This window comes from Nerophis lumbriciformis, linkage group LG02, assembly GCF_033978685.3.
Source record: "Nerophis lumbriciformis linkage group LG02, RoL_Nlum_v2.1, whole genome shotgun sequence".
NCBI lineage: Eukaryota > Metazoa > Chordata > Actinopteri > Syngnathiformes > Syngnathidae > Nerophis > Nerophis lumbriciformis.
In genome coordinates this window covers 23,605,591-23,749,769 of record NC_084549.2, presented here as the reverse complement: position 1 = coordinate 23,749,769, position 144,179 = coordinate 23,605,591, and the positions used below count along the sequence as shown (strand labels likewise).

The window sequence follows — 144,179 nt, the reverse complement described above, 5'->3', positions numbered from 1 at the left end:
TTGCAAATCATTATATTCCGTTTATATTTACATCGAACACAATTTCCCAACTCATATGGAAACAGGGTTTGTAGTTAACAACTCAATTGACAGGATTGTTTGTTATTAGATTTGTTAATTGAGCATTCTGTTGGTAGGTTACAAGGGTGTTGCCTGGTGCATCAGTTACTTAGTTGATATACTTGTTTGATGGATTGGTTGGTTAAGACTCTGACCTTAGTTTTATACCACATACAAAAGATATAATGAAAATAGTTTTTTATCATCTTAAGAATATAGCCAGAGTTCGCTCAATTCTCTCTCAGGGCAACACGGAGACACTAATGCATGGTTTTATTACGAGTCGTATAGATTACTGTAACGCCCTGCTTTCTGGTTTTTGCACCTTTGGAACTACTACAAAATTCAGCGGCACATGTCCTGATGAAGACCAGAATGCGGGCTCACATTACACCCGTTTTAAAATCTCTGCATTGGCTCCCCGTTTTTTTCAGGATCAATTTTAAGGTTCTTCTTATGGTTTATAAATGTTTTTATGGTATTAGGCCTTCTTGTCTTTCAGATTTGCTTTTACCCTAAGAACCTTTGTGGACCCTGAGATCCCCTAGCACTCATCTCCTAATTATTCCAAAAGTCAGGACACAAATTCACGGATGGCATATTTCTACTATAATGGCCCTCGTCTATGGAACAGCTGGCCGGAGGACCTCAGGCCTGTGGAGAACGTTCATGTTTTAAAGAGCAGGCTTAAGACCCACCTTTTTGCTTTGGCTTTTACCTGATATTTTTACAATTTTATTGAAGTCTTTCATACTTTACTTTTTATCTTATTAGTTATACAATATTTTATTTAGTTTTATTTATTTATTATATGTTTACTGTATATTTATAAAATGTTTTATCTTCATATGTTTTACTTGTATTTTATCCTTTATTTCTACTCATGGTTCTTACTATTTTACAGCTTTTATTATTGTTTCGTCCTATTGTTTCGTCCCAGCATTCCTCAGAGGGAACCATCTGCATCAGGGGTTATTGGCCGTGCTGCAGGGGAGCTTTGTGTCAGCGTCCTGGTGGTTGTGGTCTGATGACCTCCTGGTGCCGATGGCTCCTGTGATAGTGTTTACTCACCTGTCTCCTCTGTACTCAGCCATGTATTCATTTGTTCATATGTGTGTGTGTGTGTGTGTGTGTGTGTGTGTGTGTGTGTGTGTGTGTGTGTGTGTGTGTGTGTGTGTGTGTGTGTGTGTGTGTGTGTGTGTGTGTGTGTGTGTGTGTGTGTGTGTGTGTGTGTCACTGCAAGACAAGCCTAAACAGGAAGTGGAAAGAAATAAAAGTGCTGGACAGGATTAAACACCAAAACACAGAAAAATATAACATAAATCCAAAAGCTGTAATGCGGTATCACGGCATTTTGTTTGTTAATTGGTCAGATGATTAGACAGGTTTGTGTTTTTTATTCAAGAAAATGTTTTTAATTTATTGATCTTATTTTTATAATTTAAAAAAAAAGTACCTTATCTTCCCCATACCTGGTTGTCCAAATTAGGCATAATAATGTGTTAATTCCACGACTGCATATATCGGTTGATATCGGTATCGGTTGATATTGGTATCGGTAATTAAAGAGTTGGACAATATCGGAATATCGGATATCGGCAAAAAGCCATTATCGGACATACCTATTTTAAATGCTTATGCCGGTTTATTGATTTTTAAATGTGCCGAAATATAGCCTGTTTTGTACACTGTTGAGGTGATTCAATGCAAAGTAGTGCACACGTGTGTTCCTGTATAGTGTTTCTCCAGCAGTGGTGACATAAATTATGGTATTTTGAGGTGTATTTATTGAAGTCGGACATCACTAAAGGCCTAGATGGGAAACGCACGGCCCGCCACTGCAGGGGGGGTCGGTGCTTAATGCAGGTGCACTCGGACGTAAGGTGGAGTACACCCTGGACAAGTCGCCCCCTCATCGCATGGCCAACACAGATAGACAGACCAAATATTCACACACTCGGCCCAATTTAAGTCAATGTCTTTGGAGGTGGGAGAGAAAAAACTCCACACAGAAGGAATCAAACCCAGGACCTTCCCGCTGTGAGGCACAAGAACACCACTGCCTCACCATGCTGTTCGTGATGAGTCTCAAAAACAAAACAAATATTGCCAACTTTCTTGGAAGAATAGCTATCTATCATAAGAAAAATGGGTATGTATTAAAAACAACACATTGACTTGCTTGATAGAATTTCGTACCAAGCAGGACAATCCTCACACAACATAACATCTCTAATTAGACTACAACAAATATGCATTTTACATGGTGTGTCTTCTCAATTTACCTGGGCAGACACGCACCATTTCTCCGAAAGCTCCACAGTCACGCCTGAACATCACCCACCGCCTCCCCCGCTGATTGCCCCCTGCTTTGTAAGGACAGAGGCTGCCCTGCTTTCTAAGCCTCATTGATTCTGGATGGGTCTCCATCAATTAAATCTTTTGGATTTTCATCTTCACCCCATCCGACTTGGCACATGGGGGGGGAAAAAAAAAAAAGCTTTAGTGAGGAGAACTGTCTCATATAAAATGTGCTTTCATTGAAATTGCTTACAGCTGCATTTTTGTACCGTTAACAAAAGAGCAAGTGGTGTGCTGTCTCGTTTTATCCGCTTCCAGAAGTTGGCCAATCCAAATAGATGGATGGATAGTGAACTAACATGAGGAGTGATGGCTTATTCATGTGTAAACAAAATGTCTGCTGGAGGCAGCTTTTGGAAGAATTTCAGATTTTTGTGCTGCCAATGTAGACAACATGCATCCTGCAGACAGGCAGGATTATTCTTGGTCTTAAGCTGCATGTGCAGTGTGTGTAAAATATGTGACAGGAGCTCGTTTAAGTTGTTAAAGTAGGGCCGTGACACTTTAGGTTGCTCAACCTGCTGAATGTGATGAGAAATGTATAGATTTTACAAATATGGTCTGCTCAAACCAGTCAAGTGTTTTCTTTTAGAAAAAAAAAACCAATGTGCAGATTTTTTGTCCTTGGCACTATGGATATTTGTGTTAGATTTAAAGGTTATAAAGAGTCAAGCAGTGCCTCGGTGATATGTGTCTATCACACTACAAGAAAGAAGAAAATAGCAGCGTGAATGCCCACCGAGAGGGAGCATTGAGGGCATGCTGCTAGAATTTACACTACTCTTCAAATATGATTTATTATTTATTCCTGCTTTGATGCCAGAACTAAGTTCTATAGACGGAGCATCTTCTTGACCAGCTGGTATCAGAATCAGAATCAGAATCAGAAGAGTTTTTATTGCCATTGTTTGAGAACGGGTTCACAAACTAGGGATTTTACTTGGCGCAATCGTTCAACATAAAACACATATAACACAGAATAGAATAACATCAGCACACAGAATAGAATAACATGAGCGTATTTCATATTCGTATTTTATAAGTGTTTCTTATTTACCAATGTTTCATCTTTCTCAACTTTTGAGAGTTGACTTGTGAATTTTTTTCAATTATTTTTCAATTTATAGACTTAAAAATCGAATAATTTTGTGTATACACATGGGTTTTATGTGGATTAACGGGCCATTATCTTGATTGTGCCTTATGATAAGATACAGCAGCTATTATAAGAAACCACTACTAATTTTAATTTGAAGCATATTAGGTATAATAATTTCCATCCATCCATTTTCTTCCGCCTATCCGAGGTCAGGTCGCGGGGGCAGCTGCCTAAGCAGGCAAGCCCAGACTTTTCTGATCCTACTTCACTCATTATTAATCTTTTTCCAAAAATGTTTTTACATTTTTATACTCCGACATCTGGTAGGTTTTTAACATTTCAGGCCTTAAATATACATTTGCTTTCATTTCATGCATACGTCTTAATGACAAAGTTGAGTGTCGTATGCATAGTTATTGATATATATTCAGGGTGTAGATGTATAAACATGCAAACTGGCAGGTGATACCAAAAACATCTCCCCCAAGCAAGGCAGTGCTTTTTTTCCTGTCACTCTCACACACCAGCACCAGAGAAAGGGTTATGTTCCTAATTTAAAGACAGGGGTGTAATGGTGAAGATGTATGAACATAAATGTATCTCTGTCTCTATTGCCTCAAGATAGTATTACACAATTGCCTATGCATTTGATTTAGATTTTTTTTTTTTTTTTTTTATGTACAATTTTAATAAATTATAATATAATATTTGTTCCACTGTTAGATAATAATAAAGTTGCAATTGCATGCAGTATATGCATATTTCTGTCAAAATGGAAAGAAGGAATACAGTTAGTATTCGGGCCTTGAGTTTGACACCTGTGATGTCAAAAAACTGTTAACAAATATGATATGTATGTAATAAATATTTTTTTTAATTGAAATCTACCACTTCACTGCAAATGAGTTATTTCGCGAAGATTAAAACCTCTTGGAAAAAGAAATCATATATTTGTGTCATCAGTAGCCGATGGTAATAGATGATATTATAGATTAGGGCTGTCAAACGAATAAAATATTTCATCGCAATTAATCGCATTTTATTTATAGTTTACTCAACATTTATATATATATATATATATATATATATATATATATGTATATATATATATATATATATATATATATATATATATATATATATATATATATATATATATATATATATATATATATAATTTTTCATTATAAATAGGTGTACCCTAGACAGATCATGTTCAAGTTTTAATTCAATGAATGGGCAATTAATTTGCTTTTAATGAAATGTTGTTAAACTTCTTTTTTTTTTTTCCAAACAGCTCAACAGAAAACGGATATAGACACACATTTAATGACAATTTCAAAAATCGCCTGCAGTGTGCTGGTGTCTTGCCAGATTTTGTATTTTGTAAAAATAGACATTTTGTATTCCTGTTTTAGGACTTGCATTCAGAGCAGAGGAGCTACACGTTCATGTTTAGATACCAGTTTCACGCAATAATAACACAAAATGTTGATCGTTACGATCATGCTTTGTTTGTCAAAGATGTACTTTGGAAATGTCATCTGTGATATTTCCACCTGAATAAATGCTTTTTGATACATGTTGTACAAGTTAATGGTATGCATGACAATGTCTTAACCTTCTCTTTTTAATACTAAAATATCATCTTCAGTCTGCTAAATATTCCTTAATTGAGGACTATCAACCAATATATTTTATTTTAAAAAATATACACTTTATTCTAATCTGCCAGAAAATATCCTATTTCTATTCCTCAACTGATATACTTTATTTAGGTATTTAGGTAGAAATATTATATTACAAAACATCTTTGACAAAGCATGATCGTAACGTAAAACTATTTTTCATTTTGTTATGTCGTTGGACTGGATCTTGACATGTTCTGACTGTTTGCAATAAAACATGTCCCCTTTCGACTTCCTGCCTACTGTCTTTCATATTTGTTGGGGTTTCATGCTATCATACTAAAGCAGTCACAGTAACAATCCAAATTCTATTTTATCAACGAACCTTAACTGTAATCTAAACACGGACGTAAAGCACCACTTACCTCTGAACAACGCATGCAGCAGGCATTTGCTGCAGTGATGTCGTCTCACGGCAAAAATAGTCCCTTCTTGTCGGAAGAACAACTTGCCATGGGTTTGAACAAAGTCTATCCATCATGTACCTTTTTCTTTGTCCATTTCCCGCTTGTGGCTCATCAGTATATATATGTCATATATATACAGTTAGAGATGCTACCTCAGTGCATATGTATGTTATATATATATATATATATATATATATATATATATATATATATATATATATATATATATATATATATATATATATATATATGTATTATGTGTGAAAGTGAGTGTGAATGTTGCCCAGCGATGAGGTTGTATTCCACCCGAGTGCAGCTGGGATAGGGTCCAGCACCCCTGTGACTCCAAGAGGGGCAAGCCATAGAAAATGGATGGAATGGATGGGTTCAGTATTCACAGAAGGAGAAAACATTGACATTACTGTCAGGCTTCTACAAACCATTGCACATTACTTTGTCTTTGTTCACACAGTACACCAAATTAGATTTTGTTGCCCTCAAGTGACACAGATTGGGTATATTTTGCCAGTCTAAATGCGGCAAAGTGCTTCAAGGCTAATATGTTTGCATCACATTCAGGCCACATCAGGAGGTAGTCCGAAATCAGTTTGGTATCTGATTTTTTCAAATGTGACTGCAGTCTAAACGGCAATGCAACCCGATTTGATTCACCTTAGCCTGCAGTGTAAACCTAGTCTATGACCTCCAGGGCTAGAGTTAGCCTTCCTTTGCTCCCTGACCGATAAATCGTTGATACTTTCCTTCATCCATTCTTTTCTTATTTCTTTCGCGTTCCTTCTTCAAATATTCTTGGCGTTTAATTGGATCAGCCTTACCTCTTTCTCTACAGTATATTCTGTCAACCTTTCTTTTCCACTTTTTTATTTGGTTTTGGCATTATGTTGTCTTGATTATTTCTCCCTGAACTCTACAATTGCAGATAGAAACCAGCAGTATATTAATAACATGCATCCTTCTGTACTGTTCCACATGTTTTTTCACCATGCTTTCTGTAACCAACCGGACCAAACTCACACGCATTACAAACATAGCAGCTAAAATCATCGGCCTACCCACACCCAACATTTCAGACTTAAACCACAGGTCCATCACCCGACTGGCAAAAACAATAGTCCAGGATATCACTGACCCACTACACCAATACATCATCCCACTACCATCAGGGCGCAGGTACAGAACTATCAAATTCCGGAGGGCCCGCCTCAGGAAAAGCCTTATCCCTGCAGCTATAGCCGCCCTTAACAGCAGGCCCGGCTGACCTGTCTGACAAGCCTGTAAATGTGTGTTAGTCATGTATGATGTCTTTTTGTTTGTTTTTTTTGTGTGATGTGTAATGTCTAGTGTTTAAATGTACGGCAGTGACAATGAATTTCCCCAAGGGGACAAATAAATCTAAATCTAAAATATTTGTTTTAATAGATGGTTGAACTTATGATTTTTGAAGACATTCACTTATTAACACCTTTTGAACCCAATTATTTCAAAATGGTAGGATTAAACTACTTTCCATTTCATTTTGTCACTACCGAAATGATCATGTCATTACTGAAACATTATATGTTTCGATAGTGACTGTTAAGGGAGTGACAATTCTAGCTAATTTTGAACATAACTGAATAATGCTAGCAAGCAAATGGCTAGCAAACACATCTTTAAAGAGAAAAACATAATATTTTGCATTAAAGCTGAAAAATGTTAAATAATTGAAGAGAAAATTTGCAAATTTTTAAATATACACACTGATTTTGAGACTTTGGAACACATCTATTTAAAAAATATATGGGATTAGGTTACTTACCATGCAGCCACGAAGGGGCAAAAATGCAATGTCACATCCTGTTCAAAAATGCAGGTGTGTTTATATATGTTTATTTATTTTTTTGATCTTTTATGTTAAATCTTCCTATCATTATGAAGCAGAATTCACCAAGCGTTGGAATGTTTACCCACTTCAATGAAACGTGAGTTCTGTTTATATATACATACATGTATATATATTTACATATAGTCGAGGTTTCTGTGGTTTATCCTTTATACAGTGCTCAATAGCGGGGTAGAGCAGAATATACGTTAGGTCAGGAAAAAACACAGAGGCTATATCATCCCGACAAGCCTGTTTCGCAGGTTTCCCTGCTCGTCAGGGGATTTTAATTTGTACTATACTTACTGTCACCAGGTTTTGAGCAAATGAATGACTTGCAGTAAACTAAGGTGTTTAAAATGTTCCATTACATTCTGACACAAAATTTCATTTGTGTACAAATTATGGGATATTTTCTTAAGCAAATGTTTAATATGCAAGCGCGTAGTAATCATTATTAATCATTATTAATCACAATTCAAGAGTGTGACTAATCTGATTAAAAAATGAATGACTTCTAATGGTGTACATGCTGTTTTACTTCAACTGATATTGTCACACTACTAATCCACCCTTATGTTTTTGATGACATCTAATTCAACCATTTGTAGCACGTCCTATAAACTGTGTTCCGCCACTTCAATGTGCCATCTTGTTGTTTTTTTTATCCCGACAGTAAATTTAATGTTGCTGCTACTCGCGTGAGTTCTGCACAACTGTGATCAAATTTGCACTTCAGAAATGATCCTCAGGGTCTTGGCAGGCTAAAAAGAACCATTCCTGAGTGTGTTTAATAAATCTGTTATCTGCTTCTGGTTTTTCAAGGTAACCGTTTTCCATTTCTGCACGGTTTCTAAGAAGGTAACTTCTTTTTGTGTTGCTGCGGAATAAATCAGCATTTGGAAGTTTTCATTTGACATTGTAGATACAGTGTGTGAAGTTGATGATCAAATATTAGTTTTTATTGAAGAGATGTTTTATACACTGCATACATAAGCGTGAAGTTTGCATGTTCTTATCATGCTTGCAGGTGCTTCCTCTTACATTCCAAAAACATACATTTTAGGTTTATTGGAGACTCTGTTTGTTATCTGTCGGTATGAATGTGACCAGTTCAGGGTGCAACCTGCGGCTCACCCTAAGTCAGCTAAGATAGGCTGCAGCTCATAAGCAACCTCAGGAAAACAAGCAATATAAAACAAATTGGGTGTACAAAGGTCCTATACGATGACGGGTGTGTAACAAACAATCAATCAAAATTGATTCAGCTTTATTTATATAGCACGTTTCATGCATAGACAAGTGGCAACACAAAGGGCGTGATTCACTCAGATCTAAATACCAAGCGCTGTGAGCAGCATGTGCAAAAAATAAAATTGTAAGTAATATGAGTGAAAAACCGTCCCACTGGAACCCTCTAATTACTAAAGTTCCGTTGATTGACTTATGTAAACCCACTACACCGGTATTTTTTAGCACTTTCATCGCGAGTCGACTGACAGATGTAAGTAAGAACTTTACACTACTTTATATTAGAAATGGCAACAGCAGAGGATGAACAACAAGAAGAAAGAGAAAAAGAAGAAGCTTATCAACTACGGTGTCGAGACACGGACTACAAAAGCGGACACGCGCACATTTTTAGGACTTATGCAGATCCCAAATACACATCTGTTAGAATCATACTTGCCAACCCTCCCGGATTTTCCGGGAAACTCCCGAAATTCAGCGCCTCTCCTGAAAACCTCCCGGGACAAATTTTCTCCCGAAAATCTCCCGAAATTCAGGCAGACTCAAGGCCCATGAGGACCTGAGTCCGCTAACCCACAATATAAACAGCATACCTGCCCAATCACGTTATAACTGTAGAATGATGGAGGGCGAGTTCTTGGTTTCTTATGTGAGTTTATTGTTAGGCAGTTTCATTAACGTCCTCCCAGCGCGGCAACAACACACAACAACAGCAGTCACGTTTTTGTATACCGTAAAGCAGTTCGTCTGCCGTAAACAGCAATGTTGTGACACTCTTAAACAGGACAATACTGCCATCTAGTGCATTTGATGAAAGCACTTTTGTGCGTGCCACACAGCAATGCATCATCAGAGAGGGTGTTCAGCATGGTTCGAAAAATAGTGACAGAGAATAGAACAAAGATGGACAATTCAACCCTTAACTCAACAATGAGTAGATGAGTGTTATGTGTGTGTATATGTGTAAATAAATGAACACTGAAATTCAAGTATTTATTTTATATATATATATATATATATATATATATATATATATATATATATATATATATATATATATATATATATATATATATATATATAATAAAATAAATATATGTATATATATATATATAGCTAGAATTCACTGAACGTCAAGTATTTCCTATATATATATATATATATATATATATATATATATATATATATATATATATGTATATGTATATATATATAGGAAATACTTGACTTGGTGAATTGTAGCTGTAAATATACTCCTCCCCTTTTAACCACGCCCCCAACCACGCCCCCGTCCCACCCCGACCACGCCCACCCCACCCCCCGAAATCGGAGGTCTCAAGGTTGGCAAGTATGGTTAGAATAATTATGTGTAAGTTATCACACAACTATAGTATGCTTAAAGTCCGTTGCTATAGTTATTAGCTATTGTGTTCAAGCTGTACTTTTTCTATCTGTGCAAGGACAAAACTTCTTGTCTGAGGGGTGGCCTCAGCCACAGATGTTATCTTTGTTTTAGCCCGCTAACAGCCAAGGACTCCAAGGACCTCAACGTAGATAAGACGACAGCACGCAGACAAAGCAGAGACAAGGCGAAATCACAAGGTCCCCAGCACATTCCGTCACGTATTGTGCGTACTGGAGCTGCTTTGCATGATATGTGCGATCACTCCTTTTAGAGGCGGCCTCAGTGATGTTGACTGGGAAACTCCTGAATAAATAGAGGGACGCGGGAGCTGTACCTTAGAGCGTAGGGCGAGACTGTGACTAAGTGTGCAGCTCCATGCGTTATCCCCATGAGATAAATTGAACTCTGTCTCTGCATGATTCCCTGCTTCTTGTCTGTTTAATAGATGTCATCAGTGTTTGAACCTGACAACATCAACAGGTACCATAAGGTAAGAAAAGTTGGTTTTGCATAATATTGCAAAACAATACGTCAGATAATATGGCTGCTACTGGTTGCCATTTTGCGGTCCTTACACACACACCATAATAACACTAGTGTGTAAATGGGTTATACTTGTATAGCGCTTTTCTACCTTCAAGGTACTCAAAGCGCTTTGACACTATTTCCACATTCACCCATTCACACACACATTCACACACTGATGGTGGGAGCTGCCGTGCAGGGCGCTAACCACGACCCATCAGGAGCAAGGGTGAAGTGTCTTGCTGAAGGACACAACGGACGTGACTAGGTTGGTAGAAGCTGGGGATCGAACCAAGAACCCTTTGGTTGCTGGCACGGCCACTCTCCCAACCGCGCCACGCCGTTCCCGACATATGTCTGACTATGGTAGCCGTAATACTCCGACAATCCATCAAGGGGTGCGGCTTCATCGCTTATCAAAGACATACCAAAACATTTTGGCAGATTTTTGAGAGCTGTGTGTAATGTTATATATTCTCAATTGACATTTAAAGTTTTGGTGTTGTTTACTGGCGTCATCTTGCAGTCTACACGTATCTTTTATGTTTGAGTGTCATCTACTGGTCACACTTATCGTTACACCATGTACCAAATATAATTGCTTTAAGGTCGGTAAGTACAACCAGAATTATTATGTACATTAGGTGCACCGGATTATAAGGCGCACTGTCAATTTTCTAGAAAATTAAAGGATTTTAGGTGCGCCTTATAGTCCGAAAAATACGGTAAGTGATAATAATGTACTCCATAGTCACCTATAATACAAAGCTGACACAATTTTAGAAGTTCAAAAAAAATAAAAATGGCCCCCACATTCTTTGACTTTTCAGTATGTGGCCCTTGGTGGAAAAAGCTTGCTGGACGTGGAGGCCCTGGGTTGGTATGGTTACACATGGTCTACGGTTGTGAGGTCGGTTGGATGTAATGCAAAATTATCTGAAACACCTTTGGAGACGGCTTATGGTAGAGAAATGAACATTCAATTCACGGGCAACAGCTCCGGTGGACATTCCTGCAGTCAGCATGCCCACTGCACAATCCCTCAAAACTTGCGACATTTGTGGCATTGTGCTGTGTGATAAAACTGCACATTTCAGTGTGGCCTTTTATGGCGGGCAGCCTAAGGCACACCTGTGCAATAATCATGCTGTTTACTCGGCATCTTAATATGCCACACCTGTGAGGTGGGATGGATTGTCTTGGCAAAGAAGAAATTCTCACTAACACAGACTTAGACAGATTTGTGAACAATATTTGAGAGGAATAGGTATTTTGTGTATATTTGTAAAAGTTGTCAATCTTTGAGTTCAACTCAAAAAATGGGAGCAAAAACAAAAGTGTTGTGTTTATATTTTTGTTCAGTATATATATATATTTAGTTCAGCGTTTGAATCTCCAGATCAACTTCTAGTCTATCTGCAGATATTTTTTCTTCAGCTTTTTTTACCGATATATCTTTTTCTCCAAATCTTGTTTTTTACAAACCCCGTTTCCATATGAGTTGGGAAATTGTGTTAGATTTAAATATAAACGAAATACAATGATTTGCAAACCCTTTTCAACCCATATTCAATTGAATGCACTACAAAGACAAGATATTTGATGTTCAAACTCATAAACTTAATTTTTTTTGCAAATAATAATTAACTTAGAATTTCATGGCTGCAACACGTGCCAAAGTAGTTGGGAAAGGGCATGTTCACCACTGTGTTACATGGCCTTTCCTTTTTACAACACTCAGTAAACGTTTGGGAACTGAGGAGACACATTTTCTAAGCTTCTCAGGTGGAATTCTTTACCATTCTTGCTTGATGTACAGCTTAAGTTGTTCAACAGTCCGGGGGTCTCCGTTTTGGTATTTTAGGTTTCATAATGCGCCACACATTTTCAATGGGAGACATGTCTGGACTACAGGCAGGCCAGTCTAGTACCCGCACTCTTTTACTATGAAGCCACGTTGATGTAACACGTGGCTTGGCATTGTCTTGCTAAAATAAGCAGGGGCGTCCATGGTAACGTTGCTTGGATGGCAACATATATTGCTCCAAAACCTGTATGTACCTTTCAGCATTAATGGCGCCTTCACAGGTGTGTAACTTACCCATGTCTTGGGCACTAATACACCCCCATACCATCACAGATGCTGGCTTTTCCACTTTACGCCTACAACAATCCGGATGGTTCTTTTTCTCTTTGGTCCGAAGGACACAACGTCCACAGTTTCCAAAAACAATTTGAAATGTGGACTCGTCAGAACACTTTTCCACTTTGTATCAGTCCATCTTAGATGAGCTCATGCCCAGCGAAGCCGACAACGTTGCTGGGTGTTGTTGATAAACGGTTTTCGCCTTGCATAGGAGAGTTTTACCTTGCACTTACAGATGTAGCGACCAACTGTAGTTACTGACAGTGGGTTTCTGAAGTGTTCCTGAGCCCATGTGGTGATATCCTTTACACACTGATGTCGCTTGTTGATGCAGTGCAGCCTGAGGGATCGAAGGTCACGGGCTTAGCTGCTTACGTGCAGTGATTTCTCCAGATTCTCTGAACCTTTTGATGATATTACGGACCGTAGATGGTGAAATCCCTAAATTCCTTGCAATAGCTGGTTGAGAAAGGTTTTTCTTAAACTGTTCAACAATTTGCTCACGCATTTGTTGACCAAGTGGTGACCCTCACCCCATCCTTGTTTGTGAATGACTGAGCATTTCATGGAATCTACTTTTATACCCAATCATGGCACCCACCTGTTCCCAATTTGCCTGTTCACCTGTGGGATGTTCCAAATAAGTGTTTGATGAGCATTCCTCAACTTTATCAGTATTTATTGCCACCTTTTCCAACTTCTTTGTCACGTGTTGATGGCATCAAATTCTAAAGTTAATGATTATTTGCAAAAAAAAAAAAAAAATGTTTATCAGTTTGAACATCAAATATGTTGTCTTTGTAGCATATTCAACTGAATATGGGTTGAAAATTATTTGCAAATCATTGTATTCCGTTTATATTTACATCCAACACAATTCCCCAACTCATATGGAAATGGGGTCTGTATGTCAGAAACACAAGCAATATTCTCCACAAAAAAGCACCCCTGTTTTGTGTCTCCTTGGTTGCTATGGTTATTCATTGTGTTCACCTGCCTTTGATTCGTGTTCGGGACGTTCACCTGTTCCCGGGCAATAATCAGAGAGCCATTTATCCCCGCCTTTTCACCTCACTCATTCTGGTGCTTTTGTTTGCTCTTGTGCAACTGTTACGTTTATGGTCGAAAATATTTAAAGCGTAAAATAAACGCAACATTATTAATATTACCACTATGGATAATTTTAACAAAAACTCCTCAAAACAGCCCACTACCTATAATATGGGCTTTTTAAACATAAGATCATTGTCTCCCAAAACGTTATTAGTTAATAGATGGATAGATAGTACTTTATTGATTCCTTCAGGAGAGTTCCCTCAGGAAAATTAAAATGAGGTCATTAGAGACAACAATCTTAACGTCATTGGTCTCAGCGAAACTTGGCTCAAACCAGACGATTTTTTTGCGCTGAATGAGGCATCTCCTCCTAACTATACGAATGCGCATATTGCCCGTCCCCTTAAAAGGGGTAGGGGGGGTCGCACTAATATACAATGAAAACCTTAACCCTACCCCCAACCTAAGTAATAAATATATATCGTTTGAGGTGCTTACTATGAGGTCTGTCGCACCGCTGCCTCTCTACCTGGCTGTTATCTACCACCCCCCAGGGCCCTATTCCGACTTTATCAGTGAATTCTCAGAGTTCGTCGCTGATCTCGTGACGCACGCCGACAATATAATCATAATGGGGGACTTTAATATCCATATGAATACCCCATCGCACCCTCCGTGCGTGGCGCTCCAGACCATAATTGATAGCTGTGGTCTTACACATCTGCGGTCCCCTCCAAGGTTTCTCATTGTCCCATTGGGTTGAGTTTTTTCTTGCCCTGATGTGGGATCTGAGCCGAGGATGTCGTTGTGGCTTGTGCAGCCCTTTGAGACACTCGTGATTTAGGGCTATATAAGTAAACTTTGATTGATTGATTGATTGATTGATTATTCCTTGTGTTTTTTGCGCTAAGTTCCACCTTAGTTTTTCCTGTGTAGCTATCCCGTTAGCTTCCAGTGCTATATGCACGCTTGTTTTGTTTGTTTTCTTGTGTTTGTTTGTTCCGGCCTGATTTATGAGAATAAATCTTACTCTTACTTGCACGCCATTTCCTGTCGTTCTGTCTGCACCCTGGAAGAACAATCCGTGCATCACAATGCGAACCACCCGATACAAATAATTAATAAAAACGTTTTTATTTTTCGAGCAATGACAGTTTTTTGTTTTTTTAAGTCCCTCTAAAATTCACAGGGATCCAAAAGAGGCCCACCCATAAAAAATTGAGTCAACATTGTACATTGCACCTGTTTGCTCTTTAATTCCACTTGTTAATCTTTTTTTTTAATAGTATCTGTAGATTGTGCCACGGGCCGTGGAAAAATTTGCTATGGGCCGCAAATGGCCTCTGCGCCTCACTTTGGACAACCCACATATATTTGTTGGATTATTAGATCATATTAAAAATTAAAAGATGTGCAATTGCATGCAGTTTTAGCATTTATTTCTGTCAATAAGAAAAGAATAAATACATGTTGTAAGAAAAATGTCAATTTCAGTGCTTAGCCCAGTGGTTCTTAACCTGGGTTCGATCGAACCCTAGGGGTTCGGTGAGTCGGGCTCAGGGGTTCGGCGGAGGTCAAGACACACCCGACTCATCGTGTAAATAAAAACTTCTCCCTATCGGCGTATTAAGGATACGGCAACAACAGAAGTCAGACTGATTTGCAGGTGTGTAATTTGTTGTGAGTTTATGCACTGTGTTGGTTTTGTTGTTTGAACAAGGTGATGTTCATGCACGGTTCATTTTGTGCACCAGTAAAAACAACATGGTAACACTTAAGTATGGGGAATATATTCACCATTGATTAGTTGCTTATTAACATGCAAATTAGTAACATATTGGCTCTTAACTAGTCATTATTAAGTACTTATTAATGCCTTATTCGGCATGGCCTTATTATAACCCTAACCCTCTAACCCTGGCCCTAACACTCTAAACCTAACCCTAACCCTAACCAAATAACTCTAAATTAAGTCTTTGTTACTTAGAATATGTTTCCCTAGTGTCCAAAAAAATCTAAATTAAGTCTTTGTTACTTAGAATAAGTTCCCCATACTAAAGTGTTACCAACAACATATAACTTTGTCTTGAATTTGAAAAAAAAAAAACATTTTATTTTTGACGAAAGAAGGGTTCGGTGAATGCGCATATGAAACTGGTGGGGTTCGGTACCTCCAAAAAGGTTAAGAACCACTGGCTTAGCCACTTCTTATTCATGTTTAACAAGTAAAAATGTTCATGATGACTCACATTTTTTTAGAGCTTAATAAAAACTAGAGATGACTCATTTTTACCAGTGTGGAAGTTATACATGTAAAAATATTCACATAAAAATTGCCTCTACAGTTGATAAAGGTGCTATTATGGCTACAATTGCACTCCAATACAGATTATTTTCTTGATGTTTTTGCTATTTCTCAAGGGAAAATGCTTCAAAATCCCCCAAATTCTGATTCCTGGAGCACTCTGGTACCGAGTGTACACACTTACAATGACCACAGTACTGGTAGTCAAGAAGAAAGAAAGGGCCAAGCTAAAGACCTTCAGCAGAGGTGACGACCTTTTTGTTGGTCCTTTTAGCCTTCTGTTAAATTAACTTTCCATCCCTCTGGCAGTGTACTGTACAACTCTCCCCCATTATCTTTTTTGGCCTGACTTTGATGGCTGTAATTAAATGATAGACTTGAAGGCTGCATGGCCTCTTCAAGGCTGCCTGTGACTGCGTGTTCGCGTTATTCAACCAAGTTCACACCATTTGGTGCCAAGTCAGCAGCAAAAGAGTCAAATTCCCTGCTTGCAGCCTTGAAGGGGGCAGCTGTGATACATTCATTCCCGTCCAGATGTGAGCGGCTTGAAGCTTAGTCCTAATGAAGCAAATCTGAATATGAAATATGTTTATTAAAAAAACTATTTTCTTTCAATTTTAAACGTGCCCGAGCTTTGAGAGTGTTCAGCGTGAGCTCGATAAATTCCTCCTTATGCAAAATGGGAAAAGTGTCACGACACAGCCCATAAACATACGGAATGTACAATAATTCAAGCAGAAAGCTGTTTTATTATTGCAGAGCGATTATAATGGTGGCTCTGCATTGCAAAGATTTATGTACATAATGTGCACTACAACATAATACACTTGACAATTTTAATTACAGAAGTTTTAATTGGCTTGAGCGCTGTGGAACTTCGTGTTTAAATCAGCTATGTTGCTGCATTCACTTTGTTCATTTACATCCCATTTATGTAGCAATTGCAGTCTTTAATAGATGCATTTAAATCAAATATATTTTAAATTAAATATCTGTCTTTGTGGCACTGTTGTGCCTGGGATATTTTTTGTATTATTATTTTATTTATTCATTGTTTTTTTTTATTTCAGTTGTAATTTAAATTGTGTGCTGTGATGGTGCTAGGTGTGTTTTCATTTCATAAAAGAAACGAAAACAATAAAAAAATCTTGACCATAAAGGTATTTTGGAAAAATGTATAAATCATTATATTTGTATTTCATGTAATAAACTAAATACAAGGTATAATGGAGTACAATGGCCTTTAATTAACATCCACAGTTAATAGTGCGCTAGCTAATAAATAGCTAATAAAGTGGAAAATAGCAGCTCATTTCCATGCCAACACTGGATCCCCTACTGTACTTTAGCGGTCTTTATTATTTACGCACCTCTCACAGAGATTATACAAAAATTCACTCTAAAATGACATTTATTTAAAATATTTATAAACCGGATGTGTCAGTGGTAGTCGCATCCATGCATATAGGATTGGTACCTTCTAGCTACTTGAATAGCAGTTTCAGGTAGTATCATTGACTTAATATTTAGATTATGTCGAAATAATGTCAGTTGCATGGTAAATGTCAAAATTTGTGATTAGAATATTTATATAATTTGAATTGGTTATGTCTGTAGGTGGTGCCAGTAACAATAGCAAACATATAGTGCAAAAGTATGTTGTAAGTAAATGTTCATAATTGCAACAAAAGCTAGAATCAGGGCCCTCTTGGGCTAAATTGGGGCCCTAAGCAAAATTGTATTTTAAGCACCCCCATTAAAAAAAAAAAATATTGCACTTTTTTATTTATGTGAAGCTATTTTTAGACTTTTTAATTACGATCTACCTGGAGAAGGAGAAGAGAGGTGGACTTGCTTGGATTTGTCTTTTTTAAAACTTTTTTTAAAACACAAATTCTGAAAATCAACTGGATTTGTTTTGTTTGTGTCCTACTTCCTGTCCCGATCTACCCCACCTGTTCAAAATTACACCCACTTTTGCTGTTTTCTTTGAGTAGTCTTTATCGACAGGTTTGACTGTACAGCAGAGGATGAATACCCCACAACAAGAAAATAAAGAAAAAGAAGGAGCTTATCGACTACGGTGTCGGCACGGATTACAATGGCGGACGCGCGCACATATGCAGGACTTGTATAGATCCAAAATAAACATCTGTAGGTACCAGAAGGTAAGAAAAGTTGATTTTGCATAATATTGCGGAAAAAAAAACCTGCCAAATAATGTCTGCTAATAGGTGCCATTTTGCGGTCCTTATACACACACCAGAATTATACTCGTGTGTTGAAGCAGAGTACGTCTGACTACGGTAGCCGAAATGTTCCGACAATCCATCAAGCGGTGCGGCTTCATAGCTTACCAAAGTCGTACTAAAACATTTTGACAACATTTTAAGCAGCGTGTGTAATGTTCTATATTCTGAATGGAACATTTGAAGTTTTGGTGTTTACTGGCGTCATATTGCAGTCTACACGTATCTCTTATGTGACTGTCATCTACTGGTCACACTTATCATTACACCATGTACCAAATAAATAGCTTCGAGGTCGGTAAGTACAACCAGAATTATTCCGTACATTAGGCGCACTGGGTTATAAGGTGCACTGTCGATTTTTGAGAAAATGAAAGGATTTTAAGTGCGCCTTATATTCTGAAAAATACAGTATATGGCTGTTGGTTTGTGTTTTAGAGGGCTCTAATTATATTCAAGCAAAACCTATTCAGAATGTCGTAGGCAGCGTTTTATTGCTGTAAATATGTAAAACAGAGTAAAACAACTTGCACTGAGCCTAGTCTATAAAATCCGCTACACCTCCCTGATACCGAAGTAGATGTCAAACTACTTCCATAACGTAAATGACCGCCAAACCACAACACCAGGGGGAGCTCCACAAACCACGTTAAACCCAGATTCCGATCTAACAAAGGTCTTAACTCATTCTCCTTCTATGCCACATCAATATGGAATGCACTCCCAACAGGTGTAAAAGAAAGTGCATCTCTATCCTCCTTCAAAACCGCACTAAAAGAACACCTCCAGGCAACTTCAAACCTTGACTAACACCCTCCCCCCCACCACATCCCACCTCCCTGGATTGTAAATAATCAAATGTAAATAATCAAATGTATATACTTGTTCTTGTGCTTTCTGAGCTCACTATGTTCACTGCTCGCTGTACATATCCTACCTAGTCAGACCTACACTGTTTCAATGTCTATTTCTCTGATGATGCAATTGTTGATGACTGAAGTGCTGATATCAACCAAATCTAACCCCCCACCCCCCCCAACATCCCACCCCCCGGATTGTAAATAATGTAAATAATTAAATGTATATACTCTGATGATTAACTTGTGTGATGACTGTATTATGCTGATAGTATATATTTGTACCATGAATTGATTTATGTGGACCCGACTTAAACAAGTTGAAAAACTTATTCGGGTGTTACCATTTAGTGGTCAATTGTGCGGAATAAGTACTGTACTGTGCAATCTACTAATAAAAGTTTCAATCAATCAATCAATCAATCAATATGAAATATTTGATTTATTAATAATATACCTACTTTGCAGTAATTCATTGGAACCAATTGGATGCATTAACTGAGGGTTGATTCCGTGATTACAATAAACCTGGCATTGTATAGCAAACATCAAAACATTGAAAAACTGTGTTATTGTTTGCGCCTGAATTACATCCAACAGAATGTGAGCTCAGTTTTGAGTGCGTTTCACATGTTTCCTGCTAGCCTCATGATAGGTGAATCATGAGCTAAAAGTATCCACACAGCAGGACATCTGTCAGGGCTGCTGACAGTACCAGCTGCTCCTTTCTACTTGCCAGGGGTACGGGCAGGTTAGAAGGTGGGCCTCATGGTTCTGTTTGCAAGAACAGGGACTGAATATAGAGCCAAGCCTCTGGTGGTGCTGTGCAAGCCCCTTAGGACAACACAATAACTGCAGAAGTGATCCAAGAGGAGAGAAAAATTAACACAACAGAAGGAAAGGAGGAGCAGTTTGCCCTTGCGGCTAGTCATGAACCTAACTGAGGGTCTCGGGTTCAAAATGTGTCAAGGAGGATGTTAAAGGTGCTATTAATACTACAATGTGGGAGAAACTTTGCAAATTATATGTTAAATATAGTATAGGCCATCCATCCATCCATCCATTTTCTACTGCTTGTCCCTTTCGGGGTCGCAGTTATTCCTGTGACGTCACAGGTTGTGGAGCTCCTCACATCCGCACATTGTTTACAATCATGGCCACCAGCAGCGAGAGCGATTCGGACCGAGAAAGCGACGATTTCCCCATTAATTCGAGCGAGGATGAAAGATTCGTGGATGAGGAAAGTGAGAGTGAAGGACTAGAGGACAGTGGGAGCGATTCAGATAGGGAAGATGCTGTGAGAGGCGGTGGGATCTGATATTCAGCTGGGAATGACTAAAACAGTAAATAAACACAAGACATATATATACTCTATTAGCCACAACACAACCAGGCTTATATTTAATACGCCACAAATTAATCCCGCATAACAAACACCTCCCCCCTCCCGTCCATATAACCCGCCAATACAACTCAAACACCTGCACAACACACTTAATCCCACAGCCCAAAGTATCGTTCATCTCCCCAAAATTCATACAGCACATATATTTCCCCAAAGTCCCCAAAGTTACGTACGTGACATGCACATAGCGGCACGCACGTACGGGCAAGCGATCAAAGGTTTGGAAGCCGCAGCTGCGTACTCACGGTACCGCGTCTGCGTATCCAACTCAAAGTCCTCCTGGTAAGAGTCTCTGTTGTCCCAGTTCTCCACAGGCCAATGGTAAAGCTTGACTGTCATCTTTCGGGAATGTAAACAATGAAACACCGGCTGTGTTATCCGGCACAACAGTCAGGGGGTGCATTCTACGGTGGGGATGCGTTATCCGGCACAACACCTGCCGCAATACACCGCTTCCCACCTACAGCTTTCTGTCTCCATTGTTCATTGAACAAATTGCAAAAGATTCACCAACACAGATGTCCAGAATACTGTGGAATTTTGCGATGAAAACAGACGACTTAATAGCTGGCCACCATGCTGTCCCAAAATGTCCTCTACAATCCGTGACGTCACGAGCAGGCGTCATCATACCGAGACGTTTTCAGCAGGATATTTTGTGCGAAATTTAGAATTGCACTTTAGTAAGCTAACCCGTGTTACGGCACAAGCACGCTCCTTGCTTCCCTCTTCTGCTGGAGCGCTCAGAGGCTCCGCTGTGAGCACCAGACACGCCCCTGCGCTCGTCACGCAGACCGCGCCCACACTCCGCCGCAGCTGGAGACAATCTACTAACAACGCACCTGGCTTTGATGAGGGACAACAATATAAAGAGCCCCGACGCTGATTCCTCATCGTCGGAACGTCGCTCTGCTCGCAGTAAGCTTCACGTATCTGACTTCCCTCCAGCTCTCGCTTGTTTTTGCCTATTTCCCTGTGCCTTTTTTCTGATCCCAGTGTTGTCTTTCGTTTCCCCACAGTGCTCGTGTATCAGCCTTGTTGTATCCACCGCTGCCATATTTCCCTCCTGGACTCTGCTTGCCTCCCCGATCCTTGATCCAGTTTTGGACTTCCGGATTTCGCCCCCCGCTCTTGACCACCCCGCTTGGATATTGGACCCTCTCTTGGATCACCCCTTTGGACTTGGACGCTTTTCATTCAACACGCACCTCAACAAACCTTACGGTATTCATATGGTTAAATTCACACACATAGTTTCTCATGCAAGCACATAGTAGCATACACACCCCATTCACTCATCAAGCACAATAAACCTGTTGAGCTTGATATTCTGTTGTCGTGCCGTCTCCTTCCCCAGTTCGACATAACAGTACTTTCCGACCACAATGGAACCAGACGGCACTCCTAAGTCTTCGCCCGGACCTCTGGATATGACCTTCCCCAGTACAGACTTGCCCACACTCCAGTCTGTCATCCAACAACACCAGGTCCGTTTTTCCACCCTGGAGGACAAATTGGATGTTTCTTTCGCCAGCCTGTTGTCCAGGATCGACAATCTCAGAACTGGTCAGGTGACACCACCCACACTTGTCATTAGCCCAACCAATACACTCGCCACTGGGGGAGCTACGCCCCTCCGGGAACCTAAGATAGCAAGTCCTAAGAATTTTGAGGGAAATTTTGAAGACTGTCGTGGCTTCTTGATTCAATGCGAGTTCATTTTTTTACACCAACCTTCACGTTATGCTAATGACGGTGCTAAGATCGCCTTTATATTTTCCCTACTCTCAGGACCTGCGCTGAAGTTGGCCACATCTACACTCAGTAAGGAGTCAGGGCTTAACACCAATTATGTTGCTTTCCACAAGGAGTTTTTGGCGGTATTCAACCATTCTGCTGATGGCAGAGACGCCGCTTCCAGACTCCATTCCATTCGACAGGGCCCCCGATCGGTGGCCACTTATACTTTGGAGTTTCGAACCCTGGCTGCAGAGAGTGGATGGGACGACAAGGCACTTCAGAGCGCTTATCGAAAAGGACTTAATGAGACAATTAAGGACGGTTTGTTGCGGGACAGACCTTCAAACTGTCAAGACCTCATTGAGTTAGCCCTATTATTTGACCAAAGACTTATGGAACGTGAGGCGGAGAGGGAGAGCAACTATGGTAGCACCGCATCAGCAAGAATCCCTTGCTATCCCGATCGCTCCCTCACCAGAAGTTCTGACACCGTAAGACCGTTTCCTACCACATCTCAAGAACCCATGCAAATTGGCAGGTCCCAACTAACCTTCGAGGAACGTGAACGGAGGTTTCAACATCGTCTCTGTCTATACTGTGGCCAGGCGGATCATCAGATACGTGACTGCACTATTCGGTCAAAAGGATCGGGCTCATCAGTCAAGGGGATCCAGGTGAGTCATACTACTGTCCCCACAACTCCCTCTAGGAGGAACCCTAGTATTTTGTTCCCTGCAAGCTTGACTTGGAATGCTAGGACAGTATTCATGGACGCCTACCTGGACTCCGGAGCCGACGAAAGCTTCATTGACTTGAGGTACGCCCAAGAGAAGAGTATTCCATTAATACCTTTAAAAGAATTTGTCGCCGCCCAGGCCCTAGATGGCCACCCTTTGGGCCCCATCAAGTACCGCACTCAACCACTGTCTCTTACCCTTTCTGGCAACCACACAGAGAGCATCAGCTTCTGGGTTTTGGACGCTCCAGTAGCCCCCCTCGTCCTAGGCCGATCTTGGCTCATTCAACATGACCCCCACATCTCTTGGGCAACTGGTAAGATACTGGCTTGGAGTAACCACTGCCATGCTCATTGCCTCAAGTCAGCAGTGGTCCATTCCAAAAATCCGAGGCCAGCGTCATCCCCGGTGGATCTTTCCCGAGTCCCCAGAGTTTACCATGATCTGGCCGCCGTGTTCAGTAAGGAACAAGCCTTGTCTCTTTCACAGACCTTACGACTGTTCGATCGACCTCATCCCTAATGCAGTTGTGTGGCAGGCCTTCTGCAAGGGAATTGGGGCCACGGTCAGCCTCACGTCTGGTTATCATCCGCAGAGTAATGGTCAGGCAGAGAGGGCTAACCAGAGTGTGGAGACCATATTGCGCTGCATTTCCGCTCGCCAACCATCCTCATGGAGCAAGTTTCTGCCATGGGTCGAATTTGCCTATAACTCCATGAAGAGTTCAGCTACTGGGTTATCACCATTTGAGTGTTCTCTTGGTTACCAGCCCCCTATGTTTCCCCAACAGGAGATTGAAGCGTCTGTGTCTTCCTCACGCAAACATATCAGGAAGTGCCACCAGGTCTGGAAAGCAGCCCGTGCTTCTCTGCTTAGATCTTCCGAAAGAATGTGCAACAGTGCCAACCGGCGACGCATTCCAGCTCCCGTTTACTCCCCAGGCCAACAAGTACTACTACGTACCAAGGACCTTCATCTACAGGTACCATCCCGTAAACTGTTGAGCTTGATATTCTGTTGTCGTGCGGTCTCCTTCCCCAGTTCGACATAACAACCCGGTCGTATTGACATGTGTTGCAATGTTAAGATTTCATCATTGATATATAAACTATCAGACTGCGTGGTCGGTAGTAGTGGGTTTCAGTAGGTCTTTAAACTGTAGTACGTGGGCTCCATGTAGTACACCAAAGAAGTTTGCACTGTATATGGAGTATCATTGTTGATGATGTTTGTGAATTGTTGTTAATGTTACAGTGGCCAAACATATTAAATATACTTGTTAAATAAAACAATGAATGATGAATAATGAATAATAGTGCCCACTAAGCTACTGCATTTTAATGTTTGAGTTTGAGTTTGAGTTTGAGTTTATTTCGAACATGCATGCGCACAACATGATACATCACAATTTCCAGTTTCTCTATTCAACATGTTCGAAAAGGAGTAGAAAGAAGCAGAGCTTATTTAATCCTATCCCTTTTCCTTTACATAGCAGTTGCTAAAACTTTTGTTCACTTCCTGTTCTCAATTTATTCACAATAGACTCCATAAGTAATAATGATAAAAATAAATAAATAAATATTGATGAAGTGAGTTATATTTCATATGGTGAGATGAGTAAGATTATCTTGAAAATGAATGGATGGATGAAATAAATTCAGAATGTTTATCATGGTTCTTCTTCTTTGTACTTTGTAAACTCTTTAAGTTTGAAGAGTTTCTTGAAGTGGATTATATTAGTTGGTCATCATTATCGTGGTACATGGAGAGCCAAGTGTTTTGTGAGGTGGCACTTAGTGAAAATAGTTTCCGAACCACTGACATTTTTATTCACCCTTTTTGGGGTGTTTTGTCGGCCACACTCCTGCTCACTTGTTGGCATGTGTGCGTCGGACTTATCGAAGCTTCTCATGCTCAATTATAAACGAAGTTGATGAGACCCGTGAACCAAGGCAGGGAGGCTGCGGGCTGTGAAATAAAAATATTGAGCCGAAAGACGAGGGACGCCACAGCCAGGTGATAATTAGTCACCGCGTGCAGCACTTTTCTTGTCATGCGTGGTGTTGTTTGAGCTATTGTTGGCTTAACAAAAGGGAGTTTTGTTACGCTTTTGGTTAGAATTATCACTCCGCATGCGTGTGTTCACATAATGGCAAGCCAGAAACATGTTTTTTTTAACAAGTTTAGCATCAACTGTGCTATAAGGAGAATATTGTTGAAGTGAAGTCCAATATTTATTAGAATGATGGGGTTTTGAAGGGAAACTGCACTTTTTTGGAATTTTGACTATCGCTCACGCTCATTATGAGAGACATGAGGACTGATGTTTTTGGGTTTTTTTGCATTCTAAATATTAAATAAATGTGATCAAAAGTTCACTTACAATGAAGCCCATAAACCCCTTAAACATCCAAACAAGGGGACCAAGCGTCTTTCCGTGTAATTCTTGCTATTTCCAGGCCCTAAATGGCTGTCAAAGTCTACCAACTTGTCAGAATCATACTTGCCAACCTTGAGATCTCCGAATTCGGGAGATGAGACGGGGGGGGGCAGCATACCCTTTCCCCTTCGAGCTTTTCTGTATGAAATGAAATTATTTTTTCCAATAATTTTGGAACTTGCAAGCGTATTTCTTCTTCTTGCTCGTCGTCGCCATGTCTCTTTTTCGTTCTTCTGCTTCGTCTCCTTCTTGTTGTGTGTGCAGTTGTGCACTGAGCCACATAAGCCTAGATGTTATTGTAGCGTCCCGGAAAAGTTAGTGCTGCGAGGGATTCTGGGTATGTGTTCTGTTGTGTTTATGTTGTGTTACGGTACGGATGTTCTCCCGAAATGTGTTTGTCATTCTTGTTTGGTGTGGGTTCACAGTGTGGCACATATTTGTAACAGTGTTAAAGTTGTGTGTACGGCCACCCTCAGTGTGACATGTATGGTTGTTGACCAAGTATGCATTGCGTTGTCATTAAACCAGGTTAAAGATCATACAACTGTCAGCATTTTTTGACAGTCTTCGAGTAAAGACAATTGTCAAACCCGTCCAACGCTACATTATTATGTGACTGGGTCGGTACGCTGTTTATATGGAGGAAAAGCGGACGCCTGGACAGCATGCGACAGTTAAGGGGTGAAGGTTTCAGGTGAGAGAGGACGTTAAAGGCAGTGCATTTAAGGCACGCCCCCATTATTGTTGTCCGGGTGGAAATCGGGAGAAATTCGGGAGAATGGTTGTCCCGGAAGATTTTCGGGAGGGGCACTGAAATTCGGGAGTCTCCCGGGAAAATCGGGAGGGTTGGCAAGTATGGTCGGAATACCTCCTCAGACATCTTCTGTCCAGGTGCGATGCATGATTTATGATCTACAATAAACTTCCAGGGAGCAAGTAAAAAAGAAAGCAGCAGCTTTGTCTGTGTTAGCGCATATAATAACAATATCACCAATAATTGGTTAATATTTAAGTCACAAAATGTAAATTTAGTATTTTTGGTTGTTTTTTAATGGTTATTTATTAGATTTTATGAGCGAAATAGAGAACCTCTGATTGGCTCCGCTTTAAGCTGAGTTTTATTTGCGTTTATTTGCACGTTACAATGCATTAAAAAAAAATCATCCATCATGTCTTTCATAATGATTGTGAACAATAGGCAAAATTCCAAAAAAGTGCAGTTCCCCTTTAAAGTACCAGTGGAAAAACAATTTGCCTCTATGTTGAACCTATTATCATATATAGCTGATGAATGACATCGAAAGACTTACAAAGTTTGCAAGTAAATGGAAATCAAAAAATTATCAATCTGACGGACATTCCCGAGCCATTTTAAGAGATAATGAGGAAGACATTCATGTGATTGCGTGACGTAGAGGTAGGAACCGCAGATCCCTTCCCCACCAACAACAATGCAAATCATGCAGACTTTGTGAGAGTCAACAACGATAACTTTGGGAAAATTATGATGTAGAAACTTATAATGTTAATCCTGAATATAATGAAGAGCTACAAGTTTTGTAAGTATTGCTAAGTGCTAAACAAGAAATACTACAAACATAACAAAACGATAGCTTACTGTACAATGTCTGCTTTTATTTCGATGACAACTGATAGGATGCTCATATCGTCTCGTTTATATGACAAATAAATCATGATGCACACGAAGGGTTAACAAGGAAAAGTCTCCATGCAGACACTGTCTTCGGTTGTGTTTGTTTGTCTCCATCTCCGGGTATAAATTGAATGTCACAGATGAACAACTTCTAGATTTATTGCTAAATCCTCCTATTATCCAGATGAGATTAAAAGCATGAATAATATAAATAAAAGCATTGGGTAACACACCAGTAGACAAAGAGAGGTTAACACAAGGGCCAATTTCTCTCAAAAACTTTTTGGAAGAGCCTACAAGGAAGAACGTCAGATGAACAAGAAGAAGGCGTCATCTTGGTCACCAGTGCCAAAATATTAGCCATACACGGTGTTGACAGTGCACTGTTTCCCCCTCCTGAGGGGGCGGATGGTGGTCCAGAATCGCTTCGAAGCCGCCAGAAAGTCGTCTTCCATGGCATCGCCGAACTCCTCCCATGTCCGAGTTTTTGCCTCTGCGACCGCCAAAGCTGCGCGGCCCTTGGCCTGTCGGTACCTGTCCGCTGCCTCCGGGGTCCCATGAGCCAAAAGGACCTGATAGGACTCATTTTTCAGCTTGACGGCATACCCTCACCGCTGGGTTTGGATATTACCGCCACGACAGGCACCAACCACCCTGCGGCCACAGCTCCGATTGGCCGCCTGGACAATAGAGGTACGGAACATGGTCCACTCAAACTCAATGTCCAGCGCCTCTATCGTAACATTTTCAAAGTTCTTCCGGAGGTGGGAATTGAAATTCTCTCTGACGGGAGACTGCTAGACGTCACAATAAGTTTGGGGATCCTCCCCAACCCTCGGAGCCAACTCACCACCAGGTGGTGATTGTCAGAAAGCTCCGCCCCTCTCTTCATCCGAGTGTCCAAAACAGGAGACCGCAAATCCAATGACACAACTACAAAGTCCATCATCGAACTGTGGCCTAGGGTGTCCTAGTGCCAAGTGCACATATGAACACCTTTATGTTTGAACATGGTGTTTGTTATGGACAATCTGTGACGGGCACAAAAGTCCAATAACAAAACACCACTCGGGTTTAGATCCGGAGGGGCCATTTCTCCCAATCACGCCTCTCCAGGTTTCACTGTCGTTGCCAATATGAGCGTTGAAGTCATCCAACAGAAAAAGAAGAGATTGACTGAACAGTGTGAATATACTGTTTTTGCAGTCATTGACTGAACAAAATCAATATGTCATATTCAGTGCTTTTTGTAGTGCTTTGATATAGCTCATGAAGTACAGCAAATAATATTTATGTTCAATGACCATACCTATACAAACTGCACTCTTGCTATGTGTTACTGTGAACATGTGATTGTACTCCGACTCGGTGTAAAATAGTGTGTGAAATAAATTCCATCTGAACGGCTCAATAATCGCATGAACAATAACTGATGAATTTAAACACCAGGCGAGAAACTGTTTGGAGGTCACAAAAAGTGGGGGGGGGAGCATGGGAGCAAAACATCTAATGGTCTTTTCTGCTCGTTCAAAGCAATCAAGTCAAAACAGCACCTTTAACTCGAGCCAAAATGTAGTCCTTTAAAGACGACAACAATTTAAGTGTTCCAACAGTGAGGCTAATTCTCCGAGATAATTACCTGCCCTGAGACACTCTCTGGAAGGACCTGCCAACAATTAACTTTGAGCCTCCCTCCATAAGCTCTCAAGTTTAAGATATGGAAGAATCACGAGGAGCAAAACAAAAACAAAGCAAAGTAACTTCAGTGAGGATGCACAGTGCAGTATAGTATTAGCAAAGTAGTTTGGCAGCATGCTGTACGTCAGCAGCCCTGAGGGCCAGAGGCCAGACGGTAGAAACTGCAGATGCGCCATTAATTTAAGGTAGATTAAAAAGTGGCAGAAGGTTCAAGTTTAGTTTTTTTCTCTTAAGTCGGTTTTGTGTCCTCGTTTTTTCCTTTTGGCCCATACCAGCTGCTCCTATAAGGAAACCACATAGATTCTGCCTGCCTGCCACACATTGTCCAAAAGGCTTGATGACCAGTTCCTTCTGGACCAGCTGGCACTTGACCAGGTGGCATCGGGCTGAAGGACTCACCTTGACTCAGCAAGCTGTGCTTCTTAGAAGTCTCTTAGGTTTTATCCCCAAACAAGTCAAACTGTTTCGACAATTAAACATACAATTAAGCATTAAAATGTGTTTTCGGGTGATCAAATCCTTACTCGTTGTACAGGCAATGCTTTAGATACATTTTAACTGTCATACAAGTGTAAACATAAGTTAATTTTACAAACCAATTAGACAATTTTTATTTTAATAACGAATGAATGAATATTCAAGAGATTAAGTTGTCTGTTAAGTTGTCAAAAAAGTGTAAGAATAAGTTTACCGATGTAAAAAAACAAACACTTATGGCTTGATTTACTAAGAACAAAACACCAGGCAGTAAACAGCGTGTGCAATCTATAAAATACCGTGTGGGCGTGTTGCGTGCGATTTATTAATACTGCACGTGCTATTTGTAACTGGTGCAGACCATCTAAATTGAAATGTGGATTTTGCGTGTACTATGCAGCTTTCATCAATGAGACACTCCCATTTACTGCACATTCATTTCATCATGCTCCCACCTGTAGCATTTTGCTATCACACAAACAGCCGACGTGTACCACTTTTTATGGGCATTTAGAAGCAATTCTGCAATGCATCTACAGTAAGTATGTGTGTACACATGGACACAATTAATCAGATTAAAAGCCTAACCAGATTAAAAATGCTTCATGTAAACACGCCATTGGGGAATATTCTAACCCGATCACACGTACACGTTCAGATCAAAATTTACAGCTACTCCAGGTGCTAATTGCTCAGGCACGCAACATGAGGACGCCACAACTGTGACTACAGAAACGACTGGAACCTGCACATATCACAACATGGAGGACACGGAACAGCTCTATTTCAAAAAGAGAGGTAAAACAAAAGTAGCAAACAGAAGGAAAAATTGATAGATAAATAACGGGTCAATGTCGGACAAGCAGAAATGCAGAGAGCCATTTTGGTTTACAGCGGAAGTCTACTGCTTCTTCTTCTTCTACTACTTTAATTTACGGTATGTAAATGTCAAAATCAAGTATTGTTACACGTGTTATTACACCTCATAATGGGATCATTTTTTCACAGCTCATGTACACAGTAACATTCTAATCCTAATAATCAGATTAAATAAATGTTGCCCATGTACACGTGGCTATTTTGAAACCAACTTTTTTTTGTGTGTGCTGCAGATGCGCTCACAAGAGAGGCCGCACTGAATATGCTCAAGATGGAAAAAATGTCTTTAATATAAGAAATATTGTAATATATATTCTATGTGAAAAAAACAAATGTCATGAGAAAATACTAAAGACACATCTATTACATTTGTTTTAATCAGCCCCTTAAGTTCTTTAGCAGCTTTGAAATTATAAAATGATGTTGCTTAATAGACAATGTGTTTAATATTTATTTGATTTCTGGCGTCCAAATGTTGACACACACACACGCCTATGACGGAGGATTCTCATCTGTCCATCCTTTGTCTGTTGATAAATCACATTGCACGTTCTAAACAATTACATTTAAAACATTTGAAAACATTTTGTAATGGGTAGGCTCAAAATAATATGTTGCTCAAGGCTCTAAATAAGCCTGTGAGGCCGATCCTTCTGTTCTCATACTTTTGATGTTTTCGCTTGCGGTGTTGCTTCCGTCAGTTTCCGCCCGGAAAAAATAGAGCAATGATGTCACCAACTATTATCCACAAGTACATTTATAGCCGACAAATTCAATTATCCACTTTTGACGACTAATCGTTGCAACCCTAATTGACACTAAGCACTAATATTAAATGTCACAGAGCGTTTTAGAAATGTTTTCAACTATTTATTAAATGTTTTACTCTTTTGGCTCAGCTCCCAAATGGCTCTTGATTTTGCCTCAAAGTTTTCCCTAGTGTTTGACCCTACCTTCGTTACAGTCAAAAGTCAGGTGTCCTTGAAGATTTTGCAAGCATTTATTTGAAACAGGTCACAGGTAAAGATTACAGCGTTGGTCTCACTCCTGCAAAAGCAATGTCGATTGTGTGCAAGTCTTCTGCAAAAGTGAGCCCTGAGGAAGGATTATTCACTCTCTTTATAGCAAAAAAGCCGATAAATCCAATGGATCAACGAGTATTCACAAGGCAGGGAGTCAGTCCAAGGAAAAATAAGTGATACGCCTGAAGTGGTTCTATCCAACAACAAGGGAAATGTTGTCAATAGGATGTGTAACTAATTATAAATATTATTATAAATCAAAAATAGTAATATCTCATACTAGTTTCTCCTTTACAAGATTTTAACCATTGTACCATTATTTTGATATGAAAGACAACTTGAATATTCACATATTCGTTACAAGGGATTACATACCAAAACACACATCAATGTGTCCAAAACAACAAACAGTAGCCTGCTTAATCAAACAGTTTGAAGTCAAATGAAGTTCAGCACAATTATATGAATTTAGGTGTACTTTATATTTGTTATTATTTTATAAGTCAAGCTGAGCAAATACAAACGGTTTGTGAGTTGTTTAGTCCTGATTAGTTATGTTTTTATCAGGCACCTTAATTGCTTCATTCCGTGCCTTTGTCCTGTTACAAAATAGCATTGTTACTTTTGTTTATGTTTTGTTGATTGCACAAAAACAAATGAGCAAAACACTGTGAACAAATCCACATTATAAAAAAACAGGATTAAACTCAATATAAATGGCATTACATATAAATATAAAACTTAGCTGCCTCAGCTTGGATGGGCTGATGCATTTCCTTCTTACGGGTGGTATCCACCCTGTTTTTAAGGAGATTAATTCATTTCAATTCCATTTTCCTTTATTTAACCAGGTAAAAACTAATTGAGAATTGAGATTAAAATCTCTATTACAAGAGTGACCTGGCCAAGAGTACAGGCCAAAAGTTTGGACACACCTTCTCATTCAATGGGTTTTCTTTATTTTCATGACTATTTATTTTGTAGATTGTCACTGAAGGCATCAAAACTATGAATGAACACATGTGGAGTTATGTACTTAACAAAAAAAGGTGAAATAACTAAAAAAACATGTTTTATATTCAAGTTTCTTCAAAATAGCCACCCTTTGATCTGATTACTTTTTCGCACACTCTTGGCATTCTCTCGATGAGCTTCAAGAGGTAGTCACCTGAAATGATTTTCACTTCACAGATGTGCTTGAAGCTCATCGAGAGAATGCCAAGAGTGTGCAAAGCAGTAATCAGAGCAAAGGTTGGCTATTTTGAAGAAACTAGAATATAAAACATGTTTTCAGTTATTTCACCTTTTTTTTACTCCACATGTGTACATTCATAGTTTTGATGCCTTCAGTGACAATCTACAATGTAAATAGTCATGAAAATAAAGGAACTGCATTGAATGAGGAGAAGGTGTGTCCAAACTTTTGGCCTGTACTGTACATATAAAAACAAATAGTAGCAGTCACACATTATAGTTAAAAGCACAAATTACTTACCAAATAAACATAAAAACACAAGATGATTGAATCCATCCATCCATCCATTTCCTACCGCTTGTCCCTTTTGGGGTCACGAGGGGTGCTGGAGCCTATTTCTGCTGCAGTTGGGCGGAAGGCGGGGTACACCCTGGACAAGTCACCACCTCATCGCAGGGCCAACACAGATAGACAGACAACATTCGAACTCACATTCACCCACGAGGGAAAATTTAGTGTTGCCAATCAACCTATCCCCAGGTGCATGTCTTTGGAGGTGGGAGGAGAGAACCCACGCAGTCACGGGGAGAACATGCAAATTCCACACAGAAAGATCCCCAGCCCGGGATTGAATTTAGGACTACTCAAGACCTTCGTATTGTGAGGCACATGCACTAACCCCTGTTCCACCGTGCTGCCCAAGATGATTGAATATTCAATAAAAACAATTTAAAAACAACAAGTAGAGTGCACAATAGAAACAGCTACTCGATCTTTTAAAATGGCCTGAAATACCCCCAAAGCGATGAGTTCAGGTAGCCTCAGATCCTTTTGTATTTTATTCCATAACCATGGAGCAGCAAATCTGAAGGCTTTTTTTTTTTATGAAGAGTTGTGTTGGCTCTAGGAACCAGCACGCTACGCCTGTGACCTTAAATCGTAGCAACTGGAGTCTCATAAATAAGGGGGAACAATACCAAGAAGTGATTTATGAATAAAACCCATCCATCGAGAAAATCTGCGGACTGACAAAATAATTCTGTAAATAAACATATAGTATTGTACATTGTATGCAAATAAATAACAAGTACAACCTTGAAATGACGACATAGTTTTAGTTAGTAGATAAACACAGGCTTTTCCCTGAAGTACCTTGAGCTCCTTGTTAGTGTGTACTGATGTCAAAGACAATGTACACTTCATTGCACATTTAATATATCATTTTATTGATAAATAAATGCGATATAATTCCACAAGAGTTTTGCAGCACCACACACGCCTATGAACTGCTCAATTTGGATGTGTAGAGCGACCGCCTTAGTGGTCGCTCTGTGCATTGTGGTCTATTCTGATCATAAATGGTACCTTGTGTAAATGATTCCACCACAGTCAGCTGCTTCTAAGGTGGAGTTTGTTGTTGTTGTGGTCTTGTTCACCTCGTAAAGAGTTGCATTTCCCCCACTCGATGCTGTTTCAGACGCTGGAATAAGTTTGTTGTGCTCCTGCCTGGTACGGTACAGTGGGGGCAGAAGACGGCACAGAGGCAGAGACGTCGTTAGCTCTTGGCGTATATATTAATACAAGTGCGTGACGTGTGTAATTAAACCAAAATATGTATGGTGTGACTATGTGTAGTGGTTATCTGAGGAGTGTTACCAGGAGTTGTTGAAGGTGAGTGTTGAGCGAGGTGCGGAAGTCCAGCGAGGGCAAGGCAGGCTCGGAAGTCCAGGGGCAGGCAGGAGATCAGGAGCAGGAGCGAGGCGTCAAGGTCCGTGTCCAGGCGAGATGTCGAGATCCAGGAAGGCAGCCAGGGAACCAGAGGTAGTTCGGGGAGACGAGACACACAGCTCGAAACCAGGAAACGGAGGGACGCTGCTGGATGGCGACAAAGGGCACAGGAGGATGAGCACAGAGGAGGAAGAACACAAAGGGAGAAAATGCTAATAGAGCTGGAGACGTGTAGGCTTACTGTACAGGAACAAGTAGCTACGTTCTGGCACTGGAACGCAGGACACGCTGGCTTAAAGGCCTACTGAAATGCGATTTTCTTATTTAAACGGGGATAGCAGGTCCATTCTATGTGTCATACTTGATCATTTCGCGATATTGCCATATTTTTGCTGAAAGGATTTAGTAGAGAACATTGACGATAAAGTTTGCAACTATTGGTCGCTGATAAAAAAGCCTTGCCTGTACCGGAAGTAGCAGGCGAGTAGCGTGACGTCACAGGTTGTGGAGCTCCTCACATCTGCACATTGTTTACAATCATGGCCACCAGCAGCGAGAGCTATTCGGACCAAGAAAGCGACGATTTCCCTATTAATTTGAGCAAGGATGAAAGATACGTGGATGAGGAAAGTGAGAGTGAAGGACTAGAGAACAGTGGGAGCAATTCAGATAGGGAAGATGCTGTGAGAGGCGGATGGGACCTGATATTCAGCTGGGAATGACTAAAACAGTAAATAAACACAAGACATCTATTAGCCACAACACAACCAGGCTTATATTTAATATGCCACAAATTAATACCGCATAACAAACACCTCCCCCCTCCCGTCCATATAACCCGCCAATACAACTCAAACACCTGCACAACATACTCATTCCCACAGCCCATAGTACCGTTCACCTCCCCAAAGTTCATACAGCACATATATTTCCCCAAAATCCCCAAAGTTACGTACGTGACATGCACATAGCGGCACGCACGTACGGGCAAGCGATCAAATGTTTGGAAGCGTACTCACGGTACCGCGTCTGCGTATCCAACTCAAAGTCCTCCTGGTAAGAGTCTCTGTTGTCCCAGTTCTCCACAGGCCAATGGTAAAGCTTGACTGTCATCTTTCGGGAATGTAAACAATGAAACACCGGCTGTGTTTGTGTTGCTGAAGTCGGCCGCAATACACCGCTTCCCACCTACAGCTTTCTTCTTTGCTGTCTCCATTGTTCATTGAACAAATTGCAAAAGATTCACCAACACAGATGTCCAGAATACTGTGGAATTTTGCGATGAAACAGACGACTTAATAGCTGGCCCACATGCTGTCTCAAAATGTCCTCTACAATCCGCGACGTCACGCGCTGACGTCATCATACCGAGACGTTTTCAGCAGGATATGTCGCGCGAAATTTAAAATTGCACTTTAGTAAGCTAACCCGGCCGTATTGGCATGTGTTGCAATGTTAAGATTTCATCATTGATATATAAACTATCAGACTTCGTGGTCGGTAGTAGTGGGATTCAGTAGGCCTTTAAGAAGGCAGGGTAGACCTTATCAGCGTCAGGTGTGTTGATTGTAGATTGCGTGCAGCCACACGGAGGCGCGACTGCAGCAGGAGTGGAACGCCCATGGGCGTGTCCAGCGGTGCGCTCAGAGGAGCTCAGAGGAGTGCACAGCTTGAGCCGTAACACTGCCTTTTTTTAAACAAGCTCTTCAGCGTGAAGTCACTTGCTACACGCCCATTACCGCTAAACCAAAGTTCTGACAACATTTTTCTTTTAGCTTGGTTGTTAGAGTGGCCATGCCAGCAACTTGAGGGTTTACAGGTTCGATCCCCGCTTCCACCCATCCTAGTCACTGCCGTTGTGTCCTTGGGCAAGACACTTTACCCACCTGCTCCCGGTGCCACCCACATTGGTTTAAATGTAACTTAGATATTGGGTTTCAATATGTAAAAGCGCTTTGAGTCACTAGAGAAAAGCGCTATATAAATATAATTCACTTCACTTCACTTTGTAACAAACATCTCGCGCTCATTAGCATTAGCATTAGTCATGTTTTGCGAGGCTTGTGAATCTCGGACAAAGGAGTAAGGGCGAGGGCGACAGAAGCTCATAGGGCAAAAAAGTCTGCCGGAGCAAAAGGAGAAAAAAGATTGATTTTTATTTTTAAAAACGTCTGCAACAAAAAACTAGAATTTATCAATACAATTGATATATCGCCCAGGCCTAATATAGTAGTCACTTCACAATGTTGTACGTACTTTTACAAGAATGCAAGTCATGATGAGATCCTAACCAAAAAGCAACACATTGTTAAAACTGTAGCCATCGTCATTATTTAGCTCACAATGTACCGATCGACAAGTTCGTCGGAATGGCGGCCTGAAACCTCTAACTGACCACCGTGTACAGAAGGTCATCTTCTGACAGCGGCCATATCTCCCAAAGGTCAGACTAGTTGTGCCATTTGAGAAAGAGGCTGACCTGTCAATACACTTCCAGCATGTCTTTTTTATCACTTTGCTAAAACCGCAGCTTGTTTGCTAAATAGTTGGATGATGGCAAAGAGGCTGAAATTTAAGAGGTGCATTTATGATTGACACTCATTTAGACTTCATCATGCAGTCTTGCAGATTGAAGTGTGTAATTTTGAGATTTTTGGGGGGAGAGCTGGGCAAATGTTGGCTCCTTATAAACATACAATACCTCACATTTCAAAAACTATAATTATTGTACTTTTCGGACCATAAAGCGCACCAGATGAACGGGTCTATTCAGGTCTATTTTTATACAAAAGGCGCACCGGATTATAAGGCGCATTAAAGGGGTCATAATATAATATTTTTCTACATCCTTGTGGTCTACATAACATGTAATGGTGGCTCTTTAGTCGACATGTTGCATAGATGTTTGTGTTTTTTCTGGGGGGTCTTATTTACGTGGCTCCACTTCGACAGCGCCTTCTCCCCGTCATATTTTGTAGTTCTACTGACATATGTAAGTTAGAACTGTACACTACTTTGTATTAGAAATGGCAACAGCAGAGGATGAATGCCCCGCAACAAGAGGATAGAGAAAAAGAGAGGGAGCATATTGACTACGGCGGACTCACGCAAATACTGTATTTGGGACTTATGCAGATCCCAAACACACAACGGTTTTAAAATGCTAGAAAATATGGCTCGTAATAGGGCCCATTTTGGGGTCTTTAAAATAATAATAATATAATTGTCATGATCCGTTGCCCGGATCATGTTTGTTTTAGTTTTTGACTCCCTCAGTGCCTGTTTCAGCACCCCTGGGTTTGTGTTTCTTGGTTGTCATGGGTGTTGATTATTTTCACCTGCCTCTGATTAGTGTCCGGGACGCTCACCTGCTCCCGGGCACTAATCAGACAGCTATTTATTCTTGCCTTTCGCTGTCTTATTTGCTTCTATGCAACAAGTTACGTTGTTGATTTACCTTTGGACTCATATGCTAAGCACCCCTTGTTCGCTATTCTGTTAGCTTCCCGTGCTATCGGCACGCCGGTTCTCTTTTGGTTTGTATCGCGCATGATTTATGGACATTAAATAATTTTCTTACCTGTAACTTGCCTTTGGAGTTTTCCGTCTGCCTCTCGAGAGAACGATCCACGCAGTAATATGCGACCCCGACGTTACAATAACAACATAATAATAATATAATATAATAACAATAATAATATAATAATAATAATATGATCCTTATATCCATAATGATACCTGTCTGCTGAAGCACAATATGTCCGACTACTGCATACTTGCCAACCCTCCCGAATTTTCCGGGAGACTCCCGAAATTCAGCGCCTCTCCCGAAAACCTCCCGGGACAAATATTCTCCCGAAAATCTCCCGATTTTCAGCCGGAGCTGGAGGCCACGCCCCCTCCAGCTCCATGCGGACCTGAGTGAGGACAGCCTTTTTTCAGGACGGGAGGACAACAGGGTGACAAGAACTAAATCATCCAGACTAGAAACAAATTGTATTATTATGTTTATCTTACCTAAAAATAAATATATTTATTAATTTAAAAAAAAAACTAAATACATTTTTATTATATTTTGCTAAAAACATCAAAATTAATTGTATTTTTTTTTGTATTTTTTCCGACTTCTTATTACATCCAGCCATAGAATTAAAATAAACATATTTGAAATAATTAATTTTAAATGATGATAATAATTCATTTAAAATGACCATATTTAATTATTAAAATAATTGCTTGTTTATCAACAACTGTAGCATTTTATTCATTACATTTTGAAGCTCTCAGAAGCCAAGTTATGTTATATTCCTTAAGATTTATTTATGCAAGTTTGAAGTATCAATTATCCAAACACAGTTTTGTTTGCATATTTTCAGGATGTAGATTATATATATATATATATATATATATATATATATATATATATATATATATATATATATATATATATATATATATATATATATATACACGCCCCCAACCACGCCCCACCCCACCCCTGACCACGCCCCCCACCCCCTGAAATTGGAGGTCTCAAGGTTGGCAAGTATGGACTACTGTAGCCATAATGCTGCGCGTTCCATCAAGCACTGCGGCTTCATAGCTTACCAAATTTGTACAAACCTTGGGACCCACCGTCCAACAAGAATCAGCCGATCCACCAACCCCCTCACAGATCGAGCCACGCATCGTCTCCCTAGGGACAATCCCTGACAACCCTGCAACAATATGAGCGCACAACATCGGGCGCAAAGCACAGAGTGCAAGGGTAGGCCCAGGCCGATCCCTGACAAGCCAACCAAAATGATGACAAACAAAAACAAAGCCATCAAGTCCGCCAACCCCGACAATCACCAAGCGCACCAATACCAGCCGCCCTCTCGTACCGGACTCAGCAGGCACGGGGGCTCGCACCACAAACAAACAGCAGCAAAAACAACTGCTGCAAAACCCCCGAAGGCCAGTACCAACGCACCAAATCAAAACAACAAAAGAACCGCAACCGACCAAAACCATGGAGACCAACCAGTGCCAGTCCGTTAGCCAACCCAAACACCAACATGGAAACAAGAGACATCAACACCACCCCCCACCAAGAAACTGAACTCCCCAATTTAAACCCGCACAAACTAACCATAGCGTGAGGATGGCGTCGTTTGCATGAATGCTACATGAACAGCAAACCAAAAATGAAAAAATGTCTTGAAAATAGGTCTGCAAAACAAAATCAATGCACATACCTTTTTACCTGCACACTGCCTGCCGCATATTGTGATCACAACAAACCATGTTCCCGACATCTACAAAGCAATTAGCTACCTGCTGCCACCTACTGATATGGAAGAGTATTACACGGACAGTACAGACACTCAACAACGGCACATTATTTGCGGATTATAATTACTGGTTTGTAGGGATGATGTTTGATAAGAAATTATTGAGTTCGAGCCTATTATCGAATCCTCTTATCGAACCAATTCCTTATCGATTCTCTTATCAAGTCCAGATAGGTTGTTGTATATGGAAAAAAAAAAAAAAGAAGCAATATTTGGTTTAACAAAAGCTCACTTTTATTACATAAGAAAAAAATGTAATCTAATAAATAAATAAATATTGACTGTTACCCCCCCTAAAAAAATAAAATAAAAAAAATAAATATTGACTGCCGCTACCCAAAGTATATTAAGTGGGATTTTTCAGAAAAACAAATATATACAGTAACACAAAAACAACATGTCTCTGTGATCATTATAGGTGTATAAATAATAATATAGTGTTAAATAAAATCAGTCCCTTGGGCACAAAACTGAAAATAATACAGCTCTCCAAAAAGTGCAATTCTGCTGCTATTTGACATAACTGTTTGTTATGATGCTTTGACATGTTTGCACTTTATTTATTTATTGAAAGACAATTCTATGAAGAGAAAAGTTGTTTGCAAATGTGGTTACAATGTTAAAAAATGAAAAGTTAAAGTTAAAAAAAAGAAATACACTTTATTGAGTTAACATTATTTCTTTCTTTAGGGACGGCGTGGCGCAGTGGAAGAGTGGCCGTGCGCGACCCGAGGGTCCCTGGTTCAATCCCCACCTAGTACCAACCTCGTCATGTCTGTTGTGTCCTGAGCAAGACACTTCACCCTTGCTCCTGATGGGTGCTGGTTAGCGCCTTGCATGGCAGCTCCCTCCATCAGTGTGTGAATGTGTGTGTGAATGGGTAAATGTGGAAGTAGTGTCAAAGCGCTTTGAGTACCTTGAAGGTAGAAAAGCGCTATACAAGTACAACCCATTTATCATTTATTTATCATTTATTTATAGGGGGAAAGATGTTATGAGCTAGGGAATATAACAAATACACTACCCAGCATGCAACGGGAGTGACGAGCATGCGCGGTAGCCCCGAAAAGTGTTGTTGCATGTCGTCACCCGGCAGCTAAGAATGAGGTTATGAGCCCAAAGCCACAGCCCCCACACCAAACAAAAAGACTGTGCTACCTCCGCACCAGGCAATTGATACAAACTCCACATCGCCAAGCCAAAACAGACGTACACTTGACGCCACACAAGCCGGAAGCCAAAGAACAACCACCCAATTCACATCCATCAAAAAAAAAAACACTCCAAAATTGAAGAAGACAAACACATCCAAACACACAAACAAAAACACCGGGGTCCCCATAGAGCTAGAACAACACCCGATGACCCGAGAAAGCCTACGGTGCGGCCAGTCAACGCAGTCTTCAAAAAAATATTTTTAAAAAACACAGCCCGGCTAAAAGACCCCAACTCACGCACTACCAGCCCCTGAGTGCATCAAACAACACCACAACAAAAACTCCATCCAGCCATTCCACCCATCGTCCGCATTTACCTGAGGGTCCGCCACCCACTCCCCAACAAAGACAGAACCCACCCCACTGCCCATACTTGCCAACTCATCCGGATTTTCCGGGAGACTCCCGAAATTCAGCGCCTCTCCCGAAAACCTCCCGGGACAAATTTTCTCCCGAAAATCTCCCGAAATTCAGGCGGAGCTGGAGGCCACGCCCCCTCCAGCTCCATGCGGACCTGAGTCCGCTTTCCCACAATATAAACAGCGTGCCTGCCCAATCACGTTATAACTGTAGAATGATCGAGGGCGAGTTCTTGGTTTCTTATGTGGGTTTATTGTTAGGCAGTTTAATTAAAGTCCTCCCAGCGCGGCAATGTTGTGACACTCTTAAACAGGGCAATACTGCCATCTACTGTACATGCATATGTGACAATAACATCTAGGGCTTTTAGAGAGCGCAGTGCACAACTGCGCACACAACAAGGAGACGAAGCAGAAGAACGAGGAAGATACAGCCATGGCGACGCCGACGACGAGTAAGATGAAGAAATACGCTTGTAAGTTCCACGCCGCAGCTGCGATTGGACTTGGATAGCCTCCGGGAAGAAGTAGTAGACTACCAAGTGCTTGGCAGTGAAGATCTTCCTCAGGAAGCAAAGATTGACCGGTTTTGGGCCATGCTAGGGAGAGATGGAAGATTCCAGACTCTAGTGCATTTGATGAAAGCACTTTTGTGCGTGCCACACAGCAATGCATCATCAGAGAGGGTGTTCAGCATGGTTAGAAAAATAGTGACAGAGAATAGAACAAGGATGGACAATTCAACTCTTAACTCAACAATGAGTAGATGAGTGTTATGTGTGTGTATATGTGTAAATAAATGAACACTGAAATTCAAGTATTTCTTTTCTTTATATATATATATATATATATATATATATATATATATATATATATATATATATATATATATATATATATATATATATATATATATATATATATATAATAAAATAAATATATATTTATAGCTATAATTCACTGAAAGTCAAGTATTTCTTATATATATATATATATATATATATATATATATATATATATATATATATATATATATATATATATATATATATATATATATATGAAATACTTGACTTGGTGAATTCTAGCTGTAAATATACTCCTCCCCTCTTAACCACGCCCCCAACCACGCCCCCCACCCTCCACCTCCCGAAATCGGAGGTCTCAATGTTGGCAAGTATGCCACGTACTGCCCCGAACCATAATTTCACCCAGACGCAAAACTCTGCCCACAGACAGAGCACGTCTTACCCTCACACCACCAGCAAAGGCTGTATTTGCAAGCTACCAAACCACAGCCCAGGGAGCCTCGAGGAGACACCCGTGACTGTGATGTGGGAGTGTGTGGAACCAAAGAGTGTCTGCTGTGTAGATAAAATTAGTCCCTATAAAGAATGTGCAATTTATTTTTATTTTTTTGAGTCCTACAAAGTGTTTGTACTGAAATTATTTTAATTGTTACACCCCATCTGTTTAATTGTAACGTGCATCTTAGTTGTAATTTTCAATACCAAATGTGGAAGTGTTGAAATCCCATGCAAAATCGCTAATGCTAATCGGTGGCATGTCTATAGAAAATCCAATTAGTATCCAGCTAGTGCATTTTGAAAGGTGAAGCCTTACTGTTTTTTCAAGCGTCTTCTTCTTGCTTTGTTGGCATGGAAAATTGTAACATTACCCAAAGACAGACAAGGCGAGTCTGCTCTGACTGCTTGTGCATTTGACTATAGATGTTCCTCTGTATTCCATATAAAAATTTAAAAAAAACAGCATATTTTAGTTATGATTTGGATACTTAAAATGTGAGTTCTGTCCATGCATAGGCAAGTGCTTGCGTTGCCTTCTCATTCATTTAAAACTGTCTCTCATGAACGTGTGCAGCTATAAATATGCATGAGCAAACATCTCCTGAAATGCTTCCTATTTAGTAAATACCACAAAGAATTCCCACGTTGCTTTGCAATCAGAGGAGCAACTTTTACATTCCAAGCTGGCCTTCAGTGCAAATCACATTTCCAACCTTGATAATACATCAGAAAATATAAGGAGCAACATGCAACATCGCGCTGCTGTCTGAGGTTCTTTTTGTGCGTGTGTGTCGCATCTAAGGAACCAATCCTGTCAGCTGTCGTCGGGCTGCTTTGAGTCATCTCCATATCATTAGCACGCTGCAGCGGTGGTTTGAAACCAGACGCCAGGTGCTGTACTGCAGACTGGAGAGCTGTGTTGATCAAATGAGTTCTCACTAACAGCACATCTGGGTGTTTACCTTAGCAGATCTGTGCTGAGCAAGGTTTAGATTCAACATTGTCAACACAGTCGAAACCTTTGTCAGCCACGACCACCATGTTCATGGTGTGCACGTTTCAAATACGTTATTATACAGTATTAGGTTGATATTAGGGTTGTAACCGCCTGGCCTCCACATACCTCAATATTAAGGTCAGGGTTTGGTGCATTTTTAATTAAAATAAGAGGACAAAATTAAAAACACAACGCTGCTTAGCTAATAAAGTAATTTCTTACTGGCTGAATACATCATGTAGCTGAATAATATCAACTCACTGCTTTAAGGCTATATATATATATATATATATATATATATATATATATACATATATATATATATATATATATACATACCCTATTACCGTATTTTTCGGAGCATAAGTCGCACCGGAGCAATGTTCCCTCTAATTTTTCATGTGTGTGAGCAAACGCACAAACACCCTGAGCATTCAGTACAATACAGACGTGCACACTGTGGTCATACCAGCAGCACATTTGTCTCAAACCTGACATAACAATTTAAATGTCTTATTATTATAATCAAGTGACTAGTCAATTTCAAGAGATTATTTTCTAATATATGTGATTTGGCCCACTTAGATATTGTTGGTTTTTTTAATCAGCTATGCACTATAGTATTTTATGCCTGGGTGGGGGTCCTGCTTTGGAGAGATTGTGTACCCCTTTCAGAGATCACATTTAGTTCCCCTTAAAACATTCACATGTTGCATGAGATGAAGTGTTTATTAACTTTCTGTATGTAAATTAAATATTTTTATTAGCAATTATGTAGTCCTGTAACATCATTTTATGATTAATATCCAAAAAATAACATTCTTAACAAATGACAGTAGAATAAGCACACTGATTGAGGAGTCATAGTAAAACGACCTGAAATTTACACTTTACGTTTAGTGTTGGAGTTGTCCAACTTTTTGTGTGGCCATAAACGCACCAGTGGCTAATTGCCATAGTGTATGTGTTGGTGCAGGTGAGAGAGAGAGCAAGCGGCTGCTGTTGATATAACAGATGACAAAGAGTTGCTTTTGGCTTGGTTTGTACGGTAGACAACGACCAGTTTTGCTAGATAAAAGTATTTTACACATCGTTTTGGTGTGGTTATGACCGACAAACAATTTCGCTAAATAAAGGGGCCGATGGAATTCCTGTCCTCCTTTAAGTGTCTCCACAGACGTTACAATAATCTAAGTGTTGACAAACATTGTTTTATCTGTTGTGGCCGCCTTTCGTCACCTGCTACTCACAGTTGCATTGCAAAATCATACAAAACAAATGATTTGTTTATTTTGTTTAGAGTGGGATTAGATTTTTTGCGCGGCATAGATTTGCTGTGCGCAGAGGACGCGTGAGCAGTGCGCAATTGCGCAGGTGCGCACCTTAGAGGGAACATTGCACCGGAGTATAAGTCGCACCTGCCGAAAATGCATAATAAAGAATGAAAAAAACATATATAAGTCGCACTGGAGTATAAGTCGCATTTTTTGGGGATATTTATTTGATTAAACCCAACACCAAGAATAGACATTTGAAAGGCAATTTAAAATAAATAAGGAATAGTGAACAACAGGCTGAATAAGTGTACGTTATATGAGGAATTATTAACCAACTGACAATGTGCATGGTATGTTAACGTAACATATTATGGTAAGAGTCATTCAAATAACTATAACATATAGAACATGCTATACGTTTCCCAAACATTCTGTCACTCCTAATCGCTAAATCCCATGAAATCTTATACGTCTAGTCTCTTACGTGAATGAGCTAAATAATATTATTTGATATTTTACGGTAATGTGTTAATCATTTCACACATAAGTCGCTCCTGAGTATAAGTCGCACCCCCGGCCAAACTATGAAAAAAACTGCGACTTATAGTCCGGAAAATACGGTAATAAATATATATTAAATTTGTGTTAAGTACAGTACTTGGGTCACAATTGTATATATATAATAAATATATATTGAATTTGTGTTAAGTACAGTACTTGGGTCACAATTGTATATATATACTAAATATATATTGAATTTGTGTTAAGTACAGTACTCGGGTCCCAATTGTCTTTGCTGTTTTAACCTTTATCACAGAAGTGATGTTGGCATATTAAAACAGACACAATATTAAGCATTGACATACATTGAAATTCTATTTCATTTAGGTTTGAGACAAACAGACTGGTTGTTGCAAAATGGCATTGAAGTGTTAGTTTTTGGTTGTGAGTTACCTACCATACACTCCAAAACACTGATTTTCTCAAGCTTTACACCATAGAGCCAAATAGGACAAAATTAAATGAATAAATCAATCTATAAATATTTACTCAAATGTGTCATTGATTATTTACAATTTGAAATTAAAACATAGATATGTTATTTAAAATTGTTTAAATGTGTCTGTGGAGGGGGGCGTGGCCTGCGGGCCTGCAGCTAAGCAGAGTGTGCCAGGACCGGCTTTGAAATCAGCGACAGGTGCGTAGATGGCCCACCTGGGCCTGGTTATCTAATCACCTGTTGCTCTGTTAAAAGGCAGCAGCCGGGAGGAGAGAGGGGTAGGAGCTGGAGGGGAGTTGGAGTGAGAGTGAGAGAGTGACGAAGTCGGACAGGAAAAGACAATCGCTGAAAAGCAACCTGTTGAGAGACTAAAATAAAACTGTATTGTACCCCTGATCCGGGCTCTCATGACGTTGATTGGTGGTCCGAAGAACCCCCTGGAGGTCCCACCTCCACAGTGTCATATTTTACTTAATGTAAAATTACATTTAACTTAGGGCTGTCAACGTAAACACATGTGATTAATAAAAAATATATATATCGCGTTACCATTAATAAATGAAGACTAATCCCAATGTTTGTTTTGACCGCCGAAATGCGGCACGCATTGCACAGGCAGTTATCACGTCACACGCCTATCTGATGTCGGGTTGTACGGTATACCGGTACTGGTATAGTATCGCGGAACTAATTAATCAAAAACAGAGGTGTGTTATTATTTGTGCAATGGCGCCATCTTCTGGACGAGTTTGCTCACTGCAGATGCTGAAGAAGCAGCAGGAGACTTCCACTCTAAACAGACATGAATTTGTGCATTTCTGCTTGTTTGACATTATCACTGTATTTATTTATAATTTTTCCCTTCTGTTCACTACTTTTGTTTTAGCTCTCTTTTTGAAATGGAGCTGTTCTGTGCTATTTATGTTGTAATTATGTATGGGTTGCGGTGTGTCTTTATGTTACGACATTCTGTGTATGTGTTTGAGGCTAGAAGTTAGCATTTGAATTAGCTGTAATGTTGTGAATAAAACAGCTCGTTAGGACGACAACTGGATCCCTCCTTTTATTGTTTCATCGACACATGACACCCCAGACCATACTTTTGTTTTCGCTTTTCTCGTTTTAAAGCAGCAAACTCAACATGTTGAATGAGGAGAGACAGACAGTCTATTCATTCCAAGACTATTGAATTTAGTCCCTCCTTCGCCACCAAAGTAACGATAATTCTAACTCAAATTTTGGAAGATGTGTTTTCACGAGCTACAATCCGAATTACTTTCGACATAAACCACCCGTTTTGATCCGAACATGTGTGATCGGGTCAGAACATTCCAAATGGCATGTTTACATGAAGCATTTTTATTGCGGATAGGCAGGGGGTCCGCAACCCGCTGCTCTAGAGCCACATGCGGCTCTTTGGCGGCTCTATGGAGCTTTTTCAAAAATGTATGGAAATGGAATAAAAATGGGGTGAAAAATATGTTTTTTGTTGTAATATGGTTTCTGTAGGAGGACAAACTCAACACAAACCTTCCTAATTGTTAGAAAGCCCACTGTTTCATATGTTTGTGTTTATGCTTCACTAATGAGAGTATTTGCCGAGTGCCGTTTTGTCCTACTAATTTCAGCGGCCCTTGAGCTCACCTTTGTGTGGACTGTGACTCAACAGTTTGTTTACATGTAAAACTTTCTCCGACGCTGCCACAGAAAGATGTGTTTTATGCCACTCCTTCTTTGTCTCATTTTGTCCACCAAAAGTTTTATGCTGTGTGTTGATGCACAATGGTGAGCTTTGTTGATGTTATTGACTTGTGTTGAGTGCTAATCAGGCATATTTGGTCACTGCATGACTGCAAGCTAATCGATGCTAACATGCTATTTAGGCTAGCTGTATGTACATATTCCATCATTTGCTATATTTGAGGTCATTTTATTTCCTTTACTCATGTGTATTTAGTTTATGTTTCCATGTTTCATGACACATTATCTGTGTGTAATATTGGCTGCATTTCTGATAGTTGTTTGTGCGCCATGATGTTCCAGACCACAGCAAACGTTACCCAGCTTGCAAAGATTGTAATAAATCCATTAGAAGAAGACAGCCTGATGTTTCCTTTAACTTGGACACACACATGAATACCTTTGGCCATTGTAAAATAGTCATTTCCAGGAGTTATCTTACCCTCTGAGAAGTTTTACTAATGTTTTCCAATGTTGTAATGGTGTAGAATAAATATTACATTTCAACATTTCTGTCAACGGAGATATGCCTGCGACACATGGTCATTTTGATAGTAGGCTAAAATAGCTAATTAGCCACTTACATCACGTGTTGCCATCATTATAACACTTATATAAGCCTTTTAATATTTTGCGGCTCCAGACCGATTACTTTTTTTTATTTGTGGTTCAATATGACTCTTTCAATATTTTGGGTTGCCGGACCCCTGGGTTAGGCTTTTAATCAGATTAAATGTGTCCATGTGCATATATCTAATGTTGTTTGTCCTTCTGTTTACTTTGTCAAAAATGATATTTGTGACAAAGTTCTTTAAACAATATTGTATTGTACTGCATAGAGATGTATATTTATGGTTCAATCATGTTGTTTTATCATGTCTTACAGGCACTGCAGTCAAGTAACACCATTTTTTATTGTCACATAATGTACAGTGTTCTCTGCATTTAAGCATAAGTACGGTAAATCATGTTTTGACAATGATGGGTCAAGAGACGAACAGCTCAGACTTACACTAAAGGGCTTTTGAGTATACATTGATGCTGTTGGATCGTTGTAAATCATGTGTTCAGGGTCTTGAAGACGCAGCGTCTTCATTGCCCTTCTGTTGTTAATCTCTTCTAAGGGCTCAGTCAAAAGCAAATACAGCAAGGATGTTAATATCTGGAGCCAAACCAGATTTCAGCAAGCAAGCAACAATATTTTCTCATTATCTTCTCTGCAGGGATGTAGAAAAGCTGCTGGCAAGATTACTCGCGTTTTTTCCTTTTTTTTTTCTTTCTCAGAAGTTGCACCAGCTTGTTTTGCTTTCTTTGTTAGAGAATATAGTACGTTAGCAAGTAGTACGTGTTCTCTTTTTAGAGCCCAAGACAGCCTCTGCTTCAGTTTTGGGTTTTTTTTTGCTTCAATTGTAATGAAGAAAAAGCTATTGTTGACACTGACTGATTAAAAGCAGCTTGTGAGTGATTTTAATGTCATTGAGTTTCGGGGCCCCAATTGAAGCAAACCAAACTCACTGTTGTAATACCATCTAAATCCACCGGTGGCAATGGTGAGTTGTATGTTGCAAAAACACACAACATTTAGTGCATTTCTTACAACCTTTCAGGAAACATTTAACAAGAAGTTCATAACAAAATTGTATTATTAAGTTGATTTAAAATAAATATTTTGTTGGTTGCTTGGTTTTCATGAGATTTACAGTAATAATTGGAATAAGTTAGAAATTCGGAGTCCACTCTAACAAATACAAACATGAGAGTTATCATTTAGTTGTGCCCTAAGAATGTAAACTAATATTTTTAATATATTATAATTTACAGTCTTAATGAGTGCTAAATATTTTAAATATATTCAGTTGCTGTTTAATCCAAAATATATATGTAAATGATATATATAACGATAAGATAAACATCGGGTCGCTTTGTAGTATGATTCCATGTTTTTATCTATTTAAATCAAGAGGTTTATTGCAAAGGGTTAGTTTATACATTTTGCAAATAAATTGAACCAGTTCAACCACAGGTTATACAGTGATTCTGTTGTCATGCGGCAAAGAAGTCTGTAAATATGTGTTGGATATGTGTGTAATGTAACAGTGCCCAAAAGTATACCTTATTCTTTGGATTATAGAGCACACCCGTATATAAACCACATCCAGTAGATAAAAAAAAAAAATCAAAATATTAGCTGCACCAGTCTGTAAGCTGCAGATATATATGTTGTGAAATTAGTTATTTACACTGAGCAATTTTGTAAATGTTTATTTGCATACCTTAATTGCTTTTAAACGGTGTCTATGACATGGCAGTAAAACGGCCGATCAAATAAAACAGACGTCATCGTCATGGACCCACTGGCTGCAGAAGATTCGCTGATTCTCCAATCAGGCTCAATTAATCCATGGTGACGTCTTGGTGAATTTACTGAGGAACTTACGAAACTGAAACATTTAAAAAATAATTCCATTGTAAGTTAATAATACTAACAGAGGCACTCGTAAATGTGTCAGCATATTAACTAATGCTAAGGATGCTAGCTTCATTACATTATGACAGCACATAAATATGCATGAAAACACTTCAACAGACATCACACATGTAATGGTTTAGTGTGTATTAGTTGGAAAATTTTAGCTTTAGTTATATTGTAAAACTTACAAACGTGGCTTGAAGTGATGAATGAAGAATTCATACAAGTTGAAACACTATGGACGATTAGAAGATGGAACAGCACTTATACTTCCTGTTCAAAGCTTTAAGCAGCAGGAAACACTACGTCCATTAACCCAGCAGCACCAGCAAACTCAAGAAAAAGATGGCACCATAGCACAAACAGTAACACACCATTTCAATGTTTTTGTATGTGTTTTATGAAAACTATTTGCATTGTGGCCGTCAGTGAAGCAAGATCCATAAATTTGCCGCACTGTTTTATAAGACGCAGGGTTTAAAGTGTAGGGAAAAAGTTTATACGTTAAATAAAACCTCTGCCTTGTTTTTTTATGAGTACTTAGGCCTACTAATTACTACCTAATTTTTTTTTCTCCCCCCCAGCGTTTCCCTGTTTCTCACCTTTTTTGTAAGGGGTGCCGGAAGTCAGCAGACCGTCAGCGATCCTGTTCTGTCTCCCTGTAATGTTTGTCTGATCTTAAATGGGATTGTGCTGAAAATCTTAATTTCCCCTCTGGGATTAATAAAGTATGTCTGATTCTGATTCTGAATCCAAATACAATATGATATACAATAAAATACATCAGTTGGTAAGTTCTAGTTTTATGGTTATATATAATATAAATTAAAATATCGTAGATATAGTAAATGGAAATGGAAATGAAACTTCTCTACATTTTACATTGACGAAATAATGAATATGACAGGTCCATATTCAATAATGACAAACGTTACAGGAAACCACCAGAGTTTACATGAATCAATACCAAATGTCATTAAAACTAACCTACAAAAAGTGACAATATTGATCTGACATCAGAGTCAGTCAGTGTGTGTTTTTGTGCGACAAGATCTCTTGTTCTTGCTGGACACCATCACGTGTCAACGTGCATTATTCTTCACCCTTCCTTTTGTATTATGTTAATATAGTTGGAGAAATGACAGTTATATCAATTATGCATCAAGTGAGGTTGTATGAAAGGCATCAATGCAAATCAGGTTTCAGAGTGAGAGGAATTGAAATGTATCGTTTCAGAGCAGTGAGTTCAAGGCTCTGTGGAAAAAACACCTGAATGGAATCACAGAGTAAGACGCTTTGAGTGTGATTGGATGTGAGAGACACTTTTGGACAACCTGCAGGTCCTACAAGCTGTTTTCACTCTTCTCAAAAGGCTTTCTGAGAGAATGTGTCTATTAGTATGGTTGTCATTCACTTTTTTGAGGTCATCACTGACCTGGGAAGAATGCCTGCAAATATAGAAATTATACGGATAATAAGTGATGTTATGCAAAAAAAAAACATCCAAATATTGTTTTAGATCGAAACCAAGCTTTCATAAATCTCCAGTTCATTGTCAGAAATGACGCTCGGGTTTTATGGCACAACAGTTACCATGGAAACAAGCCACATTCACCGGCTTTATCTGTCAGTCAATCGATCCACAAAAGTTGCATACAGCCATTGATCAATAAGTAATATTGACATTGTGGATAGAAATGAGTCAGAGCTTGGTAGGTGTGATCTTTTGGGATGTGCACACTTCTGAGTCCACAATGCCCTCATCTGTTCCTGATCCTCTCTTTTTTGTAGCAATCTCTGCTCATGAGGAACTCATTCTCGTGTAAACAGCGCCACCAAGAGACATTGGAGTAAAGTACAAGTCTCCACAAACAATATTGTGTTTTTCTGATTATTTGTTATTTAAAAAAAAAAATTGTAAGCTCTTGAATTATGATGAATTGTGATTTTCTTAGCTGAACATATACCAGGTTACACATTTTCTAAAAGAATAAAGAATGTGTAATAATGAAGATGATAGAGTATTTGTAATGTTTATTCAGCAGTAAAATAACAAATAAATGATGTGTGTGTCTATATTGAGTAGAGATGTCTGATAATATCGGCCTGCCGATATTATCAGCCGATAAATGCGTTAAAATGTAATATCGGAAATTATCGGTATCGATTTTTTTATTATCGGTATCTGTTTTTTTGTTGTTGTTGTTGTTGTTGTTTTTTTTTTTAATTAACTCAACATAAAAAACACAAGAAACACTTACAATTAGTGCACCAACCCAAAAAGCCTCCCTCCCCCATTTACACTCATTCACAGAAAAGGGTTGTTTCTTTCTGTTATTAATATTCTGGTTCCTACATTATATATCAATATATATCAATACAGTCTGCAAGGGATACAGTCCGTAAGCACACATGATTGTGCGTGCTGCTGGTCCACTAAGAGTACTAACCTTTAACAGTTAATTTTACTAATTTTCATTAATTACTAGTTTCAATGTAAGTGTTTTTATATTGTTTTACTTTCTTTTTTATTCAAGAAAATGGTTTTAATTTATTTATCTTATTTTATTTTTATTTTATTTTTTTTAAGTACCTTATCTTCACCATACCTGGTTGTCCAAATTATGTATATATCGGTTGATATCGGTATCGGTAATTAAAGAGTTGGATAATATCGGAATATCGGATATCGGCAAAAAGCCATTATCGGACATCCCTAATATTGAGTTGTGGTCAAAAGTTTACATACACTTGTAAAGAACATAATGTCATGGCTGTCTTGAGTTTCCAATAATTTCTACAACTCTTATTTTTGGGTATATTTTAGTTTCATCTGACCACAGAACTTTCCTCCAGAAGGTCTTATCAATGTCAAAAGAAACAACATTTTAGCTGTTTGGCCACAATACCCAGCAATATGTTTAGAGGAGAAAATGTGAGGCCTTTAATCCCAGGAACACCACGCCTACCGTCAAGCATGGTGGTGGTGGTATTATGCTCTGGGCCTGTTTTGCTGCCAATGGAACTGGTGCTTTACAGAGAGTAAATGGGACAATGAAAAAGGAGGATCACCTCCAAATTCTTCAGAACAACCTCAAATCATCAGCCCGGAGGTTGGGTCTTGGGCGCAGTTGGGTGTTCCAACAGGACAATGACCCCAATCACATGTCAAAAGTGGTAAAGGAATGGCTAAATCAGGCTAGAATTAAGGTTTTGGAATGACTTTCCCAAAGTCCTGACTGTGGACAATGCTGAAGAAACAAGTCCATGTCAGAAAACCAACACATTTAGCTGAACTGCACCAATTTTGCAATTTTAGCTTGTGAATGGCTACCAAAAGCGTCTTATTGCAGTGAAACTTGCCAAGGGACATGTAACCAAATATTAACATTGCTGTATGTATACTTTTGACCCAGCAGATTTGATCACATTTTCAGTAGACCCATAATAAATTCATAAAACAACCAAACTTCATGAATGTTTTATGTGCTCCAATCACTCTATCCCAAAAAAATAAGAGTTGTAGAAATGATTGGAAACTCAAGACATTATGTTCTTTACAAGTGTATGTAAACTTTTGACCATGACTGTAAAAAAGAAAATGCGTTCATCTGAAATTATTTTCATTCCATAATCATGTGAACACACTGACCTTTCAAGAGTTAAACTAACAACAATGTAATTCATATTTTATATGTCTGTAAAAGACTGACTTGTTTAAGGTGGATTTTTTTACAGCATATTTGAGGAAGCTGACATTTGTTGATGTCTGTAAAAAAGTGACGATCTCAAATGTGTGATACACATAAATGGTCAAAAAAGCCTAAACCAAAAATTAGAGATGTCCGATAAATGCGTTAAAATGTAATATCGGAAATTATCGGTATCGATTTTTTTATTATCGGTATCTGTTTTTTTGTTGTTGTTGTTGTTTTTGTTGTTGTTTTTAATTAACTCAACATAAAAAACACAAGAAACACTTACAATTAGTGCACCAACCCAAAAAACCTCCCTCCCCCATTTACACTCATTCACAGAAAAGGGTTGTTTCTTTCTGTTATTAATATTCTGGTTCCTACATTATATATCAATATATGTCAATACAGTCTGCAAGGGATACAGTCCGTAAGCACACATGATTGTGCGTGCTGCTGGTCCACTAATAGTACTAACCTTTAACAGTTAATTTTACTCATTTTCATTCATTACTAGTTTCTATGTAACTGTTTTTATATTGTTTTACTTTCTTTTTTATTCAAGAAAATGTTTTTAATTTATTTATCTTATTTTATTTTATTAATTAAAAAAAAAAAAGTACCTTATCTTCACCATACCTGGTTGTCCAAATTAGGCATAATAATGTGTTAATTCCACGACTGTATATATCGGTTGATATCGGTATCGGTTGATATCGATATCGGTAATTAAAGAGTTGGACAATATCGGAATATCAGATATCGGCAAAAAGCCATTATCAGACATCCCTACCAAAAATACATTTAAGTAAATGTTTGGATTAAGATTATTGCAGTGAATTTGCTATAAACTTGCTTTCTACTTCTATATTATGTGTATGTCGTTTTCTGTTTTGCATTTTTGGGGGATTTTTTGCTTATCGTTCACAATCCTCTTAAGATACAAGAACACAAAAATTATTTTATTTTTATTTTTTTGCATTCTAATTTGTAATAATCGGCTTGTGTTAGCTGGCTAGCAATGCGGCTAATGGGAGCAATCCATTCTGCCTCTAAATCACTTTGAAAAAAACGCCAACAATACTTCCTTTACGTTCCATAACATGTATAATACCAAGCTATAGCAACATTGTTATTGTAAGAGCGAACACTGAGGCTAAGAGGGGAGGAGTATATTTACAGCTTGAATTCACCACGTCAAGTATTTCATATATATATATATATATATATTTATAAATAAAGTTGATTTGATTTGATTTGATATATATATATATATATATATATATATATATATATATATATATATATATACGAAATACTTGACTTTCAGTGAATTCTAGCTATATATATATTTATTTTTATCATATATATATATATAGGGACGGCGTGGCGCAGTGGAAGAGTGGCCGTGCGCAACCCGAGGGTCCCTGGTTCAATCCCCACCTAGTACCAACCTCGTCATGTCCGTTGTGTCCTGAGCAAGACACTTCACCCTTGCTCCTGATGGGTGTTGGTTAGCGCCTTGCATGGCAGCTTCCTCCATCAGTGTGTGAATGTGTGTGTGAATGGGTAAATGTGGAAGTAGTGTCAAAGCGCTTTGAGTACCTTGAAGGTAGAAAAGCGCTATACAAGTACAACCCATTTATCATTTATTTATTTATATATATATATATATATATATATATACATATATATATATATATATATATATATATATATATATATATATATATATATATATATATATATATATATATATATATATGTATGTGTAGGAAAAAAAAAATCACAAGACTACTTCCTATGCTTGAAAGAGAAACTGTATATTATATACCGTCCAGAACCTATGCTTGAAAGAGAAACTGTATATTATATACCGTCCAGACCTATGCTTGAAAGAGAAACTGTATATTATATACCGTCCAGACCTGTCATCCCTCAACAAGCGCAGCGAAATTGTATCACCATGCCGCCACAGACGGAAACACCTCCTAGGTAACACATGAGCCAATCACCACGCCCCTACGCCAGCCTGTACCCACCCACTCTGTGCCCTATACAAACCATGGTATGTGAATGCTCCCATTAAAATCTCCTGATGATTGAGGGAACCCCCTCATGAAACAGGCCTGTAGAGATGAAGTAGTCTTGTGATTTTTTTTTTTTTTTTTTTCTTACACATACATATATTGCGCTCTACTACGGTATCGAGCACTATTTTTTGGATAACCTTATTAAGACATATATATATATATATATATATATATATATATATATATATATATATATATATATATATATATATATATACATATATATTAATATATAAATAAAAGAAATACTTGAATTTCAGTGTTCATTTATTTACACATATACACACACATAACACTCATCTACTCATTGTTGAGTCAAGGGTTGAATTGTCCATCCTTGTTCTATTCTCTGTCACTATTTTTCTAACCATGCTGAACACCCTTTCGCAGGTACCCAGAAAGGTTTCGAGTACCACCAAAAAAACTGAATCTCTGAAGACAGTATAAAAATCTGTGTTAAAGGTGTACAAATACTGTTTGTACAACAAGCATGTTATTGTTTACAAATGAGGGTTAAGAGTTCAGTACTAAATTAAAAAAAAAAAAAGAATGTGGCTTAAGTACAGTTTTGTAGGAATGTAATGTGATCTATGTTTGTCTGTTGCCATCTCCTGGTGAATGTTGGCTATAGCGTACTGGGGTTACTTTTGGTTGGCCAACGATTTACGTGGTGTTGCGCACCTGACGTCAAGTGTGTGAGTCTGTTCTGAAGTCTACAGTAAAGAGACGTACTTCATCACCTCACCTGGTTATTGCCTCCAACCCAATATATTACAACAACATTGCTGTTTACGGCAGACGAACTAATTTACGGTAGAATAAAACATGACTGCTGTTGTTGTGTGTTGTTGCCGCGCTGGGAGGACGTTAATGAAACTGCCTAACAATAAACCCACATAAGAAACCAAGAACTCGTCCTCGATCATTCTACAGTTATAACGTGTTTGGGCAGGCTGTTTATATTGTGGGAAAGCGGACGTGAATACAGGCTGTTGACACGTCACTCAGGTCCGCATGAAGCTGGAGGGGGCGTGGCTTCCAGGTCCGCCTGAATTTCGGGAGATTTTCGGGAGAAAATTTGTCCCGGGAGGTTTTCGGGAGAGGCGCTGAATTTCGTGAGTCTCCCGGAAAATCCGGGAGGGTTGGCAAGTATGTATTATGTTTATAAAGTCAGGAAATATGTCCCTGGACACATGAGGACTTTGAATATGACCAATGTATGATCCTGTAACGACTTGGTATCGGCTTGATACCCAAATTTGTAGTATCATCCAAAACTAATGTAAAGCATCCAAACAACAGAAGAATAAGTGATTATTACATTTTAACAGAAGTGCAGATAGAACACATTAAAAGAGAAAGTAAGCAAATATTAACAGTAAACGAACAAGTAGATTATTAATTCATTTTCTACCACTTGTCCTTAATAATTTTGACAAAATGACACAATTTGTTGCTGCATATGTCAGCAGACTAAATTAGGAGCCTTTGTTTGCTTACTTACTACTAAAAGACAAGTTGTCTTGTATGTTCACTATTTTATTTAAGGACACACAAGTTTAATGTACCCCAAGGTTTTTTGTTCAAATAAAGCCTATAATGCAATTTTTTGTGGTCCCCTTTATTTCGAAAAGTATCAAAATAATTTTGGTACCGGTACCGGTACCAAAATAATGGTATCGGGACAACACTAGTAGGAACACACATTTTATGCCAGAAGTTGGAAGTACGTTGCAATGGGAACAGATGTAAATGTGTTGAGGAAATAGGTTTTGGCAATGTATAATATGTCCAAATTACGGTAAATATTGTACATGGCACATACTGTTATGAACATGTCTGTTACTACATAATATACATACTTGTGTGTATATAAAACGTTGATGAGTTTTTTTTAAAAGGCGGGACAGAGGTTGGTACGTGTGCCTCACAATACGAAGGTCATGGGTTCGATCCCTGGGTTCGGGGTCTTTCTGTGTGAAGTTTGCATGTTCTCACCTTGACTGCGTAGGATCCCTCCGGGTACTCTGACTTCATCCCACCTCCAAAGACATGCACCTGGGGATAAGTTGATTGGCAACTCTAAATTGGCCCTAGTGTGTGAATGTGAGTATAAATGTTGTCTGTCTGTCTTAGCCCTCCGATGAGGTGGCAACTTGTCCAGGGTGTACCGTATGGAGCCAGAACACTGTATGGTAACATGCCTTCCGCCCGAATGCTACTGGAATAGGCTCCAGCCCCTGTGACCCCGAACGGGACAAGCGATAGAAAATGGATGGCTGGATGGATGAATTGAATGTTTTGACAGAATGCTGCCATTACATGTCACTGTTCTTACATTGTTGTATTCTTAAAAAAAGTGCATAACTCACTAATAATGACCAAAAAAAAGGCCACAAACAATTGAACACAGAAACAGTATATGTAACAATATACAAACAAACAAAGGCACATGCAATTATTTACAATATTCCAAACATTAACAAGGTTGAGCAATCAATAATTATATATGAAGAAAGAAAGCTGAAGAAAGTAAGGTAAGAGCCAACACAAATAGATAAGACACAAATAAATAATAAAAATAAGAACATCTAAATAAATATGTAAAAAAATAAACAAAAATAGATTAAGTAAAACCATTTACATTTCTCGATATTGACTATATATTGAGGGCTTTGTTTTATTTTTAACTATTTTCCAAGATGAAACAAAAAAATTAAAAAAATCTAAATAAATATATTTTTTTAAATTCCAAATTGATTATGTAAAACTATTTAAATTTCTCCAATATCGACTATAATTTGAGGGCTTTGTTTTATTTTTAACCATTTTCCAAGATGTTATTAATAATTTGGAAATGTGGGCAAAATTTGGGTTTCACTTTAAGAAATCGACTTTTGTGCATCTCTGGATGTCCTTGAAATAAAGTTATCAGAAAAAAAAATGTGTTCCGTTTGAACGACTGAAGTGATGATTCCAACCAAATTTAACCCCCACCCCCCCTTCCATATCCCACACCCCGGATTGTAAATCATGTAAATAATTCAATTTATATACTGTGATGATTATCTTGTGTGATGACTGTATTATGAAAATAGTATATATCTGTTTCATGAATCAATTTAAGTGGACCCCGACTTAAACAAGTTGAAAAACTTATTTGGGTGATACCATTTAGTGGTCAATTGTACAGAATATGTACTGAACTGTGCAATCTACTAATAAAAGTTTCAATCAATCAATCAATCACTCTCAATTTATATGGCAATTCATTGGATAGAAGAAAATAAAGCAAGAAAAGCAGTCGTGTGCTCAGACTCCAGCAGTGCATTGATGAGCATAAAAAACATAGCATCAGAAACAAGACAAGATTTAGTATATGAAATAGTTCAGGCAAATTACAGAATAAATAAAGCGGGAGGTGTGGTAACATTTCTTTGGGTTCCTGCTCATGTAGGAGTTGAGGGGAACGAACTAGAGGATAAATACGCAAAACAAGCAACCACTAAAACAGAAGTAAACATGGAGATTAAGCACAGTAAAGAGGAAGTGAAGAACATAATTAAGATGGAACACAATAAAAAGTGGCAGGATAATTGGAATAAGGAAACAACAGGTAGAGAGTATTACAAAGTCCAGAGGAGAGTAGGTGTAATGAGAGGAGGCAATAGAAATAGGAAGGAAGAAGACATTATTACTAGAATGAGATTAGGACATACATATCTAAATAGTTCATTAAAATTAATAGGGAAACATACTACAGGACTGTGTGATTCTTGCCAACAGCTAGAAAGTGTAGGACATGTTTTAATATTTTGTAGGAAATATAATAGAGAAAGGGTAATACTGGAAAGTAAGTTAGCGAAAGAGAATATTAGGTTAGCAGTGGAAGATATATTAGGACTGCACTCAGAACACATAGGTTATAAAGCAATATGCACATATTTAAAACATACTGGGTTAAATAAAAGAATATAGAGTAGGGATCCACCTCGGTCCACACTCCAATACAGTAGGTGGCGGTAATGCACACCACAAGGTTGCTTGCCAACCGCCATAAAAAAAACAAAAAAGAAGAAGAAAGAATCAATCACTCTTCTGCTGTTTGACTTGGATGTTTTGACATAATATGGCCATCAGAGGTCGCTGTATTTTTCCCACCTGAGAAACACAGCCGGAAAAGGACGTGGCAAAGAAGGAGTTCACTTCCTGTATTTTGACAGCGAGTTTTAACGTTAGGGTGGTGTCGCGTAATATCCAATTAAAGTCGAAACGAATGTGCACCCGGACACTTTTGGACTTTGCTCTAGTTTCGGAATACCCACACGAACAGGCCGTGTGTGGTGTACATGTGGAGCGGGCAGCCGGCGCTTTAAGCGTCCGGACCTCTGGGGACGATGGCGGGGCTTCTGTCGCTGATGCTCGGCGGGCTTCTGGAGCTCAGCATGAGCGTCTTAGCGAACGGAGAAGGTTATCCCATCTTCACTGATGAAATTCCTTTTAAAATCACTTGGCCTGGGGCCGATTTTAAAATGGTACGGACTCCTATTCGAGTCATTAAATATAATGTTGCAGGTGTGTATTTTGACAGTTGTGTGTGTGGATTTCAGCCCACTTCCGGTGCACTGTACAAGGAAGACAACTTTGTCATCATGACCACGCTGGAGAAGGAGAAATACAAGTGCCTTCTGCCTTCACTCACAGCGGGGGACGAGGTTGGTTTTGAAACTGAAAGTGAAGTTGAACACTTGTAAACAATCCATCCATCCATCCATTTCTACGGCCTTTCCCTTTCGGGGTCGCGGGGTGGTGCTGGAGCCTATCTCAGTTGTATTCGGGCGGAAGGCGGGGTACACCCTGGACAAGTCGCCACCTCATCTCATCACAGGGCCAACACCTTACTTGCCAACCCTCCCGGTTTTCCCGGGAGACTCCCAAATTTCAGTGCCCCTCCCGAAAATCTCCCAGGACAACCATTCTCTATTGGTAATATAACGTCCTCTCTCACCTGAAACCTTCACCCCTTAACAGCCGCATGCTGTCCAGGCGTCCGCTTTTCCTCCATATAAACAGCGTACCGGCCCAGTCACATTATTATGTAGCGTTAGACGGGTTTGACACTGGTCTTTACTCGACGATGTCAAGAAATGCTGACACGTTGTATGGTCTTTTAACTGGTTTAATGATAACGCAAGGCATACTTGGTCAACAGCCATACAGGTCACACTGAGGGTGGCCGTATAAACAACTTTAACACTGTCACTAATAAGCGCCACACTGTGAACCCACACCAAACAAGAATGACAAACCCATTTCGGGAGAACATCCGCACCGTAACACAAGATAAACACAACAGAACAAATACCCAGAATCCCTTGTAGCACTAACTCTTCCGGGACGCTACAATAACATCTACGGCTTTTGGAGCTCAGTGCACAACTGCACACACAACAAGAAGGAGACGAAGCAGAAGAACGAAGAAGAGACATGGCGACAACGAGTAAGAAGAAGAAAATACGCTTGCAAGTTCTAAAATGATTGGAAAAAATAATTTCATTTCATCCAGAAAAGCTCGAAGGATCTCCCGAATTCGGAGGTCTCAATGTTGGCAAGTATGGCCAACACAGATAGACGGACAACATTCACACACTAGGGCCTATTTAGTGTTGCCAATCAACCTATCCCCAGGTGCATTTTTGGAGGTGGAAGGAAACCGGAGTACTCGGAGGGAACTCACGCAGTCGCGGGAAGAACATGCAAACTCCACACAATCCATCTGTTTTCTATTCAGCTTTCCCTCATTAGGGCTAAGAGCTGGAGCCTATCCCAGCTGAATGTGGGCTGCCTAACTTTAGGTTGATGCAGATGCAGAGTAGTGCTTCACCACTGCTGACTACAATGGTAAACATTTGTTAAATTATTTGTCTTTCCTTTCTTTTTTTTAGGATGATGTGAAGGAATACCGCGGCCCCAGTCCAGCTGACCTGCTGGAGCCTTTGTTTAAGCGAAACAGCTGCTCGTACAGAGTGAGTAAAACCCTGGGCCTCCTCTCACGTCTGCGTGCAAAACAAAAGCCAAACATTTTCGGTTTCTCTTTGCTGGCAGATTGAATCCTACTGGACTTATGAAGTATGTCATGGGAAGCATGTAAGACAGTATCATGAAGAGAAGGAGACGGGTCAGGTGGGTGTCCCCGGCGGAGTCTGAATGTAAAGTTACTACTTCATAGAGGAGCAAGGTCTGAATATTACCGTGTGCAACCACAGAAAATAAGTGTTCAGGAGTACTTCCTGGGGAATTTAGCTGAGAAGAAACAAAGTACAGAAGCAGGTATGTGTGTTTTTTACTTATTTTACTGACTGACAAAAATGTGGGTATGCTTTTTTTAAAAATGTGTTGGGATTTTTAATTACTAATATAGGTGTATTAAATCCATATCCCACTAATTATTTTTTAGCTTTAAACAAAATTCCTATTTTAAATGTTGAAATTAGAATTTGTGATGTCAAACCAAATTTCTAAATCTCATTGAGACTGTGCTTTTGCCCCAATTTACCAATCCAATGTATGCCTAAATATTTATAGTATAGATAGGGCAGCACGGTGACACAGGGGTTAGTGCATGTGCCTCACAATACGAAGGTCCTGAGTTCAATCCCGGGCTCGGGATCTTTCTGTGTGGAGTTTGCATGTTCTCCCCGTGACTGCGTGGGTTCCCTCCGGTTGCTCCGGCTTCCTCCCACCTCCAAAGACATGCACCTGGGGATAGGTTGATTGGCAACACTAAATTGGCCCTAGTGTGTGAATGTGAGTGTGAATGTTGTCTGTCTATCTGTGTTGGCCCTGCGATGAGGTAGAGACTTGTCCAGGGTGTCCCCCGCCTTCCGCCCGAATGCAGCTGAGATAGGCTCCAGCACCACCTGCGACCCCAAAAGGGACAAGCTGTAGGAAATGGATGGATGGAGATATATATATATATACACACGGTACATGCCGAAAGTTTGGACATACCTTCTCCTCATTCAATGGTTTTTCTTTATTTCCATGACTATTTACATTGTAGATTGTCACTAAAGGCATCAAAACTATAAATGGTATGTACTTAACCAAAAAAGGTGAAATAACTGAAAACATGTTTTATATTGTGGTTTCTTCAAAATAGCCACCCTTTGCTCTGATTACTGCTTTGCACGCTCTTGGCATTCTCTCGATGAGCTTCAAGCACACCTGTGAAGTGAAAACCATTTAAAGTGACTACCTCTTGAAGCTCATCGAGAAAATGCCAAGAGTGCAAAAAAGTAATCAGAGCAAAGGGTGGCTCTTTTGAAGAAATTAGAATATAAAAAATGTTTTCAGTTATTTCACATTTTTTTGTTAAGTACATAACTCCACATGTGTTCATTCATAGTTTTGATGCCTTCAGTACAATCTACAATGTAAATAGTCATAAAAATCAAGAAAACCTATTGAATGAGAAGGTGTGTCCAAACTTTTGGCCTGAACTGTATATATAACCGGATGCAAACAAGACGCAAGCCATTGTCTGGAGTGTTGTCTGCAATGTGAACACAACTTTTAATACATCCCAGATATACCCGCGGGCAAAATGTCCAAATATTAAGAGGACAGTGGGGGCTTTTAAGAAGAGAAAGTCCAACTGGAGCAGCAGAGACAGAATGTGAAAAAAAAATCCAGGAATTCAAATTGTAGGAATTTTAAAGAATTTATTTGTAAATTATGGTGGAAAATAAGTATTTGGTCACTTCAAACAAGGAAGATCTCTGGCTCTCACAGACCTGTAACTTCTTCTTTAAGAAGCTCTTCTGTCCTCCACTCGTTACCTGTATTAATGGCACCTGTTTGAACTCGTTATCTGTATAAAAGACACCTGTCCACAGCCTCAAACAGTCAGACACCAAACTCCACTATGGCCAAGACCAAAGAGCTGTCGAAGGACACCAGGAAAAGAATTGTAGACCTGCACCAGACTGTGAAGAGTGAATCTACAATAGGCAAGAAGCTTGGTGTGAAAAAAATCAACTGTGGGAGCAATCATCAGAAAATGGAAGACATGCAAGACCACTGATAATCTCCCTCGATCTGGGGCTCCACGCAAGATCTCATCCCGTGGGGTCAAAATGATCATGAGAACGGTGAGCAAAAATCCCAGAACCACACGGGGAGACCTGGTGAATGACCTGCAGAGAGCTGGGACCAAAGTAACAAAGGTTACCATCAGTAACACACTACGCCGACAGGGAATCAAATCCTGCAGTGCCAGACGTGTCCCCCTGCTTAAGCCAGTGCATGTCCAGGCCCGTCTGAAGTTTGCCAGAGAGCACATGGATGATACAGCAGAGGATTGGGAGAATGTCATGTGGTCAGATGAAACCAAAATAGAACTTTGTGGTATAAACTCAACTTGTCGTGTTTGGAGGAAGAAGAATACTGAGTTGCATCCCAAGAACACCACACCTACTGTGAAGCATGGGGGTGGAAACATCATGCTTTGGGGCTGTTTTTCTGCTAAGGGGACAGGTCGACTGATCTGTGTTAAGGAAAGAATGAATGGGGCCATGTATCGTGAAATTTTGAGCCAAAACCTCCTTCCATCAGTGAGAGCTTTGAAGATGAAACGTGGCTGTGTCTTCCAGCATGACAATGATCCCAAACACACCGCCCGGGCAACGAAGGAGTGGCTCCGTAAGAAGCATTTGAAAGTCCTGGAGTCTCCAGACCTCAACCCCATAGAAAATCTGTGGAGGGAGTTGAAAGTCCGTGTTGCTCGGCGACAGCCCCAAAACATCACTGCTCTCGAGAAGATCTGCATGGAGGAATGGGCCAAAATACCAGCTACTGTGTGTGCAAACCTGGTAAAGACCTATAGTAATCGTTTGACCTCTGTTATTGCCAACAAAGGTTATATTACAAAGCATTGAGTTGAATTTTTGTTATTGACCAAATACTTATTTTCCACAATAATTTACAAATAAATTCTTTAAAATTCCTACAATGTGAATTCCTGGATTTCACCGTTGAAGTGTACCTATGATGAAAATTACAGACCTCTGTCATCATTTTAAGTGGGAGAACTTGCACAATCGGTGGCTGACTAAATACTTTTTTGCCCCACTGTACAAGTACAACACATTTACCATTTACCATCTTTGCCTTATAGTTAAATGAGCCAAGTTTGCAACCGGAACAATAACTAACATAAGTCTGGAAATATTGCACAGGTAGATTTTAGTACAGACGGATTTTGGTCAGTAACTATCAAAGTATCAAATTAGTTACCCATCCCTAACTCTTTGTAATTATTATATTATATTTGTTGCATTATGCTATAAAAGTATCTTGTTTTAGCTAAACCTGAAGAGCCAGAACCTGCTGAATCGGCAGCGCCTGAAACAGAAGTAAGCTTCACACCAAAGTTTGAACATTAAACAGCTTAAAATGTGACAGTGACACATACTATTCTTTTGTGCTGCCCAGGTGCCATCTAAGAACATAGAAGGTCAACTGACTCCATACTACTCCCTGGAGATGGGTTACGGAACACCTTGCGTGTTGAAGGAGAACCAGCCGCGCGCCACCTCTGTGCTATACGTGTGTCACCCGGAGGCCAAGCATGAGATCCTGTCAATCGCAGAGGTCACCACTTGCGAATACGAGGTGGTGGTGCTGACCCCCTTGCTCTGCGCGCACCCAAAATACAGGTGGACCTCGCCACCCTGCCGTAATTAAAAGCATACATCAGATTTAGCCTGACGCCCCTCGTTGCAGGTTCAAGTCGTCCCCGGTTAACGCCATCTTCTGCCAAGCGTTGGCTGGTTCGCCACTGCGGCCTCAGCGGCTCGCCCAGCTGGATAAGGAGCGAGAGGAGCAGCTCAAGCCTCCTTTCATGGCCACCACAGAGCCCACAGAGGTGAGCTGCTCGTCTTGTGAAAGGACGACAACGAGCTCACTGATCTGTCATGTGTGTTACAGGAGGAGACTTCACCAGTGAAAGAAGAGGCCTTCACTTCCACTCACAAACCGATCGCTGTTGGCGGACAAGCTCAGGTGGCCGTGGGCACCACTCACATCTCACGTCTGACAGACAATCAGCTCATCAAGGAGTTCCTCAGTGGCTCTTACTGTTTACACGGGGTAAGACCTCATCAGCTGATTTGGAGGAGAGTCTCCTTGGGGCCTGGAATTTTCTGATGATGTGATGTGTCCTTTAGGGGGTTGGATGGTGGAAGTACGAGTTTTGTTATGGAAAGCACGTCCATCAGTACCATGAGGTAAGACAGTCTTTGTGTGTCTGTCAGGGAGGGCTGCTTTTAAACTGATTGACATACCTTAAGTAGCATTTTATACAGCAACCAAAATGCATCTTTAAAAAAATCACAAAATGTTCTAAATTATGTTTTACAAGTACATGATTGTAATGTTAAAATAGCAAAAATTGGCATTTGAACTGTTGTTCCAGTGTTGATAATGCTTGTAAAAGTTGTAGGGTATTTTTATTTTATTATTATATTTTAACTTCTGTAATGTCTAATCTGAATTGGGTCACATTGAACTCATGCTATTGAAACAAATAATTTGATAAAATAACATAATTGCAATAATAGATAAGTGTAAATATTTTTAACAAGTTGTGATTTCAAGAGGACAAAGCTTTGCCGTGAAATACAATACAATGATTGTTCGCAGACCATCCCTTACCTAAAATTACCGTAAACTCTTCAGACATTTGACCAGCAGCCATGTAGCCCCTACACTTGCATACTTAAAAAACATACTTTATAAGTTATTACAGGGACTATTTTAGCTGTGCAATTACTTTGCTAAACACTAGTGTAGCCTTAGCATGTGTTTGTTTTTTGAAAAATGCAATCCTGCGCCTCTAATTGTACACTTCTAGGGCCTGATCTACTAAAATCCAAATAGGAAGTGCTAAATAGTATGTACAAACTTCAAAATGTTTTGTACCATTAGTGGGCGTGTTTCACATATGATCTGCTAAGACTGCGCGTACACTTGATAACAAGTGTAAAAATGGTGTAGACCGCCCAATTTTTAAAGAGAATTTTGCATGTATACTGGCTGTCACCATGGATACACTCATTTCCCTTCACATTTATGGCATCTTATGGTTAAATCTGTGGCATTGTCATGTTGTTGACATGCAGCACACAACTATAATATGTCCCACATTTCTGGGCTATATTTAAATATGATCTAAACAACAGAACCTACTTTTTCTGGGAGGTGTGTTTTAATATAGTATATATGTATATATTATTTTTAATATTTTTAAATGTATTATTTATATTATAATATATTTTCTATGTAAAAAAACAGCTGCCATTCAAAAAGAAATCTATGGAATATATTGAATTTATTTTAATCAATCAATTAAGTCAAACAACAGCTGTAACATTCCTAAATTATATTGCTGAATAGACAATATGTCTAATATTTTTATTTTTGACAGTCCAAATATGTTGACACGCATACAGATGGACTATTCTCTCTGTTCGTCTGTTTTTGCTGCGCGATCGCCTGCTTTCTCGCATCATTTGTGCTTAACTGTGTCAGTTTGCATGAACATTCTAGACATGCTAAATATAGATGCAAAACAGCAGCCAGCGAACAGTTTTTGGCTTTGATAAATCACATTGCGAATGCTAAATGATTATATTTGCTTCTCCTCCTCCCGCTAATGTGGGGGTTTTGCTCATCAGCATATATTCTGTACATAGACAGACACGCTAAATGGATTGCTCTTTCTATTTTGCTCACTTAAGAGACACAATATCCTGCGCACGAGCTTAGTAGATCAACTTTGTGTGCGCTATCAAGTTTGCACTTGTTTTAATTCACACAAACCTTAAGTAGATCAAGGCCTATGTCTATTTTTATAAACCACGGCTTTTGTCAAATGTTTGTTTCGCATACTCATACGTCAGTTTGTACCGGAGGTTCTATCTGTGCCTTGTTAAAAAGTTTTTGTTCATTATTTTGGTCCATTATTGGACTTGTGCAAATCTTTAAATCTGCAACGTGTCCTCTTTATAGCAATTAAAAGTCTAAATCTTTAATTATTGGCATGTAAGAGGATTTGTGTTGCTTTTGTGTTTCAGGAAAAGGAGCAAGGCAAGAACATTGTAGTTGTCGGGAACTGGAATGCAGACGAACACATGGAGTGGGCAAAGAAGAACGTGGCTCGATCCTACCAGCTCAAAGACAGTGGACTGCAGAAAGTCAAGTATGTTGTTGTTGTTGCACATCCTTCATCACAACCACCTGCTCTTCATCATGTTTGTGTGCTCACAGGTTGGTCTCTCACTTCTATGGCCATGGGGACCTGTGCGATATGACAGGGAAGCCCAGACAAGTCATTGTGAAATTAAAGTGCGTCATCATCAGTGTCTTCAATTAGTACGCCATATTTTCCTACTGACACACTCCTGTTGTTGTTTGCTCAGATGCAAAGAGTCCGAGTCTCCTCATGCGGTCACCGTCTACATGCTGGAACCTCAAACCTGCCAGTATATCCTTGGGGTGCGTGTCCTCCAACTTTGACTTGGAATTCTGCTTTAACAAAGTTGTTGATCCTGAGGTCAAGGGTCAATTAGATCCGTTTTAGAGACAAGTCGACCCTTAAAGAGATTCGTACAGTCATCCCTCGTTTATCATGGTTAATTGGTTCTGAATGTAAAGAATTTACATAAAGCAGGAATCATCAGTTATAAATCAAATATTTTTATAACTACAGCTTTTTTTTAAATCTGTTTACAACATTCTAAATACATTTTAAACATTGGGAGAACCCTCGAGACATGAATAACCCCATTTAGTGACCTTTACAGTCTTTTAATTCAATATGGTAATGCTGAGCCAATCAGTGGCCAAAACACTGGTCAACGTGCTCTTATTGGTTTGGTCTCCTTTAGTGGCCAATCTTACTTTAGTATTGAAATTGTTACTTCATTTAGACATTTTTATGCTTTAAAATGCTCAATTAAGGTCCAAAATGTTTTCGAATATGCTTTAAAATCTGCGATGAGTAGTAATAAAGCCGCAATATTTGAAGTGTGATGTAGTGAGGCATGACAGTATTTCATTTTCCAAATAGCCAAATTTCCTTTAAAACCCCAACATGCTGTTAAACAAAAGTGATTCTTGCAGTCATCTCTTAAATGTAGATACTTTTGTTCCATCTGTTCTTTAATTTAACTCTTAGCCACATCAGTATAGCGCATTGACCCAAATCTAAATCAGCCCTCAATATAAGACAAACAGTCTTTTTCGAGACTTTTTTTTTTTTTTTTTTTTAAATATGAAAAATAAAACACAAGAAAATCCTGTTTTCACTATCATTGAAATTACAATTTAATTGTAATAAACAATCATATGTAATGGTTGTTTCAGTGGTCATGATTATCTCAAAATTAGCATCATGACTTATCCTCTGTTCTTTGATAACTTTCCCAAACTTAAGGACTGGTATGTATGAATGACAGGCAGAAAAGCTCAGAGAAGTACCCTATTTTTCGGAGTATAAGTCGCACCGGAGTATAAGTCGCACCTGCCGAAAATGCATAATAAAAAAGGAAAAAAAACATATAAGTCGCACTGGAGCCCGGCCAAACTATGAAAAAAACTGCGATTTATAGTCAGAAAAATACGGTAAGTTGGTGCCACCTGTTGGAATGCATGTATAAATTTGTAGACCCAGACAAAAAATAATGTCTTATTCAAGTCAATGCAATACATGAATATGACAATATGCAGATTCAGAGACTGGCATTGATCCAGGTGGCTGTAAATTCCTGCTGTTAAGATTAATTTCCAATTGCTTAAAGAAACATGAAGGCTGTATCAGCTGGTGGAATCAATCCATGTTCTTTATCTTAGGTTGAGTCTTCAGTCATATGCAGGATTCTTGACTCGGCAGACGAACAAGGACTCCTGTCCCTCTCCAGCTGAACTCCAAAGGTCATGTGAGGACAAAAAGAGAATCCTGTGTGGTAGGTCTCAAAAAAAAAAAAAAAAAAAAAAAAAAAAAGACAGATGCCTGTGATGCTGCACATGATGATGGTTAACAAAGGTTCAAACTGTGGTGGTCCTGTTAACTGGGCTGGACTGGATGTCGAGGAAACAGAAAGACTCTCCCAGCTTCCTGAAACTGTGCAATGGTTCACGCCGCGTCGTAGCTGAAGTAAATCACTAACAGAGATTTATTTTATATTTAGGCTTTAAAATATGTTGATTTCTAATGAGCAGGATGATTATCAAATTCACAGTATTTACTGTGGGTTTCTTTGTGTGCTGGGCCGCCCCTCCCTAAACGCTGGTCATGCGGTGTGTTTTGGCCCTACGATTAGTGGTGGGCTTCATTTTATGTCAAGAAGCAAATGTAAAATGTCAACTTATGAAGTACAGAGCGCAAACATGTTCCGTCACTGATTAGATCACAATGATATAATTCCCCCTGAGGCGGGGGCAGTTAGTGCTCATCTCAAATATACGATGGGACTGGGACCGAATCCCGGTCAAAGTAGAGTTAAGAAGAATTTAAAATGTATGTTTTAAAGGGGAACTGCATTTTTTTTTTAAATTGTGCCTATCGTTCACAATGGATGTTTTTTTTTGTTTTTTTTAAGTAAATGCGATCAAAAGTTCGCTTGTAGCGGAGCCAATGGGAGCTCTACTGTTGCGCCCATAAAATCCAATAAATAACCAAAAAGCTTCCACAAAACCAGAATATTAACCATGTGTTTGTGATATTAGTATAAGCGCTAACAGAGACTATTTATAGCAACACCATGATCACTACTGTGTGTCCCTATGTTTACGTCATCGAGTGATCTGCTGCTTCCTTGCTCCTTGAATGTTTATTGTAGATCATAAATCATGCATCTCACCTGGACAGAAGAAGTCTGAGTAGGTATTTGGACAAGTTGGTAAACTTTAACAGCCATTTAGGACCCGAAAATGGCCGGAATGACACAAAAAGACACTTGGTCCCCCCGCCATCCCACTCCGTTTCTTTGTGAGAATTATGAGTCATTCTTCACCTAAACAGGAATATATCAACATCCCAGCAGACATTGTACAGTAAGTGATGTTTTATTATGTTTGTTGGTTCTCACAAAGTCTGTAGTGAGTAACAATCAGTGATGAAGAAGAAAAAAAAAAGCAAACGTGATTCGTTTTTTAAATTAATGCGTATGCTTAAAATGATCAAAATAGGTAAATATTAAATGTTGTTATAGATGTGTCTGTTGCGTGTTTGGATGTTTTTTTTAAGGGCTTTGTAGGCGAATTTGCTTGGCCCCCATTGGCTCCATTGTAAGCAAACTTTTGATCGCATTTATTTAATATTTAGAAAGCAAAACAAAAAAAAACATTGTTATGAAGGTTTCATGATTGCGAACGATAGGCAAAATTCCCCAAAAAGTGCAGTTACCCTTTAAGAATATTTCTATTTTTCCACACAAAAAAATGTATTCGTTTTAGTACAAAACATTCATCAAAAGTTAAAAAGAATTGTTTCAAATGTTTTTTTTTAATCATAGGTCTCTAAAATTCTGTTTAGGGCTCCAATTTAGGCTGGGGTGGCCTTGTGTGGGTGTGGGTCTTCACTTATGTTTGATTGGGAGACGTATCACTCGTAATCTTAATAATGATGGTGAGTGTAACTTAATTATAAGATGGTGCTGTTGAATGCTTGAAAATCTTGATTAAAATGTATTTTTAACTTTTGCATTTTGTCCAAGAAGTATTTTCTAACATACATGTTGTCTTGGTCACTGTCTCATCTCATGGACAAAACAGAAATACACTTGCAGTGTGACAAAAAGTGCAAACGTTTGTTACACTCGTGCAAAGTAAAGCTGTGCAATTTTAAACATTTTGCTTTTATAAAAGTAATACTATTGTTTTCATAAAATTCTATTTGATTAGTACGACCAATGAGTGCTTTCATCATAAAGACACTAAAAGGACAAGCTACTGCTTCAAAAGCTGCAATCTTACTTGGTTTGGCTTTCTCAACACAACTGAATAAACCCGAATTCAAGTGGTTATTTTTCCTCCTGAAAAGAACACAACACTCGCGCTACAGCATGGGTGTCAAACGTATGAAATCAGGCCCTTGGACAGGTTTGCTAAATATAAAAATGAGCTGAAATTTTTGGGATAAAAGAAACCGCTGTTTTAAATGTGTCCACTGGATGTCGCAATAGCAATTCTTTGTGACTTCACAGGGGGCGGAGCTATGTCCCGTGATGAGATAGCGGCAACATTTCCGTGTTTGGACACTACTTACTTTTAGTGCTTATTAGTGATTGTACGTAAAATGTGCATCGTTACAGTCATGCTTTGATTGTCAAAGATGTTGGTAATGTCATAGGTGACCTGGGACATTTCTTCCAAAATAAATAGGCGCACATAAATATGCTAAAATTAAAAGGTATCTCCTTTTCACTTCATTTGTGATTTATGAAATGAGTGTAAATTCAAGTTTTGTTGTAGATGATGCTAACATATGTACAGAATACACCACATGATGTTAGTACATTAGTTGAGGAAAAATTAATAAATTACATGAATAACATCCTGCAATTTGATCTTGATATTATTATTATTATTATTATTATTATTATTATATCATAGGGCAGCACGGTGGAAGAGGGGTTAGTGGGTCTGCCTCACAATACGAAGGTCCTGAGCAGTCCTGGGTTCAATCCCGAGCTCGGGATCTTTCTGTGTGGAGTTTGCATGTTCTCCTCGTGACTGCGTGGGTTCCCTCCGGGTACTCCGGCTTCCTCCCACCTCCAAAGACATGCACCTGGAGATAGGTTGATTGGCAACACTAAATTGGCCCTAGTGTGTGAATGTGAGTGTGAATGTTGTCTGTCTATCTGTGTTGGCCCTGCGATGAGGTGGCGACTTGTCCAGGGTGTACCCCGCCTTCCACCCGAATGCAGCTGAGATAGGCTCCAGCACCCCCCGCGACCCCAAAAAAAGGGACAAGCGGTAGAAAATGGATGAATGGATGGATGGATTATTACTCATCCCATCTTCTGATAGATTAAAAAATAACACCAATAGGAGCATTTTAAAACTCTGCCAGACTCAAATCCAACTATTTGACTGATGAACATCATCACACCATGTATTCAGAAAGTATAAACGATGACAACTGAAGGTAGAATACTATTAACCGCCACAAAAGTGTAAAAAACATGATTTGTACATTTTCAGAACGTGCTTGGTCTATTTTTAAACAAAGAAAACAATCTAAAGTTGTCTTTATTTGTAAGGTTCTCGTGCCATGATTTCACCATTTCGGCCTATTTAGGAATAGGTTTACCTCCATGTGGCCTCTGGGCTTAAATGAGTTTGACACCCCTGCTCTACAGTATCAGATGTTCATGTTATTCTTTGTAAGGCCACCAGGTGGTGCTGCTGCTTAATCAATACTATAACGTTAAGTGTTGGAAATGAGTCAGGCATTGAAGTAGCTTTGTTTTTTTTAAATCCTCACCTCAACTCAACAATAAAATAAAATAAACCATTTTACATTTAAAATTCAACAGTCATAATTTTAGCCTATATATTGTGTAAAGCATGAAAAATAAACACAAAATAATACAGCTAAGACAAAATAGCACAAATAATTAAAGACCCCTTGCTATAACAACTACTTCACAAATGAGCCTCATTTGAAAAGAAAGCAGCACAGCACTTGCCAAACATTTATTGTGTTAAAAAGTGTGCTTGGGGTTCACAAATAAATGCGTTAAAAAGCAGAAAATTCAACTACAGCCTTGTGTGTGCACTGAAGGCCTCCGATGTCAGGTTGTAGCAGCCCACAGATGTGCAACACAGCAGTTAGATTCATAGGAACATCAGGAATACCCCAAAAAACACAGCAAAAATATTTTGATCTTTACGTCACTGTCCACCATGGATCCATCTTCTACACTGCGTATCCTGTTCATGATCAGCTGGAGCCTATCCCGGGTGATTTATAAGGGTCAGTCTATCCGGTCTGACACACCAAACAAGCATTTACACATTACAGCCAATTTCAGGGTTCCATTACCTCACTGGTGTCATGACATGTTCATAAGTTCATAAGTCCAAAATAAAGTGAATGGATGGATGCGAAAAACATATGAAAGTTGTCAATTACTAAGTTTATAATATTTTTGTAGTTTATAATTGTTTCTCACCAGTTGATATATTGTATAAGGCCACTAAAATTATGTTGCGGGCCACACCACCTTAAATGCGGTGGTGTGGCCACATAAATATGTGGTGAGTCACATTAAAAATAATGTGACAGGCCCACGATAATGAAAATATAGTTTAGTTTTGAATTGTTTTGTTGAACAACTCTTATGGTACATTGTACACAGTTGATAATTTTTTATTTTTTTTTAAATGCCTGGTCGGACACATGGTGGTTGTGTACTGCACAGTCTGAAGTAATAGGGGTGTGTGTGTGCGTGTATCAAGGCCTCAAAATTGCTATCCATATGTAAAATGGAAAACTGAAGGTTCACATGTAAGGATATAAAGTACAGTACCCTTTGTTGTTTTATATTGTTTATATACCAGGGGTGTCAAACTCATTTTAGATCGGGGGCCACATGGAGAAAAATCTACTCCCAAGTGGGCCGGACTGATAAAATAAAGACAACTTCAGATTGTTTTCTTTGTTTAAAAATAGAACAAACACATTCTGAAAATGTACAAATCATAATGTTGTTGGGTTATTTTTTAGGGCTGCAACTAACGATTAATTTGATAATCGACTAATCTGGCGATTATTACTTTGATTATTCGATTAATAATCGGATAAAAGAGACAGTATTTTATTGGGGGGAAAACAGCATACTGGCACTATACTTATTTTGATTATTGTTTCTCAGCTGTTTGTACATGTTGCAGTTTATAAATAAAGGTTTATAAAAAAAAATAAAAATACATCTATGCGCATAGCATAGATCCAACGAATCGATGACTAAATTAATCGTCAACTATTTTTATAATCGATTTAATCGATTAGTTGTCGCAGCCCTAGTTTTTTTTACACTTACATGTTGCAGTTAATCATTTATATTTTCTGAATAAATTATGTGATAATGTTCATCAGTCAACTCATTGGTGTTAATTTTCAATCTATCAAGATTAAAAAAATATCTCAAAATCAAATTACAGTATTTTATTTACCGTATTTTTCGGAGTATAAGTCGCACCGGAGTATAAGTCGCACCTGCCCAAAATGCATAATAAAAAAGGAAAAAAACATATATAAGTCGCACTGCAGCCCGGCCAAACTATGAAAAAAACTGCGACATATAGTCCGAAAAATACGGTATGTAGTTTGATCATTTTCCTCGACTGATGTACTTATTTTGTACATACTCAGCATCATCCACAAAGATACAAAGAATCGCTATTGCGACATCTAGTGGACACTTTTAGAACAGCTGTTTCTTTCATTCAAAAATTGCAGGTTCATTTTTATACTTCATCCGTGGGCCGAATAAAACCTGTATGTTTGACACCCCTGTTCTATACTGTAAAGTGTCCTTGGGTTTTTTTGAAAGGCGTTTATAAATTAAATGTATTATTATTATAAACAAAAATGTTAATATAAAAAATGTTTTTAAACACAAAAAATGGTATAGATACATATTAAAATGGTATTAAATAAAATTCAATCAAATCCATTATGGGAACCACTTGGCATTCCCAGAGAGAACAAACCCAAGCACAAGAACACTCCACTCAGCAATATCGAGGTTCGAACCCGCAACCTTCTTGCTGCAGAACACAACAGATCCCAAGTGAAAGTTCAGACTGAGGGGGCGGGGATCTGCTGCACTGAGGTGCTGTCAAAGTCCTGCAGCGTGTCGTTACGGGTGTGGTAGTGCATGGCGACGTAGGACTTGGCAAAGGCGAACGTCTGTGAGCTGGCAGGCTGGAGGCTGGTGGGCGAGCTGGGCCCCGCCGACGGACTGCTGTTGTATATGCTGTAGTACGGCTCGATGCGGGTGTTGATGGGCGTGGACGTGCTGGCGGGGCGGGGCCTGCGCCCACCTCTAGGGCTGGCGGCGCAATCCCTGGACTGACTCGGCCCGCAAGCCTGGTCCACCAGTCTCTTCTGGGCCTTCGGCGAGAGCACGTAGGCCGAGTTGGTCTCGTGGTGCGAGGATTTATTCCGGTTGACCTCCAGGCTGCCCTTGCCCATGGCGTGCAGGCGGGTCTTTTGCTTGCAGCACAGCAGGCCCAGCGCCGCCCAGTGCACGCAGCACAGGACGCGGCGCCGCAGGCCGGCGCTGTTGCGCGAGTACACGAAAGGGTTGATGCCCGATTTGAGGAAGATGAGCACGAAGCTGCACAGTTCGAACTGGTGGTGCGCGAAGCTGCTCTCGGGCGACAGGACGTCCCGCGCCAAGCACACCCCCATCGGCAGGCAGCACAGCAGGACGGAGAACACGATGACGACACAGGTGACCACGGCTTTGGAGTCTTTGGCGGTGGCCAAGTTGACCGTAGACACCAGCTGACAACACGTGGCTCCCTGCGCCGCCCCCGGAACCACGGGTTGGTTGGGGTAAGAGTGCGTCTTTACGTTCTGGAGCTTCCGGTACAAAGGGGGGCCTTGAGAGCCGCGCTGCACCCCCTCGAAGCCGGTGGCGACCAAAGGCGGCGTGCACCTGGCAGCCACCGTGATGACGGGACACTTCCTCACTTGGACGTTCTTCCTCAGGGTCTGCGCGATCATCAGATAAGACACGGTCACCACGGCGACACAAAAGGCAAAGTCAGCGAGGTAGGCGTACAGAACCAGCCGGGCCCGGCCCCCTCCGAGACCGAAGTGGGGCAGGCAGGGGCCGTCCCTGCGCGGGTACGCCCGCATGGTGAGGAGGGCGGCCATGGTGAAGCTGGACGTCCACAAGAGGGCGGTGAGCGCCAGCGTGCACGGGAAGGAGGCGGTGCGGTTGGGCTGCTGGCCCAGCACCATCCGCAGGCGGTGCAGGGCGATGACCGCCACCGTCTCCAGCGACATGATGATGAACCCGGAGCTGGTCAGGTGGAAGGCGAAACAGAAGCTCTTGGACACGCCGCCCCCGCCGCCCGCGTCCAGGTAGAGCACCAGCGCGAACATGGGCGCAGTCACGCAGCAAATAAACAAATCGCAGAAAGACAGATTGAGGATCATGAAGTCAAAGTTGGTGCGGAACTTGCGGAAGGCCGGGTCGAAAAAGGAGAGGAACACCACCAGGTTGCCGTAGGAACCCAGGAAGAAGATGAAGACGAGGAGGAGGGAGCAGAAGGTCAACGTGGTCGTGTGGATGAGCGCCCATGTCGGGGGGCCGTGTGACGCCTGGGTGCCGTTCAAGTTCACCTGCTTGGGCACATCCGTCAGGTCTGATGGCGTCACCGTGCTGTTCATCATCATATCATTATTAATAATAATAATAACAATGAAATGTCAAAGAGTCACATAATATTCCTCTGGAAAGAAACGCCAACATGATGACAGCCTCCCTCATTGGTGCCTCCTACAAATAAAATCACAGTATATAAATCGAACAATAAAACAACACACGTGTGAGAAGAGAGGAATCATTTGAGCAAAAACATTAAAACCCCAACGAATCTTACCTTCTTTAGTTGATCCTGTCATTTATTTCAGCCCATGTTTCTATTTTAAAGCATCCTCGCGGTACGTGAACGCACCGCAGCTTCGAGGCGAAAAATATCCACTTAGGCTCCATTAAGACAACATAAAACGCACCATCACCTTCATCCTCGCTGTTTCTAACGCATTCGCAGAGCAAACTCGCCTCGGCTCATTTATTTGTCTTGTATTTTCCATCCCTTCTTTTTCTTCTTCTTAGTCGATGTATTCATTCTTTTTTCTTTTTTTTTTTTACCCAGAATACAACCGGACTTGCGCGGTTTGGAAAAAAACGATCATGAGGTCACAGCCGACGTATGCGAGCAATGAGCATCAATAGTACTGCGTTCAACGAGTGCATACAATTATTGTACATGTTTATCAATGTATTTGTATTATTATACACGGTCAGTGTGCGTATTTAAGTCACGTAATCCCATTGTGTTTGGCTATTACCGTTTTTAAAAGGAGATCTTGAACGTCACACTACAGCAAAATGGTTACCCCATTAAGGATATCCTTATTTCGGTCATTTTAGTCTAAACGTACTATATTATGTACCCCATGCAATAGTATGTATTAGAAATGTATGAATCATAGATTTATTGATTAATTATTATTTTATTATTTATTTTTTTACTCTGGGTGGGAAGCTTAGTTCACGAATCTATTCAGAACCAAGTCTCAATTCTAATTTATCCTCACAATATAACATCTGGTGTATAAATTAAACTAAATCCTTTTCAAAACACGTTACAAAAGTTCCTGTTGGCTGCTGACGTATGACATGCATGCACAGCGAGTAAACACACAGCTTTTTAAAAATGTTATCCATCCATCCATCTTCTTCCGCTTATCCGAGGTCGGGTCGCGGGGGCAGCAGCCTAAGCAGGGAAGCCCAGACTTCCCTCTCCCCAGCCACTTCGTCCAGCTCTTCCCGGGGGATACCGAGGCATTCCCAGGCCAGCCGGGAGACAGTCTTCCCAACGTGTCCTGGGTCTTCCCCGGCCGTGGCCTCCGTACTGGTCGGACGTGCCCTTAACACCTCTCTAGGGAGGCGTTCAGGTGGCATCCTGACCAGATGCCCGACTCACCTCATCTGGCTCCTCTCGATGTGGAGGAGCAGGGCTTTACTTTGAGCTCCTCCCGGAAAATGTTATCGATTCTTGAAAATTTTTAATCGATTTATAACCGGAATAATTCTCATTTGTTCCTGTGTGCTGTTATTGCCACTGTCTTTTGTGCTGTGTATAGTGTTGATGATATTGGAACATTCACTTCAACCAAGTTTTATCTTATCCTTTATTATACATTGGTTTGTTTTTGTACCTACTTAACTTTAACATGGGAACATACCATTCATTTTTCCAAATATAAAAACTCTTTGTTCATTTATATTTTGCACTTCATGGATGGTATAAAACAGGGGTCACCAACCTTTTTGAAACCAAGAACCACTTCTTGGGTACTGATTAATGCGAAGGACTACCAGTTTGATACACACTTAAATAAATAGAAATAGCCAATTTGCTCAATTTACCTTTAACTCTGTTATTATTAATAATTAATGATATTTATCTTTGTGGAAACACTGATCATCTTAATGATTTCTCACAATAAATATATATAGAAACAGATAAATATCAATATGCAACACTTTATTTTTATATGTTCTCTAAGTGCACATTTTTCCAATTGAACATTTTCAAATGATCACTTCTAAGACAGTCTTGTGAAATCACAATATTTCATTTTAACTAGCTAGCCACTAACATTTTTTAACAAATCATGAATGACTGCACCATGTTTGTACAAAAAATAACTCATGTAAAATACAAAAGTCAACTCTCAAATTTTTAAATAAATCATGTCACACTTTGAACTGGACACCAAATCTGTTATCTGTTTCTTTGTCGGTTAGTGAAGACCAAGTCTTTAGAATATTTTCTTGGATTTTCAAATTTTATTTTGAGTTTTGTCTCTCTTAGAATTAAAAATGTTGAGCAAAGCGAGACCAGCTTGCTAGTAAATAAATACAATTTAAATAATAGAGACAGCTCACTGGTAAGTGCTGCTATTTGAGCTATTTTTAGAACAGGCCAACGGGCTACTCATCTGGTCCTTACGGGCGACCTGGTGCCCGCGGGCACCGCGTTGGTGACCCCTGGTATAGAATATCAATCAGAATCAGAAATACTTTAATAATCCTCGAGGGGAAATTAAGATTTTCAGCACAATCCCATTCAAGATCAGACAAACGTTACCGGGAGACAGAACAGGATCGCTGACGGGTCTGCCAACTTCCGGCGCCCCTTACAAAAAAGGTGAGAAACAGGTAAACGCTGGGGAGGGGTGAGAAAAAATATATTCAGTCTAAGCGTGGGCCCCTGGAGAGGGGGTCCAGACTCCAGACTGAGGCCAAGGGATGAAGAAAAAACCTCATAGCCATCCATCCATCCATCCATCTTCTTCCGCTTATCCGAGGTCGGGTCGCGGGGGCAGCAGCCTAAGCAGGGAAGGCCAGACTTCCCTCTCCCCAGCCACTTCGTCCAGCTCCTCCCGGGGGATCCCGAGGCGTTCCCAGGCCAGCCGGGAGACATAGTCTTCCCAACGTGTCCTGGGTCTTCCTCGTGGCCTCCTACCGGTCGGACATGCCCTAAACACCTCCTTAGGGAGGCGCTCGGGTGGCATCCTGACCAGATGCCCGAACCACCTCATCTGGCTCCTCTCAATGTGGAGGAGCAGCGGCTTTACTTTGAGCTCCCCCCGGATGACAGAGCTTCTCACCCTATCTCTAAGGGAGAGCCCCGCCACCCGGCGGAGGAAACTCATTTCGGCCGCTTGTACCCGTGATCTTGTCCTTTCGGTCATAACCCAAAGCTCATGACCATAGGTGAGGATGGGAACGTAGATCGACCGGTAAATTGAGAGCTTTGCCTTCCGGCTCAGCTCCTTCTTCACCACAACGGATCGATACAGCGTCCGCATTACTGAAGACGCCGCACCGATCCGCCTGTCGATCTCACGATCCACTCTTCCCCCACTCGTGAACAAGACTCCGAGGTACTTGAACTCCTCCACTTGGGGCAAGATCTCCTCCCCAACCCGGAGATGGCACTCCACCCTTTTCCGGGCGAGAACCATGGACTCTGACTTGGAGGTGCTGATTCTCATCCCAGTCGCTTCACACTCAGCTGCGAACCGATCCAGTGAGAGCTGAAGATCCTGGCCAGATGAAGCCATCAGGACCAAATCATCTGCAAAAAGCAGAGACCTAATCCTGCAGCCACCAAACCGGATCCCCTCAACGCCTTGACTGCGCCTAGAAATTCTGTCCATAAAAGTTATGAACAGAATCGGTGACAAAGGGCAGCCTTGGCGGAGTCCGACCCTCACTGGAAACGTGTCCGACTTACTGCCGGCAATGCGGACCAAGCTCTGACACTGATCGTACAGGGAGCGGACCGCCACAATCAGACAGTCCGATACACCATACTCTCTGAGCACTCCCCACAGGACTTCCCGAGGGACACGGTCGAATGCCTTCTCCAAGTCCACAAAGCACATGTAGACTGGTTGGGCAAACTCCCATGCACCCTCAAGGACCCTGCCGAGAGTATAGAGCTGGTCCACAGTTCCACGACCAGGACGAAAACCACACTGTTCCTCCTGAATCCGAGGTTCGACTATCCGGCGTAGCCTCCTCTCCAGTACACCTGAATAGACCTTACCGGGAAGGCTGAGGAGTGTGATCCCACGATAGTTAGAACACACCCTCCGGTTCCCCTTTTTAAAGAGAGGAACCACCACCCCGGTCTGCCAATCCAGAGGTACTGCCCCCGATGTCCACGCGATGCTGCAGAGTCTTGTCAACCAAGACAGCCCTACAGCATCCAGAGCCTTAAGGAACTCCGGGCGGATCTCATCCACCCCCGGGGCCTTGCCACCGAGGAGCTTTTTAACTACATCAGCAACCTCAGCCCCAGAAATAGGAGAGCCCACCACAGATTCCCCAGGCACTGCTTCCTCATAGGAAGACGTGTTGGTGGGATTGAGGAGGTCTTCGAAGTATTCCCTCCACCGATCCACAACTTCCGCAGTCGAGGTCAGCAGAACACCATCCGCACCATACACGGTGTTGGTAGTGCACTGCTTCCCCTTCCTGAGGCGGCGGATGGTGGTCCAGAATCGCTTCGAAGCCGTCCGGAAGTCGTTTTCCATGGCTTCCCCGAACTCCTCCCATGTCCGAGTTTTTGCCTCCGCGACCGCTGAAGCCGCACACCGCTTGGCCTGTCGGTACCTGTCCGCTGCCTCAGGAGTCCCATGAGCCAAAAGAACCCGATAGGACTCCTTCTTCAGCTTGACGGCATCCCTCACCGCCGGTGTCCACCAACGGGTTCTAGGATTACCGCCACGACAGGCACCAACTACCTTGCGGCCACAGCTCCAATCAGCCGCCTCGACAATAGAGGTGCGGAACATGGTCCACTCGGACTCAATGTCCAGCACCTCCCTCGTGACATGTTCAAAGCTCTTCCGGAGGTGGGAATTGAAACTCTCTCTGACAGGAGACTCTGCCAGACGTTCCCAGCAAACCCTCACAATGCGTTTGGGCCTGCCAGGTCTGTCCGGCATCCTCCCCCACCATCGCAGCCAACTCACCACCAGGTGGTGATCGGTAGAAAGCTCCGCCCCTCTCTTCACCCGAGTGTCCAAAACATGAGGCCGCAAATCCGATGACACAACTACAAAGTCGATCATAGAACTGCGGCCTAGGGTGTCCTGGTGCCAAGTGCACATATGGACACCCTTATGCCTGAACATGGTGTTCATTATGGACAATCCGTGACGGGCACAAAAGTCCAATAACAAAACACCACTTGGGTTCAGATCCGGGCGGCCATTCTTCCCAATCACGCCTCTCCAGGTTTCACTGTCGTTGCCAATATGAGCGTTGAAGTCCCCCAGTAGAACGAGGGAATCACCCGGGGGAGCACTCTCAAGTACTCCCTCGAGTGAATCCAAAAAGGGTGGGTACTCTGAGCTGCTGTTTGGCGCGTAAGCGCAAACAACAGTCAGGACCCGTCCCCCCACCCGAAGGCGGAGGGAAGCTACCCTCTCGTCCACCGGGTTGAACTCCAACATGCAGGCTCTGAGCCGGGGGGCAACAAGAATTGCCACCCCAGCCCGTCGCCTCTCACTGCTGGCAACGCCAGAGTGGAAGAGAGTCCAGCCCCTCTCGAGAGAACTGGTTCCAGAGCCCTTGCTGTGCGTCGAGGTGAGTCCGACTATATCCAACCGGAACTTCTATACCTCGCGCACTACCTCAGGCTCCTTCCCCCCCAGCGAGGTGACGTTCCACGTCCCAAGAGCTAGCTTCTGTAGCCGAGGATCGGACCGCCAAGTGCCCTGCCTTCGGCTACCGCCCAGCTCACATTGCACCCGACCTCTATGGCCCCTGCTATGGGTGGTGAGCCCATTGGAGGGGGGACCCACGTTACCTCTTCGGGCTGTGCCCGGCCGGGCCCCATGGGGACAGGCCCGGCCACCAGGCGCTCGCCATCGTGCCCCAACTCCGGGCCTGGCTCCGGAGGGGGGCCCCGGTGACCCGCGTCCGGGCGAGGGAAATCTGAGTCTCGGTTCTTGCATTTCCATAGAAGTCTTCGAGCTGCTCTTTGTCTGATCCCTCACCTAGGACCTGTTTGTCTTGGGAGACCCTACCAGGGGGCATGGAAGCCCCCGGACAACATAGCTCCTAGGATCATTGGGACACGCAAACTCCTCTACCACGTTAAGGTGGCAGCTCAGAGAGGAGCCATAGCACACATAAACGTGTGTGAGAGGGGAAAATCCAAAGAACACAAAGGACATTAAAAGAGTAGAGCTGATGCAACCAGACACTTCTACACACAGCCACTAAAGTAAAACCAAAAACATATGCATCGTCTGCTGGGGTGGGGTCGGCATGGCCAGAAACAGGAGCAGACCCAACAAAGCAACCAAGAGAGCAGACTCCACCCTCGGCCGCCCACCAACTCTCGGCCAGTGTCCAGTCCGCATGGATGAGCGAGGATGCGTCCAAGGAGACCGAGCTGTCCGATACCTGCTCATTCAGCCAAGACACCGTGAAGCTTGTATGTCCCGCAGCCCTGTCTCTCCATCCGCATCTCCTCCAGTCTCTCAAAACGGACTCTGGTGTGGCAGAGACCCAGCAGCTGGTCTCCATGGCCAAAAGGCTCCCGGGAGACAGATCCAGAAGCCCACAAAAAAACCACCGCAGAAGTCACGAAAGTGCCACCCCTTGTCACACAGTCCCAAAGGGTCCCCAACAAAAGGCAAAAAAACCACATGAAAACAAGAGGGGAACATCAGGAACACAAAAGGATGACACAAGAGCACAGAGCTCCTGCCAACAGCAGAAATTATTTTTCATAATTTTTATCAATATTTAAGACATTTGTTTGTAGTAAACAATTTATTGATACATAATATACAACAGGTAAACAGTACAACTACCAAAAAAAAAAAAAAAAAAAAAAAACCACTGCAAGTTTGGCACTACACTATACAAACGTGAGGTACTAAATGCTTCAATGTTTGGACTCTTTCCAAGTCCTCGAGGAAGAGAGAAAAAACAGTAAGTTCTAGGAGAGTCAATGTTATAGATGGTAAAAAGAAGTGGACACAGTTTTGCACTGGGAAACCTTAGAAAAAAATGTGCTCGGGTCATCACAAAAACATCACAGCACCGCATCGGGGGGAGCGCACCCTCTCCCAATAGGCTCTAGTGCTTTTAAAAAAAAAAAAAAAAATGGAACCCGAAGAAACACTTTCTAGGAAAATAAAATGCAGCATTTTAAGAACTTAAAATAAATAAATATGTGTATGCATATTTGCTATAGCATGATATATCCACACGCCAACGCCGCATATAATCACATCTAGCTCAAACAGCCACACAAACATAGTTTCATTACAGTCTAAACCTTGGGGAGCCGGCATGTCCTCCATTGGGACTTCGTGTTGGCTCAGAGTTGATTCTTGGGATACAATCCTGAGAAATGTGTCCGACACCGCACGCGTCATCAAGCGTCCCAACGCGCACGCAAACAACTGTACAGAAATGTTACACGCTGCAGGGCGTCCATCCCTGCCATGAGTGATCCTTAAATATTAAGTATAGAGGAAATGTAAAAGGGCTACATACTATACATCCAATACACAACATTTTAATCAATGTATGTGTGCCACTTCCTGGCTAGGGTGGGCTGATGTTTGGGAAAGGCAGCCCCCACCTTCATGCTGGTGTGGTCTGAAAGAAATGAAGCAAAAAATGATGGCAGAAAGTATTGTCACTTAAATCAGTGGTTTTCAACCACTGTGCCGCGGCACACTAGTGTGCTGTGAGATACAGTCTGGTGTGCCGTGGGAGATTGTCTCATTTCACCTATTTGGGTTAAAAATATTTTTTTGCAAATGTAACGGAGTTAAAATACACCTTTGTTATTTATTATATTTTGTTTGTGAATTTTATCTCCAAATAGTTATCTTTTCTGCTCGCCTATGACAGGGTGGTTTGATATATTTTTGTCCCTCCTGAGCTCCTGTAGTTCTCCTGGGTTGTGTAGCCCCTCCCTTCTCCCCTCACAGAAAAGTTTCACATGGCTGAGGGTGAGTCTTGGTCGGACGGTCCCACCGACCTTTTCCTTGTTTTTCGGTAGAAATTAGATCTTTAATCAATGAATGTGTGTACCAAGAATGTGAATATGTTTACCTGTGTTGTCCTCTAGTTTTAAGTTCAGATTCCAGGTAACATTACATCGCTAACATTGGCGCCAAACGGCCGCTCTTTGTTGTATGAGACTTGTTCAGTGCGTGCGTGCGTGCGTGCGTGCGTGCGTGCGTGTGTGTGCGTACATGTGTAGGTAATGAGACTTGTTCAGTGTGTGTGTGCGTGCGTGCGTGCTTGCGTGCGTGTGTGTGTGTGTGTGTGTGTGTGTGTGTGTGTGTGTGTGCCTACATGTTGTCGGAGGCAGATATTTACATATATCCGAATTTAAGTGTTACTTCTTTTATTTCATAATCATATTACAAAACAGCTAGTGTTTTTCTTCCAATTGTGGTCTTTTGGTTGTCTGCTTATACTGTGTGCTTAACCTTGAGTGAGGAATGTAAGAAAGAGAGATACTCCTTTCTCTTATCTAGCCTTATGTCCAGGTGCGGAGGACAATGAGCATGTGTTTTGGCTGGAGGGACATGACTGCGAGGGTGGGAGAGAGAGACACTTAAGAGGGGAGAGGGTTTTTCAGGGGGGGGCAGACCATCTTGGCGGCGCGATTGAATGTTCTATGCTGGACTGGTCTCAATGTATTTGCAAAGCTTTGCAAATATATTACAAAATACCTATTCTGTCTCTGGTGGTTTTTCTACTCAGCTTTAAGTGTCGTAAAGAGCTTGGGAGCGACTTGAGACTTGAATTCCCTGGGAGGAACAACTGGTCCAAACGCAACAATGTGTAGGTAATGAGACTTGTTCAGTGTGTGCGTGCGTGTTTGTGCGTGTGTGTGCTTACGCGCGTAGGTAACAGTGTTATTCTGTGTGTTTAGGCGTAAGCCAAAGAAAGACGGGATACCGACATTGTCTGATTGTCGCCCGCAGGTTTGTGGTTTTATTTTAATTCCTAAGGTGTTAACTATAGCAAATGTTGCATGTTTTGTTCTGCCACGGAATGGCGCTTAGAATATACATTTCAATATTTTACAGACTGTTTGTATCTGTCTTTTTCATTGTAAATGGTTAAAGATGTATATGTGACAGAAAAGTTTCACATGGCTGAGGGCGTAAGCCAAAGAAAGACGGGATACCGACATTGTCTGATTGTCGCCCGCAGGTTGGAAGGAAAATAAATGAAGCTGAGAACAGTGGAAAAAGTCTCATCATTGTGCCGACCCAGAACAGTTACACAAACCAGTAATTATAGTCGGCAAATGATGTGTTGTTGTTGAGTGTCGGTGCTGTGTAGAGCTCGGCAGAGTAACCGTGTAATACTCTTCAAACTGTAGTGCACCACAGGGCTAGTGACAGTGTGTGTGTGCGTGTTACAGCAGGGTGGCTACAAATGCGGACAGTTCAGCTAGCTATTGTTTTGGCTTTGTTAATAAATAGAAAGTTGATCCATCACCCCGTTATGTTTGTTTGATATACAACATATTCATTCCGCACTCCATCCAGCTGTATAATCACTCTCCGTACAGCAATAGATGATATTTGTCTTTCACCTGACCGCTTCTATGTTAGCTACCTCTCTTTGATTACAATGTATATTTTCTGCTGGATGTACTCTCTATTTTATACTGTCCTTTTTTTTTGCTGCAGTTGTTACATATACTGTAATATTGTACATGGTAATTGGGATTTGTTATATATTGTATATATTATATAAAAATACAATATAATATAACATATCAGTATATATTATATACTGTATATATAATATGTAAATATTACATATATGTTATATTTTATATTGCTACTATGGTACATTTATAGTCTACTTTATACCTGCATTATCCTTTCCATTCTTACCCTTTCCATCCTTTGCGACAGAGCTACTGTGTGGAACAATTTCCCTTGAGCATCAATAAAGTTTGTCTAAGTCAGTGGTTCTTAACCTGGGTTCGATCGAACCCTAGGTGTTCGGCGGAGGTCAAGACACACCCGACTTATCGTGTAAATAAAAACTTCTCCCTATCGGCGTATTACGGATACGGCAACAGCAGAAGTCACACTGACTTGCAGGAGTGTAATTTGTTGTGAGTTTATGCACTGTGTTGGTTTTGTTCTTTGAACAAGGTGATGTTCATGCACGGTTCATGTTGTGCACCAGTAATAAAACATGGTAACACTTTAGTATGGGGCGCATATGCACCATTAATTAGTTAAGAAAAGGCATCTCTATCCTCCTTCAAAACCGCAATAAAAGTACACCTCCAGGCAACTTCAACCCTAAACTATCACCCTCCCCGGATTGTTAATAATCAAATGTAAACAATCAAATGTAGATACTTTTCTTATGCCTTCTGATCTCTCTCTCTCTCTCTCTCTATGTCCACTACTTGCTGTGCATATCCTACCAAGTCAGACCTACACTGTTTCAATATCCATTTCTCTGTTCTCAATTGTTGATGACTGATGATAACAACCAAACCTAACCCCCCCCCCCCACCCCGAATTGTAAATAATGTAAATAATTCAATGTATACACCCTGATGATTATCTTGTGTGATGACTGTATTATGATGATAGTATATATCTGTATCATGAATCAATTTAAGTGGACCCCGACTTAAACAAGTTGAAAAACTTATTCGGGTGTTACCATTTAGTGGTCAATTGTATGGAATATGTACTTCACTGTGCAACCTACTAATAAAAGTCTCAATCAATCAATCAATCAATGCTTATTAGCATGCAAGTTAGTAACATATTGGCTCTTAACTAGTCATTATTAAGTACTTATTAATGCCTTATTCGGCATGGCCTTATTATAACCCTAACCCTCTAACCCTGACCCTGACCCTAACTCTAACCCGAACCAAATAACTCTAAATTAAGTCTTTGTTACTTAGAATATCTTCCCCTAGTGTCCAAAAAACTGTGAATTAAGTCTTTGTTACTTAGAATATGTTCCCCATACTAAAGTGTTATCAAAAACATATAACTTTGTCTTGAATTTGAAAAAAACCCAACATTGTATTTTTCACTAAAGAAGGGTTCGGTGAATGCGCATATGAAACTGGTGGGGTTCGGTACCTCCAACAAGGTTAAGAACCACTGCCCTAAGTACTGTATAGCGAATTTATATTGTGTTCAAAGTGTACAAACTTTTACTAAATTATGTACTTTTGTCAAAGCTGAAACCTATTATTCATGTTTACATTGTTTTTTATGGAGAAATTTGCTTCAGTATACAAACTTTTCTATTAACTAACCAAATATGTTAGTAAATTGAGGTTCCACTTGGCTATACAAGCTGTACACTGACTACTGTTAACTATGATTTATATTGTATTGTCCCTTGAGAAGGTGTATTGTAATAAAAATGGTTGCACGTGAAATGCTTTACCAGGTTTTAGGCATAGTAACAGGGGGACACCAGCAGGTCAGTGAGCACCAGCAGCTGGTCATCTGTGAACTGCTGCTTATGCTGCTGCCAGTTGTCATGGTGCGTCCTGCGGAAGTTGGACAGGGTTTTCTTCACAGTCATCTGGAGGACCACAAACACACATTCAGGTTACGTTTTACTTTCCCATGGTGAAAAAAATACATTCTAATAAGACATACTTCAATAGGTTGAGTGTCATTAAGGTGGGCGCTCAGGTCCATTAGCAGCTGGGGCATCCAGGTGGGCACGTCGTATGGGCTGGAAAGGATGCAAGCACTTAGCCCAAGAACCCCAGCATGGCGCCGCACCAGGTCTGTGACAACAGCAACAAAATGAGGTGAAAGGGAAGTATGGATACATTTTTAGAGGTCAAACTGGCGCCTCACCTGCAGAAGGTACAGTGTCCCCTATTGTGCCAATGCCCCTCTTCCTCTTTTTAGGAAGGCAAGTCTTGCACAGAGCCTCAAAGTGAGTCTGCATGGGGGAATCCATGTGCAGGAAATTGCACTGGAGGAAGCCACTGAGTGTGGTGGCGGCCATTTCTCTTACCTGCAGAGAAAGTCAAAAACATTACTAGCTAGTGCACTTGCGCAGTCTAATGACATTAGTTCCCCTTTTCCCTTTGACAATCATAGAAACAACAAGATGGAAATAGCATCTGCTTGAGAATGAGGGTGGAGGTGTTATGGAGTCAGGTGTGATCCAAATGTCTTTTCCCCCCTCAGATTTTATATGCGGAACAGTCATCTCCAAAGAAAAGGCCTCCAGATCAAAATTATTCTTTGCTTTAGTGCAGTGTTTCTTAACCATAAGGGCAGGGGCCCATAGTTGGGCCACCAAAAAATATCTGTTTCTCAGCTGTGGCCCGCAGTGGCACTCAGTTGTATTACACTTTTCCACCACTTGAGGCAGTAATGAAAATCTTAACTAAACAGAAGATATCTGGAGTAGAGATGCGCGGATAGGCAATTATTTCATCCACAACCGCATCAGAAAGTCGTCAACCATCCGCCATCCACCCGATGTAACATTTGATCAGAACCGCACCCGCCCGCCATCCGCCCGTTGTTATATATCTAATATAGACGATGCAAGGCATTAGTGAGGTTATAAAGCTTTTGCCTGTTAAAGAAAGGAGACTGATCCAATGCAGCACAGACATTCGCGTGCCACACTGTCACGACCCAGACGCACACCAGTGCGCAATCATATGGGAGCCGCGCTGAGCGCACCTCCAAGCGCGTCTCGCTGCCGGCGACGGCCGGGTATGGGCCCAACGCTCCAGCGTCATCCATTTTCAGGGCTAGTTGATTCGGCAGGTGGGTTGTTACACACTCCTTAGCGGGTTCCGACGTCCATGGCCACCGTCCTGCTGTCTATATCAACCAGGGTGAGCCCCACCCCTTTCGTGAGCGCACTGCGCGCGGAGTGACCCCTGTTACGCGCCCCCGGCAACAGGGGTGGCGGGCAGGTAAGCTGCGCGGGCGGAGCGCGCGGAGTGACCCTGTTACGAGCCCCCGGCCACGGGGGTGGCGGGCAGGTAAGCTGCTTACCTGCTGCGCGTGACGCCGGCCGCGGCGAAGGCGGACGAGGCGGGGTGTCGGTGCGGTGGGCGCGGTGGTGACCCTGGACGTGCGTCGGGCCCTTCTCGCGGATCGCCTCAGCTACGGCTCCCGGTGGGGCCCTCTCGGGCGAAGGGGCCTCGGTCCCGGAACCCGGCGAGGCGTCGGGGGCCTTCTCCGCTCCGTAAAAGTGTCCATCTCTTTTTTTTTTTTCTTCTGTTGTGGCATATGCAGCAGGTGCCTGCTCGTTTTTCGTATGTGGGTAACAACATTTAACTATGTATATATATTTCCGAATTGGTTTAACTGCCACCCGCCTGAATCTATTTAAAATCTAATTTTTTTTTATTTCAACCGCCCGACCCGACCCGACCCGACCCGCGGATAAAATCTAATTTTTTTAAATTCCATCCGCCCGATCCGCGAATAATCCACGGACTCCGCGGTTGTGCCCGCAAACCGCGCATCTCTAATCTGGAGCTAAGGACATAGAGAAGTTACTTCAGTGCAAAAATTATGACTGAATTATTACTTGTTTTTGACATTATGACTTGTGAAACTGTATTTTCATTTAATTTATTGACAGTTTACTTAAGAACCATTGATTATTTATTTAGTTTATTTTAGCACAACATCCATCCATCCATTTTCTACCGCTCGTCCCTTTCGTGGGTCGCAGGGGGTGCTGGAGCCTATCTCAGCTGCATTCGGGAAGTAGGAGGGGTACACCCTGGACAAGTCGCCACCTCATCACATGGCCAACACAGATAGACAGACAACATTCACACTCACATTCACACACTAGGGACAATTTAGTGTTACCAATCAACCTATCCCCAGGTGCATGTCTTTGGAAGTGGCAGGAAGCCGCAGTACCCGGAGGGAACCCACGCAGTCACGGGGAGAACATGCAAACTCCACACAGAAAGATCCCGAGCCGAGGATCGAACCCAGGACCTTCGACATATATACATTTATTTTTGTCAGCTATTAATGAGTGCCTTGTTATGCAATATATTTGATTATTGCTTATTTTATCTAATTAGCCTAACCAGAGCCTAAGGTTTATGTGTTAAATAAATAATATTATTTGTGATTAACACACAGAATGGTGGTTTTCGTCCTGGTCGTGGAACTGTGGACCAGCTCTATACTCTCGGCAGGGTCCTTGAGGGTGCATGGGAGTTTGCCCAACATGTGCTTTGTGGACTTGGAGAAGGCATTCGACCGTGTACCCCGGGAAGTCCTGTGGGGAGTGCTCAGAGAGTATGGGGTAACGGACTGTCTTATTGTGGCGGTCCGCTCCCTGTATAACCAGTGTCAGAGCTTGGTCCGCATTGCCGGCAGTAAGTTGGACCCGTTTCCAGTGAGGGTTGGACTCCGCCAAGGCTGCCCTTTGTCACCGATTCTGTTCATAGCCTTTATGGACATAATTTCTAGGCGCAGTCAGGGCGTTGAGGGTATCTGGTTTGGTGGCTGCAGGTTTAGGTCTCTGCTTTTTGCAGATGATGTGGTCCTGATGGCTTCATCTGGCAAAGATCTGCAGCTCTCACTGGATCGGTTCGCAGCCGAGTGTGAAGCGACTGGGATGAGAATCAGCACCTCCAAGTCCGAGTCCATGGTTCTCGCCCACAAAAGGGTGGAGTGCCATCTCCGGGTTGGGGAGGAGATCTTGCCCCAGGTGGAGGAGTTCAAGTACCTCGGAGTCTTGTTCACGAGTGAGGGAAGAGTGGATCGTGAGATCGACAGGCGGATCGGTGCGGCGTCTTCAGTAATGCGGACGCTGTATCGATCCGTTGTAGTGAAGAAGGAGCTGAGCCAGAAGGCAAAGCTCTCAATTTACCGGTCGATCTACGTTCCCATCCTCACCTATGGTCATGAGCTTTGGGTCATGACCGAAAGGACAAGATCACGGGTACAAGCGGCCGAAATGAGTTTCCTCCGCCGGGTGGCGGGGCTCTCCCTTAGAGATAGGGTGAGAAGCTCTGTCATCCGGGGGGAGCTCAAAGTAAAACCGCTGCTCCTCCACATTGAGAGGAGCCAGATGAGGTGGTTCGGGCATCTGGTCAGGATGCCACCCGAACACCTCCGGAGGTGTTTCGGGCACGTCCGACCGGTAGGAGGCCACGGGGAAGACCCAGGACACGTTGGGAAGACTATCTCTCCCGGCTGGCCTGGGAACGCCTCGGGATCACCCGGGAGGAGCTGGACAAAGTGGCTGGGGAGAGGGAAGTCTGGGCTTCCCTGCTTAGGTTGCTGCCCCCGCGACCCGACCTCGGATAAGCGGAAGAAGATGGATGGATGGATGGATGCATGTGATTAACACATGCTTTCATATCAATTGACAAGGTGTATTCTGTTAAACTGTAGGTAAGTTAGATATAATTATTGAATCCGATTAAAATCATGAATAAGATGACTAACCCAGTGTTATTATTTGAGTGGGCCCCGGGTCCCTCTGTAGTGGAAAGGTTGGGCCCCAAGGTCAAAAAAGGTTAAGAACCCCTGCTTTAGTGCATGCAGCTGTCATGGATAATAGGTGAGCTTTTATTCCATAATGTCTTTAAATGAAGCAGGTAGTCATGAAGGCCAAACAAAAACGACTACTTCTATCCATCCCCCACTCCTTTGTCTCAACCCCATCCCTTGCTTCCTCTTTCAATCTGAAAGTTATCTCCATGGCAACAGATTACCGCAGCCTGGGGTTTCCATAGCAACAGTTAGAGGACTGGAGGAAGGGTGAGGGGGGCTGGCGGTGAGAGTAGTGGAGTCAAGAGGTGAGTGCTGAATCACTAAAGGCCGCCAGCATAAACAGTCACCTTTACAGTACAACGATGATGAAGCTGACGACTATTTATTTATTCTGAACAAATTTCTGGTTATGAACTAATGAATTATGTTGTTGTTTTTTACCTCCAACTGCTCGTCTTCCAGCAAAGTTATGACCAGTGCTCGCACGTCGTCCACAGCTTTCTGGTCACTCATGAAGGTGAACAGGTTGTAAAACACCATGATCTGGAGGTAGGTCAGCACTGTGTAGCGAGCGTGCCAGGAGCTGCTGCCAGCAATCTGCAACACACAACAGCGTCATCACATGTCAATTATGGACTAAGCATTGGACACACCAGACGTACAAAACGTGCATAAATTTAAGGACGCTTTGTCTTTTTGGAAATGTGATATCCTTGCAAGCAAAGGGGCTTGATTCATTACGATGGGAGATACCCCAATGTGCTGCATTGCTAGAGGTGGGGGACATAGGGGATTGCATAACCCCTATTTATTTATTGTAATTAAAGGAATGTATACAGCTCTGAAATGTGGAACAAAGAAGTGCGGTAAACGCCATATCCGGCACGCTATGTGAGCGGACACGTTGAACAGCGTAAACAAACATGGCTGACCGCAGTGAACCACCTCATCGAGAGATCCAATCATGTCCTATGGAAACACTTAGGCTTTTACAACGTCAATGGCGGAAAATAACTGGACAAGACCCAAGATATTTGCATTTTGTGCCACAGTATGAAAAAAATATTTCGGCAACCCAACAAACACGAGGACCCGGCATCTGATACGAGTCCACCTGGTGGAAGCGGGGGTATAGCAACAGGCAAATACAAGCTACCAGTTGAGTTCAGCAAACAATCGAGGAAGCAATTTGAAAGATGCCACCCTCATCTGAAAAGGTAAACAAAATATAGGCCATTGCAACGTTTATTGCTAAATATTTCCGTCCTTATTCCGTCGTGAATGAGGGATTTAGAGCACTGCTTCACACAATGGAGGCCAGATATACCATTTCATCCTGACTCTCTCATTTCATTTGTAGCAGGGGAAACCTGTTCATGTTTGTTTGTATTTAGACAATAAAGCACTTTAAAGGTGTTTAGTCTGAAGTTAAGTAAATTTTTTGTAGGGGCCACATTTTTTTGTAATTTGAAAAGGCACTACAACTGTATGTACAAAATTACATTTTGAAGGAGGATTGCTAATGCTGAGCTACTGATACCAACTTTTTAATTTGTAACTCAGGACAATTTATTGATGTTTGTGTTTGTATTTAAGCAGCAAAGCACTTTTTGAACTGCTGGTTTTGCAGTTCCTGTTTTTCTAAATGCAGTATTTTTGTGCTCTATTATTTTAGGGCACTTATGTCCCAGTTTTGCACACATTTCCATTAATCTAATAAACGTAATAGAAACGTAATGGAAATTACTTCAACTGTTTCTTGTTAAAACTAAACTGTTTTTTTTAAAGGCGCTAGTGATGAATGCTATTTAGTGAAACGAAAATAAATGTAAATCTGATTTTTAATCCAATCGTAGCTCTTGAATTGTAATCGATGAGGTGCCGATAGATTCCCACCTCTATGCTTTGCTACTACATATTGTCTAGTACAGTGGTACCTCAACTTAAGAGTGTTTTGAGATAAGAGCTTTCTCTCGGCTAATTGTTATGTTTTGTTACAAGCAATACATTTAGTTACAAGCATCCTCACCATTAGTTAGCATCGCAAATACCACAATAAACCTGTAAGAACATTAGCTTATAGCTAGAAAAAGATCTTTGTTTTCCAACCATGGCAAGAAAGACATTTGAGTGTGAAGGACAGCGCTGGGAAGAAGAAGTGGATGACATTCATTGAATTAAAGAAAAAAAAATCTATAAAAACATGACCGAACATGTAGCTAACTTGCCAAAGCAATTCAAGCGCATGATTGCTAGTCTGCACAATACTGAGGCAGAATAAGCCTGACACCAGCCAAGAATGTTAAAATAATATTTAAACGGCAGCTATTTATCCATGAAAGTATGGAAAAGCTGCCGACGGTGTGTTTGACGGAGAAGCAGCTCGAAAGATACAGTTGACGTCCGCTCTCCTTGGTAAATGCTATTATTAAATTACATTACCGTATTTTCCGCACTATAAGGCGCACAGGATTATAAGGCGCACCTTCAATGAATGGCCTATTTTAAAACTTTATTCATATAAAAGGCGCACCGCATTGTAAGGTGCATAGAATAGACGCTACAGTAGAGGCTGGGGTTACGTTATGCATCCCGTAGCTGCGAGACCTGTTGTGGCTCAATATTGGTCCATATATAAGGCGCACCGGATTATAAGGCGCAGTCAGCTTTTGAGAAAATTGGAGGCTTTTAGGTGCGCCTTATAGTGCGGAAAATACGGTACATTACTTCATAAAACTATTGTGGTTGTTTGCAATGTTCCCTCTAATTGTTGATGTGTCTGAGCAAACACAAAAACTCAAAACATTCAGTGGGGCACATGTGAGCAACATCACACGTGGCAATACCAGCAGCACACCTGTCTCAAACCAATCTTTTATAATAACACTCAAATAAGAGGAGTCATTTTCATGAGATTATTTTCTAATATTAGTGATTTGGCCCACTTGTAATGAAAATAAAAGAAATCTTGTTTTTCATAAGCTATGGATTAGTGTTGTACAATATGTCTGGGTGGGGGTCCTGCTTTGGAAATCATTTGGACCCCTTTCAGAGATCACATTTAGTTCCCCTTAAACATCCTCATGTTGCACAATGAAATGTAAGCATAGGATGAAGTGTGCATTCCTGTAACTTTCTCTAGTAACAGCATTCCATGATTAATATAAATAAATTAACATTAATAATAAATGACAGTAGAATAAGCACACGTATGAATGAGGAGTCATAGCGTAACTTTGTGGTGTTTGAGTTGTCCGACTTTTTGTGTGGCAATAAACGCACCAGTGGCTTAGTGGTATGCGTGTTGGTGACAGATGACAAGTTGGTTTTGGCCTGGTTTGTACGGCAGAAAATGACTAGTTTTTCGAGATAGAAGTTTTTTACTCATGTTTTTGGTGTGGTTATGGCCGAATATAAACAGTTTTGCTCAATAAAGTGATCGATATAATTCCTGTCCTCGAAGCAGACGTTACAATAATTGAACGGTGTTGACGAACACCGTTAGGGCCGCTTGTTGTCACTGTCACTCAGAGTTGCATTGCAAAATTATACAGAGGTGCGCAGAGGACGCTTGAGCAGTGCGCAATTGCGCAGGCACACACCTTAGAGGGAACGTTGGTTGTTTGTACTACATTTTGTTTTGTTTTTCATACAACATTTATGGATGATAAAATTGTAATGTTTTGGAGGCAGGCAAACACCAATTAAATTGAATTCTATTCATTTCAATGGGAGACGATCAGAGATACAAGTGTTTTGCGTTAAGAGGGCCAACACGAAACCAATTAAGGTCACAAGTTGAGGTACTCTTGTACTGTATTTCCTCAACTTGGGACTGTGGCGCTTACAGAAACCATTCTTCAATTAATTCATAATTTATACACTGCTTACACAAAAATAAATGCCGCACCTCATAAAAAGCAGCTAGTGGCACAATGTATCCGTAAGATATCTTTACTACCGGTGTATTCCAGTTTTCACAAGGTGGTACACTTTGGCACACTACACCCTAACTCATTTGTTGAGTTTCCACCACAGGTGTGTTTGCAAGACGCTGAGGCACGGTCATAGCTAGGTAGTATCATGTAAATGCCCACCAACTATCCTCAAGCAGGCTTTATTTTTTTAGACAAAAGAATCCACAAGAACTAGGTTGAAAAAGAAAAAAAACACTAATTCATCAAATTTACAAAAAGTAAATCCCTTACAGCCGTGTGCAAACCTGAATGGCAGAGCACTCATGTGTCTATCCTATGGGACAATGTGAAGATGTAGATAATAATTACTTATGCCTCAAAATGCACTGCATCATGTATACCAATAACTAAAGGACACGAAAAGAACCAGCTAATGTGAGTGGGTTAAACAGCTAATTCCATTGTAACATGGAAGTAGTAATTCTCTGTTTAACAGACATCATCAGCATGTCTAGTTCTATTCTTACACAATCACTACACAGGTTAAGGACCTCCTCTCAAAAAAATGTCTGCACTTTAGTGACTTAAGGGGGTCCTATTATGCAAAACCAACTTTTCTTATCTATTGGTACCTGTTTTTGTGTATTTGGGATCCCTGTACGTTCTGAAAATTTTAAATCAACTATGGAGGTATGGCAGAGGTATTTATAAAACAATCCTGCCTTCTTCCAAACTTGTTCCAAACGGGCTGTTTGGAATAAAATATTTTAGTGACGTATCTTGCCGTAGTTAAGTCAGCGGATATCTCAATATATGGTAGAGGTTTACCCGAAAAGCTTTGCGCAAGTCCGCCATTTTTATTCAGGTATAGTCCAAAGTTGTCAAAGAGTTCCTTATTTTTTTCTATCCTCTTGTTGTGGGGCAGACTGGCTCGTACATGCACATGCATGCTAAAATCCTCTGTAGATGCCATTTCAATAAATAGTAGCCTGTATTTCTAACTTGTATCTGTCAGTAGACTAAATATTGACGCACTAATATCATAACATGGCTGACAGGGAGAAGACGCTGTCGAAGCGGGCTTGGTCTGGAGGAGGGTTTCGGCACGTAAATAAGACTGCCCACAAAGCAGCGCATTCTAAAGAGACAGTCAAAAAGCAGCTTAATGGTCTGTAAAACATAATCTATGCGAAAACCCTACAATTACATGTCATGTAGACCACAAGCATGTGTTTCAAATGTAGGAAAACAATTTTATATGACCTCTTTAACTCCATTGGCCACCGTTTCAGGAGACACTGTAATTCCACTGGAAACTTCAATGTTTTCTTCTTATTAATCTAGTGAATCAGTGAAGTCATTTTATTGCAGAAGGCTTACCTGCTGCAGGCCATCAAGGACCATGGGGATTTGCTCTGTGTAAAGGAGTCCCTGAGACATGAGGGACAGGCAGATCTTTGCATCCCGCTTAAGCTCATCATAACTGTCATCATTCTCAACTGGAGCAATCTACAATCGCATAAAGACATCAGAATATGTAAGCTTGAGTTATTTTAAGCCAATGTGTGAGCAGCTGAAGAGGCGGGGCTTAAAGGAGCTACCTTGAAGAGCAGGGGGAGTAAGCGCAGCTGCTCGGGTACAGCCGTGGAGAAGGAGCGCCCGGCACTTGCAATCAGCCACTTTAACACTGCAAACATGTTAAGGGTGTTGATAAATGTTTACGGTATTAAATGGGCCATTAAATATTAACACACCTGTTTTGAGCAGTTTGATGGCTTGAGTCCTTTCATCCTGCTCTCCCACCTCATTTTCCTCAATCACGTGGTTCTGGATCTCCTCGTCACCCTCGATCAGGGGCTTTAGTTGTAACAGAATTCTCTCAGTGAAGTCTGAGATGCGAGGCGAGGTGGTTGGCTGAGTGTAAGGCAGGTTAACGTCTATCATGAAGATGTAGGTCAGCACGCTGGAGGGGCAGAGAAACAAAGATGCAGGGTTGACAACTCGTTTAAGGTCAAATGAAAAAAAAATGTTTTACTTTAATAACTTCGTCCCTGTTTATTACGGATGGAAAGAACACCCTACCTTCCAATTCGCTCTCTCACATTCTTGTAGACCTGCGTTAATTTAGGCTCCAAGTACTGCAACAATCTGTGGAGAAGCTCTGGCACACGCCACTCCTGCTGAGCGAGGCCTCCCTGCAGAACATATAGGCGGCTAGAAAATCAAGAGGAAACCAAATTAATAAACTGATTATTATCGTCATTACAAGTAGGGGCATACAAATAAAGACAAGCTCTGTGTACTGACCACGCATCGACAAACGAGCCCCCTTCTCCATTGACCGGAGACTCCATCAACAACTCAAATAGCCAGTGAAGCTTGCGAGGGTCTCTACTCTCCTGTAGATGGGACAAAAAAGGTTAAAAAGAGTCAGATGAATAAATGGACAAGATGAACGGTGAGAAGGAGGGCTTGTTTACACAGGCTGTGGCGATGCAGGTGCCCCAGTCGGCATATGTTTCCACTGTGATGTTGGACAAGGCGGTACGAAGGAGTGGACACAAAATTTTCCAGAGGCTATCAACCTGTAAATCAAGCATTGAAGATACATCCAAAACAATGTTGAGCCTAAATAAAAGGGTTCCCACTCTTTCCCCAAAAATATTTTCCAAGACATTACAGCTGCTACAGAACCCTAAAGAGGAACTGCGCTTTTTTTGGAATTTAGCCTATCATTCACAATTCTTATAAATATATAGGTGTTATTTTTTTAATGCATTCTAACTCGTAAATAAACGCTAGCAAGAGTCAGCTAACAATGGAGGTAATGTGCTTTGATCTATTTTGCCAATAAAGCGCTCAAAAAAACACCCAAAACCCATTAACACTGGATATTAGGGATGTCCCGATCCGATATTTGGATCGGATCGGCCGCCGATATTCGCAAAAAAATGCGTATCGGCAAGGCATGGGAAAATGCCGATCCATATCCAGTTTTAAAAAAAACTCCGGTCCGTGTTTTCCAACGCACCGATTTAAATAATACATTCCACTTTTCTGCTGTTCCCTAAGCTCCGTTCCGCATTTTCCAGCACACTTTCAGCACATCCACAGGTCTGTGGATTCTAACGCAGTTGCTTTTAGCTGCTGGCATTACACGACAGGCTCTTCTCACTCTTTCCTGTGTCTCCCTCTTACAGACAGCGAGCGCACCTTCTGACACACGTCACATACTGTCACGTCATACGTCATATACGTATACGCCTTCTCCCAGCAGAGAGCGAGGTAGCAGAGAGCGAGGTAGCAGCATGGCTAACGATAGCTGTGATGCTAGCGCAGCCGCTAAGGTGCGCGCCTGCTCAAGCGTCCTCTGCGCACGGCAAATCTATGCCACGCACAAAATCAAATAAAAAAATAAGCGCATAACAATTTTCGACACACGGACACGACAGAGAAAACAGTTTTCGTCATCATTGTTCAAATATTGTAAGGTCTATCGAGACGCTTATCTCCATTCGGTGCCACACGTCCACACCATCGCCGAGGCAAACATTTCCACGTCAACACCGCATGAAAAAAAGTGATTTTTTTTTAGTTGTGATTTCCCTCTCTGCATGAAAGTTTAAAAGTAGCATATATTAATGCAGTATGAAGAAGAATGTTTTAATGTAGACATGCAAGCCTTGAAAGAAAATGTTGAAAATCAAGACTACATTTCCTGCAAATGGGTGCATTTCTACCCTATATTTTAACTTTAGATTTATTCTCATATCAAACTCTTTTAGTTGTCTTTTTGACACTTACATCCGGCGCCCCCCCTCCACACCATGGATTATAAATAATGTAAATAATTCAATGTGATTATCTTGTGTGATGACTGTATTATGATGATAGTATATATCTGATAGTATATATCTGTATCATGAATCAATTTAAGTGGATCCCTGGAAAAACTTATTCGGGTGTTACCATTTAGTGGTCAATTGTACGGAATATGTACTTCACTGTGCAACCTACTAATAAAAGTCTCAATCAATCAATCAAAACACATAGAATCATCATACTGATGTGATTATATGCATCAAGTGTTCATTCAAGGCTAAGGCAAAATATCCACATATATATGGTGTATCGCAATATGGCCTTAAAATATCGCAATATTAAAAAAAGGCCATATCGCCCAGCCCTAGTTTCAATGATGCCATTTCTGTTTGTCATGTATAATTTTGTCTATTTTGTGTTTATCCTTGAATAAACAGGTCAGTTTCTTGTTACCAACAATTGTGTATATTCAAACTCCCCTAATTCAGCTGGCTAGTTGTTATCAAGAGTACTAAAACCCTTTTCAACATGATTCTAACAACTAAGTAGGCTAAATAACTTTAAACTTTAATACATGCTCGGATAGGCCATTATCGGTCAGTATCGGTATCGGTCAGTATCGGTATCGGATCGGAAGTGCAAAAACAAGATCGGTATCGGATCGGAAGTGCAAAAACCTGGATCGGGACATCCCTACTGGATATACATGCTGTAAGTATGTACTGTATGTAATGCAGTATCAGGCAAAGTCATAATAACATATATTTATATATTTGGTCATTTTAAGCATTACATAATTTCACATACGCATTATAATGTTCGCTATTTACTTCAACAAAATACAACTAATACTAGTTATAGTAGACTACATGAGAGACAACTACCGGTAAGACTAATTTGGGACAAATGATGATCCAGAACCTTGTATTTTTGAGTCTGAATATACAAAGGATGACCTACAAGTTTAAGAAGATGAGTGATAAGCACATCCCGCTCTAATGAAACACTAAGCATTATGTAGCAGTATTGGTAAGTGCCGAACAAGAAATACTAACTACAAACACAATAAACCTATCACTTACTGAACAATGTCTGCTCTCTGTGAGATACTGATTGATGGCATGTTTATATGGCTTTGCATGTTAATCCCATGGTCTTTGTGCTCCACACATTATATTTTCCTTCACTCTGTTTATGCAATTTTAAAAAATCATTATTTTCATGAATTAGTTTTCACAACTCTTTTGTTTCCAACCTTTCGACTATCAAGGAGTTTAAAGTTCCCGAGTTCTCTGAACGTTTCTAACAGAAAAGTTGAGTCGGCAACAGACAAATTATACCTCCCTCCCGCCATATTTGCTGCTGGACGATAACCATCCGTCCATCTCAAAAGGAGGATACACGTCACGCTGACGGAGCAAATTTTACCCCAACCACAAAGACAGGATCTGAATGAATGTGTACATTGCTGCGGTTCTGAGTAATGGTCGACCTAAAAGGCATGTTTTCAATGGAAAATTGGTCAGTCATTTTCCAAGGAACTCTACATAAGTATGGGTGCTTAGTAAAAGCCAACCTTAGTGTAGCTCCAGTGCTTACAGCCTCTGATCAGGCCAGATATGATCTCTGCAACACAACGCTGTTTGCTCTCATGAGTGTCGGCTACGAGGCGCTCCATGTGTGGTTGCAGCAGAGGCAGAAAGGTGTCGCTGAAATTACGGAACAAACCCTAGAAAGAAAAAAGAAGTAGCTTTCATAATCTTTTTTTAATTGAAAGCAACTTTGGGAAAATCAAGTCACCTTGAACAAACAGAATCTGCGTGTGCTAAACTTGTCTTTGCCCTTCCGTTCCTCCAGAGAGAGAAACTCGATGAACTGATTGACGAATACCGGGTCTGAGAAATGGTCATAGATGATCTGCTCGCGCTTTAATGAGGAGAAAAAGAAGAAAGTTTATTATTTAAAAAAATGCATCTGTAATTCTTGGCCTATTGTCGGAATGCACAAACCTCTGTCATTTCATCTCTGACCAGATTCAATTTGGGCTGTTCGTCCTCAGGAGCATAAATCATCAGTTTCCTAGTAAGTAGTTTGAAAAGATACAGCTAAGTACAACTTAACAATACACAGCCAAGTAAAGGAAATGAAGGAAAGGTGGAGCATTCTCAAACATGAACCTTGGCCAACTGTAGTAACCCCAGTGAGTCTTTTCCACAAAAACACAGCACTCCCAGTCTTGCTGTGTCCGTGGCAGGCTGCTACTGTTGTACTGCAACCACTTGTTATCTGGTCGATCACCCGCCACGATACCACTTGTCTCCTCAACTGCAACTTATTACGACAAAGAAAACATTGTTTACAATGTATTTTAAAGATGTATTTGTAATGCCAACAAAAAAAGGAAAAACAAATCAAACCTTTGTCCCTTTTAAAAATCTCAGATGGGCTAATTGGAACTTTTTTATGAGGCCTCTTTATCTGTTTCATGATCCCTGCCACAGCAGATATCGCCACCTATTGGAATGGTTAAAAACAACAACTCTTCACCCATGTACGATTTTGCAAAAATTTAAGGGTGGCTTTAAGATGAGGACCCACTCACCTTACGGACATAGAGCGAGTCATGGTTGAGGGTTTTGATGAAGAACAAAACAGCGGCTGGTGGGAGTTGGTGGTCATCTCTCAGGAGGAGTGACAAGAAGCCAATAGCGACATGCTCAAATTTCCAAGGCCTGCAGCGTAAAAACAAAGTGTTGTAACAAATACGCCAAACTGCAATGTGGTAAATATCAAATGAACTTACGAGTTCCTGTTGCTGAGAGAGTCCAGCAGATCACCAATCAGCTGCTGGTACTTCCTAAAACATGCAAATGAACAATTGGTTGTTACATCTGTCACATAAACTATACAGACATGGTTAAATGTTGTGGTTGTCTGAAGAAAACCCTGCATATTCACTTTTTAGATTCTCCTGCATGTCCTGTTAAAAGTATGCGCCAATCAACCAAAGAAAACATGTTTTAGACATTGTTTTTATTGTAAGTATAGGGGTGTCAACGCGTGACGTCACATAAACCGGATGTGCAACTCTCTTTTTGGCTTCATCAATAATAAAGACACGATAAACATATTCAAACATTTAAATAACAATGAAGTAATTAACAGCATTTAATAACAAGTGTGTGTCCATAAGTGAGCTGTCAGACTGTCCTTCAAGACACGTACTTCCGCTTGGCGATAACAAACGTGCTGAAGAGGAAAGTCAATCACACTTTGCATCACCTAATTTTAATGACACAAAGTATCAACCTTAGATTATGAACAACATTTTCTGACAGTAGTTGTCTGAGTGATATTGCAGCAGGTTTTTTTTTTTTTTTTTTTTTTTTAAAGGGTTCTATACAGTTTTCATCAGACTTAAAAAACAGCTTAACTTACTCTATAGATTCCAAATTTTTAAGTTGCTGTCTCTTTACACCCTCTGCTGTTTCTTCCTCTGAAGGAACAGGGTCTTTAGGAAGGGGATTTCCAGTGACCATCAGTTGTTTGGCCACATCACAGCTCTCTTCTGGGATCTGCAGGACAGAACGTTAATTGGTAGCAATGACTTATGAGGTTTCTGTTGTTTCTTGTTCGGCAAATCACAAATCAACAATTTCATTCTAGTGTTTTTTTTACAGAGAAGTCGATGCCAATGGTCTCATACTGCCGGTGGATTTTGTCAGCAAGGTCGTCAAAGAGCCGCACAATGGAGGGCTTCTCCAAGGACATAGCTGAACTGAGGCCAGATCGAACAATAGCAGGCCACGTCAGTGCAATGCAGTCCCAGTCATGCAAATTGGCCAGGCACATGCCACTGTGATTTCCCAGTAGACAATACAAGGCACCCTGGAAAGGCAGAGTCAAGCATGTGCCAACATTTAAAACATACTCTTCGACATGTGACAATTTATAAATAAAAAAACATTTGTTTGACATGACATACTTTGAACTGTTGCTGTGTGACGCTGCCGTTGTCTGGGTTGAGAAACTCAAGGACATGGGGTATCACGTCTCTGCAGCAGAAGTTATACGTGCCAAGGGCAGTGAACAGTACATTTTGAGCTTTGCTGCGTACCTGAAAAAAAAGGCTCATTGAGTCTAAGTCTATTATAAAATAGTAGGTTAGAGTGCATGACAAATTAAAACATCACAGAAACAACAAGAACACAAATGATAGAATTGTTTTAAAGTGTCCTCACTCACTTGGCTGTAGGTGCTTGTGGAGAGACGCAATAGATCCCTCATCAGCTCCTGGTGAATGCTTCTGTATTGACACCCTTCCATCGTCAGCTTGCGCAACTTATAGAACACCAAGTTCGAAACTTATGAAATGATAAAACATACTGAAATAACATGACTTGCAAAGTTCTTCATAGTCAACTCACTTCGTGCTGGAGCATGACTCTGTCTATGAGAAGAGCTCTGATATGCTGCTTTCTGCCATGGAGCTGCAAATAGTTGAACTTGAGTTTTGAGGGAAACCTAATTCTGTGGCTTAATTTATATTTACATAGGACGACAAAGCCTCACCCTATTTTCCATAGATTTCTTCACAAGATTGAAGCTCTTCCAACGAGAGTCAAACTCATGTTTGTGAGAACCCTTAAAGTGCAGCAGGTCACTGATTATCTAAAAAACAAAGACAAAAACTGGTTTGTATTGGATGAGATGTTATGCAATTACACACATGAAATGGGACATATTTAACTATTCTACTTTTAAAGTATGGCAAATAATCAGGCATATTTTTTGAAAATGTAATTTTTGCAATCATATCCCATGCACAGTGACTAAATAGGCAACCTTTCTACTGGGACAATAATTACCCCCCATCCCCCACCCCCTAAAAAGTGTAGTTTTACAAATTGTTACCTTTATGATAGAAAAGAGAGATTTTGTGTCATCCTCAGAGTTTTCAAGTATGTAATCTGCAAAAAGAGTTTAGGAAGGCTTGTCAATAACAATTTTTTTAGGGGGTGGAGAGCTGTTGTAAACTTACGAAGCAACAGTCTCATCACACGGCAGATGGATTCTCTGTAGTTCTCTTTAGACTGATCTGGAAATAAATATTAAGACTGCAAAGTAAGTGTGCTTAATATTAAACACGATTTAACATTAAGTTTATCTGAAGTCGAAATTGTAGTGCACACCATAATCTGCTCCGGTATAGAGGGTAGTCTCGTCCAGGTTCACCATACTATGCACTCTGTTTCAAAAGCATATACTTTACTATTGAAACATTTTACGCCTCACATCTTTATTGTATTCATTGAACAAAAATGTAAAAATACACTCATGAGGTACAGTATGCATTTCATTTAACATATATTTAACTACTTACAGTTCAGGAATCGGTTCTCCTTTCAAGGGCGGCATGAGACCACCGGCTCCTAGGAGGCAGTGCTGAATAATTGTCAGACTCTGTAGGACATCATCTCTGGGGGTAAAAAACAAAAACAGGGTAAACAAATCAGTAACAACAGGGCGCCCAAGAAGTAAATTTTAATGTGTTTTACATTCCAAAATGCTTTGTATAATACCTGCTCATGTCTTGGTCTCCCTCTGCATAACTTTGAAGCCTCTCAAGTTCCGGCTGCAGAATCTGGTCCAGTAAAGAGTAAGTGAACTTGGTTTCATCTACGCTGGGCACATGCCACCGGATGTCCAAGTTCCAGAGGTCACCTGGACGACCCCAATCCTGCATTGGATAAACACATAAGTAAAAGCTACCATATTATCCAGCTACATTTGCATAACTGGGGAGTTGTACAGCCCATTGCACAGCAACAATTTGCTGGAGTTAATAAAGGCTGACTCATTTACAAAATACTTATCAGTGGTTACAGTCAAAGACACAGGCAAGACTTCGCATCTGTCAGTCATCCAACTTATCCGCTAATGGATAATTTTTACAGACTTACATTATTTTGATAGTTTTACATTATACAAGTGATTTAATGAATTATAAATCATTATTATTACCTTAATGGGTAGGTAGTCACTGATTGGTTGGCGAAAACCGCTTGGCACACTGCAGTACTCAGTGGGGTAGATGAGGGCTGTGGAGCGCAGGATGTGATGCAGCAGGTTGCAGGCAAGAATGTAGCCCTGCTTACACTTGAGGTGGAGGGTCAACTGCAAAATGTGGACCAAGTCTGAAGAATAGGTCAGGAGCTTGTCACCATCCACTCGAGTAACCTGGGGAGCACATGGCGAGATTAAACAAAATCAGCAGCTGTAAAACGATTCACTATATTCCTATTAACAAATTTTACATCACCTCAGATAGTAACTGAAGATTCCATAAAAACTCCTTGTCCAGCTCCTCTTCGAGTAAAACTTCCTCATCTGTTATAATTGAAAAAAATAAAGTGCACATTACACAACAAACAATGAAATCCAAGCAGAGTACATTAACTTTGGACAAAACTGCTTTATGAGGATGCAGTGTACTTACTGGCAGCAATTTGGTGTATTTGACTGCAGCAATGAGGCACAAACATTTTAAGAGACTCTGCAGGGTGACACTGAAAGAATAATTAGGTGGTCAATGAGCATTAACCCACAATAACATGATTGCTGTATTTCTTCATACACTGGCCAGATTAACAGGGCTCAATTAGGCAAGGGTAGGCATCAATCATGGTACTTTTTTTCTCGTTTGTTGAAGTGTACTACACAACTGGCATTTACAGGGGAACAATTATGATTTTAACACACTTGCGTATGGTCTACTCTAGATAATAAGTATTGGAGATGCTTTGGTGTAACTTTTGCTCCACAGTCACAAACGGTTCATGTGTGGAGGAGGCGTTTCCAGATTGCAAATTATACCCATATCGCCCCACTCTCTCCAAAAGTATCAGAATGTATCTTTTGAAAATGTACACTGTCAAATATATATCTTGAAGACGAACATCATTGGCATTTTTCTTTCGGTCATGGTAGGAAATACATTTCATCTACAGTGTATGAATTCGCCACATTAGGAACACATACAAAGTGATAAAGCGCACATACCATGATTTTGACGAAAATAATACTTCCTACTATCCTACCTTTTGTGGTTTTTCCACAAACTTAGTTGTAATGTCGCAATAGTGCTGTCTTTTTGTCAGAGTTTTGCGGCTAATCCAACTTTCTACACACCGGTCCAATATAACAAAACAATCCCGGGTAAAATGTCGCGGACAACAAACACAGACGTATTTATTTTATAGAAATCAGAGCAAGCGGGAGAGCATGAAACAAAAAGGAGTAACACTGCAATCTATGGGCAGCAAAGCACAGGGGGTTCGCGGAGCTGGCCGAGATCACGACTAGAAACGGCCAAAATATTACTTCCACCACATTAGGGATGTAACGGTAAACGGTATAATAAACCGTGGTAAAATTCCGGACAGTTAGTAATACCGTTTAAAATGTTCAATTACCGGAAAACCATAATTTATTAATGCATTTTAGGCAACACTGCTTACTTCCTGGAAATGGAGCCACATCAGCCCTGGCGCATGCGCACTAAAAACCATGGCGGAACACAACTACACGGACTTTGCTACGGAGATTTCCCCTCGGAGTAAAGAGAGCGGAGCGCTTGGTTTAACTTAATTGTCTTTTGCTTCATTTCCGTGGAGTCTCGGCATGCGTTTAAGAGCGCGCTGCTGTTTTTAGACAGGCGAGAGGTGTGGACAATTTTGGAGACAGACGTATTTGTCTCACACTAAATGTATATAGAGAACTATTTGATGTTGCTTTTATTTTCTCAATACAGCGTCCATTAGGTGTGACTGTGAGTTAATGACGTGCGAAAACACGCAGCAAGCGATGTGTCGGAAAACATTGCCTCAACTTGTTTATAAAGTCTTTAGTTTGTTTACTGGGATGTTCCCTCGTCATTTTTTTTTTAACTGCAAACTGTATCAGTGTTCAAATAACATAAATTCTAGCTATAATGTTATACAGGAAATCATTTTGAATGTGTGGTTTGTTTTTGTAAAATAAAACGTGGTTGAAAGATTTCAGTATAAGTCATTTTTTAAAATTTGGAGCACATTTAAAAATACCGCGATAATAATGATAATCGTGAGCATTTTGGTCACAATAACTGTGATAACAAATGTTCATACCGTGACATTCCTACAGCACACTGTGATGTCAGACTGTGTCATCTGTTTAAAAAAAAGACTGCAAAACGCAGCGTTCAGAGGCATCTGAAACTGCATGCAATCTCACACACAAAACCATGAACCTTATGATATGATTGTTTAACCCGATTATCCAACACTGTAACAACAATTAGAAGTCAGAAAGGAGGACAATCATCATAAGTGGGATACAAGGTCAAGTAAAGCGGAGACCACTATTTATGGAAGCACAGTATTTAGTTACCTTAGCAGCAGCACGACACATGTCTGCCACCATTCTTCCAGCAACACGTGTCTCAAAAATGTTGGTGGTTGCAAAGTTAAAGACCTTTTCCAGAGCCACCTGTTAAAAAACAAACAAACATGGCCATAAATAAATTAAACTTTTAAGTAACCTCATTAAATATATATATTGTTTTGTGTTGACCTTGAAGATGTCCAAGGAGCACTGAGTGAGGATTGTGCTGAAGGTGGAAGACAAGCCAAGCTCCACCAGACTTTCCAAATGGGTCATTTTCTCAGTTTCGGTTTCCTCGCGCGTTTGTTCCAGAGTGCTACTGTCAATCAGGGCAAAACACCTGAACACATTATGAAACATTGATTAAAGGGTTTGTCACACAGGAGATAACCATTGTTTATCATTATAGTACTACCCCTTAAAACATAGAATTCATCAAAAAACCTCTACATACCTATCCATGAATTGAAGTACAAAGTCTTCAAACTCTGCAGAAGCTGAGCACATCTCCCTTTCCACCTTAAAAGTTGCAAAGTTTAGAACAAATCAGTATGCATGTATACATATTTTTGCATTATTAATTATCATTTAACAGTACTTCACCTCTGTCAAATCAGTTCTTTCGTGTAGGACGGACGAACAGTCCACCAAAGGCACAAGAGTCACAAATGTAGCAATAAACTGGAAAGTGATCTGCAAGGAAAGCAATAATTGGATAGTGAAGGCGATCAATTAAAAACAAGACAAAAATTGTTTAAGAGTGCCAGACAGGGAGCCTACCATGCACTTGCTAAAGTCATTCGGGTCAACTCCTGGCAGTGCTCTCATGAGTAGGGGCAACATGTGAGTCGGGCCTTCAAGAAAGTACTTCCCACCCGAGACTAGGCTCCGTGCTACACCGATCATGCAGCTTAGGGTGGCTGTCAGCTGGTGGGGCTCTGTTAGAGTCTCCAGTGCAGGGTATGTTCTACATCAGTGACAACAATTAGCCCCTTGTGTTGAGCCCAAAGACTGCCTTGTTTTTTAATCAGAGTGGAAAAACAGTAACAGCGTGTCCAACTCTAAAGAGGCAGACCCAGAAGTTATAAAACATATTATTTAACTTGCCTCTCTAGTACAGGAGGAATGACCAACTCAGGCCTCATTAGTGCGAGGTTCTGAAGAGCTTGGGCGGCATCCAGACTGCCTGTTTTGCTGAACATGGCCAGCAGAACAGGCTGCATCATACTCTCCACAAAGTTGGTAATATCCTCCTCTGTGAGCTTGTGAGTGTCTGGAATTGGAGTTAGCCACGACGGCTTTCTGTAGCGTTCTCTATGGACCCGACGAACCACACTAGCCGGGAGACGTTGGAGCAACTTCATGAGTTTCATCTGGATAGAACAGCACAGGAACACACGTTAAAAGGCAGTAGTCGAATTTTTGACATTAAAATAGTCATTTGCATGAAAATAGTTGGAAAATGGTTTTGTACGGAAAAATTATTGAAGCAAAATTATTTGAAAAACATGTATCTCAATATGTGTGTGTGTAATCCAATTCACGTGTGTGTATGTAATCCAATTCACGTGTGTGTGTACTAATGTGTGTGTCTGTATATCAATATGTGTGTGTAATCAGATCCGTGTGTGTGTTTTAAGTTGTCTGTCCGTATTATGATCTGTCTGTGTGCAAAAAAAATATCTGTTTGTATTATGATTTGTCTGTGTGTAAAACAATATCTGTATTTCGATCGGCATGTGTGTGCGTATTTAGATGTGTGTGAAGCAGAAACCCTCTATTGGCTGTCTTTTTACACGTGAGTTTTGCGACACTTCTGCCAAGTACGACTTGTCTGTCTATACAGCAATTTCACTGTGTAAGAGGACTTGTCTGTGACTTCCCCTTGCCTTTCCTTATACTCACCACTAGTCGGCGCTTTGCAGCCACTCACACCAAAGTCGTGTGCATGGGTCTCACAGTCATCTCTAAGGGGGAGCTACGCCCATCGACAGGGGAACGCGATCATTTCGGCCGCTATGTAAATACTGCTAACTTATTTGAATACAAAAACATTCAATTTTATTTACAGCAAGTGATGAAAAGTCCATTGTTTTAGCATCAACAGCAACACGAGTGTGAGTGGCTGCAAGGCGCCAACTAGTGATGGGTATAAGGAAAGGCAAGGGGGTGTCGAAGACAAATCCTTTTACACGTTGAAATCGTTGTACAGACAAACAACTCGTACACGGCAGAAGTGTCGCAAAAGTCGCACCTACTCAGTGGCCTAGTGGATGGAGTGTCCGCCCTGAGATCGTTAGGTTGTGAGTTCAAACCCCGGCCGAGTCATACCAAAGACTATAAAAATGGGACCCATTACCTCCCTGCTTGGCACTCAGCATCAAGGGTTGGAATTGGGGGTTAAATCACCAAAAATGATTCCCGGGCGCGGCACCGCTGCTGCCCACTGCTCCCCTCACCTCCCAGGGGGTGAACAACGGGATGGGTCGAATGCAGAGGACAAATTTCCCCACACTTAGTGTGTGTGCGTGTGTGTGTGACAATCATTGGTACTTTAACTTTAAAAGTCACGTGTAAAAAGGCAGCCAATATTAGGTTCCTGCTTCACACACGTCTAAATACACACGCCAATCAAAATACAGACAGACAAACAGACATTTTTTACACACAGATAAAATCATAATACGGCCAGACGGATATTTCTTTACACACAGACAAATCATAATACGGACAGACAACTTAAAAAACACACGCGGATCTGATTACACACACACACACAAATTGATTTACAGACAAACACATTAGTACACAGATATGTGAATTGGATTACACGCGCACATATTGAGATACACGTTTCCAAATAATTGTACTACAATAATTCTTCCATAGTTTTAGATCATGCATCCATGTTCTACCACTTGTCCCTTTCGGGGTTGATCAAACATATCTATTTAAATCTTCAATAACCTGAAGTAGTATACAATTTGGATTCATATCTCAATATTTTTTTAAATGTACACAAAAGTCAACAAAATGCCATCACTTGCATTATGATAGGCACAACTTCAGCAAAGCTGATGCTACTTTATTTAAAGGAATAACTGTGCAAGTGTATTGCTTTTTTTGTGATGTCACCACAGAAGGGTGCCAGTGAATTCAAAGAGGAAATGTGTGATGATGACCACAGAACTACAAATATTACTGTCACAAAGAAAACTGTCTGGCTGCTCAGTACAACATGCACACCTATTTAGTCTTTAGGTAAACATACACACATACAGTGGTTACAGCTTACAAGTGCCTCTACTGACCATTTTTTCGGGTTACAAGTTGTCTAATTATTTTGCTCTAGGTTGCCAACAAAATTTTGGTTTGAGCCTCCCCACCGCAAGTTGGCATAGCGAATGCTATAGTAAAACATACAATGTCTAAATCGCTAGAGTTAATGAATAGTTAATAAGACATAACTTTAACCGATATTATAACGGGAATGAAGAATTTGAGTGCAAAGGACAGTGCTGAGAAGAAGCAGCGGATAATCATTTAATTAAGGCAAGAAATCATCGGGGAAAAAAGAGAGAGAGAATAATACTTATATCTACTTACACTATTTTCATCTAATCGTGGCATGCGCACAATATCACCAACGTGTTACATGTCGTTTGATAAATGCTGGGAAATGCAGCTTTTTTTAATGCGGCATTGTGCGCATTAAAGATGCACTTACAGTTGTGAACAGTGAATTTATATACGTTTTAGGAAGTTTATTTTTGACTTTGTCTGGATAAAAAAAACAGCGGTGATGTTTGTTTTCAAAATACATATTTAAACCGTGTACATTTCCAAACGATGCAATGATACATTTTGATGACATTCTAATACTTTTGGAGGGTAGGTTGCAGAAATTTTCATTCACAATTTAAAAGAAACGCCTCCACTCACGTACCAGTTGCAGACATACTCAGAAAGTCAGTTAAAATACAAATATGACTGTGGTACAAAATGTACGCAAAATTTACACCAAAGTATATCCAATACATCATCTAAATCACAAGGACGTGTTAAATGTAGATTAGATTCATCATAAGTCTCCTTTAAATACCATTGAGAACCTGATATTTGATGATATATTATACTCATTACCAACCATATTCGCAGTAAACCCAAGGGATAAGTATCATTCCTCATATTCTACTACCTAACTGGAGGCTTATGTATCCTTTAAGTATGAATAAAGTCACCTATACTGGAAGTCCCCTTGTGTCTCACGGCACCCCTGACACCTCAACGTGCCTACCGAGGGAGGCCCTCCCAACTATTTGAGAAGCACCACATTACTTCATAAACTACTGTAGTTGTTTGTAGTACATTCTATGGTATTTTTACAATAGTCATTATCTAGAAGTTTTTCTTATCCAAAAACATGTTACATGTTAAAATGTTTGTTTTTTTGAGGACCCAGAACAGAATAATATAATTTTAAATATTTTAATTAGGGAACATTAATTTGAAATACGAGTATTTTGGTTAGAGTGTGGTCACAAAACCATTAAACTTATAAGCTGAGGTTCCACTGTACAGGCAAAAGTCAACTGCACAAAAAAAAAACAAGTCCCAGGCTAGGATTGAATCCAATAACTTTGTTGCGACAGTGCTAACTATTAGCCAACTGGGCTGCACATCTTATCTCCAAAAATACATGTTGCACTTTGGTGCCTGTGCTTTTACAAATCAGGAAAAGAGGGGCTTCCTCAAACCAGAAATGCATGTGCGCCTGCTCCTGAGGACATCCAATACTATTGCAGCAATTTCGCTCACATGTTTTCTTGTTATTTCTGAACTAGTATGTAAACCGAGACAGCCAAGAGGATTCAGGAAGCCGTCTTGAAAAACAATGACGAATGTGTTTGCCCCTCTGACGCTGTACACATTGCTGACGTGAGTTGGAAAGAAGCACACTTGGAATTAGCTGTGGAAAAGTGACATCACGATGTGATGCTTGATCACAAACTGTCCCGGTGTATTTGTTGTCTAAAACTACAAACTATAAATTACAGGAATGCAATAGACTTGCTTGATAAATCATTGTAATAGCTTACTCATATTAATGGAAAGGAAGAAAAAAAGTAACTCACCAACCAGCGACCATGGTTTGATGGGTGGAAAAAAGATGTAATGCTGTTGAAAAGGCCAGTGAGTTGTGCTTGAGTTTGTTTACTTGGTCCACCCTAAAATTGACAAGGAAGCAGTCATGGAGAAAAAAATTTTAAACCGATGTTGCCAAAATCCATGTACACCAGACAAACCAGAAGTGATGATATCCATAGCACCACATGGCCAATATCATAGGCATTGGTCACGTATCGCGGAACCATCATCTGGCTGGTTCCCACAGGAAGATTCAAACTCCTCAAAATTCTTGTGAAAATCTGAAAAGTATTATAATAATATATAAAATATGTATATGATAAAGCTGGCGGTTTAGTAAAAAGAAATAAAACAATGTTTTTCACAGAGAAGTCACATGGATGGAACATGACCCTCAAGATCAACAAGTAAACTTGATAGTTTGTTTCTTTAACACGCAGTGGTGGTTGTGAAACACACACACACACACTGAGTCATACTGTACATGAGAACACGTGCAAAAATTCCTGTACCCTCAATTTTGAGAAGCAGAACATACCTTGGGGATATAAGAATCCCAATCAATGTAGCCAATGTTGTCATTGGCCAAGCGAGCAAAGAGATTGACTAGGTGCTGCAAAAACAGAATGACACATGAGCGAGACTGAAATAAAAGATAAAATACATAACAGGTCATGGAGTCTCATGTGCTGTACTCACCAATTCCCAGCTTGGAAGATTCTGCACTGACACCCACAAGTTGATCAACTCTTCGAACCACAATCTGGCAGAAAAACAGTTTAGTTCAAAAGTCTATGTAGAATTCATAAGCAACACAATTGAAGTGCTTTAGTGGTAAAAATACTTGAAAACCTACTACATCAAGATACAATAGATTTTGATCTAGGGTTTATTTAATGCACTGAGGAAGCAAGTCTTATAGTTCTTTTAGTCTATCAGTCGTTGATCCATTTTAATCAAATTTCTACAGTGGTACCTCAACTCACAAACCCCGTTTCCATATGAGTTGGGAAATTGTGTTAGATGTAAATATAAACGGAATACATCCATCCATCCATTTTCTACCGCTTATTCCCTTTGGGGTCGCGGGGGGCGCTGGAGCCTATCTCAGCTGCATTCGGGCGGAAGGCGGGGTACACCCTGGACAAGTCGCCACCTCATCGCAGGGCCAACACAGATAGACAGACAACATTCACACTCACATCCACACACTAGGGCCAATTTAGTGTTGCCAATCAACTTATCCCCAGGTGCATGTCTTTGGAAGTGGGAGGAAGCCGGAGTACCCGGAGGGAACCCACGCAGTCACGGGGAGGACATGCAAACTCCACACAGAAAGATCCCGAGCCCGGGATTGAACCCAAGACTACTCAGGACCTTCGTATTGTGAGGCAGATGCACTAACCCCTCTGCCACCGTGAAGCGGAATACAATGATTTGCAAATTCTTTTCAACCCATATTCAATTGAATGCACTACAAGACAAGATATTTGATGTTCAAACTCATCATTTTGCAAATAATAATTAACTTAGAATTTCATGGCTGCAACACGTGACAAAGTAGTTGGGAAAGGGCATGTTCACCACTGTGTTACATGGCCTTTCCTTTTAACAACACTCAGTAAACGTTTGGGAACTGAGGAGACACATTTTTTAAGCTTCTCAGGTGGAATTCTTTCCCATTCTTGCTTGATGTACAGCTTAAGTTGTTCAACAGTCCGGGGGTCCCTGTTGTGGTATTTTAGGCTTTATAATGCGCCACACATTTTCAATGGGAGACAGGTCTGGACTACAGGCAGGCCGACAGTCTAGTACCCGCACTCTTTTACTATGAAGCCACGTTGATGTAACACGTGGCTTGGCATTGTCTTGCTGAAATAAGCAGGGGCATCCATGGTAACGTTGCTTGGATGGCAACATATGTTGCTCCAAAACCTGTATGTACCTTTCAGCATTAATGGCGCCTTCACAGATGTGTAAGTTACCCATGTCTTGGGCACTAATACACCCCCATACCATCACAGATGCTGGCTTTTCAACTTTCCGCCTATAACAATCCGGGTGGTTCTTTTCCTCTTTGGTCCGGAGGACACAAAGTCCACAGTTTCCAAAAACAATTTGAAATGTGGACTCGTCAGACCACAGAACACTTTTCCACTTTGTATCAGTCCATCTTAGATGAGCTCAGGCCCAGCGAAGCCGACGGTATTGCTGGGTGTTGTTGATAAACGGTTTTCGCCTTGCATAGGAGAGTTTTAACTTGCACTTACAGATGTAGCGACCAACTGTAGTTACTGACAGTGGGTTTCTGAAGTGTTCCTGAGCCCATGTGGTGGTATCCTTTACACACTGATGTCGCTTGTTGATGCAGTCCAGACTGAGGGATCGAAGGTCACAGGCTTAGCTGCTTACGTGCAGTGATTTCTCCAGATTCTCTGAACCCTTTGATGATATTACTGACCGTAGATGGTGAAATCCCTAAATTCCTTGCAATAGCTGGTGGAGAAAGGTTTTTCTTAAACTGTTCAACAATTTGTTCGCGCATTTGTTGACAAAGTGATGACCCTCGCCCCATCCTTGTTTGTGAATGACTGAGCATTTCATGGAATCTACTTTTATACCCAATCATGGCACCCACCTGTTCCCAATTTGCCTGTTCACCTGTGGGATGTTCCAAATAAATGTTTGATGAGCATTCCTCAACTTTATCAATATTTATTGCCACCTTTCCCAACTTCTTTGTCACGTGTTGCTGGCATCAAATTCTAAAGTTAACGATTATTTGCAAAAAAAAAAAATGTTTATCAGTTTGAACATCAAATATGTTGTCTTTGTAGCATATTCAACTGAATATGGGTTGATTTGCAAATCATTGTATTCCGTTTATATTTACATCTAACACAATTTTCCAACTCATATGGAAACGGGGTTTGTACAAGTAATTTGTGAAACGAGCTGTCTTCCGGCTTCTTGCTATGCTTTGAGTTGTGAGCATATTTGGGTTACAAGCTCAACCCGCTGTCGGTCGAAGTAGTTTTTGTCACAGGGTTGAGCCGTTTGAGCAATAAAGAGTTAAAATATTGTTATGCGTTGCTGTTCGTGCTTTGTTTACAAGAAATACAAATGTACATTTTGATTAAACAGTCGGGGTGTGTGTTTGAGCACCGCTAAAAAGAATGACATCCTACCCTCCTCAGTTCCGGTGTGTGAAGAGGAAGCAGAAGACCAAATCAGAGTCCCAGTTAGCAACCTACTCGGCGAGTCACTGTAATGTCATTTCGCATCACACAAGCCAGCCTCCGCGGCAAGCAGCCAAAAACGTCCAAACAACATTTATCCATTGAAACAATAAGAATTTGCAGATGCTGTGTTTGGCATGTTTCAGTGTGTTCCGTCAACTCCTGACTCAACAAACTGGATAAATGGGCATTACATTTGGTACACAGACTTCTATATCACTTGTTGTCAATTGACTTCTCCAGTCCGTCACTCAAGTATGTTTGTGTGCAACATAAACATCGATTTTTTTAGTTTCTACACAAAGACAGCATTGCCAGATTTCACAAAAGAAACAAGCAACCAGCTTTATGAAAAAAAAGTTGCGAATAATAAGCAGACTTTGCAACACTGTACAGAGAAGCAGCCCGAAGAAGAAACCGCATTCGTCTGTTCCCCATGGTAAACGCGGTATACAAATATTACAAAAAACTACTGTAGAAGGGAACATTGATTTTCGAACACCAATTTGCGACTTTTTCGGTTTATGTACATTTAAATAGCAACATATATGCCTCTGTGTGCAAACCATGTCTTGGCGTACATTAATTTTGCATGCCGCTTGAAACAATCGGAGGCTGCCATTTTGATGACATCACTTCCAGTACACGAGAGCACGGCCATTTTGAAAAGGTGGGCCCCTTACGTCACATCCTGTTTACCTCCTGTATACACGGGTGCGGCCATTTCGAAGAGCTTTGACAGCGAGCGGCACTTTTGATGTGTTTGTATCCACGATTGTCGTACCTTGCGCCGGTCAGAGCTGTGCGGGCCTTTCTTAAAGATCACTTTGTGTGATCAGAAATGCCATAAATGTGTCAAAACTCTCACGGTCAGCTTTGTGTACAGCTTCAGGTTGCTAGACAACCACTGAGGTAGGATTTTAGCTGGGTAATTAGCCTTTGGCTTGCGGCACCTTTATTTCAAGGATTTTTATCAGGGAGCTTTGTTTTTCAGCGATTCTTTAATTCTGATGAGAGATAAAAATGCCCCAGTTGACCTTTATTACAGTAAAGGAGAGAAAACTACCAGGACACAAGCCGATGAAGGATCGCCTCACACTGCTAGTTTGTGCTAACGCTAGTGGCGATTACGTGAAGCCAATGTTGGTTTATCACTTCGAAACTCCCAGAGTGTTAAAAAAATGCCACAAATATTCACAGACACAAGATAATATGATTTTCTTTTTATTTTATTTTTGGTTTTACCCCGCCTCCCGCCCGAATGCAACTGAGATAGGCTTCAGAATCCCCGCGACCCCGAACGGGACAAGCGGTAGAAAATGGATGGATGGTTTTGGAGCGCACCAACGAGACTTGTGTGAATGTGTGCGTGTTCAATGTTGACATTTAAACTTGCTGTAATGTTGTTGTGTTGTTTGGATAAAAAATATATTATTGAGCTATAACCCCCTTGTTATGTTGGTTATATGCATTATGGAGTCTGCAAAATGTGCAGCTTTTTACTAAAATAGGGAGTTTTGTCAAGGCTACAGACAATTATTCATGTTTACATTGATTCTTATGGAGAACTCTGCTTTACGATACAAACGTTTCGGTTTCCGAACCATGCTGAAGAACCAATTAAGTTCGTAGATCGAGGTTCCACAGTACTAAATATGTAATCGTCAGGCAAATTCATATCCTTTATTTCGTATGTCGTCTATATAGCGCAACTCTAGTTGAGACACATTTTGGTTCACCTGGATTTACCATGTCAATAGAAACTAAATGGGGGTGGGAAACGCACACACTTAGTTACCAAACCATTCACTGATTGGGACCAGATATATTATATGTACACCAGGGGAGCTCATTACGTCGATCGCGAGCTACCGGTCGATCGCGGAGGGTGTGTCAGTCGATCACCAGCCAGGCATTAAAAAAATAGTCCTAAAAATGAGCAATCATAAATCGTCACTTTCGTCACTTGATTGACATTCACGGCACCCGAGGGTCTTCTGAGATGACGCTGGCTGCTGCCAGCTCATTAAAATTACCGACTGGAAAGCGAGAAACACTTTATTTCAACAGACTCTGGCGCCGTACCTGTCGTCAAAACTCCAAAGACCGACTGCACAGTTGCACAGTTGCGCTAACAAAATAAGAGTCTCAGAAAGCTGGCGTGCACAAGCTAGCAAGCTACGGAGTTTGCCGACAATGTATTTCTTGTAAAGTGTATACAAAGGAGTACGGAAGCTGGACAAATAAGATAGCAAAAACCAACCACTTTCATGTGGTATTGGACAGAAAGGAGGACTTTTTTTCTCCTCCATTCGAAAATGCGGACGTTATCAGCACCACTGTCTGATTCCAATCAATGCAAGTCATCAGAATCAGGTAATACACCAACTTATATATTCTTGTCTTCATGAAAGAAAGGAATCTATATGTGTTAAACATGCTTGTATTATCTTTAAACACCTTTAACTTATTAACAATATTAACTATATGTGTTAAACATGCTTGTATTATCTTTAAACACCTTTAACTTGTTAACAATATTAACTACCGGTATATGTGTTAAACATGCTTGTATTATCTTTAAACACCTTTAAGTTGTTAACAATATTAACTATATGTGTTAAACATGCTTGAATTATCTTTAACCACCTTTAACTTGTTAACAATATTAACTATATGTATTAAACATTCTTGTATTATCATTAAAAACCTTTAATTTATTAACATTAACTATGTGTTAAACATGCTTGTATTATCATTAAACACCTTTAACTTGTTAACAATATTAACTATAAGTGTTAAACACACTTGTATTATCATTAAACACCTTTAACTTGTTGACAAAAACATATATTTCATAAATAAGTAAATATAAATTATATATATGAATGAGGTAGATCCCCACGACTTGATCAATTGAAAAGTAGCTCGCCTGCAGAAAAAGTGTGAGCACCCCTGATGTACACTCTTACTTGAAGCCTTTATGATGCAGCTCTGGTGGTAGGGTTGTCGGTAAAAAGAGTTCAAAGTAGCTTATTGCCCTCTGCATGGTGACGTCAAATGGACAAAATAGCGGTCTCCACTCATCCAGCATTTCCTGAGTTGCAGACTCTGGAAAATATCTGCATCAAAACACCAGAGAGAGAGAACAACATTGAGTTATTACGGAAGTTGCTGCCCAAAAAAACCATTCATATTACATGAAGTATTTAAAGCAGCAAAGCTAACAGACCACATTCTCACACAACCTGTACCATTCACTACTATAATGCAGCTGTATTGGTGTCGAAAATGTGAGATTGCAAAACACATGAATCAGCATCACTGAATTATATAACCGGCAGGGGGGAGATGACGGGTCACACCTGGCACATTCTCGCTTTTCGCATCAATCCAGTGGTTCTAATGGGCTCGTAGTCCTACCGGGGGACTTTTATGTTTCATTATATGCTAGTGTAATCACAGCGGGTTATGTCAAGTTACTAGCTTCTTTAGGGGAAAGACAAGCACTTGAGCAGGCCAAGAAAGTCTCTGATCCACTAGCTGACCACAAATCACACTCACTCGTCCTAGTGACAGAAAACTCTCACACAAGACAGAATTAGACAAATAATAGGATTATCTGACTAAGTGCAAAGTGAGGGCTGTCCTCGTGCTGGCCTAAGGTCTGGAAGCACATAACCATGGTGGACACAGTAGACCTGCTTGCTCATTTATAGACATTAGAGGTGCACCGCTGTCTTCTTTCGTTGAATAGAATATATCATATTTTTTCTGTACTTCAATAAACTAATACAATAAAAATATATCACTACAATATACTACTTTTTTCTTCTTTTATTGTCGAATATTATCAGGTATCACGTAATCAGCCTGTCCTACTATACAATCCCAAGGATGTCCCCGGCTTCTACTCTGGTCACAGGAACACTGGAATACTGGAACTAACCTACCTACTCAGTGGCCTAGTGGTTAGAGTGTTAGAGTGAGTTCAAAACTCCAAAGTCATACCAAAGACTATAAAAATGGGACCCATTACCTCCCTGCTTGCCACTCAGCATCAAGGGTTGGAATTGGGGGTTAAATCACCAAAAATGATTCCCGGGGGCGGCACCACTGCTGCCCACTGCTCCCCTCACCTCCCAGGGGGTGAACAAGGGGATGGGTCAAATGCAGAGGACAAATTTCACCACATATAGTTTAACTTTAATCCAGACATGGCCTTGGCGAGTGCTGGTCATGACAGCCGGCAAGAGATGTCTCAACATTGACCCTCTTTGATTACGACCCCCGAACTTGCAGTCCCAATTCCAAGTGACCCGCAAAAGCACTGCAACTTTTGCAAACTATACAGCTTCATCACAGATCAACTTGCTCAGGACCTTCCATCTCCTCACCACTGGCAACAGTGACTTTGCAGCACCAGTGCAGCAGGTTGGGCGGATTGCCAATTGAACACGGAGTGGAAGAAGAGCACATCCATATATTCATTCCAGATACCAGTTCTTCACCGTCAGTAATGTGTCTCCCCAGATCCGCCTGGGTCAGGCTAAACCGCCTTTAAACTTGCGTTGTACCATTATGCTCAAGAAAGCAAAAATGATGTATGGCTCCTACAGCGATCTGTGAGTGTGGCGCATAGGAACAAACAGCTGACCACATCTTAATATCTTGCCCACTCTACAGTCCTCCAAACGGGGCACATGGTCTGGAAGTAGTTGATAACAATGCTATGGCCTGGCTGTCCAACAAATGCCCAAGGATATACATGTTTTTACGCACCTCCACTGAAACCATCACTTCCCATACGATGAAGAAGAAGATCAAATTATATTTGTATTATTTTGTCCCCATATTTTTTTTTTTATCATTACTTTATGTGCTGATTGGCTGGAAGAAATCGCTCTATAGCACAGGTGCCAAACACATTTTTACTGTGGACTTTTTCCCCATATTTTCTATTTCATCATTACTTTAAATGCTGATTGGCTGAAAGAAATCCCTTTATAGCAGAGGTGTCAAATTGTTATCGTGGATCACATCACAGTAAGGGCTGCCCTCAGAGGGCCACTTGCAAATACAAAACATATAACAATGTAAATGCTTACCGTATTTTTCGGACTATAAGTCGCAGTTTTTTTCATAGTTAATACTTACTAATTACTTGAAATTATTAACACATTACCGTAAAATATCAAATAATATTATTTAGCTCATTCACGTAAGAGACTAGACGTATAAGATTTCATGGGATTTAGCGATTAGGAGTGACAGATTGTTTGGTAAACGTATAGCATGTTCTATATGTTATAGTTATTTGAATGACTCTTACCATAATGTGTTACGTTAACATACCAGGCACGTTCTCAGTTGGTTATTTATGCGTCATATAACGTACACTTATTCAGCCTGTTGTTCACTATTCTTTATTTATTTTAAATTGCCTTTCAAATGTCTATTCTTGGTGTTGGGTTTTATCAAATAAATTTCCCCCAAAAATGCGACTTATACTCCAGTGCGACTTGTATATGTTTTTTTCCTTCTTTATTATGCATTTTCTGCCAGTGCGACTTATACTCCGGAGCGACTTATACTCCGAAAAATACAGTAATTGTTTTATCATCATGATATTACACAATTGTTCTTTATTTAAATATTGCCATTGTTTACCAAGAAATCGCTAAAAAACTTTGGACTCACAAGTCATGGTAAAAAGCAGATTTTAAAGATCCCCTATTGTAGATTTTTTTTTCAAAAAGGGTTATAATGATCAAAAAAGATATAATTAATAGCTTGATTCATCATATAATTGAATATTTAGTTAGCAACAACTGCAACTAAATGCAGTAATTTTGTTCTGTCGAAAGTGCAATACAATTAGCAAAGAAGATGAAGTGTCTTATTATTTACAGGCTTTTGCAGGCCACATAAAATTATGTGGCGAAGCAGGTGTGGCCCCCTTGTGTTTGACACCTGTGCGATATTGTGTGCGGCATATTTTTCTACTAGAGTTTTTTTTTTAATGTTGTAAAATAAAATGATTTAACAGATTTGGTACTTACGGTCTGCAGCTCTTTATTAATGTCTTCAACACACCTTCCACGGAACTGTACAAAAAAACAGAAACACATGTCATGGATTTGTTATTCAAAACACATTTAAATACTGATCTTAAAATAATTCCTTCACTGCAATGCGGTTTCAATTTGACGTCATGCACACATTCTATCTGTCACACAGGTTTCTGTTGTTTAGGTTAGAGAACTACTGTGACTTTATTGGATATAAATAGTAATATGTGAAATGTGTCACTTGTTTATAAGATGTGCTGTGGTTAAGGCTATTTATAAGTTGTATGCATAATCCTGACATGATAACCTTTGGTACATAACAATGACCTTTGGTGCATTATCTAAACAGCAGGGCCCTGGTCACACAAGACTGTTGAAAGCACGGGACCAATATAACCACAGCTTTGGGAGCACCCCACCCTCAATCCCACCTATCTGCGCTCTGTCATGCACACTAAAGCCATGCCTTGTTGGAAATGGCCTGCCAAACCCACTTACCAACTACATAACTTACCAATCACACAATGCTTTTTGGAGCTTACACACTCTACTTTTCCCAAGCCAAATCATGGGTTGAGGCAAAATGCAACAACAGTAAACAAGTATATGGAAGTTGGTGAATGTTATAAGACTGAAAGATCACAAAATGAACCAAACACATGCGTGGCAAAATCTTCAATAATGAGCCAGTCATGACAGGCCCATTTTAAGTGCATAGAGATCACTACTTGACCTTAGTGTGTTAGGGTTAAACCCCTTACCGGTACATTCACCCAGACATATTCAAGGATGGGAAGAAACGTGACCGAAGTTTCTGCTGACTTGTGTGGTGCTGTGTTACTAGTATGGCTGCGGCAATGCAGTTTATAAGCAAGCTCTTGTTACAATTAATATAACGGTCAGAGGAAACTTTTGTTGAAAAAAAAAATTACATTCAGTACTACATTAAAAGTGACTTCTCAATAAGCCAGTGGTTAAGGTGGAAACATTGTTAGCTGCAGTGCGACAGTCTCCTCAATGTGTGAAATGTTAACATTGATTCAGCCTTAATCTATTTTATGTCCCAAGCTGCATATGGGCTGTCCAATTTTTGTTTTCACATGCAATGTGTCCAAAAATGAATGAGTGTCTCAAAGAATGAAAACACAAAAGAGCGTTGTTGTTCTTACCACCTCTGAACCAATTTTAGCATAATGAGTATAGCTGATGAACGAGGCCAGGGAGAACTGAATGTGAGAGGGGGACAAAGGCATAAAGAACACATTCAGCACCAGACAATGTGCCAATCATGCAAAATATGAACATATGACACATCACTTTGTTGTAAAATCAGATTTTACAAGTGTGCTTTAAATAAAGTTGAGCTGCCGATCAGCCACACAAAGCAGTTTGTTCGCATCAGCTGTAAAGCAACACAGCTATGGCAGCGAAGCACCATTGACCTACAATGTTTTCATAGCACCATAAAAGAGCACCTCGCACTGCTTGCTTTAACAAAAAACAATGAATGAACAACATTTGAATGACTCTCGAAATCATGAAATGTGCAAATCATTGTTAATGTAGCAAATAAAAATACTAGGAAGGTGAGTTCAGAGTTGTTTTAGGACTCATGATTACCATGAGCACAAAACGCACGGTTAAAACATGAATTATGCAGACTTGTAAAGTTTGTGTGTGCGTGCGTGTGTGTGTGCTATTTGGAGTAACCTACAGATCAGTGTCATTTTGGGTATGTGGGAGGCTGACAGACAACGCCAACTAGTGACACTACAGAGAGAGTGCACCTGGAAAGTATTCACAGCACTTCACATATTCCACATTTTGTTATGTTACAACCTTATTCCAAAATGCAATAATTTAATTTTAGTCTTGAACATTCTACACGCAATATCCCATAATGACAATTTAAAAAATGTATTATAGATATTTTTGCAAATTTATTACATATAAAAAACAAAGAAATCACATGTGAATACATAAGTATTCACAACCTTTTCCTTGAAGCTGAGCTCAAAAGTGAGCTCAGGTGCATCTTGTTTCAACTGATCATCCTTGAGATGTTCCTACAGCTTAATTGGAGTTCACCTGTGGTAAATTGGACATGATTTAGAAAGGCACACGCTTGTCTATATATAAGGTCCCACACTTGAAAGTGCATGGCAAAGCACAAACCAAGAATGAAGTCAAAGCAATTGTCTGTAGACCTCCGAGACAGAATTGTCTTGAGGCACAAATCTGGGAAGGGTACATAAAAATATCTGCTGCCTAAAGGTCCCAATTAACACGGTGGCCTCCATCATTAGTATGTAGAAAAAGTTTGGAATCACCAGGACTCGTCCTAGAGTTGACCGGAGGTCTAAACTTAGCTATCGGGGGAAAAGTGTCCTAGTCAGGGAGGTGACCAAGAACCCGATGGTCACTCTATCAGAGCTGCAGCCTTTGTGGAGAGAGAACTTTACAGAAGGACAACCATCTCAAGGGTATCTACCAATCAGGCCTGTATGGTATAGGGGCCAGACAAAGCCATACCTTATTAAAAAGCATATGGCAGCCCGCCTGGAATTTGCCAAAATGCACCTGAAAGACTCTCAGACCATGAGAAACAAAATTCTCTGATCTGATGAGACAAAGATTGAACTCCTTGGCGTGAATGCCAGGCGTCGTTTGGAAAAAAACAGGCACCGCTCATCACCAGGCCAATACCACCCCTACAGTGAAGCATCGTGGCGGCGTGCTGTGGGGATGTTTTTTAGCCGCAGAAATTGCGAGACTAGGGATAGGTGAATGCAGCAATGTACAGAGACATTCTTGATGAAAACCTGCTTCAGAGCGCTCTTTAGCTCAGACTGGGGCGACGGTTCATCTTTCATCATGACAACGACCCAAAGCACACAACCAAGATAAAGGAATGGCTTTATGATAACTTTGTAAATGTCCTTTAGTGGCACATCCAGAGCCCAGACTTAAATCTGATTGAACATTTCTGGAAAGATCTGAAAATGGCTGTTGTCCATCCAACCCGACGGAAGCTTGAGAGGCGCTCAAAGAATAACGGGCAAAACTGCCCAAAGACAGGTGTGCCAAGCTTGTGGCATCGTATTCAAACATACTTTAGGTTGTAATTGCTGCCAAAAGTGCATCAACAAAGCATTGAGCTTGTATATCATGTAGTTTCTAAGTCTTTAATTTTTAAAACCTTTGCAAAAAGCTCTAATAACAAACATTTTCACATTATCATTATGGGGTGTTGTGTGAAGAATTTTGAGAACAAAAATGAATGTATTCCATTGTAAAACAAGTCTGTAACATAAAAATTGTGGAAATAGTGAAGCATTGTGAATACTTTCCAGATGTGCAGTATGTGTTTCTAGTAAAATTGTACCTCCAGAGTTAAACATCATTAGCACATATTTGAAGACTTCCACACAGTGAGCAACTAAAGCAATGATTTTCAAACTGTGGTTTCGGATACCACTAGTGGTACACGGTCTCCATCCAGTAGTATGCCAAAGAATCAATTAAATATTCAAACACAGTGTTACAGTTCAAACTGTTCGTAAAAAATATTGAATATACTTTTTTAATAAAACATCTGTCTTATTTTTAATAAATATTTAGGCCTACTACCCTACTGTATTTTATCGTTGGTCATTATGGTGGTACTTGGAGAGCTAAGTGTTTTCTGAAGTGATACTTGGTGGAAAAAAAGTTTGAGAAGCACTGAACTAAGGATTAACTTCTAAGAGTTTTGCTTTATTTTCAGCTTTTTTAGTTATATTGACAAACATGAAAAGTGTAATTAAGGCTTGTGAAAGTTACTGCAACCTACAGCAACGTAAAGTGACAAGAGTGGTACACACCCTTCGCCCTGGCTATTCAGTCAAATAAATTGAAAATAAAGCGACGCCTCATTTTTGACATAACCAAACATGGACTCCTGACACAACTCCTGACATCAGACCCCCTTGTAAAGTTACAAATATTTATTTTAAAGTCATATCTGTCTTGTAAAGTAGTTAGGATCACTCCTTTGAATGTTCTTCACTCCAAAGATGTGGATTAGGTTATCAGAATCAGAATCAGAATACCTTTATTGTCATTGTATGGAAACAATGAAAGTGGACAGCAATCTAGCTCACTGCTTTTAAAACAAACCTACATAAAATAGTCTTAAGACAACAACAATAATAAAACAATTTAAAATTTAAAAACATAATAAAATGTTAAAAAAATATTGCACAGCAGATCTCTATCAGAGGTAAAACAAGTAATAAAGTGGTGAGTGTTCAGGTAAGTGCGGAGTTTAGGGCAAGAACAGCTCTAGGATAGAAACTGTTTTTCAGTCTATTTGTCCTTGCTTTGATGGTCTTATAGCACCTCCCTGAGAGCAAGAGTTCAAGCCAGTGGTGACCTGGGTGGGATGAGTCCCTGAGGATGCTGTTTGCTCTCCTGTTGCAGTGTCTCTTATACAGGTCCTCTAGTTATGTCTTACTAGTAATTATTTTTCACGCTTGTACAACAGTTGCCTAGTTCGCAATGACACATGTACATGTAATTATAATGGATGCTGTAGGAGAGCGGAAAAGTGGGTAAAAAAAACCAACATTAAAACGTTTACATACAAATAAACTTTCTCCTGTCGCTTTTTTATGTCTTTTTTAAAGTCACAAACATAATTAAACAGCCTGGGAGTGCTTTCAGATGGGAGAGAGACCCACAGCATCACCCCCTGTTCATTGAGAAGAGCAACACCTGTTTTCATGTTATTTTGCAAAAGTCTCCAATAACACCAGAGAAAGTCACTAGATTAGTCACAAGACACTTTTTTGAAAAAGTGTATCTAGGGGGTACGAAAACTCGCTAAATATAGCAACAACGTCACTAAGTTGGCAACACTGACCACTCCTGCTATGTCTTCTTATTCTCTGACAGACCGGGCACGTATAAAGTGTGTTAAGAAGGGGAGTTACGATGCATACCGCCACCTATTGTACAGACTTGTAACGAGATGCTACAGTTTGACAGTCCCATTATAATGTGCTTAAGAGCAAGACGAAAAGGTAAAGATGGCACCAAATCTATTTGTGGCGCTTAGACAAAAATAAATGTAAGGGAAACACTGAATATTAGAAAATACTTATACCATTGCCTTTTATGATTGAGACAGTTTGCACTAAAATGTATAAATTCCCCTTTCATTAAAATTGGGGGATTTAAAAAACAAACAAATTGGGGGTCTAACAGTGTCCCAGAACAAAATGTGTTCAACTTTAGAGAGGGGGCTGTTTTACAATTGAGTAATATGGCAGGTGGCGATCAATGCCACCACTGGAAAAAGATGTGAAATGAGTTGAGTGTGTTTTAGTCAAAGAAGCATCAAAAACTGTAACAATTGCCTACTTGGGAAACCAATTTAGTCCCAGATGCTCGGTCTTGGAGAAAAGGATCCTGTCATGCAGCTCATACAGAGGCCTCCAAGGCAATTCCAGGTCATCCCTTGAGAGAAGCTCCCTTTTCCTTAGAAGGACAAGACACAAACACAGTCAGGCTAATATGTAAACAGGCTTGCTTCAGACCTTGTGACTCCTCCTTACTTGAGCAGGTTGATGAGTAGGCGAGCCAGGCCCTGCATCATGCTGATCTCAAGTCCAGGGATAGTCACTAGCTCATAGAGCAACTTGATAAACAACACATGGTCTTCCTTGCTGAACTTCCGACCATAAAGGCGCATGTACCTACATCACAGGGGAAACAAATTAGGAATTGCTCTTCCAATTGCATTTTACATCATCAACAGTGTTGATGTTGGTTCATGCTTTAAAAAGGGAACATTATGACAAGGAGCTAGGTTTCATAAATGACTCCGGTCTGTGAAATTGACTGTTTTGAAAAGGTTGTATCACGAGCCGTATCCCATAATACCAGTGAGCAGAATCTGGGTCAAACCCCACAGTGAACTTTCCATCTCTCCGAGCCGGTAGTGACTCACTCTGGGACAGAGCAATGTGCCAACATGGGGACAGAAACGGATTATTCAGCCCAGCAACAAAGTACAATTTTGAAACAGCACTCCTGTGTAATCCACTGCCAATTTGACAGACGCCATCACAGAGTAAACAAAAACTACACGGGGAAAAAATAGAAATGTATTTTTGGTCTATGGTTGTTTACATGCACCCCCGAGGGCAAGGCTGTACAACTGGCAGCCCGGGGGCCAAACCCACTCTGGGAATGATACCAGAGTTCAGTTCAAAACTTGGGAGACAAACATCTTTGCAGCAAATTCTTAAAAACACTAGCATGCTCCTGTTTTATAGAAGAACTTGGACCACTATAAACCCATTGTTAGTTAATTGCATTAACATTCTAATCTTGCTAACAAACATAGAACACTGGGGTACAAACTTGTTTACTTCAGTCATTAGTTCAATCATTTAGTTATACTAGTGGTGTTCCTCAAGGTTCTAATTTAGATCCTCTCTATTTCATCATTTGTACTATTGAACTGGTGCCTTGCAAAATCAGTTTTTAAAAAAAATGTGTGAGTGACTCACATTTTTGAAGCAGATTCTTAAAAACACTGTCAAAGATGATCTTTGACTAGCTTTTTTGCAAAAGGACCTTAAAAACAGCTGCTCACCCCTGTAACTCTGACTGATTGATTGATTGACAAGGTAAATATACCAAAATCAAAAGTCTACTGGTTCTCTGGAATATAGAAAATAAGACTAATAATGAAGGGAGCTTAGCTTTTAGTTGAATATCCCTGCTCTAAGGGTTTACCTGCCTGGCAAAACAGCTGGGATAGGATTAGCTTACCCATGACCTTAAATAGGATATGGATGGAGGAGTGGTGTATCAATGACACTGTTAGTAAATATTGGCACACTTGTATTTAGTAGTATGTGGTGTGAGTAAATAAGTGATTCTGGCACAGTGACAATGTGGTTAAGAAGACTATAAAATTGGGACCCATCACTTCCCTGCTTGGCACTCAGCATCAAGGGTTGGAATTGGGGGTAAAATCACCAAAATGATTCCCGAGCGTGGCCACCGCTGCTGCTCACTGCTCCCCTCACCTCCCAGGTGGTGGAACAAGGGGATGGGTCAAATGCAGAGGGTAATTTCACCACACCTAGCGTGTGAGTGACTATCAGTGGTACTTTAACTTTAATAACACAATTATTATTTTGTGCAATTTCGCACCAAATCACACAAATTAGCCAACTCACTCCTACTGAGACAATAAAGCGATTTATATTAATCTAAATGCAATATGGTGATGTTTGAGATATTAAAACGAGTTTAAACTCGTAACAGCACGTAGACGTATTAGAAAAACATGCACAGCAAAAAAAAAACAAGCTTAAGTTGTTGACATGGAGATCCTCAAAGCACGTATTGAAATTGTTGACATGTTTAAAATACTTACGTGGAAAGTTTCCTTGTCCAAAACAGCACACCGGGCCATATTTCTCTAAGCTGAACAGCCCGGCCTAAATTACCCTTAATTTTACTCAAAATGTCATTTGATTCTTCATCGAGTTGATCCGCATAAGGTAGAAGTTTGTTGTACACGATGTCTTTCTGAGGAACAAATCCCAATGTGTCCGATTGTGCCTCTTTCATATTACCTAATTTAACGAATGGATGGCACGTCTTGTTGACAAATACTAAAATAAAGGCTAGCTTGTTAGCCCACTCGTGTGACTGGACGGGGGTTCACAAGTTGATACGCGCTGTAGCCATCATCATCCCAAGTTTAAATAGCTTCTCTCCATTGTGGACGTTAGCGAGACTCGACGTTAAAAAAAACTTAAGGCGAATCAATAACCCAAAATCGTCCGCATAACGCGTTGGCACTCGATTTCCTAACGTAGTCTTTAACGATATTAAAGCCTGCTAGCAGCCTAGCTAAAGTTAGCGCTCTACTAATTCCGCTCAGTCACTTCCCATAGACCGTTGAACGTCGACTGATTCATCCAACTACAGTCGGGCAGCAGGCAGGCGACACCCAGCGACCGGCCACACTTTTTACGTCATATCCGCTTGTCGGCTCGCAGTGCAGTGCATTGCACAAGGTCCTAGTCGCCTATATCAGTGGTCCCCAACCACCGGGCCGCGGCCCGGTACCGGTCCGTGGATCGATTGGTACCGGGCCGCACAAGAAATAAAAAAATACAATAAATTATTTTTATTAAATCAACATAAAACGCATGTGAAAAAGTGCAATATATGTATCTGTACAGTAATCTATTTATTTATGTATATATATTTATATATATGTATTTATTTTATATATGAATGTGAGTGTGAATGTTGTCTGTCTATCTGTGTTGGCCCTGTGATGAGGTGGCGACTTGTCCAGGGTGTACCCCGCCTTCCGCCCGATTGTAGCTGAGATAGGCTCCAGCGCCCCCCGCGACCCCAAAAGGGAATAAGCGGTAGAAAATGGATGGATGGATGGCTATGTATTTATATTTTATTTATAGATATTTATGTATTTATATATGCACCTTATTGCTTTTTTATCCTGCACTACCATGAGCTTTTGTAACGAAAGTTCGTTCTTATCTGTGCTGTAAAGTTCAAATTTGAATGACAATAAAAAGGAAGTTTAAGTCTAAAAAACATAAGATACACTTACAATTAGTGCACCAACCCCAAAAAACCTCCCTCCCCCATTTACACTCATTCACACTCATTCGCACAAAAGGGTTGTTTCTTTCTGTCATTAATATTTCTGTTTCCTACATTATATATCAATATAGATCAATACAGTCTGCAGGGATACAGTCCGTAAGCACACATGATTGTATTTCTTTATGACAAAAAAATAAAATACTTTTTTTTTTTTTAAATACCATCCCCCCGCCCCGGTCCGTGGGACAAATTTTCAAGCGTTGACTGGTCCGCAGCTACAAAAAGGTTGGGGACCACTGGCCTATAGAATAGATCAAATTTGGGATTTTTTTTTATAAACGACTGTGACATAAAAATGTTTTTCAACATTATTATGCTCCAGGCAAAATCTTTCCTGCATAAATGTCGATTTATGAAAGTAAGGCCTACATTTTGTAATTGGTTTAATAATTTACAATTATCAATACAATCTTGAAGGATGATTAAGAGTACAAAATCCCTTAACCCTTGTATAATGATCATATTGTTGTTACTCAACCAGCGTTTCTGGGTCTGATGGACCCGTTGCATTTTGTGGCGTTTTTTTAATGCCTCACAATCAAACACTTTTATGTTAAAATACTGAACAGATGTTTACCTTATCCCAATAAACATATGTTCAGTATTTTAACATAAAAGTTAAAGATGCAACGGGTACATCAGACCCACAAACACTGGCTGTAACAACAATATGAACGTTGCACGGAAGATTTCTCTGCCAGTTTCTGCATCCCACAAGGATTCTTCCTTTGTGTTTCTGCACCTGCGGTTCCCACACAAGGTTGCAACATTGATTGTCAAAACTGTCTGCTCTCATTTTCTCGCACATTTGACCCTCTGATGTTCTGTGTACCTACACTCTGTCCTCCTCCTGTCTAGGCCTGCTGTGTGTGTGTGTGTGTGTGTTTGTGTGTGAGTGTGCGCGTGTGTGTGTGTGCGTGTGGTACACAAAACATAAATTTCCACACTTCTATTATCTTATATGTAATAGAAATGTGTGTGTGTGTGGGGGGGGGGGGGGGGGGGGGTGGTCATTAAATATGTATTCTGATATATGTTCTTCACAGAAAATGAGCCAAAGTCAGTGAGTCTCAGTTTGAAAAATTAATTAATTGTATCATTTTTCTTTTAATAAAAAATGAAAACGGGTCCCACAGACCCGAACACCACACAAGATTTAAATTGATATCTTTGTTAAAAAACATTCAAAGTGATTTAGGTAGCCCTTTTAGTCTTTCATATTTTTTTATTATTATTAGGGACCGCAATGTCCCTTTGGGACAGAGGACCTCACCATATTTGACACACACATCAGGACTGGCGAAAATTGCCTAGGGTTAGGGTTAATCATAAAACCAAAATCCAAAACTCAAAATTGCGCTCTAGCGCCCCCTAGGAAAAAACACAGACAAAACGGCTTGTAACTTCCGGTAGGAATGTCGTCGAGACATGAAACAAAATCCTCTATGTAGGTCTGCCTTAGACCTAGATTTCATACATTGAAATACAAAAATCAACAGGAAGTTGGCAATTCCCCCTTCAAAACAAAAAATTAGTAAAAACTGTCACTTTTGCCTCTTTGAGCTGTAATTTGACCCCCTTAACATGCTTCAAAACTCACCAAACTGGACACACACATCAGGACTGGCAACTATTGCGATCTAATAAAAAAACCCAACCCCAAAACTCAAAATTGCGCTCTAGCGCCCCCTAGGAAGAAAACACAGACATAACTGCTCCTAGGAAGAAAACTCAGACAAAACTGCCTGTAACTTCCAGTAGGAATGTCTTAGAGACATGAAACAAAAACCTCTGTGTAGGTCTCACTTAGACCTTACATATATTGACAACCCCCAGCAAAAATCAACAGGAAGTTTGCAATTCCCCCTTCAAAACAAAGGTTTTGTAAAAACCGGTCACCTTTTTTCAAACTTTATCTCCTTTGAACGCGTTTGTCGTGTCGGCTTCAAACTAGCACAGGAGAGAGACTGAACCCTTCTGATTAAAAGTTGACCAAAGAGTTTTAATTACTGCTCTGGTTTGAATTTTATGTGCCGTCAAAGTCGGTCCCGTCCATCACTGCTTGCAGCTTTAATTATTATGTATTATTTAATACTCTATCTGTACTTGCTTTTGTTTTCTTTCCTTGACATGTTTCGCTGGTGTTGAAAGTGCCTTGACTTTTGTGTGCATTATAAATGTATGTTTGTTGTTCAATAAAAAAAAAAAAAACAAGGTCCAAGTCACCATTCATTCTTTTTATAAACGCTGATCCTTTAGCCTTGCAGGTGTGCGCACGTGTCCTCGTATGCCTGTTCTATTTATGCCGCATGACTCGTTTTAGAAACGAAAGACGGCCATGTCAAACGCACATTTCACAAATGTACAAGGTAAAATAACGTTAAAATGTACTTGATATTTGAATCTTTCCTAAACTATCCAAGTGACAACATATTGATATTCAACCGGTGTTTTCTGTCATTAATGGCAAAACTATAGTTAATGTTTCTGCGGTATCAGTGCCATTACAAAAACGTTACAGCGGGGACTGCCATCTGGTGGGTAAAGACTGTAAGTACACAAAGATGCAGCACAGAGAGAAGACGTCCCACTCCAACACGAATTTCCCCAACGGCACCGACGTCGCAACACGAAAAAGGGTGGTGAATAAACATCACCAATAGACAATCTTTAGCAAAGCCAATCCACACGTCTCCCTAGCAACCGCTTTAACGTTTGTCCACGGGAGTCAGCGCATGTCATTTTGAAAAAAACGCATGTTTTAAAGGGACTTTTAAGGAAAGTGAAATACCGGTTTAATGTCAATTAAGTCGCGTTCTATATTGTTTTAAAGCGGTTGCGGTAAACAATGATTATTGAAAGGCTTAAATTGACTTGTGACAAACTTGTGTCACACCAGCAGCTAGCTTGTTGTCAGTCTCTTACTGCCATTCCTCTCCATGGCAAGGATATTCTCATTTACACCCATCTGGACGTTGGCCAGAAGGTTTGTCAACTTTGTTTGTCATCTAACAGAAAATGTTGTATAAATAACATCATAGTCCAGATATGTATTATTTAAGGAAGCAATTTGACTGTTAGGATTAAGTACTGTTCTCATGGGGGACGTTTATTTGTGAACAGCTTCCGGTTTGTTTGGTTATGGTAAAACGCAAAACTACACACAAATCAAAACCTTGTAGAGAGGTGTGGCATGAAAACTAACAATTATATTTTGATGTATATAAAAAAAATATTACGTAAATTGGGAAAACTCTGACTGAATTTATTTTTGCTTAATCTGTCTGTTGCCATACTCCTTGTAATGAGCATTACTGCCGCCAATAGGCCTGGAGTAGAACAGCATATAGCTCGGACGTATGGCTCTTCGAAGAGAGCCGGTGTTGTGGAAAAATTGCTACCCATAAAACAAAACGAAAATACGTTGATATATTGTGGTTCTTTTTAGCATGTTTTTACATAGCAAGAAACAAACCAGTTTGTTTGGTTGTGGTAAAACGCAAAACTAAAAAAAAAAAATTGAAACCCTGTAGAGAGGTGTGGCATGAAAACATCCATCCATCCATCCATCCATCCATCCATTTTCTACCGCTTGTCCCTTTTGGGGTCTCAGGGGGTGCTGGAGCCTATCTCAGCTGCATTCGGGCAGTATGCGGGGTACACCCTGGACAAGTCGCCACCTCATCACAGGGCCAACACAGATAGACAGACAACATTCACACTCACATTCACACACTAGGGCCAATTTAGTGTTGCCAATATGATGCATATAAAAAATATTACTTACTTTAGGAAAACTCAGATTGAATTTATTTTTGCTAAATCTGTCTGTTGCCATACACCTTGTAATGAGCGCTACTACTCAGTGGCCTAGTGATTAGAGTGTCCGCCCTGAGATCGGTAGGTTGTGAGTTCAAACCATACCAAAGACTATAAAAATGGGACCCTTTACCGCCCTGCTTGGCACTCAGCATCAAGGTTTGGGACATATGGCTCTTTGAAGAGTGTTGTGGAAAAATTTGCTAGCCATATAATTTTGGTGCTCAACGCAACTGAGCATTAGTACGTGAAAGGTGTCCATCCACAAAAATCTGAGCCGAGGATGTAGTTGTGGCTTGTGCAGCCCTTTTAGACACTTGTGATTAAGGTCTTTATAAATAAACTTTGATTGATTGATTGATCCATCCGTTCTTGTTTTACCTCTTGGGTTCTTTTGGGCCTCGAACAAAATAAAAATAGCAAAAAAAACGTTGATATATTGTGGTTCTTTTTAGAATTTTTTTTACATAGCAAGAAACAAACCAAAACAAAAACGGTATAAACCTTTATTTAACCTAGTTGGTTGTCTATGTTGTATGGTGACAAACTGAATGTCAACTATAATTTTGACAAGCTTATATAGGAATAATGATACAAACTACAAAAGCACTTGTTCCAGGACAGGGTTTTCTGAAAATGTAATTAAAATCTGTCCATATCACAAACTATCAAATTATACGCAACTTGTTGCATTTTTGTATTTTTTATGAAGCAGCACATTTTTTTTTTCAGAACCCAGGATCTAAGGAGCCGTTCAAAGACTGCAGTCTTTGTTATAATTATTGTTCTTTTTTTATACTCTTTTACAATTACGTAGCAGTTATAAGATAATACGTGGTTCAGAATAATTGTAATTTACACCAGTATTACTGTATTGGTGAGAATTATTCTAAAATCCATCCATCCATCCATCCATCTTCTTCCGCTTATCCGAGGTCGGGTCGCGGGGGCAGCAGCCTAAGCAGGGAAGCCCAGACTTCCCTCTCCCCAGCCACTTTGTCCAGCTCCTCCCGGGGGATCCCGAGGCGTTCCCAGGCCAGCCGGGAGACATAGTCTTCCCAACGTGTCCTGCGTATTCCCCGTGGCCTCCTACCGGTCGGACGTGCCCTAAACACCTCCCGAGGGAGGCGATCGGGTGGCATCCTGACCAGATGCCCGAACCACTTCATCTGGCTCCTCTCGATGTGGAGGAGCAGCGGCTTTACTTTGAGTTCCCCCCAGATGACAGAGCTTCTCACCCTATCTCTAAGGGAGAGCCCTGCCACCTGGCGGAGGAAACTCATTTCGGCCGCTTGTACCCGTGATCTTGTCTTTTCGGTCATAACCCAAAGCTCATGACCATAGGTGAGGATGGGAACATAGATCGACCGGTAAATTGAGAGCTTTGCCTTCCGGCTCAGCTCCTTCTTCACCACAACGGATCGATACAGCGTCCGCATTACTGAAGATGCCGCACCGATCCGCCTGTCGATCTCACGATCCACTCTTCCCTCACTCGTGAACAAGACTCCGAGGTACTTGAACTCCTCCATGTGGACTATAATTTTATTTTTGTTGTGTTTTCATTGTAAACATTCCATAAAGTGGTGCCACATCCCTAAGCTTTGCCAGGGTACTGAATTTTTCCTCACATAAAAATAAAGTTTTGTTGCAAAAGACCATTTGAAAAATACAGAAAAAAATACTCAATAAGTATGAATACAATGTATTTGTGTATATAAAACTAGAATAAAAATTAGGACATAATATAAATGTGAATACAAAATTTTGCTACCCCGCCTGGTGTGTTTTTACACTTGAACTACTTTACATATCCACATCAGAACAAGGAACCAGAAAATTCAATCCAAATGCTGCTTTGTTTTTCCTTTGATTCTTTGACTCATTTTCTAGTCCAGTCGGCAGTTGGCGCCATCTTGGGAAATTACCAATGCTGTATATGCATCTGCATAGAAAACGGCTCACAAACGAACGCATCGCAAATCGGTTCTCATCTTTCACTTCAAAGAGCCGTTCAAAAGACTAGATTCTTTTGCGAATGTCACATCTTTAAAACATCATGATCACAACTAAGAACAGTTCAAATAAACTTTACCAGAGTAGGAGTATAAAAAAACACTTGGACATTTTCTGAATAATATGTATTTAAAAAATATAAGTGTGTAATGCATTTTTTTATCCACGCAAGTTGCACTTGAATAAACAAATGTCCACATGATGGTTAGTACTTGTGTGTCCACAGGCCTTGTTGCTCACTGGACATCATGGTGAAGTTACCTCCATGACCTTTGGTAAACAAAGCTCACCTATCCACCTCTGTTCTGCATCTGCTGATTATATCATTGTCTGGGATATGCAAGAGTGCCAGAAAAAAGTGAGCCAAGGTACAGAAATCGACTTAGTTTATGGCTGTGGTTTTATTTTGCATGTTGCTAATTCAATGTGGTTACAGGTGAACTCGCAGCAGGAACAGTCATTGCGACTTTATTAGGAGAAGTGGTCCATGTTTCCTTCTGTTTCTCTGACAAGAGAGTGGCTGCATGCTCAGGAGTTACTGCGTATATTCTCAGCTCACAGGTACTTTTAACAAAAAAACATTATGGTATTATTTTATATTGAACATGCATTAAATTACTATTTCCATTTTCTCATTATACAACAAGGAGTAGTAGTAAGAAGAAGCAGAGCCTATTAAATCCTACTCCTTTTCCATTTCAAAACAATTTCTCACACATTTGGTTGTTTGCTTCCTGTGCTCAATTTGTTACACAAATAAGTAAAACATACATGACCAATAGTCCTCATTAATAAATAGTAGTTTATAAGATGTGAGTCACATAATGAAACAAATACGATTTTCAAGCTTTTCGATAAGGTCTAAGATGTTTATCAAGATTCGTCTTCGTTGGATTTTGTAAACACTAAGAGTTTGAACACTCTCTTAAACTGGATCATATTAGTACATTGTAGAACTTATTTGCTTAATTCATTCCATAATATAATTCCACATACTGATTTACTAAAGGTTTTAAGTGTTGTACTGAAATGTTTTAGGTTACTGTAAATGTGTCTCTATTTCTCCTCTTTTGTTGAAAATAACTGTTGTACATTCTTGGGTAGTAGATTATATAGTTTGCTTTGTGCATAATTTTAGCTGTTTGCAAATGCACCAAATAATTGAATTTAGATTTTCTTGATTAAATAAATAAAGGGTTTAGTTGTTCTCTATAACCAACGTTATGTATTATCCGAAATTGACCTTTTTGCTACACGGTTAGTCAATTAAGCGTACGTTTGTAGGTATTTCCCCATCTTTCTTGACAATACCTCAGCTGTGGTAACACTAGCGAGCAGTAAAGAATACAAAGTGACTTTTGTTCAGAACATACAAGCATTTTTAGTTATTCATTATTGAAGTATTTAATGATGTATATTTTTATATCACTTTTTTAGTTAATCTATTATTAATTTGATGTATTTTGTGCTGTCAATTTCTACTCTGTCTATGTGTGTTTGTGTTTGACTGTCTTTTGGTACATCGCACATTTCATGTTTCTCATTATAACATGTCCGAAAAGGAGTAGGAAGAAGCAGAGCTTAGAGAGCAGCAAATACATGTTATTCCCAGTCGAAATCTTTATGTGAAGCCGTTGATGATTGTATTTTCACACTAGAAAGAGGAAATTATCTCTGCATTGACCGGCCACTTGGGACCTGTAACATCAGCAGAGTTCTGTCCTTGGAATAAGGATGTTCTTATAACCACATCAGAAGACAGAACATTCAAGGTATTTAGTTATTTAACATGATGTATTCTGTATATATTAATACATGTTCAATGTCGTGAAGACATAATAATAACTATATCACTGTCCTTCCAGGTGTGGGATTTAAACACTGAATCTGTGTTCTACCAATCTTTTGTACTCTCAGGTAGGATATTAGGGGGTATACTAGATTTGTTCAGGTGTCTATTCTATTTACCATAAACTCTCACATTGTTTAGCTTCTCCCCTGCTCAGTGTGCTCATTTTGAAGGACAACAGACAAATTATCACCGGCTCTACAGATGGACAGGTTATTTATTACACACAGCCTGGGACAGCTGCAAAATGAATATCACAAAAAAGTAATTCCCTAGCCCCGAGTGAACTCTTTTTGTAATTTTCTTTAGGTTTGGTGTTATTCTATCCGCGCCGACTTTACTTGTCAGCTCGTGACCAAAATAGACCTTCATAAAAGTGAACAAAAACATCAAGCAGGTGACGTGACAACCAATCATTAGACAGAAGAAGAGCACATCATATTTTATCGACTCATTACAAGCTGCTTACTTTTATTATTGTTTTCTTTAGGAATGGTAGACCAGTCAGCTGAAGCTAAAGTGGACATTTCCAAACCTGTTCTAAAAATGGCTTCTTTTGGCTCATGTAATGATTTCAGTGATGCAGAAAAAAAGTAAGTGAAAAAGCAGTTCCTTGCCCTTTAAAGGATTTTCGAAGGCAGACAATGAAATAAATGGATGGCTTAATCAGTTGGTGTGTACTAATACCTAGGGGTGTCCCGATACAACTTTTTCGTTTTCCGATATGATACTGATATTGGAGGCTTGAGTATTAGCCAATACTGACATTAATCTGATATGATATCAGTACGGACCATAGTACATACTTTTATTGTTGTGTAGTTTTGAATATTATAAAATACTTGATGAAGTGAAATAACTTAGAACAATAGTAGGCATGAAAAACACTGACCTTATGACAGGTTAATGCTTTTGGAAGTGGAGTGTTAATTTGTTTTTTGGGGAAGCCTATGCTGTAAAAATGACTGTGAAAACTACAGCAAGCAATTGTTGAATAGCAATTGTAAAGCATCGTAAAATCAAAAAGTTTATCACAGTAGTAAATGCAGTGGATTCTGGCAAACCTAGAAACAGTAGATAACCTAAATTATGATGTTATAATATGTAGAAAAAACCTGATTTTACTGTGAAAATAATGAAAAATTGTACAATGCATTTGCAAATACTGTAATGTCACAAGCATGCACATACTCAAAATGTATGGTATTATATTTTTATGTCTAAATTAAAGAATTTTCAGATTGTACATTTACATCTACAGCATACCTTAATTGTTTTAGGGGTTTGTGTTAAAGCATTAGCCTAGTTAACTTTTGGCTAACAACATGTTTTCTTGTATTTTTGTGGCAAGTTGTTTCAGACATTGAGGGGTCATGTCTATGTGCTTCATGTCTATGTGCTGTGTGTTTAAGTGTGTTGGAACTGGTTGCAAGCAACTATTTAACAGATATGGAGCATTTAAGGCAAATGTTTAATAGCTCACTTGAAGGAACACATTGAAGAAGGCCATGTTGTGAGTTGTCCAGTGACAGCTTATACAAATACTTTAAAGTTATAATCCTCATGTACCGCTCATAAGTCTCGGAAACACAGGTATTTTGCATGTACTAGTATTAGTGAAAGGGCCGCACAGTGGAGCAGTGGTTAATGCTTGTGTCTGACAATAATGAGGTCCTGGGTTCGATTCCCGGGCTGTGGTCTTTCTATTTGGATTTTGGAGGTTCTTCCTGTGACTGCGTGGGTTATCTTTGGGTATTCCCACCTCCAAAGACATGCACCTTGGAATAGGAAACAGTAAAACATGCCGCAATTTTACGGTGAATTCCTGGCAACCACAGCTGCCAGTATTTTACTGAAAATGTATAGTGTTAATATATCATTTTTTTTCATAGTAATTTACCAGAAGCAGAAACAGCTGTCAGCAGTAAAATTAACTGATTCAACATCAACATATTGTAATGTCCTATACATTGTGACTGTATTTTTCACGGTGATTTCCTGTCAACCACAGCTGCCAGTGTTTCACCGTAAATTGTGAGGATTTTTTTTACAGTGTAGTGATCACAATAATTCATTAAATTACGCTCATGACACAGTAAATTGAACTATCCAGACACGTTTGTTAGTGGATACTTTATAATACTCTCTGCCTTTGAGACTTTGTATCTATAGGTAATATGCAACTATAATTATTTCATACTCATTTATATTGACAAATGTTATGTTTTAGACTGCCTGTCATTTTTTTTGTTCAATTAAGGATACCTATTATCTATGTCTAGCTTATGTGCTATTGTGTGCTTAGCTGTTGAGTAGCTGCTAGCTCCTCATAGCCTATAGCCTACCATGTTTACCTTTTGTAAATGACTTCAACAGAATACAAGAAAATATCAAAGGTGTGTGATTATTGGAGGATATTTAAATGTTATTAATTGGCTGTCTAGCTTAATACAAGTAAATACGCCGCAGGACTGCTTGTAACGGAGCTTATATCAGAGAGTTTAGATCTAGGCAGATACCATCCGATACTTGTTTTTTTTTTTTTTGCTGATATACCGATTATCAGATGTCAATATCGGATTGAGACACTTTTGCCAATAACTGTATTCTAAGAATATTTGACTTATTTCGGGATATGTGTATTTGGGCAAACCACATCTAAAACCATTGTACAGTAAAAAAAAATATTTAAGGGATTTAAGTCATTCAGTGTTTGGGATGAATAAGAAACTTCAATGTGTGATTTCATCATCATGGCAGGGGGCGGTGTGGCGCAGATGTTAGAGCGGCCTTGCCAGCAACTTGGGGGTTTCAGGTTCAAGTCCAGCTTCAGCCATCCTAGTCACGGCCATTGTGTCCTTCATTGGGCAAGACACTTCACCCTTGCTCCTAATGGGCCGTGGCTAGAATGACAGCTCCCACCATCAGAGTGTTTATGTAATGGGTGAATGTGTATGCTTCCAGGTATAGGAAAGCACTATATAAATACAGAACATTTACCATTTACCATTATCAGGAAAAAAAGGGTTTAGTGAGGAAGAGTGCACCTTCGTTAAACAAGTTGAAAACTGTAAGCGCCTGAGGAAAACTGCAAAAGTGGGAATTTATTGTATACTTTTGTAATTCATACAATAGAGACTGTAGCAAATGTCCACAAACAGTATTACAGTAGTGCATCAACTTAGGAGCTTAATTGATTCTGTGACGGAGCTCTTCATTCAAAACACTTGCTTCTCAAATCAATGTCTCTCATTGAAATGACTTGACATCATTTTAATTGGTGCTTACCAGCCCCTAAAACACCACATTTTTAACATGTAACACGCATTTTAAAAATGAAAGCAAACTTTTAAAGAAATATAATATAAAAAACAAGAAAACAGAATGTAGCACAAACAACAACAGTAGTTACATGAAGTAATATAATTATAATGTACAGCATTTACCTTGGAAGTGGACTTCTCTAGCTGCTTCTCCATCAAACACTCCATCAGCAGCTTTCCCATATTATCATGGGTAAATGTCTGCCATTTAGATACTATTTTAACATTGTTTGCTGACTCATTCTGCTTCAGTAAGAGTAAGACAAGATGTTTTGGGCGGATCTCACAGGGTTTACTGTGACATTTGCGCCGCCTACTAATGATGGCGATGCTTGTAACTCAGATTTTTGCTTGCAATTTAAAGCATTACAATTAGCCAAGAGACAGCTCTTAAGTTGGGGTACTCTTAAATTGAGGAACCACAAACATCCACAAAGTGTATTCGGCCCTTACAGAGGCAAATATGCTCCACATGACCATAATTATACACTAGGCTTTTCTAACCTATAAGTATAATGGAACCATGCATAATCAGTGGATATATATTTCCTCCATGTAACAATTATTTTTCTGTTTCACTGCATACTTTAGGCTTGATGAAGTATAACTTAGCTCTTCAGTTGCATAAGGCCACAATTTGTTTTAAATTAGTAGTTGCAGTGTTTTTAAATGGTATTTTTTTCTGCCTCTGTAGGGACGAGAGATGGCTATGTATTGGAAGTACTGACGGCCTGTATGTGGTCGATGTGGCTACATCAGAACTTGTAACAGTTCTTTATTTCAAAGGTAATCGATAATGGTGTGACCGCTCCTGTTGCCATTAAAAAGTATTGTCCTAGGTGTCGCTATATGGCAATCATTAAACAATTATTTATAACATGGTATTATTTTTCAACTGATTCTAGACTATCTCAGTTTGAGTGTCACAATGGCCGGGTCTTGGGTCTTCTCTGACAAGTGTAACGATTCTGTAAGTATACCTCAAAAAAACAAATACATCGCTTTGTTTACACACAATACATCTAGCCTATTCTTGTATATGTCAAGGTCAATCTATCATTGAGTGTTTGAAGCAGGGGTGTCAAACAAATTTTAGCTCAGGGACCGCATAGACGAAAGTCTATTCCCACACGGGCCGGACTGGTAAAATCATGGAATAATAATTTAAAAATAAAGACAACTTT

General features: G+C 40.4%; 4 protein-coding genes across 5 annotated transcripts in view; 2 read left to right on the top strand and 2 right to left on the bottom strand.

Annotated features, from left to right (window-relative positions):
• The first annotated feature begins 60,101 nt into the window (after nt 1-60,101).
• On the top strand, nt 60,102-71,257 carry erlec1 (endoplasmic reticulum lectin 1). Its single transcript, XM_061959072.1, has 14 exons — nt 60,102-60,292; nt 60,368-60,472; nt 61,703-61,783; nt 61,863-61,940; nt 62,024-62,087; nt 65,124-65,173; nt 65,253-65,476; nt 65,544-65,685; nt 65,748-65,909; nt 65,987-66,046; nt 67,895-68,019; nt 68,088-68,165; nt 68,240-68,315; nt 69,672-71,257. The coding sequence occupies exons 1-14, from the start codon at nt 60,155-60,157 to the stop codon at nt 69,741-69,743; spliced, it is 1,455 nt and encodes a 484-aa protein (XP_061815056.1). The 5' UTR covers nt 60,102-60,154; the 3' UTR covers nt 69,744-71,257.
• Nucleotides 71,258-73,507: 2,250 nt separating this feature from the next.
• On the bottom strand, nt 73,508-79,973 carry gpr75 (G protein-coupled receptor 75). The gene is made up of 2 exons (XM_061959067.2): nt 77,448-79,973; nt 73,508-77,344 (listed from the first exon to the last, which is right to left on the bottom strand). The coding sequence occupies exon 2, from the start codon at nt 77,239-77,241 to the stop codon at nt 75,631-75,633; it is 1,611 nt and encodes a 536-aa protein (XP_061815051.1). The 5' UTR covers nt 77,242-77,344; nt 77,448-79,973; the 3' UTR covers nt 73,508-75,630.
• Nucleotides 79,974-83,942: 3,969 nt separating this feature from the next.
• On the bottom strand, nt 83,943-131,289 carry psme4a (proteasome activator subunit 4a). Its single transcript, XM_061959058.2, has 47 exons — nt 130,718-131,289; nt 128,880-129,020; nt 128,686-128,802; nt 123,274-123,318; nt 120,184-120,333; nt 114,672-114,735; nt 114,511-114,585; nt 114,131-114,253; nt 113,960-114,052; nt 109,932-110,197; nt 109,605-109,791; nt 109,428-109,517; nt 109,279-109,343; nt 109,014-109,164; nt 108,831-108,929; nt 106,900-106,969; nt 106,723-106,790; nt 106,425-106,640; nt 105,983-106,140; nt 105,784-105,879; nt 105,593-105,648; nt 105,442-105,498; nt 105,315-105,370; nt 104,973-105,071; nt 104,828-104,890; nt 104,646-104,741; nt 104,386-104,517; nt 104,079-104,288; nt 103,839-103,975; nt 103,204-103,257; nt 103,003-103,132; nt 102,818-102,914; nt 102,578-102,731; nt 102,410-102,479; nt 102,201-102,326; nt 101,977-102,129; nt 99,059-99,163; nt 98,886-98,977; nt 98,661-98,792; nt 98,333-98,541; nt 98,180-98,265; nt 97,959-98,087; nt 93,103-93,258; nt 89,014-89,176; nt 88,807-88,940; nt 88,589-88,729; nt 83,943-84,775 (listed from the first exon to the last, which is right to left on the bottom strand). The coding sequence occupies exons 1-46, from the start codon at nt 130,912-130,914 to the stop codon at nt 88,595-88,597; spliced, it is 5,502 nt and encodes a 1,833-aa protein (XP_061815042.1). The 5' UTR covers nt 130,915-131,289; the 3' UTR covers nt 83,943-84,775; nt 88,589-88,594.
• Nucleotides 131,290-134,410: 3,121 nt separating this feature from the next.
• The window catches only part of wdr27 (WD repeat domain 27), a 75,115-nt gene continuing 65,346 nt past the window's right edge, over nt 134,411-144,179 (top strand). The window contains exons 1-10 of one of the 2 annotated variants that reach the window (XM_061959045.1): nt 134,411-134,538; nt 138,050-138,191; nt 138,260-138,384; nt 139,482-139,595; nt 139,689-139,740; nt 139,814-139,884; nt 139,982-140,069; nt 140,163-140,265; nt 143,690-143,781; nt 143,901-143,965. In XM_061959045.1, coding sequence (XP_061815029.1) covers nt 134,470-134,538; nt 138,050-138,191; nt 138,260-138,384; nt 139,482-139,595; nt 139,689-139,740; nt 139,814-139,884; nt 139,982-140,069; nt 140,163-140,265; nt 143,690-143,781; nt 143,901-143,965 — 921 coding nt within the window. In that variant the 5' untranslated portion in view covers nt 134,411-134,469. Of the gene's footprint in view, nt 134,539-134,649; nt 134,975-138,049; nt 138,192-138,259; nt 138,385-139,481; nt 139,596-139,688; nt 139,741-139,813; nt 139,885-139,981; nt 140,070-140,162; nt 140,266-143,689; nt 143,782-143,900; nt 143,966-144,179 lie in introns of those variants that run through there. The other variant, XM_061959033.1, reaches the window with a different exon arrangement.

Bases quoted from the DNA above. Each gene is read 5' to 3' on its own strand.
- psme4a (XM_061959058.2), bottom strand. From the start codon at position 130,914: ATGAAAGAGGCACAATCGGACACATTGGGATTTGTTCCTCAGAAAGAC. The intron at 109,165-109,278 runs GTATGTAGAGGT...TAATGTGTTCAG, and splicing joins GTACTTCAATTCATGGATAG to GTGTTTTGCCCTGATTGACA. The intron at 102,130-102,200 runs GTGACTTGATTT...TTTTCTTTCTAG, and splicing joins GCAGATTCTGTTTGTTCAAG to GGTTTGTTCCGTAATTTCAG.
- gpr75 (XM_061959067.2), bottom strand. From the start codon at position 77,241: ATGATGATGAACAGCACGGTGACGCCATCAGACCTGACGGATGTGCCC.
- erlec1 (XM_061959072.1), top strand. From the start codon at position 60,155: ATGGCGGGGCTTCTGTCGCTGATGCTCGGCGGGCTTCTGGAGCTCAGC. The intron at 60,473-61,702 runs GTTGGTTTTGAA...TCTTTTTTTTAG, and splicing joins CACTCACAGCGGGGGACGAG to GATGATGTGAAGGAATACCG. The intron at 68,166-68,239 runs GTGCGTCATCAT...TTGTTTGCTCAG, and splicing joins CAAGTCATTGTGAAATTAAA to ATGCAAAGAGTCCGAGTCTC.